This window comes from Onychostruthus taczanowskii, unplaced genomic scaffold (assembly GCF_017590055.1).
Source record: "Onychostruthus taczanowskii isolate IOZ18803 unplaced genomic scaffold, ASM1759005v1 scaffold27, whole genome shotgun sequence".
NCBI classification, from domain to species: Eukaryota; Metazoa; Chordata; class Aves; order Passeriformes; family Passeridae; genus Onychostruthus; species Onychostruthus taczanowskii.
In genome coordinates, this window is record NW_024500017.1 from 8,575,429 (window position 1) to 8,719,607 (window position 144,179).

At 38.9% G+C, this 144,179-nt stretch overlaps 3 protein-coding genes across 6 annotated transcripts; 1 reads left to right on the forward strand and 2 right to left on the reverse strand.

Annotated features, from left to right (window-relative positions):
- The first annotated feature begins 17,898 nt into the window (after positions 1 to 17,898).
- EFR3A (EFR3 homolog A) lies at positions 17,899 to 94,488 on the forward strand. 4 transcript variants are annotated; one of them, XM_041407599.1, is made up of 26 exons: positions 17,899 to 17,967; positions 22,403 to 22,455; positions 28,005 to 28,085; positions 40,786 to 40,862; positions 42,672 to 42,799; positions 44,163 to 44,313; positions 53,235 to 53,356; positions 55,030 to 55,179; positions 59,600 to 59,737; positions 64,385 to 64,463; positions 65,464 to 65,599; positions 66,777 to 66,941; positions 69,124 to 69,238; positions 71,195 to 71,246; positions 74,010 to 74,182; positions 74,627 to 74,702; positions 77,287 to 77,448; positions 78,648 to 78,779; positions 79,267 to 79,334; positions 80,531 to 80,658; positions 85,124 to 85,212; positions 88,491 to 88,539; positions 89,480 to 89,583; positions 90,188 to 90,237; positions 91,419 to 91,513; positions 93,274 to 94,488. In XM_041407599.1, the coding sequence occupies exons 3-26, from the start codon at positions 28,073 to 28,075 to the stop codon at positions 93,276 to 93,278; spliced, it is 2,457 nt and encodes an 818-aa protein (XP_041263533.1). In that variant the 5' UTR covers positions 17,899 to 17,967; positions 22,403 to 22,455; positions 28,005 to 28,072; the 3' UTR covers positions 93,279 to 94,488. The 4 variants fall into 4 exon arrangements, with proteins under 4 accessions (XP_041263533.1, XP_041263530.1, XP_041263532.1 ...); XM_041407596.1 differs by having other exon boundaries at positions 91,419 to 94,488; XM_041407598.1 differs by having other exon boundaries at positions 59,603 to 59,737; positions 91,419 to 94,488.
- A 3,558-nt stretch (positions 94,489 to 98,046) lies between these two features.
- Positions 98,047 to 118,265, reverse strand: OC90 (otoconin 90). Its single transcript, XM_041407617.1, has 15 exons — positions 118,230 to 118,265; positions 114,683 to 114,691; positions 114,463 to 114,532; positions 114,189 to 114,248; positions 113,752 to 113,926; positions 111,055 to 111,167; positions 109,514 to 109,642; positions 108,005 to 108,046; positions 107,604 to 107,660; positions 104,558 to 104,608; positions 102,162 to 102,308; positions 101,715 to 101,804; positions 99,939 to 100,113; positions 98,843 to 98,949; positions 98,047 to 98,360 (listed from the first exon to the last, which is right to left on the reverse strand). The coding sequence occupies exons 1-15, from the start codon at positions 118,263 to 118,265 to the stop codon at positions 98,047 to 98,049; spliced, it is 1,575 nt and encodes a 524-aa protein (XP_041263551.1).
- A 3,860-nt stretch (positions 118,266 to 122,125) lies between these two features.
- HHLA1 (HERV-H LTR-associating 1) lies at positions 122,126 to 138,590 on the reverse strand. The gene is made up of 16 exons (XM_041407565.1): positions 138,579 to 138,590; positions 134,000 to 134,108; positions 133,049 to 133,108; positions 131,906 to 131,986; positions 131,362 to 131,445; positions 131,184 to 131,267; positions 129,781 to 129,864; positions 129,176 to 129,232; positions 128,981 to 129,067; positions 128,115 to 128,201; positions 126,909 to 127,106; positions 126,310 to 126,381; positions 125,988 to 126,062; positions 123,106 to 123,262; positions 122,393 to 122,475; positions 122,126 to 122,169 (listed from the first exon to the last, which is right to left on the reverse strand). Exons 1-16 carry the CDS (start codon positions 138,588 to 138,590, stop codon positions 122,126 to 122,128), a joined length of 1,374 nt encoding a protein of 457 aa, XP_041263499.1.
- Between the last annotated feature and the right edge of the window lie 5,589 nt (positions 138,591 to 144,179).

Here is a 144,179-nt window from a genome sequence, read left to right on the forward strand (position 1 = left end):
CCAACAAATTTAAGGGAAGGGTAAATTTGTAGCAAAATGTTCTGATATAAAGTTTATTTCCTGCAAATACACTTATTAATCTAAACTACAGAATGTATAAAAATGTTTCTGCAATCTGAGTGTGTAAAATACATCATAGAGTAATGCAGGAACTAGGCATCAGTGTCTCAGCGTGTCCCTAGAGATCCTGAAATTAATAGCTATATTTATAACAATTATATTCTGAATCTTAGCAATGGCAAGGGATGTTGTGTACGAACTGAAGCATGTTGCTATTCTAGTGAGATACTGACTCACTAAAGGAGGAACGGAATTGGGTCAGCCCTAGCAAAGACAGAATCTATGCCTGGAAGAGGGTACTATTATCCCCTAAATATTTCTGAAATTTCAGTTCTTCCTTGTGGGCAAAACACTGGGGATTTATTCTGTAAAATGCAAATATTCAAAGCCTGGTGATTCTTTCCTGCTTTTGATCTCCCAGTTCTGAATGTACCTCACAGCTTGGGGGCACAGTGTCCTGTCGCCTGTGTGTCCCCCTCCCTTACTCCCATCAAACAGCAGTCCCTGAAGGGTGCCAGAAGTACTGTGGAGAATGGTCTTAAGCCTCCCTGGTGTTTGAGACCTGCTGATGGGGCCAAACCCAGGCTTTTGCAGGATCAGTAGAAGTGGGTGATTAAAGAATGGTACTGACGTTCCCTTCATCCTTTATGTTTCTCTCACCCCAGCTTCATCTTTCTTGGATTCTCTCCAGAGACAGTAGTTATCAGAATAATCTGAAGTTCTCTAACACTCAGTGTAACACTGAAGGGTGAGTCAATATTTTACAAATGAGGAATTGTCTACCTTTTATCATCTATATGCTCCATTCACTTCTGCAAGTGTAACAATACATCCATAACTATTTATTTTATAAACCTAGAAGAAGTCTATGATACAGGATTTGTTAGCACATCCCATAGTATGCTGAATTAGCTTGAAATTTAAGGAGACTTCACACATTAGGATAAAAGCTTTATTGGGTAACCTTTTTGAGCTGCTTGTCATTTTGAATTCAGAGTCACAGTAGAGCAGCCTGGGTGACATCAGTTACTGCCCTCAAATCTTTTCTCACCATACTCATCACCACAGGAAATCTACCACCCCATCACCTAAACAGCAGGAGTGCTCAGCTAAGATTTTCATTTCTTGTAGCAGTTTCCTGATCTGTTGGGTGTTATTCCTCAGCAAGACATGAGATGGGAATGTAAGTAAGTCACCTTTCCAGACAGCCATCACAGCTGGAGACATGGCTGGGAGGAAATGCTGGGCCTGAGATAACATTCAGGGAGCAGCACAGAGAAATTATTCCTAGTCCTCTAGTTCTCCACCAACCTTTACCTCACCTCCTGTCCCCTACCTTGTCTCTTCTACCATAGCTTCACCCAGCTACAGTTTAGTTAATGATATCATGGTAATCCAAGAATTTCAAATACATAGAGAGTTGTGGGAAAATACTCTTCAGGTTGGACAGGTAATCACATAAATACATTTTTAATGAATGCAGTGGGAAAATAAAAGCAACCTCAAATGACAACCCAAACCATTTCCATCTGCTTTGAACAGCCATTATAGACGTCCCTAACACAAGCCTAAGAGACTGAAAGTGAAAGTTTTCTGGAGTCCTTCAATTTCTTAGGCTTTTTTGAGAAGAAAAGAGAAGGTTGAAGTCAAGGATAAAGGCCAAACCACTCTTGGGTTTTTTTCAATTTCAACTTGCTTCCAATTCAGGACACTGCGTCAAATGGCAGGGTGCTAGAGCAAGATGATCTTTAATGTCCAATCTAACTCAAACCATTCTGTGATTCTATCATTCTTTTGACTTGTAAGTAAAGTTGCTTCTTGTCACTGCACAGAGTTCCTGGAGAGAAAAACCTGTTCCTTCATTTATTTTTATTTCTCCTTTCACTTTATGAAGTTTGGCTAGATGAGAGGGAGCAAAATGATAGTGTGCTGTCAGCCAGGTGGAAAGGTGTAATTTTATGGACCACTTCTCTGTGGAATGGGACTGATGAGGTAGGAAATGCTAAGTCTCTTACAGCACATGGCTTCTATAGCACTATAGCTGGGAGGGAAGAGGGGTTTATGCAAAACTGGTCCTTTAAAAAAGGTCAAATAGGGCGACAAAGCCTTCCCATCAAAAAGGCTTTGATTATATGACAGCAATGCTTTCCGTCTCCCCTTTGAAAAAGTACAAGAGTACAGGGAATATTGAAGTACTTTCTGAGCCAATAATAAGTAGAGGAAAGATTAAAGTGACTGAGTAATTGCATCAGAAGTTTGCAATTAATGAGCAAGTTCTGTCTAAAAACAGTAGGATAAGATGTTAATCTTTTGCATTTTATACAACACCAGGGAAAAAAGGTACAGTTTGCTTTTAATAATGCCATTAAAAATTTATTGTTAATACAAAAAATATATATATTTCATTCAGTTTTCACTTAAGAATCAAGTGTGCAAGTACTAGTTGTAAACTAAGGCCTGTTCTCTGTAGCTTTTCCAAATACAAAGAGAGCAACACTGCAGCTGTAAGATGATGCCTGAGAGCACAGCCCATTTGTGTGGGACCAGAACATGTTTAGATTCCCTGACAGAAGTCAGATCAAACATTCAAATGAATTCTTTGGACACTATCCAAAATGAGCTCCTGCATTTGAAGATAATAGAATTGCCAGTATAAATCATACTGAAGATGGATTCGACTTCAAATGCTGTTGATACATCTGGTGAGTGACACACATCACCTATAAATAGTGACAAGCAAACACTTTATCCTATGCTTGTAGAGGCTAAACCTGGCTAGATTTATTTTCAAGTGTACTTGTAGTTGCAAGACATTTGAAGGTGGTCAGGAAATGACTGCAGTGGCTCAGAATCACACCAGGGCACAATATTTTTTGGTTGCAGCTGTGGGTTACTCTCCAATAATCATGTTGATAGTTGTGGTTCATTTTAAATAACTGATTTCTAATAATTATTTCCATGTTACAAGCAAAGCAAAGTTTATGTCAGGTCTAAGTGAGAAACACTTCCTATAAGCAACATTCTTCTTTTACACTAGAATATAGATAACAAGATCCATTAAACATAACATGAAAGACCAGATGAGCGTAAGACAGAACGTCCATTTTGTCAAGCTTTATTCCTTGTGACATCAGCTTTTCTGTTTTCAAAAACCATAAGGATATAGTACTGTCACCTAAGATTAGTCACACTACTGCAACACATGAGGGAATTTCTTTCCAACCGCAGAGTGAATGTCATCATAGAAACAGGAAGGAGGAAAGGAATGAGGGAGGTAAGGAGGCAAATCTGACAGATCTGTCTTCAGAACTATTTTGTAGTCCTGAAGATTTGATTAATGTCAGTAAAAGGCTAACAAGTGAAAAATCAGATGCATCTCACTTGTAGTATACTGTGCACAATCACCAAGCGAGTGATTATGTGGTGCATTAGAATCCCACTCCTGTGTCTCAGGCACAGAAGCATTTTAAGAAGACCTGTCTGTAACATTACAAAAAATTTTAACAAGGTCCTGAAAAGGAACTTTTTAGCTCCAGATGACCTACACTTGTCTTCACAAATGTTTGCCACGTAATATTCCTGGTGTTAAAGTATATTCTGTCTTTGAACCACACATTTTAGTGATGCATGCAATCCACTGCACACCAGAGTAAAAATACAACACACACTAAAAGTTGCACACCATTTTTTGTCAGCTGATTCCATGCACTAATCAGAACAACAAAACAATATTGGGGGGGGGGGGGGGGAAGAGATGACTGTTATTAGAGTACCCAGTTATGGTTCCATAAATTAAAAGTGAGAAGTATACCAGATATTGCCATAGTTACAACAGGATATACTGCTTCTAGGAGTCCTTTAAGATAAAAGTAGATATTTAGTTTACTTCATTTTGTTCTTCTGAAGATTCAAAACATTACATAGGGATTAAAGTCTATACTTTAAAAAAAAAAAATCATGTGACAAACAAGGAATGGTGCTTCCAATGGTAACACCTATTTTCTTTCCTCTCCATATATCAACAGGTTGTGAACAATACCCTGTAAAGGAAGCAAAGAGCTATTCACCTTTTTCTGGTCTCCATACAGAAACACTAGTAGAACTTCTAAACAAAAAATCCAGATATTAAAGAGCATGATGCAACTGCCTTTTAGTCCCTGACCCATTTACAGTTTAAATTACTGTTATCATGTGCAAGGGACCTGACAAATATTTGAAGACAAAGTAGTAGGGAAGAGATTCTTGCAGAGTCTATATTTGTAAAATCTGTCCAGCTTCTTTGGAAAGGCATTATCATAGAATCATGATAATGCCTTTCATGGCTTTGTTTGGAAGGGACCTTGAAGATCATCCTGTTCCAACCCTGGCCATGGGCAGGGACACCTTCCACCAGATTAGGTTGCTTGAAGCACTATTCCTCCTGGTCTTGGACACTTCCAGGGATGGGCCATTTCCCTGGACAACCTGTTTCAGTGCCTATCGGTGGAGACCTTTTTCCTCATATCTAGTCTAAACCTACTCCCTTTCAATTTGAATCCATTTTCCCTCATCCTGTCACTACATGTGAATAGTCTTCCTTCATCCTTTGTTTAAGTTCCATTCAGACCCAGGTGTATTAAATTTATATATTCAGGTATATTAAATATACTACTGAAAATTTAGGTACTAGTACTACAAATACTGTGCAGCATCTTTCATGTTTTTTTGTGGTTCATAAAGGAAACAAAGAAAGAAAATTTTCACAAAGTTCACAAGGAAAATGAACAGTTTCTTCTTGGCAAATTCAGTAACTAGAATTCAGTAAAATTCAGAAGCAAAAATAAGCAGACCTAAGATTTGTGCTTAGTCCTGTTCACATCTGAGCTGCAGAGACTTGTGAATGTAATCACTGCTCTGCTAAAATCAAAGGAATATCTGTCAGCAGGATCATGGTTTATTCATATTTACAATCTTAGATTAAGGACAGAACATCTCCATCTCTCTCTTACAATCTAAAGGACAAAAAAGATTAACTGCTATTATTGCTGTAAGTGTTGAGAACGAGGATTGAGGATCAGGCACAGCAATTTCTTTCATTAATGACACTTTTCTTGGAGAAAGAAGTCATATTATTATTTTAACTCAACTAGGATTTTGTTTTTTGCTGCTTTTTTTTCTTCAATACTATGCGATTTTCAACTTAGAAGGTTAAAAATAAATACAAGCTCTCTTGCTTCAGAAACTTTGAAGTGAAAACCAGTTTAAGAGGGCAAAATAAAGTTTTTTTCCTCAGAAACAACAAATTGTTGCTATTCCTGAAATGAAAGTCATATCTTCTGCAAGCTATTTCAAAAGCAAAAGAAATATCTCTTTCATGCTTTCTTTAGAAGGCAAATCATAAAGCCAGCAGAAAATAGAAGCAATTGGAATAGATAAGCAATTTAGAGACACTTGTTTAATCTCAGTAATTAGCTATTCACAGAGGCAGGATTGGTTAGAAAGGGCTATAGATATTTTTCTATTTAAAACTTTATAGAATTTCCTGAGATGTGTTAAATACAGGATAAATGTCATCTCTCTTCTGTCAAAATCATACCAAGATAAAGAACAGAATATGGTCAGATAATATTTTCTGCTGCAGTCACAGCAGATGAACAACTCAGAGCTAAATTTTGTCTGTTCACATGTACACAAATCTTGCTTATTTCATTGAATTTCCTTCTGTCAGGCAAAGCGATGTCAGAAAGCAACCCTGTCAGTGATTTACTGAACAGCATTTCTTGAAATGGTTTTAGAGTTCAGAAACATCAAGAAGTTGCATTTTAAATCTATGTCCTCTTAATATTTTTTGTGTGGTTTGGGTTTATCAGTCAGATTGCATAGTACTGAAATACAGACTCAGTCCTTCACTCTTCCATTGGGCATCTCAATCACCTTGGGAAAATCAGATGAATTTGTTCCCAGAGGGCAGGAATAAGCTTCAGAGGACTAAGATATACATGGCACAATATGGCACTTAGCTGGGCAAGTTCTAGATCACTCTGGGCAAAATTAATAAATTCCAGTGCTTAAAGAAAAAGAATGTGAATGACAGACAGCACCAGGCCACTTCACAGACAGCAGTGACCCAGCTGTGGAAGTGCTGCCCTTCCTGGCTGCCAACTTTTTGATTAGTTTTGGCCCTAATGAATTTTGTCTTCAGGGTGGCACCTAATGTGAACCCTTAATGAAGGACATATGGCTCACAGAATCAGGTTGTAAGTGTGCAGGACCAGCTGGCACACCTGAGAGCAAAGCTGAAACCAGTCCCAGATTTGGCAGGCACAGATGTCATGTCAGGGCATGACCTCCTCCCAGGCTGCTGCATCCAACACAAACTAGATAAAGCAACACCTTTACCAGAGATTTCTATTTATGAACTTGGCATATTTATGTAACTAAATACATGAAAAAGTGGAGAGGAGAGGAGAGGAGAGGATTGGGAAATAGCTTTGTATGTCTTTGGTGGAAGCACCTTTTAATCAGTATTTCAGCTCTGTAGGCAAAATTCAGCTTGATGGCAGTGGCAATGTGGGCAGGAAGCGGGGAAAAGGAAAGGAGGAGATGCCTGAAGAAAACCAGGAGAAATTAATGAAGGGGCTGAGAAGACCAAGGGGCTGTGAGGCATGCAGGGGAATTCCCCTGCTTTTGGGGGAATTTCACGGGGTTTTGGGGTTTTTATGGTTTTTTTTTGTTTGTTTGTTTGTTTTGTTTTTTTTGGTTTTTTGGGGTTTTTTTTGTTTTTGTGTTTTTTTTTTTTGGTTTGTTTTTTTTTTTTTTTTTTTTGTTTTTTTTTTTGGTGGGCTTTGGCAAGGAATGCTGAGCGATGCCAGTATGACTCTGGAAGGCCACAGTGTCTCTGCCTCCACCTACTCTCCTCTTCCTTAGTTGCCCTGAAATGTAGGGTCTCCCTACCTCTCCCATAACACAAAAACCCTACCTTGTCCTTGGCAACTACTTACATTTTTGCAAAATTTTCAAGGAAAGGAACAACAACACCCACTCCTCTCCACTCATAGTGGTGCAGAGGGATTAAAGACAAGATGAACCTTAGATCTAGGAGACAAGACTAGAGGGGAAGCCTCTGCAGGCATGGGAAATCAGTGGATAGGTATTGACAGTGATTGCTTTTCTGCAAGGGGCCACTTGGTAGAGCAGCCACAACTGCCCTCCTTGGCAAAATTCCAGAAAGGAAAACCCAAGTTTTCTGCATTGCAAACTCTGTGCCCCAAAACTCAATTCAAATGAGGTAAAAGTGTCTTATCTACTCATCTCAAAAAGGTGCTGTAAAAACCAAATTAGCACGTACATTTAGTGAGGAAATAAGTATTGATGAGCACTAAGGCAAAAGTCCACCAGGAAATTAAGTTACAAAAGCAAAATCTGAAGAGGTAACAAATGCTCCATTGGGGCACAGACTGAACAGCAATGAGCAAACAAATTAGAGAAGAGTTTCTCATCTGGTAAACACTAATTGCTATGTACCTAAAATGCGGCAGAAGTCCAAGGGGAAGCAAATGTGTACACATATATATATATGATCAGGTATGTGCAGTGCAAAACTCTGTGCTTGAGTCTGAGGGAGGAAATTAGGTAGGCACACGCCACCTCCTGGCATTTCTTAAATAGAGCTTGTGACTTATTTATCTATTGCCCACATTGCAACTTTGCAGGAAAATGCAAATCTGACATATGTGCCAAATAATAATGACTGCAAAAACCAAATAGAAAAAAAAAATTACATCTTCACAGTTATTTTCAAAACAAAATCTCCTGCAGGTTTTGCTCCACGTAGCATTATTTGAAAACTTATCTAAAAAGACGGAGTGGGTTAAACATTATAATACTGTTGAAAAATCTTTTAGACTTATCTGCAGTTGGAACAGGGGGGAGTTTATTTTTTAAAATATATTAAATTATGCGAGTTGACCCAAGACATTCATTAGCTACCCTTAACCCTGGTATTTCAAGTTAGCCAGCATTTCCTTCAAAGATGAGGCATCAGCAGAGGGGCAGTGGGATTCCTGTGCCTTGGTGTCAGTTCCTAGCACAAGAGGGAGAATGCTGTAGTGAGCACAGATTGTGCATTTCAACCTGTGCAATTAAACCAAGAGGGGCTCCCAGTCCTGCTCTCCCAGTGCCACTCTGTGTGTCTTGGTATCACCAGCCCCTCTGGACAGTCCCAGTCTCCTCCTTTTGTCCACGCTTCAGGCATTCACCCCAGCTCAGGTCTTCTCTCCAAACAGACCCTATTTCCTGACACAGGGTAAAGAGAAACCTGAGAAATGTTTTGGGAAAGAAAGGGGTGAATATCCTACTTAGTCTTGATACTCTTAAAATAGTCAATATTTTACTTCCCTAGCATAATTTTATGTCCATTTTCCCAAGATTTATTCCTGCCCATTTTTTTTATTTTATATATTTCCTAGGAAGTATTTTTTAACATCCTAAACCAGTCGGCAAATTGCCATTAGGTCAGCATAACTCAATTAATTTCATATTAATCCTGCCAGTTCACACAGGCTGAGAATCTGGCCTACTGTGATAGGAAATTAGGTCTTTTTTTAGTTAGTGGAGGCTGTCAACCACAGGCCGTTTAGAAATGTATTTGGTTATTTTTATGGATGTGACATATCTTTACCCAAAAAGTATCAACAGGAGAAACTTTTTTTTTTTTTTTTTTTTTTTGTGTGTGTGTGTGTGTGTGTGTGTGTGCGTGTGTGAACAGTGGAACCAGTAAATCTTGATTTTGCATAGATTTGCACATCTGTACCTGTCCCTGCACTGTGATAATTCAAATTCTTCTCTTATTTTCATAATGATCTCATTCCATTATATTTCAGTAGCCCCCATATTCCCTCACTGCCATCTGGGAAGAAAGAAGCACAGTCAGGCCTGGCTTGGTGTTGTATCTGTGCTGTCTGCTGTTGGTTGTGTCTGTAGCTCTTAGGCATAGCATGGCCAAGCCAAAAACCACAAAAAAAATACTGAGTTCATGTGAGGCTTTTTTTTCTCTCAGTGAGGTCATTAATTAAGTTCACTTTTGCTACATTTTACAGATTTTCACAAAACCTCCACAACCATTTTATCTGTGAGACTTCTATCATTGCCTAATGTGGCTAAAATTGACCTGTTGGCTCCCAGCTTATTAGAGACTGGTCAGTGTGATTGCAAATGCCTAGAAACCAAGAAAAAGGACAAAAAAGTTATGGGACATAATGTGAATTATTTGTTGTCAGTACTTTAAATGACACAGAATTAATAGTTTTTGCAGCAAAAGCAAAGATTCTTGGAGCACATTCATTCTTTTCTAGTGGATTTTAATTTGCTCCCAAAAAAACATATAATCTAGCCAACACTGAAAATGGAAGAGAATAATTAGATTCTATTTTTGAATGTTATGGTAATCAAAATTTTTGACACTATTTTCCTATATTACAGCAAAGGGAAGAGAATACTTCAAGTGAAGATCCACAGAATATGCCAAGGGTACATCAGCAGCTCAGTAGAATGGAGTGGGAACTTGACTAATACATAAGTCCCTGATTTTGGAGCATAAAATACTTGAGTGTGACCATCTGTGCACGTGGCTAGCTCTCATTACAGACAGCATTTCAGGAAATCAGAGTTTCACATGGAATGTTTGAGGCATGCTGTTTCCATCCACGCCTTTGGTGAAAGCTCTGTACTTCATCCTCCTTCTGCCCTCAGTTGGACAAGTTAAATTTTAATCACACAGACCTCAACTTGGATATGGTACTATAATCCCATTAACATTATAGAAACACTGCCTATTCTAAAAATAAAATCTATCACGATTGCTTGATTCTGCCAGAAAAAGTATAATTATAAACATTCCTGATGACAGAAGGGATGGAAAATATGTAATCCAATGAAATAAGAATGTTTTCTCTGAATAATTTTGTTGTAAAGCATCTTTAAGGCAATTAATTACTTAAGAATAAAACCTCTGAATCATAAACTATTATTTGTTACCAAATACAAATATGTATGTACATATCAAATACATATGACATAGATATATGTCATATGAGAACCTTTCTTACTCCCTTGAGGATTCTGTAATACTGACATGATGTGGAATTAACTCTCCAAGTATATTTGGCCATGGTTTTGAAAGGTATGTGGGGATTTGGGCTTCAATTTTAAGATTTTTGCTCTGAGACATCTGCGAGACTTTTCTGCCAGTGGCTGCTCAACTCTTCCTGGGAATTTTTAAAAAAATGTAGTCATTCCAATCTATTTTTGCTGTCCCTCTGACAGATGTCATCCCAGTGAGCAGAGCTGTCACTGAGAACTCTCACTTGAGATGAAACTGGGGAAAACACCTGATATCAGCCAGGAACTGCTGGATGGTCTGGGGTGCGGAATTGGCACGGACTCTGCTTTGCTTTTCACGGCTGGTTAATATCGTCACTTTGCATCCACCACTGCTCCTGACAAAATTAACAATGACAGAGTGAAAGTGCTAACACAGGCTCTGGGGATTTTATCTCTGCAGTTTAACAATGCTGTAATAGGTTGACCTTGGCTGGATGCCAGGTGCTCACCAAGCTGCTCTATCACTCCCCAGTAGGGCAGGGGAGAGAAGAATAAGGAAAACAGTTACTAGGTTGAGATAAGGCAGTTTAGGGTCTGTGAGTGCATAAGCAAAGGGAAACAAAAATTGATCTCTACTTCCCACTGGTGATCAGTGTTCAGGAAGCAGGATTTCATCACGTGGAGCAGTTGCTCTGGAAGGCAGACATTGTTAAATAACAAATGTCCGCCCTGCATTAGCTTTTATATCTGAGGTGAGGCCATATGGTATGGAATACCCCTTTGGATAATTTGGATCAGCTGGCCAGCTTGTGTCCCCTCTCAGGATCTTGCCCACTCCCAGCCCCTTGACAGGGGAGCAGGGGAGGAATGTTAGAGAGACAGCACAGCTGCTGTGCCAGCAGCGCTCAGCAGTAGCCAAAACACTTGTGTGTCATCAACACCCCTCCAGCTACCAATGCAAAGCACAGCACGTAGAGGGCTGCTAAGGAAAAGTGAACTCTACCTCAGTCAGACCCAATATAGTCTCCACCCTTTATTCCATACCATTTGAGTCATACTCAAACCCCACATAATTTATATATCTTTCAAGTGTTCCATTCTATTTATTTGTCATTACTGGAATTCATTCTTACCCACACACACAACTTAAAGTATGTCCCTAAATCATCTCCATACCTGACACAGATTTTCACTAACCTTTATCCCTCATCCTTTCACAGATGAATATTATTTTGCCATTTCATGGGCTTCCTTCACCCTCCAGATCCATGACCTGGAGTACAGTGCACTTCTGATCCTTGATGACCCTGGCTTCTTGGAGTGACCTTGGGTTTCCCCTGAGGTCCTCTGTCTCTTAGGTTACAATGTAAGATGTAACCAAAATTATGCATTCTATCACCATCTGTTAAAACCAAGTGGAGCAGTGTTCTTTATCTCTTCCGTGACCCATCCCTCATAACTCCCTCTGTGGGGGATATCTTCTGTTAATGAGCCTCCAAGTCTCACTGCATGACTGATAAAATTACATCATCCCATTGTGAGATGTTCCACCCAGGGGGAGGAGCCAAGCATTCCTACCAGGACATAATCTGGAGTTTGGGCCACAACAAGCAGCCTTATCCACTGGATTTACAGAGGAAGACCAGGCCCATCTACTCCACCACTGGACCTTCAGAGGCAGACCACACCCTTCTACAGGATCACTGCTGCAACACAACCACATCTATTACTCCAAGAGGACTGCAGCCACCATTAAATTGGACTGCTACCAACACCCTTAACAACAGGGTTGTCAGGTTGTATTCTGACTCTGTCTCAGTGTTTTGTACAATTACATTTATTTTCATTTTCCTCTCAAATTGTAGTTCTGACTTGGGATCTCCCGAGTTTGCTGGTTTGCTTTCAAACCAGTACACTTTGCCAGAGGCTCCAGGTGACACGCTGCTCCCCTGCTGCAGTGTAGAGGATATTCTGCATGGCTCGTCCTGTCAATACAGGCCCAAGAGCTGTTTCCTGTTTGATCTGCTCAAATGCCTCCTGTTGCTCAAGGCCCCACTTGAAATACTTCTTCTTCTGGATCACTTGATAAAGGGGCCAACAAGCTGACTATAACCTGGAATGTGCATTCTCCCAAACCCCACTAGGCCTATGAAAGCTTGTGTTTCCCTCCTGTTAGCCAGTGAGGACAGCTATTTTGTTAACGCAGGCACTTAATTGCATCCATCCTGCCATTTTATTTCCTAAGAACTTGATCTCCTGTTGTTATAAAGGGAGTGAAAGCTTAGACATGTCCTGCCTTTGACTCGGATTTCTGGCAATAGCTCTGTTTCATGCAGACTGCACCCCAGATTGCTCTTGCTTGCAAGTTCTTAAGAATGGCTGATTAGGTCTATTATAAAATGAATTATTTATTGAATAGACACAAGATTAACAGATATAAGATTTTAAACAGAATACTTACGAAGCAGGATAAAAGAAAGAACTATGAGTTGATAAGAAATACAATGCATGATCAAAATGTTACCACCGAATTGATGATGGAGTACACATAGAATCCTTTCACTCAATTTCCAGGGAAGTAACCACAAAGTTTGTATCCAAACTTCGGGAAAAAGCCCTACATATTCCCAGGGTGTGTGTAGGAGATTTCTGATTTGGTGAAAGTTTTGTGTAGCTTTTATAGTTTGTAAAGTGAAGTGTCTGTCAGTCCGGAATTCCAGCTTATCTCCCTACATCTTGTTCTCAAGGCCAGATGTTTATTGTCAGCTGGGAATTCCACCTCTGGCACCAGAGATAACCCAGGCTGGACATTTGTCTGGTAAGGAGTTATCTCACCAGTTCTGGGGAAAATGCCTAGAGCTGCCACACCAGCTGATAGAAAAGATAAGCTCTTCTGTGCTATGGGGAAGAGTCCTGCCATACCTGTGCAGGTTCTTTTAGCTTGCTTTGTTTTATGGCAAGATAAGCTTTCAGATGAATTTGGGTTATTTTCTTTTCTTTCTCAAAAATTTCTTGTGCTGTATTGCCACAAACAATGATATCATCGATGTATGGTGGGTGTTCTGGAGCTCCACCCTTTTCCTGTGCAGTCTGGATCAGTCCACAGCAGATGGTTGGGCTGTGTTTCTGCCCATGGGGCAGTCAATTCCAGGTATACTGAACACTCGTACAAGCAAAAGCAAATTGTGGTCTGCACTCTGCCAGAGGAACTGAGAAAAATGCATCAGTGATATCAATTGTGGCACCATTTGGCTGCCTTTGACTCGTGCTAATATTGGAATTCCAACACGTCTAGCACAGCAGCACTCGGAGGCAGCGTGATTTCATTCAGGCCATGACATTCCACTATCAGCCTCTATTCCCCATTAGACTTTTGCACTGGCTACATGGGGCTGGTAGAAACATATCATCAACTACATTTGGATGGTAACAAAATGTTGTAGTTGCCACCCATTTATGGAATCAACCATAAAAATGCAAGGTTGGAAAAATATGACAAAAAACACATATTAACAAAATTATTATTTGGTGTCTCATTATATAGCTATAACATTTCATTTTCATTTCATGAAATGCCTGTGAGTGGCTTTCTTTAGTGGTGACTGAGAAAGCAATGGAGTCATTGCTATAAAAACTCCTGTTTTTTCACTATTGAAAGCTGAAATTAATGTTATAATGGATTATAACTGTTCAGCAACTGGATTATTAATGTTCACTAATCCAACCATTACTCATTTCTGTGAGTGAGTACTGAATATTTCCTTATGTCTTTTTCTTTATCTGCAACATTTTACAATTAACATTATCCTTCTTACACAGGTATAAAACCATTATCAGCTTTCTATAATTCCTGCATTATATTGCTATTGGGGTGCATTAATTTTTTGGGATTTTTTTACTTTTCTTTATTTTTTTCTTTAAAACTCCTTGAAGAGCTCATCCTCTTAGACCATTTAAGGCTAACTTGATACCTTTTGAACCTCCATGAGCACTTCAAACTGAAGCACTTTTTGCTGCTTGCTGTAAATACTGAACATTTGACTGCAGTCTTAGGTGACTTAGTAATCCAATCAGAAAGTTAAGAACTGCTGCTGCCAAATTACTCATGCAATTCACATTTTATTATTGGCTGCTGAACAAGATGTTTCAGTCTCACACTTTAGATACTACTCAAGTAAAAGCTCTAAAAGTTCTGCTAATATAATAATCATAGAATCACAGAATGTATAAGGCTGTAAGAGACCACAGTGGGTCATCAGCTCCAACTTCCCTGCTCAGGGAGGGTTATCCCACAGCATATGGCAGAGGCTTGTATTCAGTTCTTGAATATCTTCAGTAAGGGAGATTCCACCAACTCTCTGGACAGTCTGTGCTAGTGCTGAGTCACTCACACTTAAGAAGTTCTTCCTCATATTCAGATGGAACTTCCTGGGCATCAGTTTCTGCCCATTGCCTCCTGTCCTATTGCTGGGAACCACCAAGCAGAGCCTGGTCCATCCTCTGACACTCTACAGACACTGACAGACACTGATGAGGTACCCTCTCACTGTCTCTTCCCAAGGCTGAACAGGCCCAGCTCCCTCCATTTACCTCTGTTGCCATCCACTGGACCTGCTCCAAAATGATGACCATCACTTTTTAAAGAACTGTAAAAGCAGGTCACTTGGGCCATATGTTTTGTGCATATGTGGGCCAGCATGTGTACAAACTGTTGCTCCAGGAGATTTAGGAGATATTCAAGCAAAACTGGCCAGTCCATTTTGATGGGCTTGGGATGAGGGGGTGTAAAACCAGATAGTTTGGCTGCAAATTTCCCATGCAGCAATATTTTATGTGTGCAATTCAACTTTTTCTTAATCTTACTGAGTAGTTTGATTGTCAGGCTAGAAGTGTTCAGAGGATCAGATCCATCTTTCATTGACAGTAAATGAAAAATTGGCACTGGAGAAAAAGGTGTCCAGATACACTTCTGATGTCCTCACTAAAATGAAAAATTCTTGTAATTCACAACTAAATTTGCTACCCATTACATAACACATAAGGAAGCTCAAAGAGATCAACACATATATATTCATAGACTACAGCTGTTTCTTCTGTTTTGAAACTGAATTAGGAAAACAGTTGTTTTAAACAACAGCACTACAATTATGCTAAGGGCTTTATTGACTTTTATTAAGTATTACATACCACATGGTTTATGTAATAATGTAATAAAAGAAGCCTGCTTTGAAACATATCAGATGTCTTTATACAAACCTCAATCCCTACACTCTATTTTTTCTGTTGTCTGAGCTTTGTAAGGCTACTCCATATACACAGATGTGTTTAAAACAATAAAAATGGGGGAAAACATTTTGAAAACCCTCAGAGAATAAAGAGTATTCATCACAGAAACAGGAACTATAATGTCAAGCAATTTAAACTATTTTAGAGAAATCAGGATGCTACTCACAGTGTTACATTTAATATCTGTGAGCAGTGGCTCCAACCTGGCTTGCTGCTTGTTCTGTTTAGACGACTAGTAAGATCTAGCAATTGCACTAGTTGCCAGCATTCTGCTGAAACCATATGGCATGACGAGAACATTGGAGCCTGCATGCCCTTATGCACAGAGAAAAGAAAAATGAGACCAAAGCTGGAATGAAACACTTCAGTAAAGAGAGCAGACTGCCTGTAGCTGATGGTTAGAAAGATGATCTTTGAACTAAAGCTGCATCTGTCATGAGTTAAGACCATAATAATGCATTTGAATTTTTGGCTGATGAAAAAAACCCAAAACTTTCCTCTAGGTTTCAGAAAATAAGGAGGATTATTATCACCAGCTATACTTAAAGGACAAAGGGCAAATGTAGATCTATGTAGTTCTGACTGTTGTTGGCAGAAACCTTAAGAAATTGGCTGCTAATGCCAACATGTTCTGCTTTGCAGGCAGCAACTCAATAAACATATTTATGGAAGGCTGACTGTTCACTGTGTCTTATCACTTTCTTTATGTTTGGCCCCGAGAGTTCAAAGCCATAAGCTGTATTTCAGAAATTATATAAAAGAATAAGAAGGACTACAGTTTACTCCTTTAATTTGCTCAGCTGCACCCACATGTTAAAGTCTGTCCAATTTTCGCAAATTAACATGTTTTGGATACTGCTGAAAACTGTGAGACATGTAGACATCTCACTTCCTCAGTTTCACATTTATAGGGATTGTTTTCAAGGAACACAAATGAAACACTGATCCTGTTTCTAGTATTGGTGAAAGGAAAGTTTCAAGTATTTTCAAAAGCATAAGAAAATGAAATGCTAGTTTTTAACAGATGCAACATAAGCAGATCTGAAGTCACTGAAAGATATAAACTCAAATGGATTGACATGTTCTCCTTTAGAAGGAACTACTACAACAGGAAATTGGCTTTTAGGGCTATATGCTGGATCGATGGGCCAACACCAATGCATGAGGTTCATCAAGGCAAAGTGCCAGGAGCTGCACTTGGGTCACAACAGCTGCATGAAGCACTGCAGGCTTGGGGAAGAGTGGCTGGAAAGATGCTGGCGGAAAAGGCCCTGGGGATGCTGGTCAACAGTGGCTGAACACGGGCCAGTGTTTGTTCAGGTGGCCAAGAAGGTCAATGGTATCTGGCCTGTATCAGCAATAGTGTGAGAGCACTGACTGTCTGCCTGTACTCAGCACCGGTGAGGCCACACCTCAACTCCTGTGTTCAGTTTTCGGTTCCTGATGAGAAAAAATGACATTTGAGGCGCTGCAGTATGTCCAGAAAAGGACAACAGTGCTGGGGAAGGAGCTGGAGCACAAGTCTGATAAGGAGCAGCTGAGGGAGCTTGGAGTTCTTAGCCTGGGGAAAGGGAGGCTCAGGGGGACCTTCTTGTTCTCAACAGCTGCCTGGAAGTAGGCTGTATCCAGGTGGGAGTCGGTCACTTTTTCCAGGTAAAAAGCAACAGAGCATGAGGAAATGGCCTCGAGTTGCACCAGGGGAGGTTCAGTTTGGACATCAGGAGAACATTCTTCCCTGAAAGGGTGGTTCACATTGGAAAAGGGTGCCCAGGGAGGTGGTGGTGTTCAAGCACTGCACTCGGCTCTCAGTGCCACGGTGCTTGACAAGGTTATAGGTTGGGTTCAAAGATCTTGGAGGTCTTTTCCAGCCTTAACGACTCTGTGAAAGACTTCTGCTTTCCCCTTGCTTGTCTGCAAAATCTGGCATAAAGGCATCAGATCTGGAAGCTGGCAGTATTATTTCAAGGAAAACAGACCAAGAAATTGTGCTGCCCTGGGCTTCACTGATTTTCACGGAAGTTTGGCATCACGGTCTTTGTAGGTGAATTAGAACTCCGATCTCAGGAGAGCGTCCAGCACCGCTCGCCCTCCCCTTCCCCTTTCTCCAGCTGAGAGGAACCCAGCGACCCGCCCGGGCCGGACCCACCGGGCACGGGCACCCCTCCCGCCCGCAGCACCGAACCGCCCTCACGGCGCGAAGCCGGGCACGGGGAGCACCGCCCTCAGGAGCCGGCGAGCCCACGCCGCAAGGGCCTCTGGGAGTTGTGGTCCGATTCGGCGGCCTACCGCCCTCCCGGCCCGCGCCAGGCGGGGCCCCATGTCCAGAGGCTGTCCCTCCGTGCCGTGTCGGGGCGTTTCTTTGTCCGCCGCGACCCCTCGGCGTCCTCTCTGTTTGGGATGGATGGGCGGAAAAGGAGACGGAACGACTCCGGATAGAACTACAGCTCCCGGCGCGCACTGCGCTACGGAGCGCTCAACGGGGCGGGAGGGGGGAGAGGGTGAAGATGGCGGCTGCTGAACTGAGGCGGAGGGGAGGCTGAGGTGAGTTTGGGGCAGGCGGGCAGTGTTCCGGCTACTCGTATTCACCCTGGCGGTCGCCTCCTCGTCGCGATCTCTCGCTTACTTCCCCTTCTCCACGCTTGGGAACTAGGAGGATGAGCCAGAGGGGTGGGCGCTGAGGGAGTGGCGAGAAGCTCGGGCCGCCAGGCTGCCGCAGGAGGAGAAGCCTCAGGGCATGGCCTCAGCCTGGACCCGCTGTGGCTGCGGCTCGGGCTGTCCCTGTGGGCGCTGCTCCCGGGGAAGGGCTGGCAGGCTGGCTCTCCGCCTCCGGACGGCTCTGCTCGCCGCGGGAGCTGTGGGCACGGCGAGCGGATCCCCCCGCTTTTACCGCGCGGGGCTGTGGCTTTGGGAGTTCCCTCAGCAAGTTTTCCTCAAATGGACCTTAAGACAGCGAGATATTAACCGGACGCAATGCAAATTGACAGGAGGACGGCACAGTGAGCTTTCTTGGCTTCGTCTTTAAAGTTAGTTGTGCATCACGGAGCCGTGCTTTAGATAATTAAGGTGTGGGTTCACAAATCCTGTTACTGAAAACCGTAGTACCATGTTTATTTTTGGATATGTCTAGAAAGGTATCCCGTGGTCCTTTGAGCCGAGATACAAGGAAGAAAAGATTGTGGTGTGCATTGTCTCTATGCTGTTGTAGGACTTGTGGGAAAGCCTATAACTTTAAACCAGAGTTATAATTGCTGTATCAAAACCCAGTTTGCTTGCCCAGGTGTTTCACTTTGCAAAGCTACATCAATGTTTGCTGTGCAAACTGAGTATGTAAGCTAAACCCAGAGTTAACAGCCAAGGCTTTGGGATTTTTATGAATAGTAAATAACTAAAGCATTTGTCATTAATTCTAAATATGTTGAAATATTTTCTCAAGTAACTTCAGGACGTCTTTCTTGAAGACTTGGTGTTAATGCTCTTAAACATATGGTAAAGTTTCTTTGAGAAATTGGCGGTTTGGAGTTGAAATCTTGATTGTAGTGCCCTGATAGACCTATCCATAGGTTTTGTTTAAGCCTTTTAATGACAGCTTTAATATTTGTCTAAAAAAGGCTGCTAGAATGAGATTCATTTCTGATTCAGGAAAAAATTTTACAAAAATGTAATTAAAATACAGTTTGTGCTTTAACATCTGTTTTAGATGTTGCCAATGTTTGCAGTTCATGATGGGCAATAACTTCTCTCTACTTCTGATCCAACCTTATGCAGTAGAAAAGAATGAACAAATTTTATATTGCATGCAATTGAAGGGGGTGTGAAAATACTCACCAGAGTCGGCAATTCGAGTATAATGGAAAGGGATTGCACTTCTAATTATAAAATCTGAATTATAAAGAGTATGGGTTAGAAACAGCTTTGTTTGATGTCAGTGACTTTTTGCTGCCCAGCCTAGCTCCATAAGGAAGTAATCCTTGTAAAGTTACCACACAATTTTTAAACAATTTGAAGATATAATTTGAAGTGAAAGCAAATCATGTTTTCCTTAGGTGCATTCTGTCTTGGGTAAGAGAGCAGGGTAGTCTCATTAATTGAGCCAGCTTCATACATGGCATTTCCACTCCAGCTGAGAAAGGTAATTCAGATTGAAGTCAGGTACTTTCCCAGAATTCCACTGTGGTATGTAAATCCATTTTATATTGCATTTTTTGGGTTCTGGGAATCATAGATGGAGCTTAATGGTCTATATTTAGGAATGAACATGTGATTTATTAATCTTGCATTGCACTGGCCATTTGCCTACTTTGAAAGCTAAAGGTATTGATTAATTTTTCAGAGAGGAAATATGAGTGGGGAGCTAAGTGATCTAAAAAGTAAATGTGCAGTGGATTTTTAATTTTGCAGTTCATGCCTGTGTGGCTGTGAGAGGTGCTTCAGCCTCTGCCTTTATTTGGCTTAAGTTGGAGGAATGAAAAGGAGTCCAGATGGCAATTTCATTTTGGAGACTCAAAATCAAATTAAATGTTTATGATGTTACATAATAACGTAACAGAGGGATTATTGGAAGAAAATAGAAAATCTCAGGTATGCTGACTTCTTTACCTGTAACATAGAGTTTTATACATTTTTCCATTTTAAGTTTTTTAAAGAGGTCCATTGTATTAGGGCATGCAGGAAAAAAACTCTGCTTTTCTGTTTGGCTTTCAATGCCATTTCTGCAATCTTGTGATAATAAGAAATAGTTGTGCTTATAAACTAACCTTTAATTTCAGATCCCATGTTAGTTAATGGAAAAAAAAATGGAACAAACTGTATTTTTATCTTTTTTGTGATTAACAATAAATTCACATTGAGTTTCCTAACCAAATGGTGTAAAATCATCTCAAAACAAAACTGAAAGTTTTTCTTTAGAAGAAGAATTTTATGTGTCATGCAAGTGTTCCTCTGTCTTTTAAGGTACATTTACTAGCTTCACACTTTTATTATAATTACATTTAGAACTATTGTTCTATCCTTAGAAAAAACACACTGACTTTTAGTCCTCCACAGAAAAGTGGGTGTGATTTTGTTTACCTTCCTAATATCCAGGAGTCAGTTGCTTTGGTGAAGAAAACAGTGTATAGTATTTGATATCCATAAGTTGCATCTGGTGATCTGTCACATGCCACAAATTTACATGGAATGTGTTAAACAGTAAGTGTTAGGCTAGGAAGCTAAATGGATCACATGATTTTCCATAGCTCTCTTTTAATTAGCTAAGTTCTACTTCGTCACATTCTGTGGGGGGGTTTTCCCTCTTTTTGTTAGGTAAAGTTTTATCTCAGTGACAAATAGCTGAGCAAATTCAGAGTGGGAAGCTTCTTGGTTTGGGTTAGTTCTGTTCTGCTGTAACAGGTGACAGCATCTGTGGATTAAACTTCGTCCTAGGCCAAGCGAGACAGTGACTGAAGACTTTATGGAGAGGAAATTGTGTGCTCTGTTCTGCATGTAGAGGCCAGGCCACCCCCATGTGGGACTTTTGGTCACATTTCAGATCACAAAATGACTAAAACCCCAGTGAATTATTTTAAAACAGATATTTTCTATATGTTTTAGTAGATACAACTTTTGTAGTAATTTCTGCAGAAAACTCTTCTAAAAATCTTTTAAAAGTGAGTTGACTTTGCTGAGAGCAGGGGTTGTGTTTTAGGAAAATGTATTGAATTCCTGATTGCCGGAGATGGTCAGTAAAACACTCTTGAGTATCTGGCACTTGACTCCCTGAAACTCTCATCAGGTTCTCTGCTTTTTTTTTCTTTAATGTCAGTAAATCTGTTTTCTGTAATGTTTCAGCTAGGTCCATAACTACATTGTGAACCAGAGGTTTTGCTTCTCCATGTGTCTGTTGGACATGACAATCTGCAGCACATTTCCTTTTGTAAAATTACACTGCCTCTCCTGCTGCCCTTGGAGAGGGACATACAGCTTTCTAATAGATGGGATATTTTAAATAACTTACTTTGAAGTACTATTTTTAATCCCAGTTGCTGTCAGCAAATTGGAACATTTGATTGAAATGCATATACGAGAATAAAGTTTATTTTTAGCAACTATGAGCATTGCTTTAATATGTAGTCATTAAAACATATGTTGACCAAATGAAGTGTTTATTTTCGCATTATCCATCCATGGAATTGCAGTTTTTTGGTGTATGTATACATACAACTATTAGCTGAATATATTTTGTTTAAAAATTTATTTTATTTTTGAAGAAAGCAACACTCAGTATCATTAACTGAGATTTTGTTGTTATTTGTGGAAAAGTACGTTTGTGGGGAATTTGCATTTGGCAATGAGTAAAAGCCAAATGCACTGCTTTAATACAGAAAAATCTTCAAATAATTTGCATTTTAGTGCTAATTAGATGAACAGTAGATTTGGCTACTTTTGTATCCAAAATAGATTGTTGTAACTTTGGATGAGTTCATTTTATGAATATACTTAATTGCATCAAAACTCCTTTGAGCAGCTATTGTATATAGGATTGCACTCTGATCTAAAATCTGCATTTTTTCATACTGGGAGAAAAATGCCCTAGGAAGTGCCACACAGGTTTTTCAGTTGTTTTTTGTGGTGTTGAACAGAAGCCTCTCTCAGGCATTTTAACAGGGAAGTGCTGTGGTTTAGAGCTGAAGTGGAAGTATCCTGTGAGATGTGCAGGATTTATCATCCTAAACAGTGGCACTTGGGAAGGTCACAGTGCTCAACAGAAAAATGTTTACTCCAGCATCAAAGGCAGGAACAGAATGACTGCATTTCAGGAACGGGCAAAATCTACATCTAGTCTGGTCAGCTAAGAGGATATCTGGATTTCTGTGCTAACAGCCTCTCTGGTATTGGAACTGAAGAATGCTCATTCTGCATGAGTTACTGAGTACATTTGGATGTAAATGGTCTTAAGCTATATCCTTGACTTTGTTTTTTTTGTTTGTTTTCTTGATAGTTTCTTATGTTTTTACAAAATTGAAGACAGATCCTGATTAACAATGCCTGGCAGTAAGTATTCTTATCTTAAGTACGTTAAGACAATATTTGGGGGTGTTTACTGTTAAGGTATTTTCTTTGGGGTTTAAAAATTAAAAAAAAAAAAGGAAAAAGAAGCATTATACTTGCTGTCATTTATAAGAATTTTAAGATGTTAATATTATCTACTCTCTGCCTTTGTAAATCTCCATATATTTTACAAATAATAATATGAGCTTTGCATTTGCCTTTTTGATCACTGCTTCACAGTATATCACTGAATTTTGTGATTTAGACAGTGTTCTGAAATAGCTGGATTCAAAAACTAAAGATATTTTTGATATTAAAAAGCTATATTTTGATGTAGCTGTAATCCTATCCTTGGAAAATGACAACTAGTGTTTATAGAAGATAGAATTGCTATTTAGAATAAAAAGTGATAATGCTTAAAATTTTTGATGTCCAAAGTTAAATGAGATTTTTGAGGCAAATGTTTCTAAGAATCAAATTATTTACCTTCAAGAATAGCAAATTTCTCTAACTCAATGGATTGAGTTATAAAGTATGTTAGAAAAATACAAATTTAACTATTCCTTTAATAATTTCTTCTATTTAGAAAAAATTCTATGTGATCTGTAGTAACATTGCTAACGCCGGTCTTTGGATAAAGTAATCTGCTTTGTCAAAAAAGTTACAATACCAGTCATACTGAGTGCATTCTAATATAGGTTTGTAGTGAATTTCATGAATGCTTAATTTCATGAGGAAGTCTTTGAGCATTTGTTCTTTGCTGTGATTTGTAATAAGCTGTGGCTGTGGGCACTAGAAATGGCTTGCAGTAGTTCTGTGTTGTGTCATTTGAACCCTGGTCATGTAAAATACCTTACTGTAAGTAAGATGTGTCACACCTGTCATGTGAAGGAGTGAATGGAATTTTTTAACCAATTAAACTGGAAAAGTAAGGTTTTTTGGCATTTTTGTGGTGGTTTTTTTTTTTTTTTTTTATTTAAACCAGATGTGCTTATGTTTAGGGTCATTAATATCAGTGCAAGTAGAGTTTGCATTACTGCATTCAGATGGGAGTTAAAGGAGACCAGAAGAGCTGATTGCAGTGTTTATCTGTGCAAGACACTCAGAACTACATTTATTTATCATTGCCTGTATTAATGAGTGTAACTGTGTGGATGAGGGAAGGGAAACCTAACAGAAATGTACATTGCAGTTCTTGTGACATAACAGCATTTTCAGAATATTTTACTTCCAAAAGTTATGGCAGTGAAGTACAATGGGATTTTAAGGCCAGCAAGCATCCTTTTGTGGCTGGTTGTACTTCTAATCAATAGAGGTAGAGCCTTCAGGAATTCAACTCTGTTGCATGTGGAAAGGAAATCTTCTGGTTGCTAATTTAGGCTTCTCTAAAGGTTCCGTAGCCTTCTTTTCAGAGCAGATTGATGAAACAGGCTGCTGCTACAGTGTTACTTTGAAATCTTAAAGTATCTGTCCCTGAAATCTGAAAAAGTCAGTTGTAAAGGCTGGGGGGTGTTGGTGTGTTGTTTTTATTTTATTTTATTTTATTTTCACGTGAAGTTCTCTCATCCCACACATCAAGAAGTGCATTGACCATCTTTAGGAATAAAACTTTTTCCTAAACAAAAGGCTGTTACAGTGAGATAATTTCCAAAAATGTTTTTTGTCATGTTACAATGATTTCTTTACAAATTGTAGAAAAATAGTGTCTAGTTAACAGGAAATTTTGGTGGTGTTCTTGGGTCACGCAGACAACTCCCTTATCCACTATTGTCCTGCTTTGTTTCCTGGGTCTGTGTAGCAGTTCCTAGTGGTAGCTTCATCCCTCCCCCCCTTCATGCAGTAGTTAAATGAATGTATAGGTCTAAAGGCAGTGTTCTGGAATATCATGAGAGATCCAGATGACTGGGATTACATAAAGACTGAGTAAAAGCTTAATTAGTCTTTCTAATTAAAACAATCTGCAGGACAATATGCGTTTTAACTCCTTCAGTATTAACTGTGGAACAACAGGTATTAGTCAGAACTTGGCTGTGGTAATGAGTGAGAGTGGGGAGATGAACAAAGGTCATCAGCCAGAGGTGATGGATGCTCTTCTCTTTCAGCCTCAGCTCAGCCGTGGCTGCTGGGCTCTGCACAAGTTGTTTATTGCATATTTGGATTTTCACATTTTCTGTTGATGTTTCTGCTTAGCAATCCCACTTAGGAATGTGGGGATTTAGTGCTGCACTAAGTCCTAAAAAATGTTAAGATTTCCATCTCAATGCAATTGTAATAGTTCAGATAGAAAATTTTCAGTCTGCGCTTTACCTTGAGAAGTAAAAATGCTTGGCTTTGACCAGCCATGACATGGCATTTGTGTTGACATCTGCAGTGGAGGTGTGGTGCTCTATCATTGCTGCAGCACTTGGATCAACCTTGCCAAGGTGTAGCTTTTCCCTGTACATTTTATGTTTAGCTTTATAAGTTTTTCTTGTGCAAATAGCATGGATATTGATGCAAATGGTTACACACATGGATGGTGTCTTCAGCTGAAGCGCTAATTCTGAAATGTTGATAAAGCAAATATGTTTTCTCATTTCTGATTGAGTACAGTAAGAGTAGGTTTGAACCATGGCTGTTTTAGTAACTGTTTAAGGTGTGCTTTATCACAAAGAAACTGTGGAGTAAAAGGTTAAATAGTGCTTTTATTTAAAAGCAAAGCCAAAGAACTTATAACCAGATAGCCTCTGCAGTAGGGGCAGTAGGTGTTTCCCACTTGCCTCGTGTGCTCTCAGTTTCCCTGTTGAATAATTTGTGCAGATAATTTCATTTAGCATACTTCTGTTAAGGAACATGGATGGTTCTGTTAGGTTTTTTTGTTGGCTGCATTCGGATTGAAAATGCTTCTGCTAAGGAGAAAAAGCGATAGCTAAGTCATATAAAAATATTTGTTGAAGACTCTCTTTTTGAACATTATGTTCTGGATATTCACACTTAATCAGATGTTTGAGACACAGCTTGGTAGATAAGGAGGTTTTTTTCTTTTCTAGAAACAGCTAACCTACTTACTGGATGTATTCCCTGACTTCAGTGAAATGCTTAATGTAAAAGGCAACTTTTATACTAAAATGAAATTGCTAGAACTAGAAGAATTGTATGTGGCACAGGTGAGAGCACCTGTTGACTATAAAAATATATTTTACTTGTGGTCGCTCTGTCTGTGAATTTTTTAAACTTTTTCTTAGCTTATTCTTTTTGCCTTTGGCTTATGCCATTAGCATAACTATATCTTTGGGTTTCAAGATTTTGTTAATAATAATTGTTAGTTAAATTGTTTTTAACTGATTAGCAGGTCCTTATGACTGACTCTAACATATAAATTAAGAGAAGAAATAAATAAAAATAAGGATTTTGCCTAATGTAATGTTCCCACATTCTTCCTTTGAATTATGGCTGTGAAATGTAGTAATATGAACACCTCCCACACTCTTCTGTCAGATATTTGTTGGTTGGAAAGGGACCATTCTGATTTAAGAGGTACATATATTAGTTATGTGGAAAATATTCCATAATTTTCCCTGTTGGTTGCAGTGAAGAGGCAGTTTTGGTGATTGCAGAATGGCTCCAAGCACGTTCATTAAACTGCATAATATTTTATTTACTCGACCCCCCAAACACCATGTGGCCTTTTGCAAACCCTTGTCTGTGCAGAGGCAGCTCCTCTGACAGCAGGTGGAGCGTGCTGGTGGCTTCCCTGCTTTGTGCAAGGTGGAAACAAACACAAGATGGAACAGTTGAGTAGTGCTTGTCAATTTCTGTATTCATGCATGCTACTTCCTTCCTTGTGTTACTTCACGGTCTTTAGACAAATAAGTGACCCACTCCTCCCTCAAACCCAAAAATACCTATCAAACTTTCAAAATTATAATTTTCTATGTGCATAGAGTTTTCTTGCCAAGTGTAGGAGGGAAAACAGCGCTTGAAATGGAATTTGAAATGAGTGAATTCTTAACTGGCATTTAACATTTTTAACACATTTTAAAAGGCAAATAACTTCCTCATTTTGGTTACTGCCCTCCCAACAATTTTGGGAATATCATTTATTTGTGTTTTGTGATTGTAGTTTTTATTGTGTATGTATAATAAGTAAGAATCGACAAGACTGGTAATGGGAACGGAAGATTTATCGCCCTGTGAAATAAAATTTTGAAATACCAGTGAATGTATTCATAAATGTGTCAATATAAATATTTCAAGGACTAAGCTTTCTAATGTTTTTAGTGAAAATCAAGCCTAGATCTCATTAATTACTGTCTCCACTATTTCCATCCATCATACTTTTTGCCTCATCTGGAATATGTTTCTCATGTAGCCTTCACACTTCACAATGGGACCTGCTACTTAATAAAGCACTTTTTGTAATTACTTAGTTTATTTTTTAGGCAGGAGAAACCCTCTTAATTTTATGACAACATTATTGACTACTTAAAACATGTAAAATAGGTTATTATTCTGTTACATTTTCATATTTCAGCTGTTACAGAAGAGTTACATCAGGGGATGTCTGAAATTTTTGTTTGCTGCTTGATTCTGGTATTTTAGGATGAGACACATTGGAAGACCTGTATCATGTCCTTTTCATCTACTAACCTAAGGGACCACAGGAACTTGAAAAACAGCTGCCAGGGGAAGGTCATGGTTTTGGGCTTCCTTTGGCAGTTTGCCACTTGCTAGGACTAGGCCAGAAAAGGGAAATAACTGCATTTCAGGATGTCTGTAACTATTATAATGCTGTGGTAGCAGAATATGTAGTAGTTTCTTCACGTAATAATATGCAAGAAATTCTTTCAATACAAAAACAGCTGCAGTTTTTTTTCAGCTGATTTTTAGGTGACTGTCTTTTCTACATTGAAAAGAAAAAGTAGTAACTTCTCTAAATGTATCCTTGATTAAGCTAAGAAAAGAAACAAAACAGGAACTTTCAGCTGGAAAACTGTAGCGCTTTGTGCATCTGTTTATTTAACTCGTGGTACCTTAAACAACTTTGTGTGCCACCAAAATGGTGCTTCCTTATTTAATGAATATGCATGGATTTCTTTAAGACTTGCTGGTTTGGAGCAAGTGTTCGTTTTGTTGTTTTTTGTTAAGTGTCATTTCTGTGTACAGATCATCCTGGCTGTTTGGGAAAGTTAGTGTTGAGGAGCAGTTCCACAGAGAGTCAAAACCACTCATATTGAGACAAGACATGATGAGTGATACCATTATCATCATTCATCCTTCCATTTCTTCCATTTGTTTTGGAACACACTTTAATATAGCCAAGAAATGAACAATGGTGTTTCATCCATTTCCTGTTAAATCCTGGATAATTAATTTTTTCAGTTGTAACTTTTGTATGCACAATCTGGGCAGCTAACATAAAAAATGAAATTCTTTAGAGATGAGCTCATTAAGTGCCCATCAAAGCGTTTGTGTGCTTTCAAACTGTACGTGGACATATCCCCAAATATTAAAATGTAGCATAGTAATTTTTTGGGGCTTTATTAAAATATGGCTGTCATTGTTATTTACAGAAATCGCTTTGCAGCTATCAGTCGATTAATCTTCATGTGCAGCCTTGTTTGCTATTGATTTCTGAATCATGGGACGAAAGGGTAAGAAGGCTCATGCTGATTGTGCATGCAAGTGTCCTATTTTATTTTTTGTGCATGACAACAAAGCAGCATTGATTTTGGGAAGCGGGGGTAAGATTTCCATTATGTGATTAAATGCATGTCTCTGGAAAAGCCAGGGTGAACTCCTTTTAAAAGTGTTTTGGCTTTCCTGTTCCTTGATATATGGACTTTCCTTCCCACTGCTGGCCCTTATGAACCTCAGTAACTCTCTAGGGAATCACGTTCCTTGTGGAGTGCTGAAGATGAAAATGAGCTGTGTACACCACTCTTGGCTTTCGAAGACTGCTATTTCAATTCTAGGAAGTTACATTCAAGATTAATTCATGCAGGCATTAGACAGAAATTAAAAAGAGGTGGGGTAGATAGATGGATGAAACTCTTCCAAGTCTGCTGGGAGTTCAGGAAGCATCTGGGCAACGCTCTCAGGCACACAGTGTGATTCTTGGGGCTGCCCTGTGCAGGGCCAGGAGTTAGATTTGATCTTTGTTGCAACCCTTTGTAGTCAGAACATTCTACAGTTCTATGATTCCTAGTCTTAACAACTTGTAGACCTGAAGACTTCAAAAATAGTTGGTGCTTGTGTAACTCATGTCCTGCTTGAGGTCTGTTAAAGGTCTCAGTCCTTTCATTTTTCAAGAAGAGCACAGTTGTGATTCTAAATTGTACTTGGACCTGTTACGGTATTTTGTTGATAACAGTCTGTACTTTGGCTGGAAATGGGCACCCTGAGTCTTTAATTGTGGTTTGAGAATGCTTACTCACTCCTTAGTAAGAGAATGAGAAAGGAATTCCAATCTAACACTAAGCTTTATAATTATGCTAAATTAGTGCTCCTTGCTGGTACTTTTGTAAAGCTGTTAATGTGTAAGCAAATCGGTGAGGATAAAGCTTCATGGATATTTTGTTAGAAGTGCACTAACAAATACCCAATAATTTATGCTATTAAAAAAAATCCTGTGTTTGTTAAACTAGAATGTAACTGTGTAATGATTAGAAAAGGACTTTAGGATGATGATGCCCTATTTGTGAACTTAATATGTAATAAAATATGAATAGTTATAATTGATCTGTGTCTGACATGATTGAGCTGGCAGAGTTCTCTTGTCTGGTAATAAATGCAGTGCAGGCTGTTTTCAAGACTTTCTGTGTGCTTGTGGTTTTTCTATTAAATGAGTTTGTGACCCATTATTGACATTGGTTTAGACATGAGCTTGAAGTTCCTCAGAACTGACAAAACATAATTTTTGCAAATTGAATCTGATGTTGGAATTGCAGTGTGGTTAGAAGTGCTGGTTGTGGGCAAAAACTGCTGGATTGCTGCAGAAACCAGTGAGCCCGTGTGCCCACAGATGTCCTGTCTGGTTTCTACAGAAAGCTGACACTCAAGATTTACTGGTTAACAAGGTGTATTTATAAAATGACTTCTTTGTGTCTAGATGCAAAGCTGTCTGTCTCCTGCACTGACCATCTTCTAGACTGGCCAGTTCAGTCTGGTGAGAAACAGAAGTTGTGGTAGAAAAGGGACCTGCACAGTCTTTAGCTACTGAAGGTGCCCAGAAGAGCAAATCCACTGTGACTGTGTTCCTCTCTAACTCATCAGACATTACAGGAGGAGAGAAATTTCTTTTTACTCATCTGGGATATGTGGTTCTAGGTAGGGATATGTTCCAACCTTATATCCCACTGCTTGGGAGAAGAGCTGCATTTCATTTCTTGGGGGAAACCTGAATTCAAGATGAAGTACTCTTTAGAGCTAATGGGAAAGATTACAATCATGAGAATATTTTAAAATACATATTGACCTAGAAGGAGGAGGTTTTTTTTGTGAAACTTGTGTCTTCCATGTCTGTGTTTAAAACTGTTGCCTATACTTCTGTTTGCTGGTTTGTTCTAAAGCTGCTGTTCTGTGAGGGCAGGATGAACAAGGTAAAACTGTTTGCAGAGAAAGGAAGACATGAAAAATGGAATGTATTGGCAGCTGCAAGGAGCTGTCCTTGATAATACGTAAAGAGGTTTTTTTTCAAATTTTTGACTCCATATTCTTTTAATGTTCTTTTTCTTTTAATGCAAACATGAATGTTTCCATGCCCAAATGGCAGTATCTTATTTTGTAAATACTTTATGGGAAAGTAAAATAGCTAGGAATAGACACAGACAGAGCACTTAATTGAAGATTGGTGATATTTAAAGAAGAATTTTAATTCTGAAACCTAAGTATCCTCTGTGACTGTTTTTTGAAGTAATGTTACAACATTTTTGTTTAGCATTTTATTTTTCATTAATGTCAATACAATTTAAACACTTTTGTTACTGAACAGGAGCAGATGCTTTGTCATGTTTTGAGCTCTGTGTATCTGCCTCAGCAGAACTGCTCCACTGTTTTCTCAGCATAAATATCACAGTATGGTTCTAGATTCACAGAAACACTTTCAGCCACTCTTATGTTAATTTCTGTGTACATTGTGTATGTGTGCAGGAAATAAAATGTATGTAATGTGGTCTTGAACTACTTGTGAACAGAACATTTTTCTTTTAATTAGGAAATGTTTTCCAAAATTTGTGCAAATCTATTGAAGCATGTAGCTGGGTTAGCTCAAATGAAGATAAAACTTGTTTTTGAAGCTCTGGCCATGCTTATATTGGTATTTGGGATGTTTTAATAGAAGAAAGGATCTATAGAACAACACTCTCTTACATGTCCTATGAGCAGCTCAGTGCTTTATGTTGAACTAGTTAAAATCTAGTTTCCTGAGCTAAGGAAACTAGAGCTTACTTTCTTCATTAGCTTTGAGGGTTCCAGAGAGAAGGCCTGTGAACCTTTGCTTCCTCATTAGGAACTTTTAAGCATGACATACATGCGTGTTGCACTCACAAAAACCTTTTTGTGCCTTGTTTTTCAAGTGGCGGTGTGGTACCTACTCCCCTGGTCTGTTTCAGCCCTGTGTGTTTGGGAAGGTGAGCTGCAAGGCAGCGTTGGGCAGGAGTGGAGAATTAAATCCTCCCAGCCTACGTACTGCAGTCATAGGATACCTGCAATGAGGAGGTGATGCAGCGGTTCTGAGCACCCATTTTTCTAAGGAAAAAGATGGGCAGCAGTGTAAGATTCTTGGAGTTCTTACCACTACAGCTGTATTCCTTCCCTGTGGATTGGATTAAGAAAGAAAACTGCATCATCTTAAGGAAATGGAAAAATTCTTCATGTGGCTTTGCATTCAGGTTTTTCAATGCGCAAAGCTTCAGGTGCTTTCCTTCGAAGAAGACTTGAAACCCTGAGCACTTGCTGAGCAGTTACTCATTGGTTTGAAGTGGGCTTGTTGTCTGTAGGGCAGGTGATAGTTTATCAGTGCCATCCTAATAGCTCTCTTCACATAATAAAGATGCGTAGTCTTGACAAAGTCTTCGTGAAATTCTATAAGTAGAGAGTGTTTTGACACTTCTCTATCAGTTTCTTGGTGTAGGGAAGCAACAGCTTCCAAAGCAGAAGACACTACTCTGTAATGCAGATTTCAGTTGACCAAGATAAAACTTGAGACATCTTGAAAACTTTCCTAAGTGTCAGGAGCCATTCCAGTTACTCTTGGGATGCTGACCCTGGAATTAAAACAACTGCTGAAAAGCAGAACTGTTTGTGGTGTTTGAGTGACTGTTTGTGTTCTGAGATGACAAATAATGCCTATGTGCTGCTTCCCTAAGACTGAGAACCAGGCATTCTGTAGCCTGGACTTAGGCACCAAAGTACTGAGTCTTTTAGACAAGTATATATATTTTTACCAGTAGTTGGCCAACCTGCTGATCAGAATTATGGTTTGAAGGCTCCTGAAGTAGACAGTGACCCTTTTGGAATAGTTTTTCCTCTGTCAACCCTCTAGAACTGCTTCTTACTCACCTCTGGCCACCCTGGAGATAGGCTAAGCGTTGCTTCTTGGCCTGTTACCTTTCAGCCATGCCTTGTGTAGCGTCTTTCCTTTCTCTCAGTGTCCAGCTCAACCCAGAGGTGGACCAGCCTATTCTGGTCTTCTGTGTTAGATGTTTCTCCCTAACCTGCCACAAACAGGGAACAGGGTGGTAGGAGAGGTGCAGGTGTTGCAGCCCCTCTTCTCAGTGGAGTGCTAGCCAAGTTAGGTGGCTTGGCCTTTGAGCACACATGACATTTACAGTACAGTTCTCCTGCAACTGTCTTCTGCACTTGGCAAGTGTTCAAGGATGCAGCATTCTGAAAATGACTCATCTGGGTAAGAGAATAGCTTGGGGTCATGGTGAAAGCAGGCTTTGAGCAGAATTGTCTGGAGCTCAGAGGCTGCTTTTATGCCAGGATTGTAACTGTGCTGGGAATTTTCCATTCCCTGGTACCCGTGGATGTTGGGAGGAGCCAGGCATTTCAACAAGCAGATAGGTGTGTTAAGTAGCAGGAGTAGAACAGGGTTGCTGTGATAATGCCTATCCTTCTTTACTTTTATTCAGAATTTAATAGTAGGTAGAGAATGTCCTGCTGGCTCAGTGTGTTACTGGATGTGCACAGTGGATGTTTTGTCATTGTCAGGAGTCTGCTCCATGCTCTGCTCTTTTCCTGGATGGAGGAACAAAAGCAGTTCGTGTTCTTCAGAGAGCACACAAAGCACTAGGAGCCTCTCTTTCACTCTCTGTCTCCTTTAGTCCAGTCGTTTATTTACATCACATTTTTCACTGATTTATGAAACACCTTGTTATGAAATCAGTATTTGCTTAGAAATAAAGGTACGATGAAACAAAAACTCCATGGTTTTTTTCTGTCCACTGGATTTATCACCTAGAAATCATTTCCCAACTGCAAACCAAATTCTGAAGGCAGGAATGAAAGTTGGACTTTTCCTGTTCATTTTTTTTTTTTCTTGAACAGATTATCAGTGCGAGCTGTGAGGAAGAGGGGTCAAGGAGATTTATGTAAATGTGTCTTTCTTGTCTCCTAAAGTCTCTTTTTTGTATTGCTTCAGTGATAGAAGTCAGAGAAGTAAATGACATTGGCCAGCTTAGTAGGAATATAAGTAAGGGCAGGAATTAAGAAGGAAAACTCATATCATAGAGCTTTTTCCACTGGAACCAGATTAGTTTTAGGTAATTTTAATGCTGTATTAAAAATAGAGTGACAGTACTATCTCAAAGCGGGAAAGGAAGAGGATGTGTTGAGGAAAACAGAAATGAGCAAGTTTACTAAAGCAAAGTTACTATGTGAAACCAGCAAAGGTGGGGGATAGGAGGGATAGTATGGAAACACTGCTAGTGGTGAAACTTCAGGAATGCAACTGGAGAACCTGATGTAATGGAAAACTTTCTTTTAATGGATTAGAAGTGTGCAAAACACACTATCCCCAAAATAATATCTTCCTGGAGGATTTGTTCTAATTGCTGTTGGCTCTGAAAAGAATACTTCATTGAAGAAGCTTGGTTTGAGCATTATTTGACTAGCTTGGGGTTTTTTCCTACTTCTTTTTAGTAACTTCATGTGAATTGTCATTTCTTGCTTTCATAAAAGTTTACATTCAAATTATTTTTACATGCTTTTCACCATAGTAAGATGTGCATCTCTCCATGCTGATTCCAGCGCGCAGTGCTGCGGGTTTGGAGAAGAGTAGCTGGAAAGCTGTCAGAAAAGGACCTGGGGGTGTTGGTCAATAGTGGCTGAACATGAGCCAGAGTGTGCCCAGGTGGCCAAGAAGGTCCATGGCACCTGGTCTGTATCAGCAACAGTGTCACCAGCAGGACCAGGACACTGACTCGCCCCCTGTATTCAGCCCTGGTGAGGCCACACCTCAAATCCTGTGCTCAGTTCTGGGCCCCTCACTGCAGGAAAGACACTGAGGAGCTGGACTGTGTTCAGAGAAGAACAGAGCTGATGAAGGGTCTGGAACACAAGTGTGAGGAGCAGCTGAGGGAGCTGGGGCTGTTCAGCCTGGAGAAAAGGAGGCTCAGGGGGAACCTTATCACCCTCTACAACTGCCTGAAAGGAGGCTGTACTCAGGTGGGGGTCAGTCTCTTCTCCCTGGTAGCACGAGATAGGACAAGAGGAAATAACCTCAAGTTGCATCAGGGGAGGTTTAGATTGGATATTAAGAATGTAATCTTCACAGAAAAGGTGATTAGGCACTGGGATAGGCTTCCCAGGGGAATGGTAGAGTCACCATCCCTGGAAGTATTCAAAAAACATGTGGATATGGCCCTTCGGGACATGGTTTAATGGTGAGTGTGGTGTTGGTGCTGGGTTGATGGTTGAATTTCATAACATCAGAGGTCTTTTTCCAACCTTAATGATTATATGACTATAGTTTAGAAGAACTCTGCTTGAAGTCATATCACACCAGAATTAACTTGAACTTTTTAGCTTACTATGATAAATTTTAAGCAGAGAACTGGGTTTTTGGGTGTTGTTTTCATTTTTTTCAAATAAACTGAGTACCAAAATATTTTTAAAAATAAATGTAAAATTTTCAAACCTAGGTATGGATGGGATTTTCCCCATTAAGCGTTACTGCGGATTTGCTGTCGCGGGGTCCGGAAGTTCACATCACAAGATGAATATCCTGTTCTCAAGACAAAAATTTCATCTGCATGTTGGACATTTTCTTGGGCGTGTATCGAAGCAGGTGACCCCCTTCTGGGGAATAATGTGCTCTGACTCCATGATTTCAGAAGGTTGAACAAACAATTTATTAAGCTAGGTTATATTACACTAATACTGTACTATATTAAAGAGATATGATAGTAAAAAGGATACTACAGAAAAACCTGTGAATGTCTGGAGACCGCCACGCCACGCCACAGCTTTGACCTGATTGGCCAATCAATCTAAACAACCATCACCTTCAGTAAACAATCTCTGTAACACATTCTACATGTGCCAAACAACAGAAGCAGCAAGTAGAGTTAAGAATTGTTTTCTCTTCTTCTCTTAGCTTCTCACTACCTTCCCCAGGAAAAATCCTGGGACCGAGAATTGTGTCTCTGTTCAGAGAATGTGAATACCACAGGGGTGTTTTGGTGGAGAGAGGCTGGAAGCCAGGCGCGTAGAAGTCAGCTGGCTTTGGGGAGGGGAGGAGAGGCTCATCTGGGGGATGAGGCTTCATCCTGTCTAAATGATGAGCCAGCCCACTGTGCCCTCTGGGAGTGCATTCCAGGGACATTGCAATGGCTGATCAGTGCGTCCTTACAGCAGTTGCTCTTTTTATAGAAGATTGAAGAATATTTTTAATTAACTCCCTTATATGGCTGGAATAATTTCCTTGTTATAAAATGTCTGATCTCTTTTTCATAGTGGAATGAGAATACCCTTGAAAGTCATTTTAGTTCTGAATTAAATGCATCAACTGATATTAACAGTTCAGAAATAACCCAGTATAGTAAGTGGTTATGGTTAAAGTGTTATTTTATGCACTTTCATCAGGATATTTGAAAGAAATTTATTTGTATTTCTCATCTCTGATACAGAAAAATAAGTAAACTGAAAGTTTCATGTATTACAGTCAAATTTTTGCAAAGTTATATTTAAGTACATTGAACAGCCAAACATAATTTTAATATTACTGTGTTGCTTGATATTAGCAAAACATGCATTTTTCTGTAGATTGAAACTTCTGTGTTAATTGCACCATTTTTTTGATAGAATATTATTTTTTTAAAAAGCTTGGGCAAGTACAAATAAAGGTAGGGATGGCTACATCCAGGCTTGGGACATAATAAAAATATTCAGGGAGTGAACATGAAATCTTGCTTCAGGTTATTAATGCTCTGTAGACAGTTGACAACAGTATTAGATAACATGACAAAACTATGGAAGAAATTCCAGTATTAGATAAAACAGATGATTTCCTAGGTTTTGATAGAAGAAAATGTGGCAGTTTTAAACTCAATTGGCAGAACTTAGTCTTTTATGTTTAAACCCACCTTGAAACTTTTGTTTTCCTGTAATTTTGTATGAGTAAGATGTAGCACAAATAATCAGACACCCTATTTCGAAATACAGCTTTATAGTAATGCGATTTTTCTAATTTACAACATAGGGTTTCGTGTAGTAAACTATGTGGGGACACTTTCTATGCAGCTCAGTGTTTTCTCTGAGTATATTAGCACTAATCTTTTAACTGTTGAATTGGTATGGATTTTATGTAGTGGAAATTATTAGCTGTGATTTTATTTAAAACAGTACTTATTATTTCCAGGGTTTATAAAAAATGTCTTTATGCATATCCCATATTTGTGTATCCCAAGTGGATGTAAAGTAGGAAGTGAAACAATAAAATACTGAGAATTAATGGGAAGCTGGAAAGTAACTTCAGAATTGCTTAACTGAAAATTGGTTTTTTACCCGATGGTTTTTTTACCCGATGGATCATAATCATGTTAATGATTTAAATTCTGTAATCCTTGCTTCCTAAACTAGGAAATATTATTAGAGAGAATGATACCGTCATTATTTTTAGATTGTTTCTTTAATCTTAGATGTAAACCTTTCTGTTTAAAAAAGTCTTTTTGGTCAGTAGTCTGCCTTAAATACATTACTCTGTGTCCGTTCTCCAGGAAGACCAAGCAAGTAGGTTTTGCTAAAATATTTATCACTCTACAGTGATATGTGGCAGCTGTCTGAGGACAGTTTTACCTGAAACTATACGGATTTTTTACTTCTAGTCAGAGAAATAATGAACTGTGTGTTCCAGGCTACTTGAAGTAATGAAAGTGTCTGTGCAGTTTCATTGGAGGAATGTGTGTGACTCACACATTGACAATATATCTTTTATTCTTTTCTCTTGTCCTGTGCCTGGCCTTGTTAACAGAATTTGATACTGAGGTTTTTCACGTGTTTGGTGGCTTTATGCAGATGTCACTGAGCTGATCAGATAAGCTTACAGTGTTGCAGAGCCCTCGCGGGAAGTAACCGCAGCTATGCCAGTGTGAGAGAGCAAATTTCTGGGAAAGGAGACAGTTCCCCGAGAGTGAACTCATATCCAGGATGAGGCAGTATGTGCAAGTTCCAACTGTTGAGCAAGAAAAAGCCTATGATTATAATTCTGCTTTTGAGCCGAGGCCATGTATGTGTTTGGGTAGGTGAAATTACCATTTTCTGATGGTGGGGGCTACGTCTTACTGTTCTTGTGTAGAACAAATATATGCAAAAAGAAGTACCTGTGCAGCTGGTAAATGTGCACAGTTATAACACGAAAAATGAGATTATCGGACTTCTTTAGCAGAAGAGAATGTGCATGTTTGAACTTGATAAAAATCTCACTATTGGAGAAACAAACAATATTTTTTAAACCTTATACATTAATTATCATGTGCAGAATTCTCTGTAGATATTGCTTTAACCTTTATATTTACTTGCATAAAATGATGTAAAGATGTGTGCAAGGGGGAGGCCATTAAAATGTAAATTTTGTCTGACACTAAAAAGGAATTGTCATAGGATTTTTCCTCTATAAATCCGCATAAAATGGAACAGGGTTTTTTTTTTTTTTTTAAACCTGTGTTCTATAGACCTACAAAACAGTCTATTTATGTGAAATGAATGTGTTTCCCCAAATAAATTTTTACCTGTGTTAAATTGGTATCTGAGAAGTAGCGAATCCATTTTGAGTTGCTCAGCTTCTATCGATCTTTGACAAGATTCATCTTTTTGGTCTATGTAGTAAAATATTCCTATATTCCTATTTTATGGGTTACTTTTAATGTAGTTTGGGGGTTTTGTTTTGTTGTCTTTTTGTTGTTGTTGTTGGGTTTTTTTAAATATTCGTACATTCTTTAAAGCTATTCCTACGATTTTTTTAACCTTTCATGCTTATATCAAAATGTTATAACTGAGCAATGATTAGTAGTTTTCCCACAAAATCTGTGTCGTGACTGTTAACTATTCTGGTTTTTGCTTCAGTTTGTCATTTATCTCTGTGTTGTTTGGAGTGCCTGTCAGTTTTATTTCTGACAGTGCTCAGCTTGGAAGCTGAAAACTTTGACAGATTAAATCTCACTTTCTGAGTCTTGAATGTTCTGTTTAATGTGGGAAGCTCTTTTGATGGTGTTTAGCATCATAGTTTTTTAAGTTCATACATTGATGATACAGAATTTTGGACAAGTTTATGGATGTTTTTTCCCCATGTAAACAGTTCCATAATTAAATACATAGCAATGTAAAGATACTGCCAAAATTCAAGATGAGGAGGAAATTTCAAATCTTATGCATACTTATTGTTAGGCCTTTTTTTGGTGTCAAAATTCACTCTGTTCCATAAATTTAGAGAGCAGTATATCAATAGAGCAATATTATGTTTCCATTAAGTGAAACCATCTGGTAAGGCTGTCAGAATGAGTTGATACTGTTACTTGATCTTTTTTATCCATCTCAAAGAAGTAACTGGATCCAGATTTTATGTTGGATTTTATGTAATTAGCACAGGTTTGAAACACCATTTTAAGATTTAAATTGCAGTTCTTTGCAAAGATTTTCTTCTTCTTTCACTTAAAGAGAGAGAAAGTAATTCCAAAAAGTATTTTTAATTGCCTGTCTTGCAAAATTTTAGATTCTTTTTCTGCTCTTGTTATGTATTAGGTAGTTGTATGCTACAGTTATTGTCAGAATATTTTGTTATATTTAGTACTAATCAAACATACTGTTTACCATGGACCAAAATTAATGGTCAACCTTAAGGTAGAAAACTTAAGTACAAAGAGTGCTGAGCCAAAGTGTGCTGCAGGTTTGCATATCTGCCTCAAGAAATAGCAATAATACATGGGTTTTGGTGGATTTTGATGGTCTTTCTTGAATTTCTGAATACGGAATGGTATACACAACAATAATACAGTACTCCTTTCTTATTATGATTTTACTTCTAAGATGTTACATGTCATTGCTCTTAATAGAATGTTTTTATAGAACTAAATTATTTCTATTTTAAGTCAAGTAGGATTTTAACCTCTTTTCATACCTACATTTTCCAGCATATTAAAGAACTTCGATTTTATCTACTTCATACCTACAGCTTTTATGAAAATGTAGATTTTTACATTTGTTAGACCTCCATGAGTAAAACATCAGCAGGAGTGGTATGAGGAACTTGACAGTAGTAACAAAGTAGTATTTAACAAAAAAACTCTCAATATCTGGTTGTTTGTGCTTGAGTGCTTTTTTGTTTTCATAATTATGTATTGAAGTCATAAGTCAGTGTTGATGTTACTGGTGGTATAGGACTCGAAGTCCATTGGGGAGAACTTCAAGTTAATGCACAGTTTTAAAATCATAGATCTATATTCAGTAATTGTTTTTGATTAAATAAGTGGCAAGAATTAAGTTGTCAAAGTATGAGCAGAGTGCATTTTTTGTCCAAGAGACAATAGTATCAGAAATCAGTTGTAATTGAGGGAGAATGTCTACTCCTGTAGAGTCTTGTAATTAAAACAAAGTACAGCAGGTGAAATCTTTGTTATGAATCTCCCATATGTTCTGATAAGTGTGGTTAAAAACTTCTAAGATTACTTCGATATCGTAAGTAAAGACGTACAAGTCTTGATGCTTTTGCAGAGAAATTGTAATCGTCAAAATTTTCTGCCAAGATACCCTTTATTGTTTGCATTTTTTTACTGTTTTTAGCAGTGTTAAAAGATTTTTTTCTGTATGTAAATGGATATTTTTAATAAGATGTTTGTAAGGTATTTAGCTGCTCTGAATCCTTCAGGTGTTTTGACTGGAAAGACAGGAGCTGCATGTCTGCTTGATACCTTATTATTGAGTGTCTAATTGTTTACTCCTTGGCTTTTGTGCATTAGAGCTGCTTTGGTGTTGATCTGAGGTTTGACCAATAAGTTAGTCTAATAAGATGCCCACTTCTCACTTGCCCACTAAATGCCCACTAAAACATTTAAAACCTTATTTGTCCAAAAAAAATTAAAAACAAGGGTGTAAGTCTACTCTGATAGATGGACAGATACGTAGAAACTTTTTTTTTCTTCCTGCTGAGTTTTAACCTAACTCCAAAGTTCTAGTAATTTTTAGTGCTAGAAAAAGGACCAAATAATGCTTTGCTGGTTTGCTACCTTTTTAAAGCAGGCAGTATGACTTAAATTAATAAAATTGAAGTTACATGCATTGTTCTGATTATATGGATTAGTAGTAGAGTAGAAATGAAATTTAAAAAAACCTCATTTCTCAGCTTCAAGTGACTGTCATTTCACTGATGCCCAGTAAAAGGAAGGATAAGGGATAAGGAAGCCAGAGCATGTTTTCTATATTGGTTTGTATTGGTTTATATGGGTGCCTTTAAAACAGATTTCATTTTTGTTTTCTTTTTTTTTAGAATAATGCACATAATGCACATTTGAGTGTTTTGAAACAGTCATTCAAAATGAAGATAAACTTGCAAATGAAGTAGCTTTGGTTTTAATATGACTCAGTTTTAAAATGCCTTGACTTTTCTGCATGTTTTTAAGTGTGGATGGCAGGTGCATTTCTGGTACCCGAGATCTTTGCACATTTTTGTATTGCAGTGTGACAGTCGTTTTGCTTATTCGACTTACTTGTACTTACTTTCAGTTCCCTTGGTTTTGCTTTCTTGCTGATAGCAAGCTGAATTCAGTGTTATCTTCTTCCTCCATGCTTGTCAGCTTGTCCCTTCAAATGAGTCCCTAGGACTGCATCCTAAATCCCGTTGGGTAAATCTCTCTGCAGGAGTTTGCTGCTGCTGTGCTGCGCTGCGACCTCGCTACAAGCGTCTGGTAGACAACATATTTCCTGAAGATCCAAAAGTGAGTCATGACTTTAACATTTTAAGGGATTGGTGTTTGAAAATATGTGATTACACCTTGTGCTTTAGCAATTTTTTAAAATTTTATTTTTTCTTTTATTTTTTAACATTTCACCATAAATTCTGCTTTAGCGCTTAATAGCTTTAAGAGAGGTTAGTAGAACAATTTAGCTGGAGAGGGATCCATGGAGATCATCTGGTCTAATTCCATTTCCAAAGCAAGAATGCACACTGAAGAATAAAATTAGTATGTTTTGCTCAGAGAAACAGAGACTTCATTAAACAAGGTATTCTGCTGCAGCGGTAGCACTTCATCACTTTTTAGAACCACAAACATTTGCTTTCTTGTGGTTGCAGGTGCGAACATTTTCTGGTATTCTACAGGATTTTAATTTCTTAACTCTTGACTTACTGACTGTGAACATTTTTGTAGTTCTGCTGGACTGTTGTAACCCGAAAAGGTTTTTCTGTTGTTTTTTAAAAATTTTTCCAGATACTCATCTACAATTTTATTTTTTCATTTCACTGTAACAGTCTTGGAGCTATATTAAAGCCTAACTCTTACTCTCTGTGAAAATAAATAACTTCTATTTACCATGGAGGAATGTGTATGTGTACACATAATCATTTGACAGTTCAGAGTGATCAAGAGCTTATGTTTCTGCTGCTCTATTTTTTAAGTGTGTTACCAAATTTTTATATTTTTTGTTATAGTAGAAGTGAGCAGCACAGTCAGTATTTGCATAATATTTGGCTTATATGTTTACAAAGTATGTTGGCTTTTTTTAAAATGATGTTACTGAGTGCCAGATATTATGTAAGTGCATAATACTGGCTTTAAAGGAAATGTTTTCTGTGTATATAGTATATTGAATGCATGGAACCCTATGGTTTTATGGTTTTATTTGTTCTAATCTAGTTTTTGATACAAGTGTAGAAATGCTACAGCTGTAGTGTTTTAGTTTAAATCTGACTCAGTAGCTCTGAGCTGACACTTCTTAGTCTCTGCTTTGGTTAGTATTCATTGGGTCAGTGGAGGACACAAGCCAGTTCATGATGTTTCCCTTGAGTTGCACACCTTCTCTATGGTATCAGAAGATTTGCTTGATAAAGTTCATTATCAGTAATGAATGTCTTAAAAGCTTTTAAGTAATTTATTTGAAAATAAATGCTTTTATACACTTCCATGGGAAAAAAAAGACAAAAAGCCTTATCCTGTTTACCTGATAATTATGATTATAACCTCATCTGAGCAGATTCATGTTATAGTTCATGTTGGAACTAATATCTTAATCTTTTATCTGACAATTCGCCCTCAGATGCCTGGGGGCTGGCCTTGTTAAAGATCTGACACTGAAGAAATAAAACATTTAAACTACAATATTAAATATTTAAACTACAATCTTGTTTGTAAATTTTATCAAAATTGTGCATTGAATATACTTGGTGGGGGGATGGGAAGAGAAAAAAATTACATTTTGCTATTAGGAAAGAAGTGTTTCTTAGAACTGGTATCATAGAACATATCTCATTACATACCTTCTCTTAGAATACCCATTCCCTCAAAGAAATGGTGGAGCAAGCTAGTTGCTTCATTTCCTTTAAAAATATTTTATTTGTTTAATGTTGCTGATTTTTGAGCTAAGGTTATACCAGTTTTGCTCAATAGCTTGGGGTTTTTTTCAATAGCTTATTTCCATCTGTAGGGCTCTGGTCTTTAAATGTTAACTAGAAAAAAAGGAAGAACACTTGGAACATTTTTTATTTCCTATGAACTCTTTAATTTTATATTTTGTATTTCTGTTTCTAGGATGGTCTTGTTAAAGCTGACATGGAGAAACTGACTTTCTATGCAGTTTCTGCACCAGAGAAGCTGGATCGAATTGGGGCTTACCTGGCAGAGAGACTGACCAGGGATGTGGCCAGGCATCGCTATGGGTAAGGAGAGAAGTCATTAAAAATAGATGCTAACGACTCATGGAATTTCATCATGTTTGTTCTGATCAAGTCTGGAAAGCAAGACAGACCCAGTCCCTTTGTGGTCAATTATCCTTGTCTGACTGCCAGTTGCCCATCCAGCTGCTCTCACTCCTCCTGCTCAGCCAGATGGAGAACAAAATAAAATGGAAAGCTCATGGGTTGAGATGAGGACAGGGAGATCTCTTTGTCCTGATGGTGGAACTGAGTGACTTAGCCTGGGGAGGATTTATTTAATTATTGCCAATTAATGACAGAGTAGCATAATGAGAAATTAAAGCAGATCTTAAAAACATCTTTCCTCTAGCCATCTTTCTTCCTGGGCTCAAATTCACTCACAAGTCCATTACCTCCACCCCACCAAGCAGTGCAGGTTAGGGCTGGGGACTGTGGTCAGCTTGTACCATCTTATGTCTCCTGCTCCTTCTTCCCCACACTCTTATCCTGCTCTGGCCTTGGGTCTGTCCTTGTAGGCAGTCCTTCAAGAACTGCTCTGGCATGGCTTCTTTCTCAGGGTACAGTCCTTCAGGAACAGGCTGCTCCAGCATGGGTCCTCCATGGGATCACAGGTCCTGCCAGAAAAGCTCCTGCATGGGCTGCTCTCCACGGGGCCTGCCAGAAGCCTGTTCCAGCTGGGCCTTTCTGTGGGCACCAGTTTCCTTCAAGGCACATCCACCTGCTCCAGGAGGGAGTCCTCCATGCTCTGCACTGTGCATATCTGCTTGCCTGTGGGCACTTCCAGTGTCCTTGAGGGGCTCTGGTTTGGGAAATGGGGGTTGATCTTGGAGCTGGCTGTGTCTGTCATGGGGGCAACTCCTGGCTTCTGACAGAAACCACCCCTGAAACCCCTTGCTGACATAACCTGGCTATGTAAGCCCAATACACCCTTGAATGGCAGTCAGGATATAGGAAAACAGCATTATCTTTCTTTTCAGACCTTTTGGCTAAATAAAATATTTAAGTGAGAAATATGAAGTCTAAGAAGGGCCAGGAATTGTTAAAGAAAAGCAGCATCCATCACAGACCAGCATTTTTTGGCCTTCGTGACATCCAAAGCTGTTTTTATAACTTTATGGAAAGGGTAAATGGCCAACACTCAATTCTATACTTCCCTCCCTCCTACACCACCCCATCTCCTCCCAAAAAAATAGAAAAATAAAGAAAATATGGAAGTAGAAAATAGCCCCAAGTGTCATTTTTATGCCGTGGGAAATATGAACCTTCCGTTCTTTCTTTTCTATTTTTTGTGGTAAGATCCTAAGTAAAACTAATTGAGTTAATGATAAATGCAATACATCTTTATCTGTCTCTAATTAATTTTCAGTTATGTTTTAATTGCCATGGAGGCACTGGACCAACTTCTAATGGCTTGCCATTCTCAAAGCATAAAACCATTTGTGGAAAGTTTCCTTCATATGGTGGCCAAACTTCTGGAATCAGGCGAACCAAAGCTGCAAGTCCTTGGGACTAATTCTGTGAGTAAGCTCAGATGCTAAATCAAATCAGAGTAAATCTTTCCTTGGGAAAGGAGTTTGATAAGTCTTCAAGGGTCTGCCAGTTGACATCAATTGAAGATGTTGTCTGTAGCAGGGTGTATCCTTTGGGCCTAAACACAGAGCAGATACCAGCTGGAGGCAGATAAACTGTTTCCCTTCAGTATCCCAAATTCTTTTGATGTGTGGGCTCGTTCCCTCCAAAAATAACTTCTGGAAGGAACAGGAAAGCTGTGCTGTGAGTTCATGTTTAGAGTCTTTAAGCAGTCCTCCTGGAGCCAGTGTATAGGTAAGACAGTGTTTTGTTTTCTGGCAGTGAAGCTACATGGAAAGATCCTTGTTAGCTGAAAAGTAGCTTTGAGTGTTGCAATCTCACTGTTTTATCAGCTTAAATATTTCAGGATTCAGATCCAGGCTTGAAGGGCATAACTAAAAGTGTCAAAATGAAGATTTAGAGATCTGGTTTTCCAGTTAGAGTGATGGGTGCAATCAACAGTATAGCTCTGTCATACTTACCTTCTGACTGCTATATTTTCCAGCTGGTAAAATTGGAATCTCATAAATTCCAGGATTGTAATGTGGACTGTTTTCACTTAGATTTATTGCTTTTATATGAGTATAGAGTACTTGCTTTTCATGTAAATTATTGCCATTGCTAACAGTGGGGGATTTCTTTGTGGAATCAGTAAAGCTGTTGAGCTTTTGGGTTTGGCTCCCAGTTGATGAAATTAAATGGAATTGCAGCTCAGGAAGACAGGAGGGTGTAGTAAACTGATATTATCCCAGAGCAGGATTTCTTGTTATGGTGAAATAAAGAGAGTTTTCCTGTAATGTAGGGTAGAAGTGTCTCTTGTTCCTTCACCAGCAGGGCAGCTTTACTGAGGATTATGAGATGTATAGTTCATTATACATATAAAATTTTACTTATTTATTTAAATATCATGGAGCCAGGCTACCCTGCTTCTTTTGATTTGTTTGTATAATAATGCCTGGGCAAGTCCTTTTAGGGAAGTTACTTTGGAACTTGTTTCCTAGGCTGCCAAATGGCAAAGTGTGCATCACTTCCAATTGTTTAAAATCATTGGTTAGTGCCAGCCTCCACTCTGATGTACAAGGCATGTGTCATTTCAAAATGCATGTTACTGAGCAGAACTCCACTTAGGGTAATCTGTTTGATAGTCCTGTTGGTTCCTAAGTCTTTTGTGAGTAAAGGAGATTAATGGACTTCCTGAATTAGGAGATAATTTGTGTCTGTCTTCTATAAAACTCACCAAAAAAAGGTTTCTCTAAATGAGAGGAGAAACTCTGTGAGGAGAGAGAATTTTTATGGCTCTTCAACAGCATTCCAAAACCTTATTTTAGCCTAACTCTGCTAATTTCCCTAGGTGCTTTCTAGAGTTAATGAAGACAAAGGATACAAGTCTATTTGTATTGACTTAGAAGGAACAAGGGTAACAGCTTGTCTGTTACCAAGGGCACTGCCTTACTGTGTTCTTAAATTAATTTTGTTAGATTAACAAAGAAAGTTTACTGCCATATTCAGCCTTTTTTCTCTCCGCCAGAAGGAAATAAACAAACAAGCAAAAACCAAAAAGCAAGAGGAGATGATCTGGTGACTGAATAATGCTTCATGTGCTTTAGCTGATGAACCGCTTTGGAGTGCAAACTGGTATTGTCTAGAAGAGAAGAATGGGTTGTATATGAAGTAAATGCCTTTAAACTGGTGAAAAGTCAGGCAACCTTTGAAAATTTTACATAGTATTTTTAGGAAATTCAGTTTAAGGCCCCTACAAATTTATACTATGCTTACATTTAAAATATATGGAGTATGACTGTGGCCCTAAGTAGATTTTGATTATTTTCTACTCAAAGCTTCATTGATATAGAAAGGCAGTGATGTCTTTGAAGTAAAATTCAAACCTCTTTACTTAAGCTCTAAGGTTTTTTCAGCCTCACAGATTTTGCTTCGGCTGCAGGGACTCTTGTGATTGGTTAAAAGGGTTTCAAATGAAGCAAATCTCTGTACAGAACATCTTTGAGTAGTTTAAAGGCTTGGAAAGATTTGAAGCTCCCACTGCCTTCTGATTGTGTTTTGGTGACTTCCAGGTATTTGGTTTTGGATGTGGAACTTACTCTACTTGGTGCCCTATATTTTAGGGCAAAAAATGAAACTTGTACTTAGCTGTTTGTCATCTTAAAATAATTTTGGAATTTAAATTTAATTTAATTTATAGCAAAAAGTCCATTTGTTTTTGAAGCAAACCTGAAGATGACTATTTTAAATAAATAACTGGGTTTTATTTATGCATTTTTAAGCCTGATCTTCAGGTTACATATAATTAATTTGTTGCATTTATATATTGCATTTATAAATTATGTTAGCTTTATTCCTACAGCAGCTGTTTTTTAATTTTTTTAATAATACAATTGTAAATCAATCTATAGAAGGCAGATATTTAAAAATGGTAAAATTCAATGGTGGATATAATGAATAAGTGTTGGGATTTTTTTTATATAGACCAAATTTCAAATTGCTAATGTCTGTGAGGTTCAAAATATTTTTTTCTAGCATGGAAGATGTTTTTATAGACCATGTGCTTGCATAGCATATGCTGGTCAGGAAACTGAAAAAATGTGGTGGGAAAAAGTGGTATCTCCTTGGCTTATGTGTTAAGGATCTGAAGGCTGATTGCAGTATGCTTTTCCTTAGAAATTTATGACAATGCTGTATTTCTCTGTCTTATTTTCTTGCAGAGTTTCAGTAACTGAGTATCATGTAAAATATCTCCGATGCTCAAATACAAAGAATTAAATTCATTGCTTAGGTCTATAGTGTTTATTACTAGGATACATCTTTCACCTTGTGGTCAAAATTTTTTGGAATAAGAGATCCAATTTATATCTATTAATCTATATCCAGTTTATGTCTATTTCTAAAGTTTTTTAAAAAGGTTCAGAAAATTTCTTTAGTGGGCAGCTCGTCAAGAACAATTAGATACATAATTTAGTAAAATTTTCATCTTAATCCGTATTTACAAGACTCAGTTAAATACAAAACCTTATAAGCTGATTTGGAATGCTGATGGGGTGAATTCTTTGTATTTTGTCAGTAAGATATTGGGGTTTCATGTGAAAAATAGCAGATAATATGTGGAACCCAGTATCACCACATTTTAATTATGTACCACAAATGCTTCTTTAGTTGATAGGGTGCTTCCTTTTATAAAGGCAGTTTCTTTGTAGGAGCAGTGAAGTAATGATCCCATCAGTGACAGTGTTGAGCTTCCTGTGTATGAGAAGGTGGCTGTTATTGATGGTTGTCATAATTTGTAATTTAAAAGAAGATAAACAGACTCCCAAGTGGAAAAGTGATCAACCAGTGCCTGAGACAAGAATTTCGTATTTGTTAGCGTTGGCTTTTAAAAGCAGTTGGTTTGGGCAGAATTAAGTGCATATGTATGTAAAAATAGTATAAAATGTCAACACTTTGAAATTATGCTATGTCAGAATTCATATTCCCAGCAGGGTACTTACTTGTTTGCCTTGTCTGCAGCTTGCTAATCTGGAAGTAGGCAATGAAAACTTACCCTTATTGCAAGATGCTTCTTTCATTCCATGTACCAATACAGAATTATGTGCTGGTAGTGATTTAATACAGAATGGAACAATTCCTTTTCTAGGATGCCTCCTCTGTCTTTTTAATAGGATTTAAATCTCAGGGAGACAGATTAACACAGAACACTCTTTTCTCATTTTGTGGGTTATTAAATTATGTTAGAAACTGTGTGTTTTCATCTGCTAGAATTTAAGTCCTTTAGGGTCACTCAAAGTTAAGTATTGCTTCCCCCACTGGTATTTGTGCTCTCTGGTTTTGCAGTTCCATGGCCACACTACTGTGACCCTGTAAGCCAACATTCCATTGCTGATTTTGTTACACAACTGTACATGTTGTGCTCAGGAGAATTTTTATCCAAGGGGCACAAACTAAAATAGAATGTGAAATTATCCATCCTATTCCAATAAAACTGAAAGTGTCAGGTGACCAGGTATTAATAAATTAACTAAATCGCCAGTTTTCATTGCTGAGAACCTTGTGATAATTTTCATACTGTCTTTGTAAAATTAATCTATCCAGTGTTTGAAGCTTTTCTCTTTAGGAAGATTGAAGTGCTTGTCCTTCTGGCATTTGTTTGTTGTAGTGCATACAGAGCAGTCACACTTCTCGTTATGCTGTGCTGTGTGGTTTGTAAGAGTCTTACATTTATAGGAGATCATGACTTCCCATGTGACACTTTCATAATAATGAAATACAGTACCTTGGCCTGTGAAAAATGGTAACTGCCAATATCAGCACTGTCTTTCTGTGTTTGAAACAAGAGAAAATTGCAGGCTGCAGAAGACAGGTTGGGGAGCTCAGATATGAAAAAAATAATTCTCGGGTCAAGCCTAGTATTCTTATAGGGAGACACTTTAAGTAACATAACTCAAATATGATGCATGATGATTATTGCTGAATAAAACTGACCTTCTTTAAAGACATCCAGGGACCATTAAAAGTTATGATTTTTCTCCTAATGTACTTGCTACATAATAGTGATAAAACAGCATAAATGCATAGAAGAAATTTTGTCCTTGAGAACTTCTAGGATTTACTTACAGGGTTTACATGATCTCTCTTTCCGGGTAATATGATCCAAATTTCTCTACTCAGTATGGAACAAACATCTTCTGAATAAATAATACATTTTTTCTTTACTTTGTGACAGACTTATATGTTTTTACACTGATTGAATTTTATTGGTTTCAAAATAAATGGAAGTAAATTACTACCAATGTAAGTTCCTTTCTGTACCTTCTGTATTATAAAATATAGAAGATGCTTATACTGGTAAAACTTCCATAAGTTTACCATGGGATGCTTGAAAGCATTCACTGTGACCGAATGTTTACACCTACAAAAGCTTTGCAAATAATTCCTAGGCAAGTGCTTGGACTTTCATAAGTGTTTTATCTCTTTTCAGGTTGAATAATTGTTATATTTGAAGTTTGTTTGAAAATACGTGCCTACGAGTAAAATATTCTTTAACAGCAATAACACCACCACCACTGCAAAGTACAGACTGGTGTCTACTGTAAAAACCTTAAAATTTCTATGATGGAATGGAATTTTACATTTTACTGGATGACAGTGCACAGCTCAAAACTGCTACCACAGACAGCTTTCCTGTGGCCTAAATGCTCAGTCATCTGAATGCTAATCCTGGATTGTGCTTCAGAAATGCTGTATGTTCAGTGGGTGAAATTGTTTTGTTATGCACATGAGGACATAAAAAACCTTTGCCCTTTCTGGATCTCTTACTGTGCATGCTGTTTTGAAAGGTGTGACTTCCATGTATTTGTGTCCCTGCTGCAAAACTGCCCCCCTGATACAGGAGAGGTACTCAGAACAAGGGAGTCCCTGACACTTGCTTGGCCTAAATTCATCATTTGTTCTTACAAAGCAGTTTCTTGGTACAATAAATCTTTCTGTTAACAAAACAGTTATTAGAGTGTATTAAGAGAGATTAATACCTGTTAGGAAATCCTGTCAATCAAATAATCAGTACTTCAGATAATAATAATATTAAAGGCTGATACTAAATGCAACATGAATTACTATTCTCATTCTCACAGCCACTCCCCACAATGCTCTGTCTTCTTCAGACTTTGTTTCCATTATTTTCCATGCTTTTATGGAGGTTTTCTGGGTGAATCATTTGCAGACTTGAGCACTTGAATGTCTGGAAAATATTAAGATAATATTGTTTGGAGATTTAATAAATCCTTGGCCTTTGTACCTTATTGAGATGTAAGAACTAATGAAATTCTTGTCTGAAAAAAAAAAAATCTATGTCTGTTTTGCTAGTAACAATTCCATGAAACAAACTAGGGAGCCACAGTACATATGAAGCATTGGCCAGGATCTCTTGAGAAAGAAATTATAATTTTTATAACTCACTGTATTGGGGAAAACACGGGTGCTGTTTGTAGATCATCTTTCAGTCTGTGGCAGTGGACCATACAGAATTAGATTTTACCTTCTGTCACTTTTTTACCACCTGAAATACAGTCTATTCCTAACAGAAGGACTTGTAAAACGTACTTGTACTATACAATTTTGTTCCATTTTCAGTAACAGCTGAGAATGTACTATGAATGTATGAACTACATAATTTTCAGCTGTTCCTGTAGCATTTAGAGGGTGAACTGGTAGTGCAGCTGAAAGGGATAACTGTTCTAGCTAAAACAAAAAAAAAGACTAAACAAAAGAGGAGAAAAAAATGGTTGGTGGTTTGTTTTTTCTTTTTCTGAAATACACAGCTTTGAAAACCTCAAACCCTCCACAAATGAAAAAAAGACTAAACAAAAGAGTAGAAAAAAAATGGTTGGTGGTTTGTTTTTTTTTTTTTTTTTCTGAAATACACAGCTTTGAAAACCTCAAACCCTCCACAAATCAGTGTGCTGTAGGTTATGCTAAAATGCTTTGGGCTTGTCTGGATATCTGTGGGTAACATGCTGATGAAAGCAGGTTTTACATCATGAAAAATACAAAGGAAATGCCTCAGCCTGTGCTTAGGAATTGATAAAAATGGTGTGAGTAAAAGCAGAAGGATCTTAATGGAACATCACTCTGCTTCAGGGCAGAACCAGTGCGGTGTTCGACCTTTCCTGACAGTGTTTTGTTTTGCTTTTTATTTCCCTCTGTAGTCTGTTCTTAGAACTGTCTGTGATGGAGAATCCAAAATGTCTTTAGGCAGTCTGCTCACTTTAGAAAGGAGGGGTTTTAATGGCTAACTTAGGCTTTGCTTCAATATAAGCCTTTTATTGATTTGCTTATTACCACTGGACAAAGAAAACTATTTATTCAGGTTTTTTAGCTGTCTTCTGCACCTTTTAAGACTGATACTTTTTAGGCAGCTGTAGTTTAGGTAATTTGGTGTATATTGTTCTTTTACAGATGTTTATCTAAAGCTTTGTCCATCTCTTGAATAATTTGAGAACTCTATCAGTTAATCACCATTTCAGTCTGTGATGTTTCAGCTGGATGCACCACTTCATTTAAGGGCTTACTTGGCCCAATTAGGTAGCAAAAGTTTCTTCATAGGTGCCATGAGTAACGCAGATGTATCTTAGTATTGTTCTGTTTTCCACGCCATCATATTGGCATTGACTAAGTTCCTTTTCTTCATTCAGCTGTTTCTGGCTAAAATGCTGTTTTGCAATAACCATTCCCAAATTGATTCCTAGGTTTTTCAGGCCCTATTTCCAGTTGTTCAAAAACCAGGCATCAGGTGTGCCTGCAGCTCTGGCCAGCTTAGTGTTCTTTGCAAATTCGATGAGCCCAGTCTGCTCATCTAAGTCTCTAGTGAAGCTCAAATCATATTTTTGTACTGTCATGATTTACAAGTGTTTCCTTATTTTTTTCCAAATTGTTGTACATCTCTCTTATGGGGAGTGTTCTTTTGACAGTGTTTTTCTAGCTTTCCTTTGAGAATTTTGTGTATTTCTTGTCAACAGCATCACTGAAGTTTTGACAGATGCTGCTTCATCTGGATTCACAAAAGTTATTTACTTGTCATAGGAATAAGATGGATTGAAGTGATTTGTTCTTGACAAATCCATGTTGACTGTTACTTACCCTTTTGAGACTTTGTAGATGTTGGCAAATTGGCATTTTTTCCAGTGTTTTTCTGTGAATGGACTAGAGTTGACTGGATTATAATTCCCTGACTCCTCCTTTTTTCTCTTCTGTCTAGACAGAATTGACAGAATGCCTCCAAGTTTATTTCCCTTGAATTTTGGTACATCAGAATGCTGCTAGGTAACCTGGTAGTGACAGATTTGTGTTTGATTGCTTGGGCTGCTCTCTACAGCTACCTGAGAGAGGGTGTAGCAGGGTGGGTGTCAGGCTCTCCTCCCAAGCTGAAAGAGATAGGACAAGAGGAAATGGCCTCAAGTTGTATCAAGGGAGGTTTAGACTGGATATTAAGGAAAATTTCTTCTCTGAAGGAGTTACCACCATTGGAGCAGGCTGCCTGGGGAAGTGGCTGAGTCACCATCCCTGGAGTTCTGTAAAACAAGTTTTAGTGGTGGACTTGACAGTGTTAGGGAAATGGTTGGACCTGATGATCCTAAGGGTCTTTATAAACCAACCTAAGTGATTTTGCCAGTTGATGACTCACTGTTCAAGTGTTAGATGTTTCCATAGTGCATAGTATGTTGCATTTCATACAGTTTCATGCTTCCATAGCTATCTAAATGAAGTTCTTGTGACAAGACTTTAAAAAGAAAACCCTCCTATTCAGATTTTTCTTCTCTGAAGTTCTAAAGTGTTGTCAAAAGTGGGTTCTTAATGCAGTTACTTCATGTTACTTGTTAAATTAAGCTTAAATTAAGCTTATTACTCATTATTCTATTTTAGAAAATTGGTATTAACAGCTTTTTTAAATGTATTTCATTTTTCCAGTTTGTCAAATTTGCCAACATTGAAGAAGACACACCTTCATATCACAGACGCTACGACTTCTTTGTGTCGCGGTTCAGTCCCAACCTAAATGATTCTGCCAGTTGATGACTCACTGTTCAAGTGTTAGATGTTTCCATAGTGCATAGTATGTTGCATTTCATACAGTTTCATGCTTCCATAGCTATCTAAATGAAGTTCTTGTGACAAGACTTTAAAAAGAAAACCCTCCTATTCAGATTTTTCTTCTCTGAAGTTCTAAAGTGTTGTCAAAAGTGGGTTCTTAATGCAGTTACTTCATGTTACTTGTTAAATTAAGCTTAAATTAAGCTTATTACTCATTATTCTATTTTAGAAAATTGGTATTAACAGCTTTTTTAAATGTATTTCATTTTTCCAGTTTGTCAAATTTGCCAACATTGAAGAAGACACACCTTCATATCACAGACGCTACGACTTCTTTGTGTCGCGGTTCAGTGCCATGTGTCATTCCCGCGACCCCGATCCAGAAATACAAAATGAGTAAGTGTCATTCAGCAGGAATTACTGAAAACTGTTGACACATGAATACTGTCTGTAATACAGCTTTTATTAAGGTGTTTATTGGGCTAGTTGAAGAAGAAAGTGACAGTCTGACTTTTTGAGTAGCATCAAATATTGCAAATCTTAGGTAACTAGAACTCCTAGGATATTTAGGTGTTATTTTACCTTAGTACTGCATGTTGGATTGTGTGGATTTTCTCCAGAAAGGCACCACTTATTACTGTAAATGCACAAGTTCATAACTTACTTGAGATATTAACAAGGCTACTTACATGAAAAGCAAAAGCATATATTAAGCTGCTGTTTGAGAATTACTCATTAAAACTGTGTTTTCTTAGATCTGAAGTAGCTCATGTGTGTGAAACTCAAGAGCCTCCATGAATGGGAATTCTATTTTTCCCATTCTTATATAAGTGCCACAGTTTGTTTTCCTGCAGCTCCTCCCTGAAGGATGTGTCCTTCCCAGCAGCAATTTTCTCCTTGTTTGTACATCCCTCTTCTCTCCTGCTTTGTGTGTAATCCTATTCAAACTATCTCAAAAGATCTAGAATGAAATTGTGTTCCTCTTGAATGCACAAAACTTCATTCAGAAATAGCTAAGATACAAGCAGCTACAGATTTAGGTATTTACAAAATGAAATCCAAACAAAAACAATTACAGAACTTGGTTACCTCTGTAGTTCATCTTAGAAATGTTTTAATTCAGTGAATTTGACTGAGCAAGGCCTTGTTTTGTCCATACCTGAATCAAGATTTAAAAAATGAGGGTTGGATTTTAAGACAAATAATTAAAAATTTTAGTGAGTCTTATACTGATTTCATTTGATAGCTGTACTAGCTTCTGCTTGTTTTCAGGAAGTAAATTCTCTTCCTACCATTTATTATAATGGATAATTTGCTATTATCACTTCAAGAAATAGTATTTTGCTATTCATGTCATTGCACAGATTCTCCTGCAAGCTATTTTTGTTTAATAAAATGATGACAATAACTAGCAGATAGACCAAGTCTTTTTTTGAACTTACATAATTTTTGTTTATTTCTATTATTTCATTGTTGTTGATTAGTTCTCAGTTGATTTCATTCAAATGGTTTAGAATTAAAGTGGTGGTTCCTTTTGTCCATCAGGTTTAAGTAGACAGAATTATCCTTTGCTTTCCATCTTGTGAATTTTTCAGAAATCTTTGAAGATCTTTTCTGACTAATCCTTAGCCTTAATTACAACTTTTAATGGGACAATCACATGGCTGTGCTCTTGAGCTGTGTTGTGGTAGCTTCCCATTTTTCTTCAGCTCTGGAATAGGCTGAGATTGTGTGAAGTTTCAGCTGATGGATGATTGCTTGGGTAGAGTTGGTGGGTTTTATCCAGGGAAATTTTGTCAGAGGTGATGCACAAAGTTTGAGTCTTCATTGAGCAGTGTCAGCTTTATCCTTACGGGCCATCTTCTGTTCAGTTGTTTGTTTTGTCAGCTTCCTTACTGGCTTTAAAGGTGTTCAAAGAAAGCATGGACAATCTTAATGGTTGGCCAGTTTTCCCAGCTGCTGCTTGTGAAAACCTACTGGAATTCCACAGTACTTAATTACTGCTGCCAGAGCCCTGCTGGGAGGTGCTGTGTTGCTCAGCTTCAGTAACTCCTCTTTTCCTTCCTCAGGATCCGAATTGCTGGAATCAGGGGCATTCAGGGAGTGGTCCGAAAAGCAGTTAATGATGAGCTTCGAGCAACTATATGGGAACCTCAGCACATGGACAAGATAGTGCCATCACTGCTGTTCAACATGCAGAAAATAGAAGATATTGACAGGTACGTGTATTCCTTGTCACTGGCGTGGTTTTTTTAAGCAATCTCTAGGCTAAATTTTTATGATGGATATCCCTTTTCTTTTCAGTGGAAGCAACAACTCACCTTTACTTGCTGAGGCTCCTTGAAATTGTTACTATAGGTTTGTGTAATGGTTCTTAATGTTTCTTGTCTTAAAATCTTTTCAACCACATTTATTCACTTATTCAAGATTCTGTTGGGTTAAAAGTTATTCTAGAAATTATATATCCATATTTTGACTCCACTAAAACCCTGTGTTTTAGTGGATCAGGTGCAGAGATGAGTAAGCAAAGGCTTTTAGGTGACTCAAATGATTTTGCAACTTAGATTTGGTAGAAATTGAGGTTTTAATTCCTTTAGCCATTAGTAAGAACTGCTTGTCGTGGCTGAAACAGTACTTAGAGTACTGAATTAAAGTTCTATTTATATGTAGATCACCTTCTCTTTTTGCTTTCAGTGACTCCTAGGCATATTACTTGCCACATTTGCAAAAACACATTCAAAAAGATGTCTGTGACAATTAAGGTTGAGGTGATGCCAGTCACCTTACAATTGAAAAGTCATTCTTTTTTGGTCCCTGTTTAAACACTGTGTAGGTGTAAAAACCATTTATTGGTAGCACTGGGAAATTTCCATGAAATGAACTTCAGCAGTGCAAGCAAATGAAATATTAATTCCATGTTCAATTCTGGCTGCTTCAAAACTTGCCTGCTAAGAGGCTCAGCAGCCTTCCTATAACAACGAGCTTTTTGTGCTTTCCCTCAGCTTTCTAGATCTCTCAGTTCCTCTTTTTTAGTTTGAGTTGTGGCATTTATTTTTCAATTCCTCAGCTTTGTTTTTGTTGTTTTATTTCTGACTACCAGTACCTGTCTCATCTCTAAAACAAATTTTCAGACCAAATAGCTAAAATCTATAGTTGTCTGTCTGTCCATGCCTTATCTATTTACTGCATATAACTGAGGGCTCACACAATATTTACAGAAATATCCACTTGAATTTTACATCTGAAGAGTGAACTGAGTAAGAGAGAAAGGTTGCTGAAGCTGCTGTTTGAGCAAGGAGAGCCTGGTTTGCCTTTGTTTACTCTTACAGGGCTTCTAGCTGCAGGTGGGCCCTTTCCTTTGGTACTCTTTACAGTGCCCTTGGGCATACACTTTCCTTTTCATAGCAGAAATAAATTAACTACTGATGGAAAAATGGACTGAAGTAGGATTTGGATTAGCCGCTTAAAGTGGATCAGTTTATATGTATTGCTGGAATGATTTTTATCATCTGTGGAGCAAGGCAATAGTAGTGGTAGAAAAACAAATCTGTCAAAAAGCAATTTATATTTCTGAACTTTTGTGCTTGAAACTTGTCCTATTGAACATGAGAAAAAAAAAGACTAATGATTTTCCAATTGGTAAGTAAGGGCCTTTTATGATGTGCATATGACAGAAAAGCTGAAAACAGTGTTCGTAAATTGTTACCTGCTGGTCTTAAATGATGTTATAGACAATTTCTCATTTTATTTTATTTGTGGAGCACAGAGACATCTTGAAGAGTAGGAGTAAGAAGCATATTGTTCTGGCAGATGGAGTCAAAGCATTATATGAGAAAGAGCAGAAATTCCAGAAAATATCCCCAACTTAAATTCATAGAAGAAAAAAACATTTTTGGTTAAAGCTGAAGTAGGTGTAGGTACTTACCTTGGGAGTCAGCTTGTGGAACTTCACAGTTTAATTCAAGATTCTTTTGAATACATACAAGATGAGACACTTCTTGGAGTTAAGAATTTTCTATTTAAGTAACATTTTTAAAATATAATTTTATTTGTGGATGTAATTATTTGTTCACATATCTGAGTGCACATTCTAGTTACGTGCCTATCAGACATTGTTATGTGTATATCTATTTCTGTGCATCTCCAAAATAGGGAAGGGATGTATGAAATGAGTAATTCCCTTACTTTGTGACATATTCTTCATGACTGTGGAGCTAAACCTGCCAGCCTTATTTTAGGCAGAGGGATACTAGCACTTAATGTAAACTTGACTTCAAATCCTTCTGATAAATCTGTAATGTTCACACAAATTCTGTTTTAGAGGAAAGTTAGATTTATTTTTTTCTTAGGGTGTGTGAATCATAGTCAACATTCCTGTGCCTACTCTGCTCAAAAGTGGTGGTTAAGTCTTACTTACAGTCCTGTCATATCTTTGGCCAATCCTGGGTTTTTGGCATTTAAGAAGTCTCATGCTTAAGTTGCTTGGTTACTGTGAGGTAGTTTAAGTCTCTGATTAGGTGTTTGCTATGGTAACTGCTGTACTTCAACACATCCTCCTTCCAGTTCCTTGTTGCCACTTCTGATAGAGATTACTCACAAAAAAGCCAGTAGAGCAGCTAAAGGGAGTTATCCTTGCCCATTTCATTGTAAAGCACATTTTCAGCCCTCTTGTGGTAGTACAAGAGGTTTAGGTGCAGAGGAATATTACTGGTTTTTTTCTTAAGTGTTCCAATTGGATTTCTCAGAGGTTTTCTGATATTTCTGTAAAAACTAAGTCAGTGAAACAAAATGTATGAGATACTCATTTGAATCTAAAAACTTAAGAGACTGTACAAAGCTTTCCTATAAAACTAGAGAGTATTCAATATTCATTGTCTATTATCTGCAATGCCAAGGAATGCTTACTGAGAAATGCCTTGAGGTACCTGCTGTTAAAGTTCAAATTAAATGTTACTCCCACAGATAACACAGGATAATTTTAGACATTTTGATGCAGTCAAAGAGTAACATTTTATACTAGCAAGATTCATCTAAAAAAAGACTCCCAAGCAGTGTTGAGAAGTCACCTTCTGTAGGTTTGCATATACAAGCACTTAAAACATAACTTATTTTACTTCATTTTAACTGGAATTCTTTCAGACAGGCTAAGCTCTGAGTGCTGTGGTTTCTGCTTTTGTCTTCCCTCCCCACACACCCACCTTTGCAATGCTATTGTATTTTAGGGAATCTGTGTCAAAACAGCAATTGAAATGACAGCACTATCTCTTGTACTTTGTCTGTGCTGAGAAGGGTGCCCATCTCCCTAGATCACAGTCTAGGCAGTACAGGGGAAGGAAAAAAGGGAGGAGGGTGCCACAGCAGCTGATAAAGCTTGAGTTTTGTGGTACTCGTGGTGGATTATATACAAATTGTCATACCTTTTAAAATTCTAATCATGCTGCTCTTCTATTTCTCCTTATCTAACAGGGTTCCTGAGGCTCTTCTGTTATTAAAATCTGTCAGGCTAGCATTGTTGTGGTAACTCCTGAAACACTGATGTTTCCAGAGGCAACAGGATTTTCATATGGCAAATTTTAGATTTCAGTAGTATTGAAACACTAGAAAATCTTTTGCCATCAAAAGATGTCGTACAGCTATGATGTTAACATGTTAATTTGACTACTGATATTTCAATTTGCCATAATTGAAATAATGCTTTCTATAATGCTGTAAAGCTTTTATGGTGCTTAAGTAAACTGAATGCTCTTGGTTGACACTTTCAAATGTATTTAACACACAAGCTTGCACTGCAGAACTGAAAATATGTTTAAGGGTTTAGTGTACTGGTTTCTGCAGTCTGAAATTAAAGATGCATAATGTTAATATAAATGAATGAATCCTCACTTAAGTTCCTATAATGTATTTTGTGAGAGTTAAAAAAAGGTTGCCACTTGTAGGTCCAGTTACTCTTGGTAACTAATGGAGGTACCTCAGGGAGGAGCTGTTTGCTTCCTTTCTGAAACCTGTGTTCACCACGGTGCCCACAGGGAGGGGCTCAGCAGTGCCCTGTCCGTAGTAATGAAGGAAGACACTCAGGTAGAGGGTGACCAACTTCTACACTGTCTATTTAGAGGTAACTGTGGGGGTGATAATGTTCTAATCAGTTCACTCGGACATTTTTGTTCAACTCACAAGCCATCTGTTTGTGCAGAAGTATTGGAGTTTCATTTAATGCACACCCACACAGTATGGACTCAGTAGTGGGCAGGTGAATGAGATCATTAATCTGAGCAATATTACTAAGATTCTGTCTAAATTTTTTTAGTGGTTTCACAGGCTTTGTTGATTGTTAGCAATACATAGTGTTTTATCAAAATGTGGTAGGTAACAAGTTAACTGAATATTAGCAGCTTTTGTGTTTGCCATAGAAATATTTACTAATACAGTGGTCTGTACTGAGTGAACAGATGATGATCTAAGGTCCTGCTATAAGAGAATAAAATACATTATTCAGAATTCTGGTTTGATGCATATTTGAAATGCAGTTCTTGCCTAGTTCAAGATTGTGACTTGTGAATGTTTTAATACCAAGGGTGGATACAGTAAAGAAAAGGTGAGTATTAGTCAGTAATATAATCAATGCATTTTGTCTTATTTCAGCAGAATAGGCCCCCCATCCTCTCCTACAGTAGGAGTGAAAGAAGAAAATCCTTCTGTGCTGGCTGAGAATTGTTTCAGGGAGCTACTGGGACGAGCAACCTATGGAAATATGAATAATGCTGTCAGACCAGTTTTTGCGTAAGTTGAAAATTTGTGGAAGGTCTTAAGAGGTTTTCTTTATTTCATCCTCAATTCTGTTGCATTAAATTTTTTTCTACTTTTCAGCTCAAAGGTTTCCATTCACAATTTCTTAAAAAAAATGCCTCTCTTTTAGTCTCTCCTCTTCTCTCTCCTCTGTCTATAAACTTGAAGGCAGTTATGGAGGAATCCATGTCCTGCTTTACTGATTTTTACAGGCAAATGACAATAATTTACATGAGTTGTTGCTTCAGACGGCCTTTTTTTTTCCAATGTGAAACTTTATCCAGGCTAGATGAGCGTTACAATAAGTAGAGAGACAAACTAAGTAAAGTACAAGTAGCACAAAGGAATACAGTGCCCCATAAAGTTACAATTTATGTTTTCCTGCCATTTTCTTCCAGGACCTGTTTTGATATTCTTTAATTAATATCTTTAGCAGCTCATTTAGGAGTGAGTGGCAGATATGCACCCAGTTGCACGTTATGCACAAAAACACACAGTGCAAACTATACCTCTTGTATTAACACTCGGTGATACCACTTTCAAACCCTGGCTTTTCCTGGTGATGAGGAGACCTGCTTGCTTCTTCTTGTAGATTTTTCAAGGTACATCCCAGGTACAGGAATATGTTCTCTTAGATGGCCTAGTTCTTCCCACAAAGATTAAGTATTTTCTTTATACACTGAAAGACCTTCAGGCTATCAAAAGCCATTTTCAAGTTACTAGTGTTAACAAGAAAAAGATAGGGTTGGTGTTGAAAGCAGAAAATTTTGTAACCCCTTGTTTATCCTGAAAAACATTGGCTACAAAACTGTACCATTCCCTTACGTTCTGTATGTATCTGTTATACCAGTCTGAGAGGAGTTGCTGTGGCAAAGTTGAGTGTTACATTAAAAAAACATTCATTCCTTCCTACATTTAAAATTTGCATTCCTCCAGAATACCTGTGATCACAGTGAACCCCTCATTACTACACAGTCTGGATGGACTACTTTGTACTATACTGCAGCTGATTTCTGACCACTTCTTAATTCTTTTAGTGGGTTTATCTCAAAACTTTATCATCATTTGCGGTGGTTGGAGTCCATTGAACCATTTTTTAGTATCAGGGAAATTTCCTACTAATAATTCCTGATTCCACAGACTAGAGGTAGTGCTTGGTTTGAGATTTGAGGTGTCACAGCTGCTTTTCCTGTGGCTGATCTAAAGCCTATGTCTCTAAAGCTTATTTCCAGCCTATTTTCCTTTCTTACATGTTATGGCTGTAAGGAGCCAGTTGGTCTGTGTGCATCTCAGCATGCCACATGCTGCATTTATGCACTGAAATGAGTAGATAATGACCAGTTACTCAGAATGTTATCTCCTCTATGAATAGAGAGTCTTTGTAGTCACCATTTTTGTGTTCCACTTTGAGGACAAATTGCCAGATGTGGCTTTTTAGAAATGACTGCTGTAAAGGTTTAGTATTTTTGAAGAACAAGAGATGCAGAAAATGCAATTTCAAGCTGTTTTTCCTAAACAGAAAGGGAGTGCTCTATCTCATCAGCTTCACTTGGTGAATGACAGAACAGTTAAACTGAAAGTTTGAGATAGTCTGTTGCACTTTATTGGATTGAAAAACCTGATTTAGCTTCTGATTAGAAAACAGTTTCTTCTAGCAATGTTCAGTTTTTTCACAGGTTTTAAGGAAACTCTGGAAATATAGATAGGAGGGCCTCTTATTACAATGCTAACGTGAAGTTGCAGGTTCAGTTCCCCAGCTGAAGGCTTGCTTCATGTGGCGCTGTAATATCAGGCAGCATGCTGCCACTTCTTTGCAAAACTGAGAGACCAGTGCTGCTTACATCATGAGGCAGGGTTTATTCAGTGATTGAGGGGCTTAAATATAATGAAGATAGTAGAAATCTAAAGTCAGTCTCCTGGTATAGGTTTGGATTGACATTAATTCTCCTTGCCTTAGGCAGAAAATCTCTGGTTATGTCTACATGCAGTAGCTAGAAACTCTCAAATAATAATTTGCAATAAAATTTTACGGATCAGTCCCACTAATTGCTTAATGAAAGTAAAAAAACATTACATGAATATTACCTGAAAAATTTTTTATGTTGTGTCAACAGTCAGAAGCTATTGAGACGTACTTAGCATGGATTTGCAATGGTGAATAGATTAGACAGATTCAGAGAGATCCAGCAATCTAGTGAAATTTCCCAAGTGTAACAACTGCATTTCCATTCTTATCAGTTATCACATCACGCGTGGAGGGGTTTGGATTATTAACAGACTGGTGTTCAATATTCTTTCAGCAAACATGATTCATGAGCAGAATATTTTATGTATCCCCATAAATGCATGACTCACTTATGCTTTCTGATCCTTGGTACAAATTTTTCATTATTACTTTAAAGATTACTTGCATGTGTGGCACTCAGAAAGCAGGTAGGGATCATTAGTGTCTCCCTCCCCAGAAACTTGCATTATTGGTTCTGCTGTTCTTTTGAAATTGAGAGACAATAATTGTTCACTTTTGCTACATATGTGCAGCAGATCTCAATGGAAGGCAGAGTTTGGCATTTGTTAATCCAGCAATAGAATGTTTGGCAATCTTCAGTAGATATTCTTTATTGAAAGAAATGTAATTTGAAAAAAAAAAAAGTATTTAAGGTATGACTTGATTTTAACTGAAGTAAATGCACCATACTAAAAATACTCTTTACTGTCTTTTGCAAAAGCAAAAGTACATTGAATACGCTTGTTACAGTCAGTAAAATACGTCACCTACAGGAATCTAATCCTGCTGTCCTTAGGAAAATTCCAGTATACAAAGTATGCTGCCCACTGAGCTGTTACATAAAGCTTTAGCCAAGTCTGTCATCTTCCCCCTGCTGTCTTCCCAGCAGTTCATCTACCTGCAGCACCTAATACTTGGCCTTTCTGGCGATACAAAACTGTATGTCTTGTTTAGAGAGGATTTTTTTGTTTGTTTGTTAACCTGATGTGGGATGCAGTTGACCATAATCTGCCTGAATAGATCTTTGGGGCAGATGAATAGGAACTGTCAAGGATAACAGAGAACACAGTGCCCTGAAAGATTAAAGGATCAGTTCCAATCAGGAGAAGATACTGGAGACTATGACTTTCCATTTCATTTCATACCTGTGCACAAGAAAAGCAGCTATTCCCAGTAGGTACTCAAGTTGGATATTTAGTGATGTAAATCTGCTGTTATGTTTGCAGGCAAATACCTTTAAAATTCCTGACATTCTTTCCTGTAGGGATTTCTCTTAAAGGTATGTGATGTGTCAAAATGCCAGAACTTTTTTTTTAAATTTCTGTAGTGGAGTATAAGATAATTTAGGGTATCCTTAAAGGTATGTGATGTGTCAAAATGGCAGAACTTTTTTTTTTTAAATTTCTGTAGTGGAGTATAAGATAATTTAGGGTATAGGAGATGCTTTGTGTCATCTGGTTTAATCAGCCTTGAAGGAGACCAGTGTGTGTGGGTGACTGTGCTGGGAGCAGCTGCCCAGTGAGGGAATTGAGATCTCCAGATTGTAGACAGAGTAAGTTACAGCATCCAGCCAGTCCTCCTGTCTTCACAGTGCTGGCTTCTTTCACCTCCAGAGCTTTTCAGTTTGTTGTTTCAAGCAGCTTTAAGTGTTTCTTAAGTTCGTTGAGAAAAGGGAGAGCAGTAATGATTCTGTAGCTGCAATACCTGTTTAGGAAGAGAATTTACTAAGTTTTTTCGTTGATTTGGCATATTTGCTGTTCACTGGTGAATTTGTTTGTGGATTTGTTTTGATTTTCTTAAAACCTAAATCATACAAATTAAAATGCATCCAAAGTTACCTTTTCTTCAGTCTTCTAGAGTGAAAAAAACAGTTATTTTTTTAATGCTTTTTCAGGGTCACAGATCTCTTATTTGCAAAAATCTGTGTGTCCTTTTCATAGCTTTCAGCATTTCTGCTTAAGCAGAATTTTTTGTATTTGCTTAAAACACTGATAAATTTTTTCTCATTTGTGGTTCCTATTCCATTTAAAGAGAAACTGACACGTTTTTATTGGGGTTTTGTTTTGATCTTTCTTGCAGTAAATGTTGAAATTCTTCAGAGCATAAAGGCATATACACATAAAGAGCAGCTCTTTTTTTGTGTTCCATATATTTTATTTATGAAACCACCATGAAAACAAAAATATTTCTCAGAGTTTCTATACTGGATGGAGCATTCAGCCCTAATTATTTTGCAGCTTGTAATTCAAAACAACTTATTTGTCCTCTGTAAAGTACAAATTTTCCAGGTGTTACAACCTTCAGCAGATCCCTTTCATGTAAATAAGCATCTAATGTCCCAGTGCTCTGTGTGGAAACAGTGTCTTCTTAACTATATACGTTTGGTGTAATTGGGTTCCTTAAATTTCCAGAACAGGAATTTTTTTTCAGCCAAATGTTTTATGGTCATATCCTAAATTAGAAAACAAGGGCTTTTCTGAAATTCTGAGTTTCTCAGCTGGTTCATAAGTCACTGTGTAGAAGTTTTATGTTACTAAATAATCCCTTTGAGGTGAATTTTGAGAAAATTCATAAGATAACAATTATTATATCTGTAGATTGTGATTATTTCATTATGTCTTACTTTTTGCTTACAGGCATTTAGACCATCACAGACTATGGGACCCTAATGAATTTGCAGTTTCCTGCTTTAAAATTATTATGTATTCTATACAGGTAGGATTTTCTCCTGCATTTTTTTTTTCCTTGTGTGTGTGTTTCAAGCACATGAGAGAGGTTTCAGTGCTCATCTCACCATGCTAATGGTAGACAGTAGATGAAGTCAAAGAATCCAAAAGATTCGAGGGAAGGTAGTGGGGTGGTCCTTCTCCAGAACAAGGAGCAGGGTGCTGGTGTGGCATGGCGCTTGACAAAGAAATTTCCGTTTGGTTATTTTTCCATGCCAATACAGCTGTGCTGATTTTCCAACCCAAGAGACCAACTTCACATGCATCTGTTGTGCTGAGGATTTTTAATAGAGGACAACCTGTATTGTGGCCTTAAGCTGAAGGAGGGAAGGTAGAGGTTGGATATTAGGAGGAAATTCTTTACCAGAAGAGTAGTGAGGCACTGCAGCAGGTTGTACCGGGCAGCTGTGGCTGCCCCATCTGTGGAAGTGTTCAAGGACAGGTTGGATTGGGCTTTGGGCACCCCCATCTAGTGGAAGCTGTCCCTGCCCACGGCAGGGTACTTGGAACGAGATGGTCTTTAAGATCTCTCACAACTTAAGCCATTCTGTTCTGATTGTCTGCTGTAAACTTCAAGGTATTATTCTTTGATTGCATCAAACACCGATGCCCAGAAGATAAAAGTGTAAAATTCCAGGTTTGTGGAAGAAAGCTGAGTTTTCTCACCATTTACATCAATGGTGCTGAATTCTTTGAACTGCAGTTAGCTGAGTGAAGGACAACTTCATGCTTCCTCTGTGCTTGCAGATATTCCTGGGTATTTTAAAAGACTCTTTCGTACACTGGGCTGGCTGAATGAACCTGTATTGCTTCATCTGTCATGGCAGTTTTTTGAATCCATATTTAGTCATGAATTGATTGTAATTTTGATAAATTTCTGAATGAAAATGTTGCAGAATGGGAACATGGTCATGACCATAGCTGAGTGATGTATGAGCTTATTCTTGCTAAAGTCACAGATGAAGATTTTCTGTCTGTTTTCTTAATAGGCACAATATTCCCATCACGTAATACAAGAAATCCTTGGACACCTTGATGTCCGCAAAAGGGACTCACCACGAGTTCGTGCTGGCATTATTCAGGTTCTTCTGGAAGCAGTTGCAATAGCAGCTAAAGGATCAATAGGTAAGTTGGATTAAATTAAAGGCATCAGGTCAAAGGATAAATTTGCAGGGTAGTGCTCATTTTCACTTTGATTTGGAACTGATTGGAAACATTTTGAGAAGTTTTTGTGTATAATTTTTTTTTTTCCTTTGTGCTTGAAATCGTACTTGGTTTGCAATTACTCCAAGCATATACACTTGGTTATTTGACTCTTACATAATCCTTTGCATTGAAAAAATTAGTGAAAAAATGGTGAAAGGCAGGTATTCCTATATGGAAAGAAATCATAAAGTCTGAGAGAACCGTGTGTCACTGCAAAATGTCAAGAGCATTGTCACTTTGTGGTACAGCTGTGACCTGAGTACTGCAGGAGTAGAATGATCTTTGAGAAATGTTACCTTAATGGCTGTGAAGAAGCTGAAATAAGGTGAAATAATGTCATTTTAAATTAGGATAGTTCCTTGAAATAAGAGTGGTTATGAAGAGATGAACACTCTAGTGCTCTTCTCCTGATGTTCTTTGGTGTCCTGCAGAAATGTTATTGTTTTGCTTCATTAGCTTGAGCCTGAATGTCCTTCCTCATTATATGAGACCCACTTGCATGCACACACTTGTGAAATCTTTTACCATTTGATGAAAGGAGCTCATTATTTGATCCAATGTATAGAATCGGATTTTAGTAGCAGGTTTTGAAATAACTGAAGTTCAGGGGCAAGTACCTGCAGTTAGTGACACTTAATTTCAGCAACCACTTCTGTTTTGTGTCTGAAACTTGCATGGTGAGTTGACTCTGGACTGTTTGCACTCCCCTTTCCCACAGGACAGGGACAATGTAGAAAGGAAGTGAGAAGTTTCATGGATCAAGATAAAGACAGTTCAATGGGTGGAGCAAAAGCTGCATGCACAAGGAAAAATCAGGTTACCTCCATCCTGACAAGACCCAGTAGTGGATCATAATGGGTTATGCATACATACCTGACTGTATTTCATGACTCCAAGTTAATTTCTAAAGTAGCAAAGTGTAGGCACACCTCAAAAGTTTTTCTCTAGTCGTGATGCCTCAGACACTATAGTTCACTTTGTTCTCTTCATCATCCTCCTCTCATTACTTGTGAAAGTGGATTGAAAAGCCCAGTTTTAGTTTTCTTCAGACATTTCCCCCTTGACAAGTGCAGTCACTGTTATTTGTTGTTTCCAGGCCCAACAGTTCTGGAGGTTTTCAATACCTTGTTGAAACACCTGCGCATCAGTGTTGACTTTGAGCTGAGTGACAGGCGCAGTTCATCTGAAAGTATCGCTTTAAGCATAAGCTCCAAGGAGAGTGACGAGAGGATTGTCCAGAACGCCATTATTCAAACAATTGGTGAGTAATACAATTGACACAGGCTCACTCAAAATTTCTCCCCTTTTCCCCAGTGACGTGATATTGGACCAGCTTGAATAATGAATACTACCAAGTGTGGTTTCTCTGATTGTGTTTGCCTCTCATTCTGAGGCTTGTTTTATGTGTTTGATTTCTGAAAGGTTTTTATTTTTAATGGTAACTGAACACATAGCCAAAAAGGTTATGAAAATTAAAAATGCTGGTGGGCTTAAAATTAATTTTATTATTTTGTGGCCCTTGAAATGTAGAAATCTCTGCCTTTGCTACAGAACAACTATTAATCCTATGAAAATCACTGCAAACAGTTGTATACAGTAATATATATTTTTGTAGGTAGTGCTTTAAAATTGATAGAAATGAATGTTAAACATAGTAGCAACAATGACACCTAATGGCCAGTTGTGCTACCATGACTTAACTGAAGTACTTTAATACGCAGCACTGGAAATTATTTTCTCAACAGTGTCTCCCCCTTTTTTCAGATTTTCCCTTTATGATAGGGATGTTATATATTGGGTTGCATTTATGATATGTGTTCCTTTTCTTGAAGAATGAGGGAGATGTAGTTTAAACGTTGTTCACTGATCTGTACCTTTGCTTGCCTTGAAGAGCAATAACAGGTACGTAGTAGATTATTTCTCACCATTTTAGTAAAGCTCCCAAGTTAAAATGTTCAACTCCCATGAAAAAAAATCCCAGAAACTCCACAAACCAACCTTTTGTGAAGCTTCTTTCTGCTGAAGTTAATGGTATACTCTTTCACAGTAATAAAATAGAATATCTGCAGTTGGAAGGGACACATAAGGATTGTTGAGTCCAGCTCTCTGCTCCTCCCTGCTTCGACTAAACCATGTGCCTGGGAGCATTGTCCAGATACTGCTTGACCTCTGTCAGGCTTGGTGCTGTGACCACTTCCCTGGGGAGCTTGATCTAGTGGCCAACCTTCCTTTTAGTGAAGAAACTTTTCCTAATGTCCCATCTGAACTTCTCCTGGTGCAATTCCATCCTATTTCCTCATGTCCTGTCACTGGTCACCAGAGAGAGATCAGCATCTCCTGTTTCCCTGCCCCCCCTTGAAGTTGTTTGATGTTCTTAGACTGAGGCACCCAAAGCATGGACTCAGGAGGGGCTGCAGCAGTGCAGTGTGGATGGGACAGTCACCTCCTCAGCCAGCTGGTGATGCTGTGCTTGGTGCATCACAGGGCACACTTGGCTCTTTTGGCTGCCAGGGCACACTTGATTCCCACTGGACTTGCCATTAACCGAAACCCCCCGATCTCTTTCCTTGGGGAATGTTGGGAATAACAGTGTTTTCTCAGTTCCCTGGGTGTGCTGCCACAGCTGTGCCCACTGCTGTGGCTGTTCTGCCATAAAAGCAGGGCCCAGCCTGCAGTTGACACTGGGATGGCAGCTGTTCCCACTGGAGCTGTGTCTGGGCAGCTGCTTCACTTGTGTTGGGTGCAGAGCTGGGGGAGGACAGGGTCTTCTGCATGTGGAAACCATTTCTCCCTTGTGGAGCTGCAGTTCCCTTCCTGTCAACAGATGCTAGCACTCCCTGTGAGATGCTTTTGAGGCTGGGGAGGTGTGTGTGTGCCTGACATTTCTCCTGGCCCTGCCCAGGTACCCTCAGCCATTGTGGCTCTTTCTGCTGCCATGAGGTTCCCCTGGTCCAGGAACTCTCCCTGTACCCCATGCTGGAGTGTTCCTCTTCTCATGGTGCTGGCACGGAAGCTGCTCACCTCATCACTCCCCAAGAACAGCAACAGTCCTAAAATCCTCGTATGTCTTTGGGATTTCTGTCCCCTCACTTGTAATATTTATTGGAGACTTAACAGACGACACTATGTGCCATGAGAAGCACTTCCAAGTCCTCACAATGCACAAGTTAATAGACTCCAGATATTTAATTTTTAAATTGTGTATTTAGAGGAGGATAAAGTTAGAAGGTTTTACTATAAAGAAGATGAAAGTATCAGGAAAAAGACTCGCTAAAATCATTCAGCAAAAATAAATATGAGATTATGCCCTAAAACAAGTCATATGTTTATTCTTCATCTATTTTGACCTGTTAATATAGTCCTTGTATTTTAAAGGCTTTTCTTATAAAGAGAAGGGACATATATCTCTTTTTCTTCTGTGATTTCGTTCTGTTTTTATTTAGGATTTTTTGGAAGCAATCTTCCAGATTACCAGAGATCAGAGATTATGATGTTCATCATGAGCAAAGTACCTGTTTTGGGAGCAACTTCACAATCGCTGGATCCCAGTAACCTTGGGTTTGTATATCCTACATTTTTAAATTTCAAATTAAAAATCTAGATTTTAGATTCCTGATAAATTAAGAAGTGAAAAGCATTAACAAAAGTGAAATGCAAATTCTCACTCCTTAGGGGATGTATTAAATACTATGCAGAACCAGGACAAGCTCAGTGTCAACAATATGAAATCAACCTACAGACATTTTACTGATAAAAATTACCTGATTGGAAGGCAGTTTATTTCTCACTAAAACACTCTTTCTCTCTGCATTTGTACAATTTTTTCTGAAATTATGTACTTTATAGTTGTTAATTCCATAAGTTTTTATATGTGGGTTTTGAGAATGAGAGGAATTCAATTATAAATACATTTTTTCAAATAGCTGCATAATTTGCAAACTGTTTTTAAGTTGTTTTTTTTTTTTTTTAATTCTATACAAGTTGATTTCAGATTAAGAAGTAACTGCAGAAATTCCAGTGAATTTTGGATTTTTCCTATGTATTTAGAAATAGGAAAAAGCTATAAGAGGGCGGACTTAAAAAACCCACAATTTACAAGTCACCCTACACTGAATACTTTTCCCTGTAACAGGAATAATTTTGTTTACATGACTGTATTTCCTCAGCATGGGAAGTCACTGAACAGGCTGCAGCTGTTCTTTCCAGATGTGCACGGACACTTTGGACCACATAAGTGATCCCCTAATAGATTAAGTAGGAAGGCATTGTCATTCTCCAGCTTCTTATGGCTTTTCATACAGTATCCCTGCAGCATGGGATGCTGTTCCATGGAAGATACAAGTCTGTGCCAGGCAGTTGTCACTCATTGTGGAGATATTTCAAGAAATTCTCTACTTGGATAAACATTTGGGGGTGGTGGTTGTTTGTTTTTTTGGTTTTTTTTTGTTTTTTTGTTTTTTTGTTGTTTTTTTTTTTAATAACTGTGTAATTTTCCATTTATGAGAGTCTGTGTAAACATGTGCCTGAGCAGTGTGTTGGTATGATGTGTGCATATGTCACTCTGAACAAAGAAGGCTTTCTGATCGCTGATAAAGTCTGGGATTACTTAAATTTTTGGTTTCAGCTACCCAAGACATTTGAATGATACAGCCAGGATTGTAGCCCATTAAGGTAGAAGTTTCCACTGCTATGTAGAGGCCAGCTTTTCTGAAGAGGGTTAATCTTCCTTTACACTATTTAATGGAGAAAATAGCTTATACCTTTTTTACTTCCCTGAAAGAATTTCTGTGAATGGAGCAATTTATTCCAAGTGCACTTTTATCTCCTAAGACCTTGCAAGAATAGTGATATATACCTTTAGCTATTTGGCTACTTTTAACACCTGCAGGAGGGAAATGAAAACAGAAAAAAACCAGCTCTAGTGTTTCATGTACTTTCCTGTGATATGATAGCTGAGGAATCTTTCAGTTTTTCTTACTGATTTTGCCGGTAACTTTTTTCCAGTCTCAAAGTTTTGGGGTCTGGCTTGAAGAAGAAATGTCTGTGTTTCTTAAAAAACTCAATTTAATTTTAATCCAGAAGAAATTTTCAGTGCTGATCCTTGAGAAAATAACATCAAGCTCATAGTGGCTGAACATTTTAGAGATTTCTGAGTAAAACATAAAGATTTATATCTGCTTCACATATACAATTTAATTTTTTCTTCAACTGAATGTGCTTCATTTTTTGAGCCTTCCTGTAAATGTCTTTCAAAAACAATTAATTATTGCAGCTCAGTTTGAGATACTTTTCTTTATCTATGATCATCCAGCATTCCTTCCAAGACTGCTGTATTCACTTGTCAAAAATGAGAATCATGTCTAGAGTAGAATAATCCAAAAATATGCAAGAAAAAACCTAATTTGCTGCTTTTTTTTTCCAATTGTAGAGATTTGGGAACCAGGAGGATTCAAATCATGTTATCAAAGATATGCAAGAAAAAAACTAATTTGCTGCTTTTTTTTCCAATTGTAGAGATTTGGGAACCAGGAGGATTCAAATCATGTTATTGAGATCTTTACTTATGGTAAGCCTTCTGCGATCAGTGTACTATGTTATAAACACAGTGTTTCACTTTATCTATATATTTACATATAAAAGTACAGTATAACAACACTGGGTTATGAAAATAATCATACATTCTTATTGCATGGACCTGTAATTCTATTGTGTAATATTGTGAAACCATTTTTCCAACTTACATTACAAACAGCACAAGAAATACACCTCCAGCCCTTAGAGCACTTCAGTGAATGTCAGTTATAATTGGATCTGCAGATCCAAAAGAACATCCTGGAGTAGGTTGAGCTCTGCCAGCAGTACTGGCAGCATCAAAGTGAAATCACTTTTATCTCTGAGCCTGGAAAAGTGGTAATTAGTAGTATGGCCAATATTTTTAAAACCATAGGAATGGATACCTCAGACACAGTTATTCTATCCTTTCTAATGTTTCCCAAATTTCTTGTAAGGTGTGATTGAATTTTTTATCACAATTACATTTTTTCAGCTGTAAATCTTCAAAGAATGTTTCTGGAAGTAAACCCAGATGGTAAAAATCAGAAAGTGGGTAGTAAAGGAGGCTCTTGCCAGAAGAATCCTGGCCTGTTTGTTGCAGAACTGTTTAGTGACTCAAACAGGGGAATGATTTCTCAAACTAAGGCAGAAGAATATCCTCCTGGAAAATGAGTTTCTGTCCCTGCTTTGGTATGAAACTCGTGTATGGTGTAAGGCAAATAGATTAAACTATTCTTGTCTTGTCCAAATCTGAAATCTTAGACTCTGGTTTGCAGAAGAGCTGGGCATTCAGAGTTGCAATTTAAGGACAGAAAACTTATTAGGAAGGATCTCAGGTGGTCATTTTGCGCATTGTCTTCATTAAACATAGACTCAGGTATGCCTAAACTGTTCCTGATGATTCATCTCACCAGTATTAAAATTCCATTAAAACAGATAAGAATTGTTCTAATGGTTTTGGGTGCTACATAGCCTGTAAGTATGCTTTAAGGGAGTCAGAGTGTACATGTGGAAGAGATGTAACATTTTGGACACTGAATTTTGGTTTGCATCTCTTTTAGAATATGGAAGTAAAATCCCATCATGGCACAGAGGTGTGAAAATCATTGTTCTGTTGCTTAGTAAATTAGTCATTGATAAATATTGTGGAAAAAATCCAGCATTGTACATCATGTATTCTTTACAAAAGAATAATATTTCATAATATAATTAGTCTGTTGTCATGCATACACGGGCAGACAAGTTAATGCTGTACAGGCAGTTGAAATTTGGTACTTCATTAAAAGTGTGCACTTAGATTTGCAGCCTTGCTGCTTGTGATATCAGTCATTTTCCATTTTCAGAATGATTGATAAGATACCTTCTTGTCCCCTGGTGCTCCTGTCTGCCACGTCCCTGTGAAGCCCTCAGCTAAGCTGGGGGCACCATGCTCGCTCAGTGTCAGGGTTTAACCCAGAGGCACCAGAGACCACCCACTCACTCACTCACCCTGCCCCAGGGGCATGGGGAGAGAACCAGGACAGCACCAGTGAGAAAAGTGGGCTGAGATGAAGACAGTTTAGTAAGTAAATAAAGGAAACCAAGAAAAATAAAACCAAGAAATGAGAAAAAGAAGTAATAATAACATAAAACAAAATCCCAATTGATAGCTAGCCAGTCCCTGAGCAATGGCAGCCCTCACAAACTGCCTCCTGTTCTGCTACTGAACATGACACATTTTAATATGGGATATTCCTCTGGAGGTGTGTAAGTCCTGCTCAGCAGTAGCCAAATCATCTCTGTGTTACCAGCACTGGTTTGGTCACAAATCCAGAACACAGTAGTGCATGTGCTGCTGTCAAGAAAATTACCTATCCCAGCCAAAACCAGTAAAACACAACTCACATGTAAAAACTGTAAGGGTATATATATAAAGGGAATATATATAAAGAAGATACAATTATTATGTAAGTCTTGGATGAAAATACGATTGCATTTATTATAATTAAATTTGGAATGATTTTGCTCCCCTCATCCTCAACAGGTTAAATGTACTTTGTAATATATTTTGAGATTGTAATATTCTGGTAACCTCCATTTTAAGGGTTGGTAAATTTTAAATATTTCTGGCTACTTTAGATGTTCGGATGATTAAAATTTGAATTAGTAGTTAGGGAGAAGTTTATTTTTCTTTGTGTACCTGCAGAGTTTGCTTTAGTTAAAAGTAACTGAATGAGACAAGACAGAGGTAGTATTAATTTTTAAAATAACACTATGACCCCAGATTTCTAAGAAAGTGGTATTTGCTTACTTCATGTTTTGCAATAAAATAGTATCCATAAATCTTTGTGGTGTTCATATAGGCCCTGATTTCTCATTTTTTATTTCACATGAGCTTACTCTACCATATGTGAACAGCTCATAACCTGAAATGGAAAAATCTCTATTGTAATTATTGACTGGAATTCCGTCGTCTTCAATTTATGCCCTGCAGCTTTTCATAAGCCATATAAAAAAAAACAAATCATAAATCATACCTTTATTTTTTGATTCAGGGTGTATTTGTAAAGAAAGGATCCTGAAAAATCCTTTTAACATGAGGGATTTAATTTGAAAATGTATGCTGACGTCCTTCCAAATTCATAGTGAGGTCAGGAATTTTCAAAATTAATACAATACTTGAATTTGAATCTACCTTGTGGATGCCAAAGCAATCCCACTAAAAAGTGAGTAACAGCTGCAATTAATTCTTATAATGCAGTAATGACACATGAATTTTATTTCCAACAATGGACAGGTGACTTCAGGATACAAAGCCACAACAATAAGTAATGCACTTCCTGCCCCCTTTCTGGACCCGCTGCTGTCTCCGTCACTCATGGAGGACTCTGAGCTGAGGCAGCTGGTGCTGGAAATCCTGCACAACCTCATCGACCGGCACGACAACAGAGCCAAGCTCAGAGGGATCAGGTACTGCTCTTGGTTATTGCCTGCTGCAAATCCCAGTTCGTTACCTGAATGACAAGTTGATTTTTAAATGTTTTTGCTAATATGAATTATTAATGTACTGTTTTGGTAAATACATAGTGATCAGGGTCATTTATTCATGGCAAGAGATTTACAGATAAGCCTCAGAGCACAGTACCTTAAATAGCCATTACAAATATCGTGGTTTAGCCATGTAGAAGACAGAATTTTATTTTTATTTTATGCAGATTAAAAAAATACGTGATTCTCATAATTCTCTTTCTGGTTTTCCATCTTCAACTGAAATTTAAATATCCTTGTTAAGCATGGATATAATTAAAATGGGAATTGGGTCAAGATCTGTTTGAATAGTTCCTGTATTCCACATTCTCTTAATTTCCAGCTTTTTTTTTTTTTTCTGAAACAACACATTTCTTTCATTTCTAGAATAATACCAGATGTTTCTGATCTAAAGATAAAACGAGACAAGATTTCAAGGCAAGACGTGAGCTTCATGAAAAAGGTAATAGCGTGAAACATCACTTTTCTATCTAGAAATAAGTAACTGAACCAGTGGTTTTGCTTTTCTTCTGCAGCTGTGGTTTTGCAACAAGTCACAAAGATCAGTGTCAAATTATTGTCATCAAGTTACAGTGATTTGAGTGTTGAGGTTCCCAGGATACGTGAAAGGTGATTCTATGCAATAAAATTTTAATTTATGTCTTCAGTTAAAACTTTTATATGCATGAAATGAGAACAGCGTATGTTCAAAACTATGATTCTGAAAAGATCTCCCCATTGTTAGATCCCTGGGCAGCATTTTTGCTCAGTAGCAGTTTTTCTCTAGTTTGGCTTTTATTTTGATGTATTTTTAGACAGTTTTGTATTTAGAAATCTTTATATAGCTGTGGTACAGAGACTTATGTTTTAGGTAAAGATGTCACAAAAAGTTAACTTTGCACAAAGCAGTTATATTCTTAAAAGATTGTTTTCACAAGACTTTGTATCAGGTGACTTCTCAGTATATTTGGTTCTAAAGAAAAACATGGTTTTTTTAGATGATACTTAAGTGGAGTGAAATTGCTTACACTAGACACCTTGGGTTTTATGTGGGAAAGATGCATAAAACTGTTACTGTGCTCTGTCATTCCTGACTGTGGTTTATCTGTGTAGGTATGTAAACAAAAACCAGAAAATATTGAAATAGGCAAAAATACTGCATATGTAATAATATGCAAATTGGAGCATATTATTATTATTGAATTATTACAGCATTCAAGTAACTTTGCAAGATAAATGTTAGTTAGTCCGGTAAATATTCTCTTTAGTACCTGTATTCAACTGGAATAATAGAAATATAAAAAATACTTCAAAATTGGCATTTATTAGCAATGTCTCTTTTAAAAAGTGAATTAAATTTTAATTTATTAATTTAATATCTATGATTGAAAGCAATTTGGGTAAGATGTATTTTGCTAGATGAAAGTTGTAGCTGTCAAACTAAATATTTGAATTGTTAATATTGATCTGAAAAAAGGGTAGAAGAGGAAAAGACATTCTTCACAGGTCAAGAAAAGATCATAGAGGCTTCTAAAAAATATATCAACCCTGGGAAATGAAGTCAGTCAATGGTTGTCTGTGTGATACTGTTACTCACCTGATGCAGATGTGCATGCTAGCAGCCTGCTCTTCCCAGATGCTCTGCATAATCAAAGGACAGGGATGAGGCATCTCCATAAGTTCATTAACACCTGGATAATCGTTTGGGCTTGTTTGATGTTACATGAGATCCTGATGTTACATGGGATCCTGAGGCAATTTTGTATCACACCCAGGTGGGATGGAACCAAACCTAGGCACAAAACTCTTCGTCTCGGACCAGTTGCTCAGTTTATATCTATCCTTCTTTGAAGAGAAATATTTAACTTCTTGCATTTTCCAGTCTTCTAGAAAGATACATATTGATAAAATCCACATAATCATTTATTTTCCTATTTAAGCACAATTCTTTATCAGTGGGATAAAAAAATTCATTACTTTTATTTTCCAAATATACTGGGTCTTTAAACAGCTAACCTTTATTTTGTAGTAGCTTCTGTGCTTTGCTAATAGCTGTGTTTCCCTCTTTTCTAAATACAATGTGTATTCGAACATGTCTTTGATTTTCGGAGTAATGAAAAGATCAACAATGTCATCATTATTTCTTAAGTAAATATATCCTGTTTGAAAAAGAGAGGTTGAAAATTACTTTTCTTCATCTTCCTAGAGCTGAATTAATATGTCTAGAGTTAGTCTTTAGGTCTTGAAAATTATTTGGGTCAGCTGATACAGACTTGTACTCCCCTCCAGATTAGGAATGCTGGGTGGTACTGAGCTCTGTGTTCCATACAACACCTGCTGCTTATCCTGTGTTTCTCGTGTTTGCATTTTTCTTTTGTGTTGAGGTAATAGTTTTATTTACTGAGATTTGGTTAGGCACATATGTTATGAGAAGAAAGTCACTTTTGGAGTGGAGTCTTTCATTGAATGACCTGTGTTCTTCACTAGAGCTGCAGCCTCCCTACACTCCCTGTCAGTAAATAAGCCCTGCTCACCTTCTGAAACACCTTCTAGCAGATTTTTTTCTTTGCTGTTTGAGGGGAGTTGCTTAATGAACAAATTTGATGTCTTCAGAAGGATAACACCTGGAGCTCATCAGTTACTCAAATGTTCTTGAAAAATATTTCAATATTACTTTTTGCTTTCTCCTTTTCATAAATGAGCAAATATTTTTTCTAATATTTCAACAGGAAATGAATTCCCACATCTGATACTGTGCAGTAATCATGCAGTTCTCTGTATCATGTTCTCTATCTGTACATTCGTGCACAAAATAGAACAGTACAGTGTTTATAAAGAAGCTGTTATTAGAAACTTGAGGTCTACTTGATTAATCATGTACTTTTTTTCTCTGTGTATGTGTACACCCTGTATTTTATCCTTTTTTTGTTTTTTTAATTCTCAATCTGTTGGGAGTAGAGAGTTGGACCAGAAGACCTTCAAATATCTTTTCCAACCTAAATTTTTCTATTATTTAATACCCATTTTCCCTTTTATGTCTTTCATAGCATGGTCAGCAGTTGTATAGACACATCTACTTAGGCTGCAAAGAAGAAGACAATGTCCAGAAAAACTTTGAACTCCTGTTTACATCTCTAGCTCTTACCACAATAGAACTGGCCAATGAAGAAGTGGTTATTGACCTCATCCGATTAGCTATTGCCTTGCAGGTATGAGTCTGTGTTGGGTTTATTGACTGACAATTCAAATGTGTCACTGGAGATGTGATGAACTGAGGGTTTTGTGTATTGATCTTCAAACTGGAAATCTCATAATTTGGTCTGAACTTGATTGATCTCTAAGGAAGCACACTTTGTATGTACCACTTGCTAACAGGGAAACTTCATCTAATCAGTTTTGTAACAAACTTCCATAGCATGTGCTGTTCAGGAAAAACAGCAGATGTGAAAATTTGTTGAAGCATTTATTAGAATTGCTGATACTCATTAGCAGGGTGTTCTATCAGCCTATGATCTTGTGTTCTGTATAAAATGTATGGACTGTCTGCACCCAGGATGAAAACTTCTGTATAATTAATTGGTTGGTTGGTTGGGAATAGTTACTAAACCAGTCTATTACAGTAATATTCTCTCAGTATTTTAGGCTTTATTCCTTAACATTTCCTTAACAGGTTCAACTATTAACTCATACTTGCATACAGTCCTCAAGGAAACTGGATAACTTACTAAGTATATCTGTGTTGAAGTAAAAAATAAAATACTGCTAATATATGCCCTGTAAATTTGATGAAATCATGCCCTGTATTCCCAGTTTATTCTGTCATTAACCTTATTCCCAAATGTGCAGCTGTATTATCAAACATCTGCAATGCAGTGTGCATCCTTAATTTTAAAATATGCAATTAACCAAATCCTTACTTGGTGGAAATGACATTAGGAGTTTTACTCCTAATGAGAGGAAAAATAATGCAATCTGAATAAACATAGAAGTGCAAATATGCATTAAATAATTTCCTCTATTATGCTGTATCTGTGATTCACACTGTTGATCCTTATTATCAAACTGCTGTTTCTAATTTTCCTGAGAAAATGTTATAATCAACAGGTGATAAGGACAAGAGACTACCAGTCATTTACCTGTACTTCCTGAGAAATAGAATTTTGAGTTGGGTAAATTTATTTTTCTTCCTAATGGTTGAACATTTTAAACTCTGTAACTTCAGATCAACATATTCCTACTTCAGGAGTGAGCAAAAAGACTAGAATTTTAAGATGAGAGATATCAAATGTTGAGTAATAGCAGATAAACATCATATGTCAGATAGTGTTAGCAATGACAATTTTGACTTCCATGTATTCAGGACAGCCTGCTAACTTTGGAAAACATCATGCTACCCCTTATATTTCAGGACATTGCCATCATCAATGAGGATAATCTGCCAATGTTTAATCGCTGTGGTGTCATGGCATTGGTTGCAGCATATCTGAACTTCCTGAGTCAGATGATTGCAGTTCCTGCCTTTTGTCAGCATGTTAGCAAGGTAAGACATGGTGAAATAATTCAGGCCATTTAGAGCAATACACAGTTCTTCTGTAAAATCAGTAAATAACTTGTGTCAGGTGCCTGCTAGTTGTGTTGATCTCCCCTGTTTGTGCCCACTGACATTGTTCTTGATCTTCAGTCTCTCATGGCATTACTTGCTGATTCTTAAGATTATAAACAAAATAATCTTCTCTCAAGATAGAGCACTTTATTTTGCTCGTGATGCCATATATAAAGGGCCAAATCTCTAACTGGTATAAGACTTTACGGCCCCACTGTCTTTGATAAAATAGTGTTGACATGCACAAGCCCATGAGAACCAGATTTTTAGTCTAAAGGGTGAGAGCCACAGTCTCTTTCTCTGGTTAAAAGAAATCCCAAATGTCTCATTTGTTTTGAGGCTGATGTTAGTAAAGGTTAGGTGTTGAAGAAAACAACTATGAAACTATTCCTTTTGTACTATTTGACATGGGGGTTTTTTTCAGGTCATTGAAACCAGAAGTGTGGAAGCAGCTTATTTTCTACCAGAAACAATTTTCAAAGACAAATCCAAGTAAGTAGATACAAAATTGGAATTAGTGGATAGTGAAGTCCCTATTTTCCTGTTAAAAATTATACATCATTGAGAAATGTTCCATATGTCAAAAAAATCAGAGGTTTTAAGGTATTCCAGACAGGAGGAAGAATCCCAAGCATGTACACTTGTAGGGGGGGAAAAAAAGTTGTCTTCAGACTTTTTTACAGTAGTCAGAGGCATTTATGCACAATAAGATGCTCAATGTGCTAACACTGAGCAAAATAAACAAAAAGAGCAAAACAAATTTTCACTGAATCACAGAATGGGTGAAGCTGGAGGGATCTCAAGGTCATCTGGTCCAAGCCCCCTGCTTAAGCAGGGTCACCTAGAGCAGACTGTGCAGGAGCACATCCAGATGCTTTGTAGTATCTTCAAGGATGGAGATTCCACAACCCCTCTGGGTAACCTGCACCAGTGTTTGGTCACCTTCACGTTCACACAAAAAAGTGTTCCCAGAACCTTCTGTGTGTCTGTTTGTGCCCTTTGCCTCTGGTTCTGTCACAGAGCAGCACTGAGAGCTGCTTAGTTCTGAGGCCTTTCCACCCTCTGGGAGCTGTACCCACTGATGAGAGCCACTTTTTCCTCTCCATGCTGAACTGGCCCAGCCTTCTCAGTCTTCATTAGAGATACTCCAGCCCCGTGATCCACCTTAGTGACCCTGTGGTGGGCTCCCTACGTGTCCTGGCTAGCCCAGCTCCTGACTCAGCACTCCAGGTGTGGCCTTACCAGACCTGAATAAAAGGCAAGGATGTCCTCCCTCGACCTCCTGATGCAGCCCAGGATACCCTAAGTCTTTTTTGCCACAAGGGCACACTGCTGGCAAATGACAAATACTACAGTTAATTAATTACTATTAATGTTACTGTTGCTGTGCAGGTTTGTTTTTTTGTTTTTTTGGGTTTTTTTTTATGTAACAGAGATCATATTCTCTCAAGATGTAGCAGAATAGGTGAAGAACATATTTCAGATAAACAAGAAGTGTTAAGTAATCTAAAATACTGAAGAGGTTTTCAGTGGGCTTAGGTGTGTATTCATTCCTAAAAAACTGGCCAAGCTTTATTTCCATCATTACCATTGACCGTTCTTGGTTGCTCACAGACATTAGAAAAATATTTTACTTAACCAACAAATATCTGTTGGTAGACTATAACTTCAAATATATGTTTTGACAGTCTTCCAAAATCCTTGGAGAAGGATGAAACAGATCTGTTTTTCCTGACCAACAAGATTGCAGAATCATTAGGAGGCAGTGGATACAACGTGGAAAGACTGTCAGTTCCATATGTGCCCCAGGTAACAGGTAAGTGGTGGTTAGTAACAACACCACTTAGTACCAGTTATTAAGAATGTTTTCCTAATGTGTTGTGTGCCAATGAATGTAATGTGACAGCTTGGCAACAAAATCTAATCAGATCATTTTGTCTTCTCAAGGTGTTTTGGTTTTGTTTTTTTTTTTCTCAGTAGCTACTGTATTATTGCTAAGAAGTTTCAAAGATTTTTTTTCCTTAAAGAATGGAAGTGAGGCAGAAGGTCCTAGAACCCACTTTGACTCTTTAATGAAGTCCCTGCTTCAAAAGAACATCTGCACTAACTTGATCTAGAAAATGAGGAAGGAATATACAAGTCAGTTTGCTTTATCCTTTTCATGTCAACATTGGATGAAAGATACTTCATCCTTTTGCCATATGATCTTGTGCTGATTTATTTGCCTTAGTTAAATTATCAGTGAGATGTTAATTTAAGCAAGAATGAGATATTTTCCCCCATCAGATACCTATGCAAGCTTAGTGTCAGGTAACAGTGGAAATAAAGTGCTGCCTGAGGAAGGTTTCTGTGAGTTGGTGCTGCACAAGCTGACTGAATAATGTGAAAAGGACTAACTAGTATGTGACAGTTGTGTGGTTTTGGCTTTTAATATATTTTCAACAGCCAGTTGAACAAATTACTGAAAAAAATTTGATTGAAGAATTTGTTCTTAACCATGTGTGTTTTGTGGCTGTATATAACAAGTTGCTATTGTAATAGACTAGGGGATATACCCCAACCCAAAGCATGGCCTTTTTAAAGCACCTAGCAGTAAAATATGATTTCTGTGTTCTCTAACTCACACATAGAAAGAACCAAAGTACATACAGATAGTGAGGGCCAGATGTGTTCTCTTGCAGTCTGGTTCAGAGACATTGCTGCCTGCTCTTGAATCTCTCTTTTGGCTAGATATTGTGGGAGGAATCGAGTTCTCCAGACAGCAGGTGTGGTTTTGTCCCAAATGCAAGCAGGCACATTAGTGATATGTTCCAGCACAGATGCAGTATCTGTTTTCTGTTGCTGGTTGTCTTCTTCTAAAAAGGATGATGTTCCTATGCTTATTTCTTCTGGCACCTAAAAAAACAGTTAACCTTATGTTTTATAATTGGCAAAAGAGGTGGCAGCAAGTGAGGAAATGTTACAGGCTTTGAGTGAATGAGAATGGAGTGAGGAAGATAGCCTGATTTGAAATTTATGTTATGCCTCTTCTAGAAACTCAGATATATTTGTACCCAAATGACCTCAGTAAGATTTTCTTGTATACTTTGCTAAAAATGCATTCCCACACAGGAAGAGACGTAAGTTCTGACATCAACATTAATTGAGTTTAGCTGAAAGTGTGATTAACTGCCTCTGCAGGTGATGAGAAATTGCCATATTTAATCCTTAGTAAATGTGAATCAGATGGGTTCAGGAATTTTGTAATTTTTTATGAAGAGCAGCAACCTAAACTTGTTTCTTGACTGTTGCCTTTGCTAGTTAAATGCATTAATCTCTGATCCTGTGAAATATTGAGCTTCCCAAGCTTTTCATTTAACTGAATCAGGACCAAGGGAATATTTTGGAATTCCTATGCTTTTCTTTTCTTACTGCAATGAAATGTTACATTTCTGATATTAAGATTATAATGCTAGAATGTAGTGTTTCAAAAGAGATCATTAATCTTAATTAAGAAACAATCCCTATTTTTGTATATTCCTGTGAAACCTAGGGTTGAATCTAAAAAGCCAGTAAATATTTCATCCTAATTATTTCTGCTATTTCCAAATACCAGTGTTACGATGCTTAACAGTGACTTATAGAACATAATTTTGTCATCTTGTCTTTGTTTCATGTCTTGATACTTCTTAACAACTAGAAAGACATTAATATTTGCAAATTTTTATACATGTTTCTCTTTCTTACTTGAGGGATGGAGAAAACTAATAATATAAAAGACTGTCAGTCATTTTTGTCTACATATATATATATAATATATATATATTTAATTCTACTCTATTTCCATCAGGCAAAAAACCTCATAAATGCAAACACAAGTCAAAAGGTAAAAATGAGCTGTAGGTCAGCCTGCTCTCCTGCCCTGTGGTGTGTCCCTATAGGATGTGCAGTCAAAAAATGCTTTTAGAAGGCCTAAAGACCTTTAGGCCAGAAATTGTGTTGTACTTAGTGGATTTAGTGTTTCCTTATGCTTTTTTTTTGTTTCTCTCCTTGACATGCCTGTAGCAATGTTAGCTGCTGTGGGGTTTGCTGTTGTGTTTGCTCATGATTTTGTACTCTACCAAAAAGTAGTTTCCTGATTTGTATTCCAGAGCAGGTAGTAGAGCCATAGGTATCATTTTTGTGATGGTACTAATTACTCTTTGAGTGGCATTACAAAGGCCTGCAGAAGGTTGGAAGAAGGTCTCAGTTGTTCAAAGAATGATGATTCATCTTAATCAGTGGCCATTCAGGATAGTGACTGCACAAAAACAGAGTCCCTCACCCAGGAAAAGAGGCACCTTAAAAGGTCATCTTGTTCCAAGCCCCCTGCCATGGGCAGGGACACCTTCACTGTCCCAGACTGTTCAAAGCCCCATCAAACCTGGTCTTCAGCACTGCCAGGGATGGGGGAGCCACAGCTTCTTTGGGCAACCTGTGCCAGTGCCTCACCACCCTCATGGGAAAGAATTTCTTCCTAATATCTAATCTAAATCTACCCTCTTTCAGTTTAAAGCCACTGTCTTTAAACTGCTCCCATTGCCCAGGCACTGGGACCAGTGTTTCTGGGACAGCCTTGGGCCAGTGGGTGTTGGGACTCCATCACTGTCCTGGAGCCCCTGGGCTCCTTCATGTGTGTGGATGAACACTGTATTTTATAAGAGAAAAAAATGGTAATTGTCACATTTTTTTTACCCATTTAATATGTTGAAATTAGAGATAAATAGGCATATTTCATATGCAAGTTTAGTGAGGCATCCATTACAAAAATGAATTCTGTCCAAAGTAGTCCCTAAATTGTATTTTCTGGTGTTTGTGTGTCAGTTATAGAGAGAGCAGCAAGATGGCAGCAGAGATGTGGTTTTTGTCAGGTGTTTTCTCTTGTGGGCTGAGGTGCTTTCCTCAGATTTGGAATGTATTGGGTCATGTACCAGTGAGCCATCAGAGATTAAAAAATCAGTAAACCCTTCAGAATGCCATTTCAAATTCTCAGGATCTCTGAGAACCTGACAAATATTAGTAGAATTCAGGTGTTTTTCACTAATCTTGTTCTTTCACTGCCTCTTGATCTTAAAATGACATTTCATTTATGTGTCTTCTGAAACTTATTTCTTGGTTTTTAAAAGCTGAGCATGTTCAGCTCTGCTGGAATGAATTCTGTTTGTTCATGCTCAATATTTGCACTGCAAAAGCACACAGGTTGCAGAAGAACCAGCATAAATTGCCTTGTCATGGGGGACTTCTACAGTCCTTCTCTGGTGTTTTAGTATCAAGTGCCTGTAGCTGCTTCTAACTGTGCAGTGCAAATCATCAGATAACAATACCAAGGTCCAAATGGCTTGATCTTGGCTAAAATCTAAAATGTGACATTGCAATTCATGGTTTTGTAAATGGCATACACAAAAGTCAGGCCACTCAAGTGTCTGTTTATCAGAGGATCTCTAGGACAAGGCTTCACATGTATTTTTACTATTCATTAGAATGTTTTGTTAATATATGAAATGTCAAAAATGAGAAAGCACTAGTGATGCAGTGTCCTAGGACTGCAGCCACAGAAGGAGATTTCATCAACTGATGGATCATTTGATCATAATCTCCTTATGCATTAATTAAATTGTTGTGCTTCTTTTAGTATCAGCACATTTGGTCTTATTCTGACAACTTTTTTGGCCAGCTGGACCTGCTAAAATATTTGTAGGAAGTGAGAAATGGAGGGAATTTTTTTTCACCCAGTAGATTTTTAGACTTGCTGAATATGGTACTTGTAGCAAGAAGAATAAGGAAGGATTGTTGTTCATTTCCATTCAGAAATCTTTGTTTCTTCTGTCAATGAATCATATTCCAAAAGCCCTTTTCTGTTTCAGACTACCTTAAAATTAAGACCTTAATATTTCAATTTCACAACCAAAAAAAAAAAAAGTTCATGCTTTTGTAAAGGATTTTACAGCTATGTATCATCATGTGCTCTGTTATTATGCATTTGAATAAGATGTTGGTTTTTAAAATTCTGGAATTTCAAGGGAAAGTTGAAAAGCTCTGTAATGAGAGTAGGGAGGGATTATAAAAAGGTTCCCTTTCTTCATGTTTAGTAATTTAGGGCAGTAACTCTAAATGTATCATTCTTCACAATTTAAATTATAAAATAGATGATCTTGGGTTAAACAGGCATATGGAAATAAATCTTCATCTGATGAGTAGAAATTTGATTGAACATGTTTGAAGAGTGTTATGCAAAAAAGTGACATAATTTTTTCTTATGCTAGATGAGGACAGACTCTCCAGGAGGAAGAGTATTGTGGACACAGTGTCTCTTCAGGTGGATATTCTGTCTGGCTGCAGTGCAGAGGATAAGGTATGAAAATCACAGATTATTTTAAAGCAGCATCTTGAGTGGAGGGAGAGGGGAATGTAAGTCAAATATTCCCAGGAAGCCAAATATCTGATTATTTTAGCAATTTTAAATACTTTGGGGGGTTTGTTTTTTTAAGGTATCTATTTGCAGAAATGTGTTGTCAAAGACACTCTTATTGTATAAATAAATACAAAATATAAATAAATAAAAATAAAATATAAAAATAAAGATCTTATTGTTTTAAAGGGTAAAGTATTTTGTCACTACAATTTTTACAGATAGTACTACAGATTATGGCGTAGCAATACATTTATTTACATGCTGAAAAACTGATATTTTATGAGTAAATATTCTAAAATGTTTTCTTTGCCTTTTGAGGGATACAATAAATTTCAGCATCTGTATCCCTGTATCCTTTGAAGTATTTGAGAAACTTGTTCATCAGCCTGGGGCTGTGAGATACAGCCTACAGAAATAGAAGCCTCTGAATGGGACAGGTAAAGACTGGGCAGGCTGTGTGCCCCAGTGTCACTGTTCCTCTCCAAAAGAGTTTGACATGCAGCACAGGAAGTATAAGGTAGCAACAAAAAGTTCATATGTAAGGTACAGGAGCTGATGTTAATTATCCCTCAGGAAGACCACATTATCATATTTTATCATATTCCTTATTTTTAAAATTATCCCACATTGTTTGACACTTCATTTGAAGTATTTCTTAAAATAAATTTCTGCTGAATATTTTTCAAGGTTCTGCTGATTTTTATTAAGTAGATTTCTGCTGGCTACAGTGGATTAGCTGTTGAAATGGAGGTGTTTGTACCTCAGATGAGGTACAGATGGTTCCTACTTTTGACATCTTCAAGCACAAACTACCTAGAGACACAAAGCAAAATGTGTGGACTGAGTCAACCTGAGCATTAGTTAAAAATTCAGTATTAAGCTATGGCAAAGGAGCAGGCTTTACTTTAGACAGAAGCGATATGTTTTGCATTATTATTATTATTACTGTTATTACTATTATTATTCCTTTCTGCTTTGTGCTCATTATACCTCAGATGATCTTTTGTGTTCACTTCTTGCTTTTGTGCTTTAGCAAAGGTACATATAAATGTAAAAAGAATAAAAAGATGTTTGAAAAATAAGTGAGACAATCAGATCTCTAGCTTTCTGAAGCAAGTAAATGCTCCTCACAGGACTGTTTGACATGAGTATTCTTTTTCAAAACCTCGCATTATATGTAGTTACATATAATTGAACAACTCCCTTGTAAGTAGAATTAAATGAAAGAAGTTTCCATTTCAGATTTCAAGTTATGCTGATGTTATGTCAAGCACTGATACATAGACTGTTTTGAAGTGGACGTAGTGGTTGTAGAAAAAATCCTTTTATGGGTTCTCAGTTTAATGTGGTCTTAATGTAGTCCAGTGTCTTAGATAATTAATTCCTTTTTATCTCTTAAAAATGTGAATTTTATTAATCAGGAACACAGGAAGCAAAGTATTCCTCCTTTACTTGCTTTATGAGGTTTGTTTACAAGGCAGAGGAGAAAACAGTATTTTCCAGTTAGCTGACTGCACCTTCATACCTATATATGAAATCTGGTTTTCTTGCTGTGTAGATTAGTCAGCATAGCAATCTATAACCATTAGCAGAACTCAACTGCAAAAAAAACCCAAGCATAAATCCTTATGATTGAGAGTATTACCTACTTAATTAATGGTAGTTTTAGGACATAATGATGTATGATACCATTTCTGCACTGAGATAGCAGAATGTTTAACAATAAAATAGCTGTTATTGTATACAATGCAAATGCAGTTCTGCTGTCAGCGGACTCAGCGTTTTTTGTGGTGCCAAGTCTGTTGGTACCACAGAATGAATCTTGTGAATCTTGTTCAGGAAGGTGAGTTATTCCATAGTTATCTCCATTTATAAGGTGAAAGCACTTGTAAATGCAGGTAGTGCTTCTGAAATATTAATTAGCAAAGTATAATGCTGGGTAATATCAGCAACTAATGTGGAGGTTAACTAGCACTATGAAAGGCAGCCATAAAAAACTTAACATTTTCCAAATATCAGTTGTAGACAAGATTTTTTCAGAACCTCAGTACTCTTGATCTGTAGCCATATCCACAAATATTTCACAAAAAAAAGGTGTTTCACTATTTATTAATTTTTATTTATTCAGAGGTAGAGAATACATGTTTATTATGTAAAACCTGTTAGAAAAATATAATTTACAGCTGGAACTCATGAAATAACTCTCAAGTAAAAAGGAAGCAGCTACTTCCTTTTCCCTTAACAGTAGTTCAAGCCAATAAATTAAAAAATTGAAAGAACTCATAATCTTCTGAATGGAATAAAGGAACTTTTTGCTACCTTACCTCTTATCATAAATCATATTGGACCATTCTAAAGAGTTAGTGTTTATCAGGAAGAATAAAAGTGCTGCCTGTTCACATGTTGGAAGAATTGAAGTAGGGAAATTTAAGGCAAGAAACCATGTTATGTTCAGGTGAAGACTGTTCATCCATCTAAACATTCTCCCCTAATGCCAAGAGGGTGGCTTCACTATAAATATATTTACTGGTGTAGAAACTAGGTCTATAAAGAATTGAAGCACTTTGGTAATTTTGCATCCTCAAGCAATTCCTGGTGAAGTGCATCTGCAGCAGCAGACAGGGATATTCCTATCCGTAGATGAACAGATTTTCTCAGTGCATCAGGCATAGCTTGTTATGAAGAGCCCTTTAACTCCAGCGTTTATGATATAAACACCAAATTATTTGGATCCATCATGGTACAAAGTAGCCTAAAGCAGTAACCATTTTCCACTCTACACTCCACTGTCTGCTCCCATTTTAGCATCACATTGCTGGTAACTCAGTGAGCCCCAGGAAGCAGGTGACATTGGCAACAGCTGCCTGAGAGCCAGTACTGAGATTTTACAGTATAGAAACACTATAGCTTATTCCTGACCTAAAGGGCTCTTCTGCCAAAATCCAAATCCATTTATAAGGTATTGTTACCATAGAGCATCTTGAGTACAATTTGGAAAGTCTTTCTTGATCTCATTGGATAAAAATTTCCTCACTAATTTCAGTGGCTTAAAGATGTGAATTAGTGATCTGTTAGCTGTCACAGAAAGTCCAAATGAAGTTATTGGAGGCAGAAAAGTTCTGGCTGTTTTGGCCTTCCGTGTTTTATCATATTCCTTATTTTTTAGAAGCTTTTATGCTATATGTGATGATTAAGGAGTTTTGTTTCTATGTGTTTAGGTTGATAATACTGAAGAAATCACCTTTGAAGCTTTGAAGAAAGCCATTGGTAAGATTTGTTACAGTTGTGTTTGTGCAGCATAGTTTGCAATTACTATGGAATTGCTGAAGAAAAGGGAGGCCAGAAGAACATAAAATACTATTTTTTTTTCCTTTTCAGCTAGTAAATTTATTTAGAACTCCAGTTATTTATTTCTAAATCTCTGAAATGATATCTTGATAATGTTAGTGAATTCATTTTCTGCAGTTAATGGGGCTGAATGAAAAGCATGTGAAAATGCCTGTCATCTATTACATTTGCAGTACAGACAAAGTTATAAATGTGAGGTATTCAAGTTACATTGAGTGATTACTTATGAGGTGACTTGAGTATTTTTTATGTATTAAGACTTTTGGGTCTTCAATGAATTAAAAAAATGGATTGTAAATTCACATCGAGGATTTTAAAGTACTAAGATTTTTTAAAGAATATTTTTCTGACAAGTGATCTGGCTGCGAGAATATAGAATTATCCAGATTCCTTATTTCATATTACTATAAGTAATTGCTAATTAATGCTTTTCAGCCTACCAAAGTCCTGTTAAAAATCTGGATTAAACATTGATGTTTAGAACAGTAGACACATCCTAAACAATAAGAAAACTCTGGCCACTTGTCAGTATGATACTGGGAGATTCTTGTTTCCTCTTGAATCTGAACCTTTGTGCGATAAGTGACAAGTGCAGGCAATAAAGCAAAAGGGAGCTTAGATGTTACTTTTAATTAAAGACTTAGTAAGAAAGGGGAAAAATTGGTTCCTCAAACCATCTCCGTGAAATGTCATCTGCATTTTGCTTTAGGAGCAATGCCAGATGACAGCTCACTTGAGAATGGTTGCATCACTTCAGGCACAACCCTTATTCACTTCTGCAATGTGCATTTGATATTTCTTGTACTTCGTAGGCAAGGATTGCATTTGTCTTTAATTTTTTTTTCATTATTCCTTTAAGATAACAATGGACTTGAAGAACAGGAAAAGGAAAAGAGGCGTCTTGTGATTGAAAAGTTCCAAAAAGCACCATTTGAGGAAATCGCAGCTCAGTGTGAAACCAAAGTGAGTTTCTGCAAAATGTTCACACTGAGGATATCAGTGTAGGCATTAGTGGGCATGTGCTGACTGAAGGTGATTTAAGTTGTCATGTCACTGCTGCTGTTACTTGTTTGGAAGTTCAGTTCTTTGTTTTGTCTCCACTGCTGTCAGTAGTGGGAGATTCCAGTAATTTGAAGTGTGTTTTTTGTTGTTCCTAGACCATTGGGAAGGTAATGGGTAACTTGTAATTCTTCACCTTAATTCTTCTTCCTTGCTTTCTTTGAAATCCAGGTTCACAGTCCATTCCTATTTCATTCTGGGATAACTGGAGCAGCATTTAACCCACTATGTATTCTAAATAACTAAATGTATTTCAGATTTGTTGAACTGTCTACAATAGCAGACTTTGCTATATAATTCTTGGCACCCCAGGACAGGCTCACACAATCTCAAATACATCTTTAAGGCTCAGAATCCTTGCAGCAGTGAGAACGGAAATTAAGAAATGTGGCCTAGATTACATGTGGCAGTGTGGAACACTCACCTGAGTATGGCCTGGCACACCCATTGTAGCCCAGTTCAATATCTAGGAGTTAATAATTCAATTTTTTATTTTTTTTTTCTCTAGGCAAACTTGCTTCACGATAGACTGGCACAGATACTAGAACTCACCATCCGGTAAGGCTTTATGCAAGAAGAATATCATACCTGAAAAATGACTTATATAGCACTTATGGCTATTTTCAGATGGTAATAGGCAGAAAATAATTGCCTTAACTGAAAGCTGTGGTTTAACCCTGATAGGCCCCATGTAGCCTTATGGAGCCACTGTCTTAACCCTCCTCAGAAGGATGAGGAAGAGAATTGGAAAGGTAAAAGTGAGAAAAACTCTGGGTTGAGATAAAAACAATTTAATAGGTAAAGCAAAAGTCACACATGCTAGCAATTCAAAATAAGAAATTCATTCACTTCCCATGGGCAGGCAGGTGTTCAGCCATCTCCAGCTAAGCAGGACTCTTTGGAAGGCAAATGCCATCACTCTGAATGTCCCTTTTTTCCTACTTCTTTCCTTAAAGCTGTTACTGCTGAGCATGTCACCATAGGATATGGGGTATCCCATTGGTCAGTTGGGGTTCCCTCCCAACTTCCTGCCCACCTGCAGCCTACACCCTGGCCCAGCAGTGTGACGAGCAGAAAAGACCTTGACTATTGTGTAAGCTCAGCTCAGCAGTAACAAAAACATTCCTGTGTTATCAGCACTGTTGCCAGCACAAATCCAAAACACAGCCCTGTACCAACCACTGCAAAAAAAAATTATCCAAGCCAAAACCAGCGCACTGAAAAAGAGTACTTTTATATTTTCTTACTTCTTTGAATCTTCCTGATAACGGAGAATATGCAGAAACCATTCATTGTGTCTTACAGTATCTCTGTGTCTATCAGTAGTATTGCAGGATGCTGTTGTTTTCCCAATGCTGCATCTGATTGAAAAAGTAATTAGATATTGAGCACCCCAAGTAGTACATGGTGTTATTATAGAGTTGTGCACATCATTATGCAGGATAAATAGTATTTATTAGCAGTAAGATGCATTTTGATAGTTCTGTAATATCAGTGAAATTGATGATACAGGCAAGAATATAAAAATCCTCAGGGCATGATAATTTAATTAGAACTTCAGGACTAGGATAAAATGCTGTCGGTATTTTTTTATTTTATAATATACTGTTGGTGTGTACATATATATATATATATGGGGGGGTAGTTTAATGTTGTTTCTCTCCTGTAAGTGTGTAAATTTATATAAAAGCAATCCATATAACTGTAAATTCTGTATATTGGTTGTGCTTCTCACACAGTCCTCCGCCTAGCCCCTCAGGAGCGATGACCATTACTGCTGGACATGCTCATTACCATTCTGTTCCAGTCTATGAGATGAAGTTTCCAGATCTTTGTGTGTATTAAGTGTCTTCTGAAGTCTGCTGGACATTATGTAGAGTAGAGTACAATAGAAAGAACAAGATGAGTTTTCAAATTTTATTGTTTATTGTATCTAACTTTAATATAATGATGGACATGAGCCAAATACAGATTACTGTAGCCAAATTCATGAAACTGTCTTGAATTTTTTTATTCTGTAATATATTTTGAGTTAGGTTTTTCACAGACCATGTTTCTTCATTTTCATATTTGAGTACATGTAAAAGTCAGATTTAAAACTTGTCTTGCCATATAGGTAAATATTTCAGTTACTCTAGGAATTTGTATTGCTTCAAATTCGTTTAATTTGAGATTTTGTAACTGAAAAGCCTTTTTTTGGTTTGGTTTGGTTTTTTGGGTTTGTTTTTTTGTGTTATTTTTTTTTTGGTTGGTTGTTTTGTTGGTTTTTTTTTGTTTTTTTTTTTTTTTTACTCCTCTCCACCTCAATTCTATGTCAAACTAGAATGCTTTTGGCTTGCTTCATCTCATTCAGTGTAACCAGGGGAGCCCTACCTGAGCTCCCTCTTGTTCCTGCTGTCACAGCTGCTCAACTTGTTTGGTTTGGAATAGATGGAAAAACAATACCTTACATGTGTTCAAATACAGTCACTGAATTAATGGGCACTTGTTAAGTATATTTTGATGCATCACATAACATGCTTTTTAGATAGATACATCCAGTATATGTACTGTGTTTCTTGCTAAAAGTTAAATCTTAAGCTTTGCATAAGAGAGGAGAAATCTCCTCTTCAAGCACGGAATTGTGCAATATATTTCATGTCTTAATATGTATGGTTTACGGACTGTACTTTTGAAAACACTGTAGTATTTTACTGTCTGCTTTAGTATAAATACAGGAGAGATATATTTAGTATAGCAGAAAATAAACTGAGGGCATTTTAAATCATAAATACTAAAACTATATTCTGTGAGACATTTCTCTGTAGTTTATAATAGCTTTTTAGTGATATTTTAGAAATTGAAAGTAAACTCAATTAAACCATTTAAAGATCAAGAATTTATTACATATATTTTCAAGCAAAAGCATTTTTAGAGACGCATCTCTGTGTTTGTTTTTGTTTCATTTCTCAAACCTTTAAGGTAAATTTCATAGGTTTATGTATCTGAGCATATACTATTCAAATGTAAATAAAGTAAAACTGATAGAGTAAATCATGGACATTTGATGGTAATTATCAAGGCTGTCTTTATGATTCATTAAATCCTGCCAGCAAAAAAAGAAAATCAGCATTCATTGATACCATGAATAGTAAGTTTGAAGTCCCTTAGTCTGTCTGAATCTGACTGGGGCAGTTCAAACATGAATGAATGTTCTCAAATATCTATAATAAATGTAGACATTTAGTTGAGTGTTTTGGATGAACAGTGAACATAAAGAAAGTAACTTAACTTCAGTTAGGTCTGCTTTGAGCAGAAGCTTGGTTTAGATGACTTTTGAAGTCCCAACCTAAATTAATCTTTGATTGCATAACTCAAGACCTGAAGGATTATTAGCCCTGCTAATTTGCTGACTGTTTGGAGCATTTGCAAATCCACTGTAAAAAGGATTTTTAGATTTTTGAACGGTAGTCCAGTATTGTACTGGACTACATTTAAAGGCCTGATGTGGCATGACACAGAGAAATATCAGCTACTTAAACCTATGAGATGACATGCTGAGAGTTTCAGAAAGCGTTCACAAAGCTCAAAAGGTAATTGAGACCTTCTTTTCAGTTTAACAGTGCAATCACAGCTGTTAGTGGATGACGAAACAGCCCCTTATCTACAGCATTCCGTTGTGATTTTTACTGCTGCAGCGTGTCAGCCTGATCAGACCACAGTCTACACATAAATAGGACTCTAGCTTTTAGTTTTCACGTTTTTTTCTTTTTTTTTTTTTAAGGTAAGACTAATATTTTTTTTGGCTGTATAAAGACTGTAATTTTTTAAAAAGTAAATCCAACATAGGGATACAGTGCAAATAACCTACCCACTCTGTCATTTTTTTAAGAATAACACTTGGCACTTTTGTACAAAAAGCAGGAGTCTGAGTAATACAGAATGTACTTCTGTTTGCACTTGTGCAGTATGGAGACTGTGCTGTAAATACAGGATTGTTTCTGTGATTGAATTCTGTTGCATGAATGCTGCATGTGAAAAAACTAGATTCAGCATTTCATTTTTTGTTCTGTTGATGAAGTATTTTTCCTTTATGGTGATGGTAGGTTACTGTCTTTCCAATGTTCAGTTTGGGAAATGCAGGTGTTGTGCAGGTGTAGTGCAGGGAGTGGAGAGTTTGTAACACCCTGTGTGTTCACATGATATTTAATTTCTTCCTTTATGGAAATTCAGGGAGACTGTAAGTTGATAGTTGGTTCACTCTGAGGAGACTGTAAGTTGATAATTGGTTCACTCTGGCCTTTCTAGACACATGGGAGATGGGAGTGACTGTAAAATGTATTGGTTTGGTAGTTATTGTTACATGAGCCAATGAATGAAACCAAAGGAATTAAGAATGCTGTTTGTTGTACAGTACAAAGCTGCTTTGTTTCACTTCTCTTTATGTTCTTCAGACCAGCTGCAGAACTTAAAGCTCCTTATGCAAACTGGCCCTGTGTTATCTGCAACACACTGAGCATTGTCTTAATGGTTATAATTGATACCCAGTTTAAATGTATTTCAGCTGTTGCTTGGGGTTCTCTTTCCTATTATGTCATCTTGAAAAAAACATAGCTTTTGGTAGTGAGTCACTTCAAAATAAATTAAATTCATGGTCATACTAAGAGGTAGAAATAGCCTGTTGTCCAAACTCAGAGTAGGGCTAATTTGTCTGTTGTTCCAATGGTAATATATTCTGTACTGTATGTAATGAACCAGTTTCAATAAATGTAAGAACACACTGTGCAATCTATATTTAAGCAATAAAATAAACCAAAATTTAAAAATCAATCTTTTCTAAGGTGTCAGTTAATTTTTACTGCTCACAATTTATATATTAATTACTAATTTTGTAGCATTTAAAATACCCCTCAGTTTGCACACCCATTTGTTTTTTGCAGATACTACAGCATTGCATTTTTATTAAACTACTACATTTATTTACTATTAAACCTGGACAGGCTTGAGAGGTGGGGCTGTGAGAATCCTGTGAGGTTCAACAAGGCCAAGTGCAAGGTCCTGCCCCTGGGGTCAGGGCAACCCCAAGCACAAACACAGGCTGGGAGAAATGGATTGAGAGCAGCCCTGGGAAGGACTTGGGGGTGTTGGTAGGTGAGAAGCTCAACAAGTCCCAGCAATGTGCTCTGGCAGCCCAGAAACCAAAGGTGTCCTGGGCTGCACCCAGTGCCCCATGGGCAGCAGGGCAAGGGAGGGGATTGTCCCCCTCTACTCCGCCCTTGGGAGACCCCCCCTGAGGTTCTGCATCCTGCTCTGGGGCCTCCAGAACAAGAAGTGCACTTGTCCAGAGGAGGTCACAAAGTTGATCAAGGGGCTGGAGCATCTCTGCTGTGGAGACAGATGGAGTTGGAGCTGTTCATCCTGGAGGAACATTATTTCCCCTGGCTCTGGGAAGACTTTATAGCACTTTGAAGTACCTAAAGGGGATTCAGGAGAGCTGAAGAGGGACTTTGGGAAGGGCATGCGGTGGTAAGACAAGAAAGAATGACTCCAAATTGAAAGAGTAGGTTTAGATTAGATATCAGGAAGAAGTTCTTTCCTGTGAGGGTGGTGAGGCCCTGGCACAGGCTGCCCACAGAAGCTGTGGATGCCACATCCCTGGAAGTGTTCATGGCCAGGTTGGAAGGGGTTTTGAGCCCCCAGGTTGGAAGGGGCTTTGAGCTTGAAAAATCTTTTGAGCTTTTTCATTTGGTCTAATGAAAGGTGTCGGTGCCCATGGGACAGGCAAAGAATTAAATTATTAAAAAGTTAAAATATTGAAGTAGGAAATATTTGTAATTAGTAGTTAATAAATAGTTGTTTGCTTTTGGGAAACAGATAGGTTTTGGCCAGCTGTGCTACAAATCTGTGAAAAATATGGTGTAAAGTGACTATGACAATGAGAGAAGAAAGAAAAAAGTTATGCTAAATATTTCATTTTGATCTGCTTGTTATTTTTTAAATTATTTTAGCACTGATCTCTGATTATGAATAAATGTAGCTAATCACGACTAGATTATTTAAGACTTCATTTTATCATCACAATTCATGTGGTAGGAATTAGGACACAACTTGGGTGTTAAACTCTTCCTGAAATAGAGTTACTGGGGAAAAAAGCTTAAAGGAATTAATGACAACACTGCCTGAACAAAAGCATATTTATTTTGTTATTTCTCTTCTACCTGATTGACTAAATGATCCATCCCTATCTCTGCAGTCAGAAAATTCAGCATAGTTGAGTGAATGTTTGCATAACCATGAAGGTAGTAATAATTAGCAGAAAGGAATGGGAGTTTATTTTAAGATGCAGCGTTCAGAGCAGCAGCACCACTCTTGTCAAAGAGATGAACTGATGTTATTGTTACTCTGCAGTGCAATTCATTCACCTGCTTACAGGCCAGTTTTCCACATTTCAGCTCATCATTTGTCTCACTTTCTCATTGCAATACTTATTTATAAATTCTGTGAAATGTAAAATAATTTTTCATCCTTATAATAAAAGCTGCAGTGTAATGCAGATCTCATCCTCAGCATAAGAAAAAAATGGGCATTTTGCAGTTTTAGCATTTTGCTTCAGTTCTGAGGTGTCCTCTTTCTGAACAGCATAAAGGGGGAGTTAATTAAAATCTTGTCTGCAAATAGAATTTCTCACATCACTTATTTGACCTCTGCCTTCCCTTAAAGAAAGTCTTTTTGTTCTGTTGGCTTTTTCACTAGGGCTGAAGATGTAGCCACTGGGATCCAGAGGGATTCGTGTGACTAAATACCTTCAGGGTTTATTTTGGGAGTTAGTGTGGTTGGATTTGTTTGTTTGTTTGTTTGTGCTTTGATGGGGGGGTGGTAATGTTTGGTTTTTTGTGTGTCTGTTTGTTTAGGGTTTTATTTGTTTGGGGTGTTTTTGCACTGTAGTAATCCTTTGCACTTTTAATGTAGGAAAAACACTGAAGGGGGCGTATCACCAGCCAGAAGTTTATCCAATATAAACTGCTCATCCAAGAGCATTCACAGGCATTTTCACCTGCTCTTCTCACACTGTTCAGTTCACACAGGATCACATGCTGGGGTTTAGTGAACAGGGCCAGGATCTGGAAGAACACAGGCAGCATCTCTGCACCCAGCAAGAGGGTACATGCTATGGTTATTGGTCTATAGGAATACTTTGGTGACACAGTTCAGCCCTGTAGAACTGAAGAGGATGGAGAAGAAATCCAGACCTTTCAGAGCAGCTGAATGAATCTCTGGGAAGTTTGTAGCATCATTTTCTGTTCTAGGAAGTGTTGGTGAGTCATAGAATCACAGAATGGGTTGGGTTGGAAGGGATCTTTAGAGGTTTGTCATGGCCTGATATTACACCTCTCTCTCTCCCTTCAAGTCTGTTTGAAAGCCTGTCAGTCAGCCCTGATAGCTCATGAGCAAAGACCCTCTTGCCCTTGTGAGAAATATGAATCCCATCTGACTCAAACAGGTCTGGTGTTGTGCTGATCATCCTGTTACCAAAAAACCCTGAATTCTGGCTGTGACCCCAGCCATGGAGCCAGGTATTGATAGACTAAGTCTGTCTGTTCCTGCAAGAATAGGGGAAAAAATGATCCACATTTCCTGATCAGCCATTCCAAGATGCTGAAATCTCTTTTGATCACCCTTGGACTGCACACTGTGACTCATCACCCCCAGCATGGAAGAGAAATAATGAATAACAGTCCGAGGGCTGTACCAGACTGGGAAGTTTCCTGCTCATGTCCTTAACTTGGGCCTCAGGGAGGGGAGAGGCTTCCCTAAGAGGAGGCTCTGTCCAGCATTTTGGACCTTCTGTTGCCTTCAGAAGGGAGTCACACACCGCTATAGACAGGAATGAACAAAGGAACTTTCATGTAATTACTTTGGCTTTGCTTCTGGGTGTTTCCTGCTAAGCTCAGTAAAGGAAAAATGTCTGCAGAGGGAGTTGGAGTAGTTGCAGGTTTTAATTAAAAATCTGGAATACTTGGCCACCATCAGCAAGATCCAGTCTGAACCAAGTGCACAGTTAACAAAAGTCAGTCTGATCATAACAGTTTTTACATAAAAAATCAAGTGAAATAATACAGAACACTGTCCAATAATTATTTAAGGTAATATCTGACCTAGACAGATGCTCCATAGTGCTGACCTCCCCACAGTAAGGAGTTAATACAGCCTAACGCCTAATCCTAGTCTATGATTATGTCATTTGTGTGCTGGAGAGTGTGAGGCAGCGTGTGGAGGATAAGGAGGGCAGGTACTCAGTGCGTGGCTGCTGTCCTGCCCCTTCCCAAGCCGGAGGTGGGTGGCTATCTGCCCCCAGGCTATCTGCCCCCAGGGCTATCTGCCCCCAGGCTATCTGCCCTGGTGTTGTCCCCCAGCTCTGGAGTTCCCCATGGGATGCCGGGTCCCTCTCTTGGCTCTTCGCAATCCGCCCCGCAGGGCTCCTTCCTCCTCACTGCTCTCCTGGGAGCTGGAAGCCCCTGTTCCTGTTTGTGTGCCTGTGGGAGGCCTTTCAGCAGGAGCTCCTGGGCAGGAGAGCTTCTCCTGTCGGCAGCCCTGCCCGTGGGGCAGCTTCAGGCTCTGGTTGAAGAAGGCAGAAGCCATGCACTCGGCCGCGGCCGCGTCGCAGGCGCAGAGGAGCTTCTCACACGTGCTCCAGCCAATGCCTGAAAGAGAAGTTTCACAATTCATGTTTGAAAAGCTGTTGAACTTACTTCATGAATAATTTGCCACGGGTTGATGAGCTTTTGAAAATTAAATTTTCAAATCTGCCATGAATTTTAGTCTCCAAAGTCACCATTAATCGCCTAAATAAAAGCCTGACGCCAAGGTGCTGGGCAGTGGAAGGTTCTGCTGGCTTTAGTTGAATTTGTGAATGTAAAGACATAAATAGCTGACTTCTGACCATAATTATAAAATGTCTGAATATAATTTTCTCAGCCTGACCTGGTCACATACACAGCAGTGTAATAACATTTGTCTCAACTAGGAAAAAAGTTCAAGTTTACAGTAAACATTGCTAATTTTTTGGAAGCTAAATATTTCTGTCTCCATACTCAGCTCTAGCAGCTCTGTCATAGTGTCACTCAGTCTATCATGTTGATACACTGTCATCAGGACGTGAGGATATCCTCTCAAACAAGCTTACATTTTGGTGTATGATCAAAACATACAACTTCAGATCTCAAATTTCTTTCTGCATGACATCCAAGTTTCTTAACTTGCTCCATACAGCAGTGATGAGAGAAGCAGCATCTAAAATAAACAGTAGAAGTAAATGGAAAGTACTCTACCTGAATCCCATAACTCTCACAATTATTTGTCTGTCTTTATTTTCAATGCCCATTAAAACTAAAAAATTTTGGTTTTCATACCCTGGAATTTTTTTTATATGAAGGACAAAAATCAACCTAAGTTGTTCCTACCTCCTATTTTTGTTCCAACTCTCACTCTCCTCTTCTTCATTCTTTTCATGTCATGTGTTTAACAGAGGTGTTTTTTAATTTTAAGGCACAATTACAATTGTAACCGTGATCTAGTTTGCCATGAGAAGTATCTTCCAGTGTTCAAATCCTGGCTGGAAATCTGAAAACTGCATCATGACACCCAGATCATGCCATCATCTAATCCAAGTTTTCATGCCTGTGCTGTCCTGTTTGTGTGTGAGTGCAGGAAAAAGGTGTGTGCTCTACTTGGACCTGATGTGCCCCAGCTGTTATGAACTTCTTCAGAGGAGGAGATTTTTAGCTATAAATAAAAGACTCCCAGAGGTGGTTTTATTTGTGGAGTTCTCTGCATTGCCCCTCATCAGCAGCCCTGCTGGCTCCTGGCTGCAGCTCTGGCAGAACTTTGCTCCAGCTCTGCTCCCTTCTGGAGGACAGTGTGCCCTGGGTGGATGTTAATTCTTCTCTTCAAAAGTCACTTTCTAAGCCACCTCTTAGCCAAGTGACCCTTACCCTCATCCCTTTGATGTACTCCTCATTCTCCTTGGCTTACCCCCCATGGTTCTTTCTTATTTGCAGTTAGTAAGTCCTCTCCAAAATTTGGCACAACAATGGAATGTGGTTTAGTCACATTAGAGTATTTTGTGTTGTATGTATTTAAGTGGATTTTTCCCCCCCAGAATGTGACTTGACTTCTGCTGCAAAGCTATAGAATGCCCAGAAAATTATGTAGTGATCTTCCTTGGTCCATGGGCACCAAGTAACGCCCGCAGTTAATGGCACATACAGAGGAGCCCACACCTGTCCAGTGCATCGGCGGGTTCGCCTCTTCCCTCTTGGCCACAATAGCAGCCATAAGACTCAAATTCCTCTGGGCACCGCTCAGTTAAGCAGAACAGCATTTCTCCAAGCTGGGGCAGCTCCCTCTCCACTCTTCCACGTCCTCTCTCCTGCAGAAAGGTCAGTCGCTTGCACACTACAAAGCAAAGTTGTTATTTGTCACATCATGTTTTCACTGCTTGAGGGCTCTCTTGTGAAGGTAGGAGTGTTTCCAGAGCTATCAGAAACTTTGCAGGACAACGTTTTACTGTCTCTACTGCTTCAGTCCAAGAATTATGGCTCTTAGAGTACTGCTGACTGAGCAAGACAGCAAAAGGGCAAGGTAATTTAAAGGGAAGAGAGATTCCTATGAAGATAGAACATACAAGTCAAATTGGACTGCAGTGAGAATACTTAGCAATACTTAGCAGTCCTTTGTAATCTTTCAAAGGTAAATTTTTCATTTGGAATATTCAAACTCAGCTGAGTATTCAGTGGTTTCTGTCTTGGTGATTTGGAAAATACAGTCCTAACTTCTTGTGCTTCCACCATGACAACTGGACAATGACCATGTTTTGCTGAAGGAAACAATATTTTTTTTTGTTCTCATTTGAAATATAGTCCAATTTGAGCTGTAGTGCCCCTAGACCAAATGCAGGAGTGATCTGTTGTAATGGCTATAGTGCTGCTGAGGGTTTGGCATCACCAAATGCCAATCCTAATATCTCTGTGGCTCCTTCTACTCAGGAAGAACTGATATTATGGGAATTATTCCTAAGATTTGAAAAAACCACAGTGTTCCATATCAGGAAAAAGGCATCAAAGGGGGCTGTTCTGGGACTTTGCTGGGAGAAGAATGTAAGAGGCTGATGCAGGAGAAGGAGGGAGGGAGGGAGGGCTTCTGTTCCCTCTGCATCCTCCCTTCTCCCACAAGTAATCCCATCTTCCCCTCTGCAGCTCTAGACTGATTCCCTGCTCCTGTCAGGGTCAATCCTGGATTACTGTTTCCAACAGGAAATTCTGCCCATGTGCCTTCTTGGGTCTTGATTAATTCATGTTAATTCCCAGGATAAACCACAGGTTCAGGAAATTGGTCTGTGCCCTCTAAAAGCTGGTATTTTAAAATTGTATTTTCCAGTTTGGTGAAAGGTGGGGTTGATTCTTCTGCTCTTTTCCAGTTCCGGGGATGCTTCTCTCCATTGGGAAGCCTAAAAAGACAGATGGACGGATGGGATGAGTGTAGATTTATAGCCATGACAGGTCTGAAATGTCTTAGGATCTCTGGGATCCCTGAGCAGGAATTGGAACAGAATCAGAAATGGTGAGAAAAAGTCTGACTGGCAAGACTGTAGCAAAAGGTCAGAATGAAGAGCAGAAAAATTCCTATTGCTGCTGCTGCTGCTGCTTATAAAACAAAGTAACCTGCATGTGTGATTAAATTACTTCCAACAAACAAAAGCAGGGAGAATCATTCCCTGAGCTCATTTTAGATACTGCATTAAATGAAAAAAAATTCCTTACAAGCTAATAATTAGTAGTTTTTAAAAGTGTTACTGACAGCGTACTGGCAGAAGAGGTTAAAGTGATGGAAGCTTTTGCAGATGTCTCCACCTCCTGTTCTTCTAAATACCAATACATGAGTGCTTATCTAACTGGTTTAAAGTAACTATAATATTTATATGTAATACATACCTGCTTTTAATACAGAGGTTGCTGAGTATTTCATCAGATGTAATGGGGAAAAAGCCCTTTATTTACCTTTTCCTGCAGGTCTTCTCTCAGACAGTCCCAGGTCCAGAGCTATGCCAGAGGAAGCTGTGCTCAGGCCACCCCTTGCAGGGCTTGTCTCTGGAGAAGACAAATGCATAGATTAGACTTGTGAAGGTCAAATATCTCCTCTTTCAGGAGCGTGTCCAAAAGTGCATATTCTAAACTATTATCAGCTGCAGTCTTCTAAAATTTGTTCATTCTTAGTGGGAGGCTGTTTATTAGTGGTTAGTTAAGCTTTCCTGGTCAGGTGGCAGTGAGCTGCCCTTTCCAGGGCAGTCAGTGCTATTGATCCTGTATTGGATGCAACCTCCAGATTTAAATAACAAAATAGCTTCATTCTACATATCCATGAAAAATGCTGACTCCTCAGATAGCCATAAACAGGAATAGGGAAGTGCTCTAAATTAGAAAAAGTGTAATTCAGTTTTCACTTGCCTTTTCCTTTTGTCCTTGCAGGTGTGCCTGCAGGACTTTTGTTGGTGGGGAAAATTTTGACTTGCATTGAGTTACTGTCTCCTGGGAATGAGGCTGGGGAGGTGGTTATCTCTTCCACTGAGACCAAAGCTTCCATAAATCCATCTTCTTCTGAATAAGCAGAAAAAAGAAAGCAGAAAAAGAAACAGAAAATAAACAGCATAAAAGATTTTAATTTTAGATAGCTGGGGAGAGTAATATCCTCAGGCAGAAGGAGTGTGAATTGATGGTTATAGAGAAGGAGTATCTAAGAGGAAAATTGGAAAAGGAGAGTATCCACACTGGTCATTTATGCACATCTCTTGCCTTTCAGAAGAAAGGACTGTGGTTAACTATGATCAATTTAACTGCTGATTGTTTGGGTTTTTTTTTTTTAATTCTCTATGTACTGAGACAAAGAGCTTTGCAGGTGCTGAAGATCATGTTGTTTGCTGCTTAGTCAGTTGTACTGAGAAATAAAGTACAGGTGAAATGTCATTTGCTGATTAAATTGCCTTAAAAGTATCTGTTCACTTGAAGTTTCTATAACTGAGAGTAACATCAGTGAAAGAAGGAAATTATTTGATTGATGCAGAGCTGGGTGACTGAAGGGTTTACTGGGTTGTAACCACAAGGAAATATTGAGGGGAAAATAAGTTGAAAAATAATTCTTGTCAGGAGATTCTTTATCCTAAAAATTAATTTGGTATTTGTTTTTAGATTATCTGACACTTTATTGTAGGTCAGGAAAGTTTTGTTGAATTTGGAGGTACTTAAAATATTCTTACTTTTTAAACCTTTTTTATGTAAACTTAATTTTTGAGTGAAAACACTTATCAAATGGTTTCATTTTCTTTTCTAAATGTTAATGTGAACAATGTGGCATTTCACAAAATAAATACCTTTTAAATACTAATGGGCATGTATTTTCATATTTTTAAAGATTTCCTTTTGAATTCTTTGGCTGAATTTATTGATTGGACTAAACTCAAATTCATTAAGCTTGTCCCTCTGATGTTCTGGTTTTAGTATGTGTTGAAAATAACCTGTCACAGGATAAGAGAACAGATTAAAAGAAATTAAAGTACTGCTAAGAACACAGCAAAGCCCATGAAAGGTGGCAGAATGGGATCAATAGTCACACACTGGTTTTGAAATCTCAGCAATGTGCACATTTTATGCTACTTTCTTTGGGAGTGGAATGTTGAAATGAAAGTGATTCCTGCTGGATGTAAAAGATAAAACCAGGGTTTGGGAAATTCTACACTTAGCTAAGAATAGATATCACAAATAATCTCCTGGGAGCCATGCAGACCTGCAACACAATACACAGATTTTCTGGTACATTCAAGTTAATGCAGGAGAGCATTGAGTGATTTTAACCAGTGCTTAGTACAGCAATGCTGAATTCATCGGGGTGGGAGACAGGGATATTGTTCAGACAGTGTAATCAGAGACAAAAAATGACTGCTTTCTACTCTCCATATGCAGCAGTTTTCTCTGACATTTTTCTGGTGGATTTTAGCCTGCCTGGATAATCCTTTCTACACAAAAGGGGCCAGAGGAAACTTCCAGATCTACCACGGTGCTCCATTTCCAGCTGTGCCTACTGGTGAGGCTGTGCTCAAAGCACAGACACCTGCAAAAGCTGGAACAGGTTTTAGACTGGGAGAGAGTTCCATGAAATTATCTGTAATAAAGGAGGAGGCAAAATCAAAATAAACCCTTCTGGCAGCAAATGCTGTGGACATAATTTACAGAAACAACCATTATATCATTAAACCTTATGTGAAGAGGCTTTCAGAAAGACCTGGATGAGGAGTGCAAATGAGTGGCTGGAGGCAAGGAGCACCTAATGATTCTCAGCCAGGTTTTATTGTTTGTGTATCTGCTATCTGCCCCTGATCTAAATTTGATTCTCTGGCAGCCCTGCTGCTACCATGCACAGAGTTTTAACTCTGCTTTTAGATGAAGAATTGCTGTGTCAGTCAAAGAAAGAGGAAAACTGAGGGTCACTGACCTTTAATTGAGAGGATGTGGGGAGCAGGAGCTGTGCCTCTGTGGTCCCTTGAGGTAACTACAAAAACCAGAGACATCATGGTAGTGACCTGCCAGCTGAATTTCTGCCATGCATTTCTGAAATTACTTTGACTTAAAGCATTATAAATTTAAACCAAAGGGCCTGGATTTATTAAGATGGTAATTAGGAGAAGCAAAGTGTTTTGCTAAAGGATGTGCAAGTCAGCAGAAGAAATATTATCCAGAAATCCTGTGGTGAAGATTTTTGACTGTGACACCACAGAGCTTCATAAATGAAAATTCATCTTCACCTGTAGTCAAGAGTGCCAAATTTGTCAACAACGTTTAATGACTCTTACCTCTGGCTTTGGAAGTCGCCAAGACTCTGTCACTGGGCTCAAAAGAAACCACTGTTGAAAATAGAAAATATAAACTCAGGAAACACATTGCCAGCACAGTAATGAACAGTCAGGCTGCTGAGAAGAGCTTCTTCTGAAAACCGGAGGATATAGTCGTATCATGGAGAGACACTTGCCTATTTTTCTCAGTGGTGTATTGATGGTTACAGACAAAGTGATACTCACAAATTAATCTCATTGCATGCAAATAATGTACATAGCACTAACACGGGATTCTATGATTCTATGAAAGAAGTGTAAATATATGGCTGAATTGGGAAACTCAATATTAAGTTCATTTGACAGACAAATAGACTAAACAGGGTTAGGTCTGGCATCCCAGTTGTGCACAGAAGGATGCTGGGTTCCTTGTGAACATCTTGTGTTTGCCTGCACTGAGAGTCAGGTATGGATGGGCAGCCATAAGTCCAAATACTTCTCTGACCTCTAACTTGTTTTCTTTACCTGATAAAATTATCTTTACCTGATAAAATTATTTTCATTTGTCAGCTGCCTTTTGATAAATTATAAAAATAGCTATCAAATGATCTTAAAAATCATCTCCACATTTTTTTTCTGTGTTGTTCGAATGTTGTGAGGTGAAGAATAACTTGTTTGCCTCTGAAAGAATTTCTCAGTGATACTTAGCTTTGGTTTAATGAAGCTTCTTGTTTAAACTCAAAGAAACTTCCATGAAGATTATTTGAGTTTAAACAGGAAGACAACTGGTTAAATAGTAAGTGGTTCTCCAAATGTTGCCTTCAAAGACTGATTAGAAATGTTATCTATATTGTTTTCAGCTTTGTAAAATTCCTAATACAGGTTTTTGTTCGTTGATAATGCTTGGAACCTTATGATGGACTGAGCCTCAATAGGAAGCAGGAGAAGATGTTTTTTCAAGAAGTAAAAGATTGCTTCAGAAGTGCAAATACAGGTGCTCTCATTCCTTCAGGAGTTCTGTTTTCTATTACAAAGTGTCCCAGAAGCAGACAGAAAAACATGAACTAACACGGGAGCTGCTGCTAGGCAAGAATGCAAAGTATTGTAAAGAACTACTTTGATAATACAGGAGAGGTATGAAGGAACAGGCAGCACTTACACTCAGCATAAAGCCTTTTCAGGTACTTACACTTGTGCATGTGCTGCTATTTAAAAATATTAAAAACAAAGAAATCCACAAACCTTTACATGTCAGAAACATTGTTTTTTAAAAACAAAAAAAAATTCTATGTGTTTTTCATTATTCCAGACTCACACTTAGGGCAATGGCACACACAGAGGAGCACACTGAAGCTTGAAATCAAGTTCTTAGGTTCTGAAAAAAATCCAACTTTCCACCTCTCCCTGTGCAAGCTGGTCTAGTGGAAAGTGTCCCTGCCCACAGCAGGGGACTTGGAATATGATCTTTAAGGCTCCTTCCAACACAAACCACTCTGTGATTTTCTGGGTTAAGCCGTGGCCTGGTTGCTCATATCCAGTGTATGTTGGTTCTGTGCTTGGCAGATATGGGGTCTATGAACAGGGAATCATGGAATCATCAGGAGAGGAAGAGACCTTCAGATCCCCCAACCCAGCTGTCAGCCCAGCCCTGCCCCTGTAACCCCTGAACCACCATACCACATTGCCCAGCACCAAATCCAGGTGCCTCTTAAACACCTCCAGGGGTGGTGACTCCACCATCTCCCTGGGCAGCCTATTCCAAAGTCTGAGCAACTGAACAGTGAAAAAATTCTCATTAATATCTCATCTGAATCTCCCCTGTCTCATCTTAAGGACATTTCCTCTGATTGTTTCCCTGCAGGCACAGTAGAAGAGACCAATGCCCACCTCACCACACCCTCCTGTCAGGTGGTTGCAGAGAGCAGTGAGGTTCCCCTGAGCCTGCTCTTCTCAAGACTAAACAAACCCATCTGCCTCAGCCACTCCTCATAAGAAATTTTCTATAGTCCTCTCACAAGCCTTGTTGCCCTTCTCCGGACACACCCCAGCACCTCAATGTCCTTTTTAAAGTGAGGAGCCCAGAACTGAGCACAGCACTGAAGGTGCAGCCTCATGACGCTGAGGGGTGATCCCTGCCCTGGTCCTGCTGGTCACAGCACTGCTGGCACAGGCCAAGATGCCATTGGCCTCCTGGGCCACCTGGGCTCACTCTGGCTCCTGCTGAGGCAGCTGTGCTCCAGCACTGCCAGTCCATTTTCCAAACAGCTCTGATGCCACTTCTCCCTTAACAGCAGTGGCTTTGCTTGTGATGGAGCCACAAAACAAGAGTGCAGCAGCTAAACTGGGTAAGAGTCCAAGACTGGTCTCCCTCTCTTCTTCATATCTTGGTCCTCTCTTACACCGTGTCCCCCAAGGGCTGTGGGTGTTCTGTCCCTGGCCTCTGGTGTGGCAGTGCTCACCATGCAGGCGAGAGAACAGATTCTCACTGCAGCAGTGAGGTTTTGCAAGTACCCACTCCTCATTACACAGCCATTGAGTGCAGCAGAAAAAAAAGACTGTCATGAGAACCACTTGGCCTTGTGGTTTAGAACTCACCAAGGAGGCACCAGAGTGAGGAGGTTTCAGCCTGGATTTCATTGGTACAAATAAATAAACTAAAAACTGGTGGCTCGTTGGCACAAACCATGCTCAGAAGTTCCTCATGCTGCTGCTTGATCTTAATTAATTCAATATCTTTTAAAGACAAGAAACATGCAGTTGGCTGTGGGTCCAGTGGCTAGGCCATCTCTGCCAAACAGCTCACCCCAGCCTGTTTTCCCAGGGGAAAAAGGATGTTCTGATGAAAACAGGTTTTGTTGTAGCCCTTGGGAAATTCACTGTAAACACTGGTTAAACACATTACATGCACAAATTGAAAAATTGCACCTTCCTATTCAATCTTGAACTCCATCACCAAAACATTACATCTAGTTTTACATGAGTCCTTTTAGAAGGGCAGAAAGAAAGCAAATATTCTCTCAGCTTTTGGGAGCTGCAAGCAGGGCTTTTGTCACTCTAAGTTGCAAACCTTCTTCCACAGATGCAGTCGCAGCTGGTGTTCCATCAACCCCTTGATGAACAAATTCTGGAAAAAAACCAAATTTACTTGTGGCTTAGGGTGATCCCTAGACTGTATCCTGGAATAACATGATCAGAGTCATCAAAAAGGAACTTATTTCTAAATTTTATTATGATTACAGCAGCAGTATTAAAATACTGCTTTAGTATTTATATCCTGCTGATACTAAATTCTCTTGAGCTACATGCAGTATAATAACAAAAAATAATCCCAAAGAGTTTCAACCTCAACAAGAGGAATCAGCTGGCAGTCAGCATTCTTCAAATTTCTATTTCTTCTGCTTATTTTTCTGAGTATAAGTCGGTCTCAATTTGATACATTCCAGACAAACAATTACAGAGGTGACCTACCCTCCATGTGTCGTGTTGTCAGCTCTCTCTTGCTGGTTGTTTCTGAAAGAGAAGGGTCTCTCATAAAGTGTGAGAAGGGGATTTTTTCACTGTTTGATCTGAATAGCACAAATCAGGAGTCCATTGAATGTATTCCTGTTAAAGATTTAGTCAAATACATGCCCATTTCACACAATTTTTTTTCTCTGTAATAAAGAACCTACCAAAATCCTTTGCCTATGGATTCATCAGATAGGGTTATTTTTTATTTTTTTTCCCAAAGTCAGAACTGAACAGAACAGCTACACAGAAGGATTATAACATGAGTGGACATTGAGTGAAAATGTTTCATTCAGTGTTGCTTTTTTTTTTTCTTCTCAACAAGAAATATAATCAATCACCTAAAATTAGCAGAGGCATCCAGTGAACTAAAATGGAATCTCTTTATCAGCAGTGATAAAAATCAGCATGATTTTCCTGTTAGCAAAGATCAATTTCCTCTTTATTTTTAGTGTGTTGGATCTACCATACTGTATATCAGAGATATCTGAATCCAGGGAAAGATTGCTGTCTTAAAAAAAGACAACAACCTGGCTTTGATGCAAACCTTCCTGGGGCATGTTCTTCTCCCTTGATGCATTCAGGAGGGTGTGTACACATCCAGGGTGTGACACAGGTGTGTCTGTCTGTCTGTCCTTAGCACTGGAGGTCGTGACTGTGACCCAAAATATTAGAAAAGCCAATGCTGCTTTTTCACATCTCCCTCAGCTTGGGGACCCAGAGCTCCTGCCCCTGCCATACTCGGATTGCAATCCATATGAATGAAGTTTTTAATCCAGGCTTGCTCCCACGGAGCTGGCATTTGTTCTTGCAGGGCTGTGATTTCAGCTACAGAGCACAGATCAGTGTGTGACCACGGGGATAAACCTCACCTTCCTCCTTAGCAGGGGTTTTCCTTCCAGAATAGAAGCCAAGTAACTGACCAGAGCAAGCCTGTTTTTGCTTTTCCAGCCAGTTTTTGAATCGTTTAAGGGAAGATTTGGGTTAGCAATATTTTCAGCATTTCCTGCTAGTGACATCATCACAAGTATCACTCATTCATTCCAGGTGGCAGAAGCTTCCTGAAGAAAAAAATTCCTTCACATCTAACTAGAATTTCCCTGTTGCAGTGGTGATCCTTGTACCCTGTGCACCTCCAGGAAGAGTCTGGCAGCATCTTCTCTCCACACCCCACTCGGTACTGAGAACTGCAGAAAGATCTCCCCGAAACCTTCTCCTCTTTCCTCATGGGCTGCAGCCCCCTTCCCATCTCAGAAGCCTCTCCTGGCCCTGCTCCAGGACAGCAATCAGTCTGCCACCACCTTCTCTCCTGGTATTCACCCAATAGGCAGTAAATGGACAGGACACATGAAACAGAGACCAGATTTATGGCAGGAAAGCACCCAGCTCCTGCTTCATTCTCACTGGGTCACATTTGGTGCCAGCAGAAAATCTGGCAGGAGGGGCACTCGGTCAGATCCCTGTTATTACCTGTAACTGGAGATGGGCAGGAGGAGACATCCAGCCCGTTCAAGGAGGAGTTGATCTGTGCATTCACAAAGCATTCAATGGCATCTTTGTCACAGGTGCAGAGGAACTGTTCACAGGGATCCACAGACTCTGGAAATAAAACAAAAATACAAACAAGGCACTATTGAAAAGTCTTTTCCATCTTCTGCTTTTTCCTCCCTGTAAGGTTTGGGTCTGTATTTTGTTAGTCCAAACCTATTTATACTGTGCTTCTCCATGCAAAACATGGACAAGTTTCATAGTCCAACTCTTGTTTTAAACACCAGTTGATGCAGACTGGCATGGCTGTCAATAAATTATTATCTCTTTGCTTGTGTCTGCAGAGCATTGAGGACTACAGAGCAAGGCTCTAGTTTTTCCATGGAAAACTTAATCCAGCTGATACTGCATTTAACATTTCACAGACTGCATTAAAATATTCCTCCTAACTCCACGAAGTCACAATCCACAATCCAAGCCTTTCATGGATGTGTGATTTGCTCCTTATAAAGGATCAGAGAACCTTAGAACAGCTTGGATTGGAAGGTGTGTTAAACCTCATGTCATCCCCCCCTTGCCATGGCAGGGACACCTTTCACTAGCACAGGTTGCTCAGTGTCCCAACCAGCCTGGCCTTGAACACTTCCAGGGATGAAACATCCACAACTTCTCTGGGCAACTTGTGCCAGTGCCTCACTGCCCTCAAAGTTAAAAATTTCCTCCTAACACAAAGGATATGAAACAGTTCCCCATGAAATACTATTTTCTCTCTTCAAAATTTCCTACCTTTCAGAGTTTAAAGAAACATTGACTTTTCATAGCTTCTATTTTGAATTTGTGATGGGGACTATACAGAAAGAGCTTAAAAAGCATTATTAATGCTTAAATGCACTTGGACAATTAGAGATTGGCTTAAATAAGAAAACTGGTTTTAATTTGAAATAAGAAATGGAAATTGGATCAGATTGTTGCTTAAATAGGATGTAAGGGTATTAGTTTGGGGATTCTGCTGTTCTTTGCTGGTATCTTCAAATCATGTTCTAGCATATAGTCTTTTCTGAGAGCCAAAACTTGATGAAAAATTATATTACAAGTTATTAGGCATTAAAGAACCCCACTGCACTCTTGTCAGGCCTGTACCAGCACTGCATGGAATAGCTCCTGTTATAACCCATGATCTCTGCCCTCACTGGTGATAGTGCTGTAGCTGAGGAGTGTGCGTGACACTCTGAACAATGAATTTGACCCCTCAAAGTGCAGAAAAATGAGGCCTTGATGCCTCAGAAGGTAGTTTTTCAGGTCTCTCCTCAGCATCTGCTGCATTTCTGATGTGTGGAGACATCTTAAGCAATGCTTAGTGATCTTGTAAAGTAAGGGAAACCCCAGGAAGAGGCTGCCTGTTGGAGCAGCTCTGGGAAGTGGAGATGGTTTCTGAAGAATTTGTCTATGACTTTTGGTAGGTAGACCAGAATGAACTTCTGGTGAGGCTCCAGTGTCAAGCTCTTTTGACAGGTCAATCTCACCACAGGTCAGGTTTTTAGCAGAGCAGCTGACATCTGCAGAAATCTGTGATGGGTCCCACGTGCACTCCATCTCCAGCGCTTCCTCGTAGCATTTGCGGTGCTGAAAGCAGCATCTTGAAGAGGAAACAACAGAGAGGTCAAACCATTCAGTTGGATCCCCAGACAAAGGAAAGGCAGAGTGCTGCCTTTCCCTGAGTCAGAGTGGCAGGATAACCATGGCTGCATGCAAAACTCCATGGTGGGAGCAGGTCTGTCTGCTGTGGGTGACCAAACATTTCGGTCCTGCTGTGGTTCCTGGGCGCTTGCAAGGACTTTACAGGCACTTCATATAAGAAATCCACTACCAGTGCACAAATACCTCCCCTCAGCACTGTCAGCTCACTGACAAGTAAAGTCTCACAAGTCAGCCCCAGAGATCTTGGGTCCAGTCCTGTCCCAACATTCCTCACTGCAGATTTGGAGAGCTAAACTGAACCTGGCACTCATGGAGTGCATGGAGTGCACTCATGGCTCTGCAATGTGAATTCCTGTGTCTCACTGGGACTATATAAATACATGCAGTTTTATCCTCTATTTCTTGTACTTTTATGCAGCAATCACAATTGAAATGCACCATTTAGCTATAAGAAAGGGCCATGAAATATTTTTCTCACACTGGAGTAAAACAGTTTTCTCCTGCCACTATACGTCAGAAACCTTGTGTTTTCCTGCACTCCTGCTGTCCTGCCAAACTCAAATTGCCTACAGGGCCACTTTAGCTTGAGTAGGAATAAAAAGTCAACTAAAACAACAAGCTCTTCTTCAATCCTCTCCTCTCTTCATCTATTTATATGGATAAATCATCTCCACAACATCTCTGTGCACTGACACCAGCTCTAAATGAAACACCAAGGAAAACAGTCACCACTTACCCCAGGTAAAATTGTTACATAGATTAAACAGTCTTGCTGTTAGATTCAGATTGAAATACCCTCATTTCAGAGAAATGGACTCAAAACACAGCTCTGTTATTGAGTAGCATTTGTCCTGGACAATGCTGAAGACAAGGACAACACAAATATCCAAGCCCAGCATCTGCTGCCAGGAAGGCTGGCACCTGCTCCTTGCCAGGCTCCCTTCCAGAGAGCCCTTCTACACGTGCTACACATACACTCCTTCACCTCTTATATTTAGAAAGAATTTCATATTAAATCATTGACTGTATTAATAAATAATTATCACAATATTTTGCTTGTCTTCACAACCAAAGAAGGAGTCCAAGGAATGTATCTAAAAAAAGTGAGGGCAAACAGCATTTGGCAGAAAGGCCTGATGGCTCCTCTGCACAAATTCTACTGTGCCTTGTTGCAGGAATGAGGCTGAAATCCGTGAGCTCCATCAGGAACAGGGTTTTGAACACCTAACTGCTGATGTCTCAATGCTCTCTTGACTCTCCCTGAGGTCTAGTGAGGTGTTAGCACCTAAAAGCTCCTCTAACTGCATAAGAATCCTAACACAAACTCTCTGCACTTCTTGTTTGTTTAGAGATTCACGATTACATCAACAGTTGAAGCAACAGTTAATCCAAAAATTCACTTAGCTTCCCTTTGCAAGCAGAGAAGGGATTGTTTCCCTGTCATTGCAAGACATGGATTGTCTTCTGGGCCTGCTTCTCTTTCACAAAGTTTGTGGAGGCTCCTAATTTAGATATGACAATGAGCTACTCTGGGAAATGGGAAAAGGTTGCTCTTACAGGCACTAGTACTTTTCCATGCCTTAAACACCTGCTGTGAGGCATTGAGTCCTTTTCTATGGAACAGAAATTGCGCAGGCAAGCCCCAAGATTTGCAAAACTATTTTCTAAGAAATAAAATCAGTGAAAAAAAAATGCAACACTGTGGGAACTGTCTCTGGGAGAGACAGGCAAGCCACTGGTTTGGAGGCACCCTTGAACTAAGAGCACATCTCTGTCAGTGGCAGAGCAATAATCAGTCTCTGTTTGCTGCACATGGCAGTAGGAATTCTGTGCTGGTAGGGAAACCTCACCCCAGGGCTGCAAAACAATTTGTAAATACAAACTGGCTGTGTGGGTGATTCTCAGGACAAACCTGCTGATGGATGTTTCTGCAGTTTCTGGGTTTGTGCTGCTCTGCACTAAAATGAAGCTGAGTGAAGCAAAAGCCCAGGTGCTCAGCTCTTGGGTATCCACCCATTGAACTGACTCAAGCTCCCGTTTCAGGATGTCATCACAATTGTTCAAAAAACCTTTCACAGAGTAGTTCTATGGCTTGTTTCCAGTAGCAGGGTTAGATCTCCATTTTCCCAGCCATCCCATGCTGCAGAGTGGTTGGATTAATTTCCACCTATCTATAGGCTTAGCCCTTTCTGAGTCGTTGCTGTCTTCACTGAGGGAATGAATACATTGCATTGTTGGAAAACCCATTTTCTTCACAGACATGGATGTATCTTGACTCTCTTTGAATCTCCTTTCACATCTCCTGCTGATATAATTAAACAACTATTTGATTGTCCTGGCCTGAGATTACATTTTCTCTCACTAGAGCCAGATGGTGTGGGTCTTACTTACCCCCAGATAAATCTATCTTTTTATTACTGTTTTTAACTAATTCATACAGGTGTTATGCTTTGGGTGATCAGAGCATGAGGGCATTTATTGCCAGTCAGGGCAGAAAAGGACCTCTCATGGATATGACTTACTCATCAGCTTCATCCACGGGGAGCCCTTCCATCTCAAACCGGCAAGAGCAGCCATAGTCTTCGAAATCCCTGGGACAAAACCCAGTAACACACTTCATTTTGTTCACAAAGTTGAGAAGGGCAGGGAAGTTGGTGAAGATGGACTGTAACCAGGTGAAGTGAGAACCCAGGCAGTCTGGAAGGAGAGCAGCCATAAAACACCTGGTGAGTGGAGGTGGGGCAGGAGTGGGTGACACACAGGTGACGTTTGCAGGAGCACAGAGCCCAGACAAGGCAGGGACATTGGGCAACGCTTGGCACCAGCAGTGCTTAGTGTTACAGTGGCCCTTGGGGAGATCTGCATCCACAAAAATCCCTCTTTCATCTTTGTAAATATATAAAAACAACCCCACAGGATTTCTCTTCAGAGCTAAAATAAAACTGGAACAGATACGTACCAAAAAATAATGCAACACTTTCCACATTTTGAAAGACTCCATTGAAGAGTGTGGCATTGTCTAAATGAAAAAATAAACAAACAATGCTTACTTTTAAAAAAATATATAAATTACAATAATTGTCCTCAGACTTCCCTTGGTCTCACTTCAGTTGTTAAACCATTTTGAGATGAGTTCCCAGCTATTTGCTCACACTTCCCTGTGATGCTTCTGGAGTACAAGGATTCCCACTGCCATGAAATATTGCAGAAAGTAAAGCTTAAACCTTTCTTACTCAAGAATCTCTCAGGTGTGTTAAGCAGCTCTGGCAGGAATGCTGGAGGCTCCCGTTCTTGGCCACCTACCTCAGCAAATAAATTTGAGAAGAAAAACATTTAAATGTAAAAAAAAACCCAAAACCCCAAAAATACCCCACCAAACCCCAAAAGATCACAACAAACCAGCAACATATATTTAATTGTGACACACTGCAGGCATTTTGAATATCTTCATACACTGGTAAGCTGATTTATCAGAGACATGAAGTACTTGCTCAGCTCCACCCCCACCCTGGGAAGCCCAGAATTGTACTGGTGTGGACTGGTGTGTACTGGTAATTCACACCCCCCTCAGCTCAAAACCCAGTCTCTGTTGAACAGGTATTGCTGCTGAGGATGAGCAAATCTTTGTCTTCCTGTTCCCATCTGAACAGTAGCCCTTTCTGGGACAAATTAGTAGAATTATATAAAATTGTTTTAGTGCCCATCTATGTCCCAAATACTCTGTAACCCTGTGCCATAATGTGAATCTGGGTTATTTGAAGTGATTTGGTTTTTCTGAGTCCATCTTGGCTTATTGCCTCATTGTCTCTCTTCCCATAACTCTTCATATTTTAAGTTAATTATCTTTTCTTCCTTTTGAAGATGACGTGGTAGATTTGGCATCTTTTCAACACTTCCATTTTTTCTGTTGGCCAAATCCTGAATTAGAGTAAAATATAATATTTGTCCTCTCCCTTCCCATTTTTCACTTGTTTTTTTCCCGTGCATGATTTCAGAAGACAGTGTATTACTTTGGATTTCTTTAACTTTGGCTTTTTAAAAGGAAAGGAAAGTAAAGTAAGTAAAGGGTATTTGCTATATAGAATCTATATATAGAATCTATATGTTTGAAACTGAAAAAACCCATAGTGTTAAATTCATGACATAATTTATGTCTCAGAATAACTGGCATTAAGAAAGCTGTCCTTTTTCTCTAAAAAAATTCTGGGAAAGAGCTGACAGTTCTCTTGCTCATCTGTTCCATTTTCCTGCAATAAATATAGGTGTAAAAGAGTAAATCAGAGTAGTGGAGTTTTAGATAGGAGGCTTAACTCTGTGTTTAACAAAGGATTAGGAAAAATAGGAATTTTTTAAAAGATCATGTATAAGTGCTTTCTCAAGATGTCCACAACTTTTGTGATGTGAACAAGATTTTCATGGTAATAGTCATATCCTCCCAGCAATTAATTTCTCAAGTTCAGTTGCAGAATATGGAGGCAGGATTGAGTGAGTCAGGAAGAGGTGCTTCCTCTTGAGTTATTCTTTTTCCTGAAATTCTTGGTCACAACAAGAAGCTTTTAGATAGAGTAATCCATTAAAAGAGTCCCTCTCTGTAGTAGGACTAAGGGGAGCAAATTTCTTTCCACAAACCAGAAAAAGTCTCCCAAATAAATGCTGGTCTTTTCACAGAACTGGAACAAGTCTGTTGAAAGCTTCAGTGCCCTGAGGATTTCAGCTTCAGGCAAAATAATGGCATGCCTTGCAAAAAACCAGCATTGAATGCTATATTTGTACATATGCTTGCTAAAGAAAATCTAACCCTTATTTTCTGGCTTAAAGCCTGTGTTTCCTCTGCAAAGACAAATGTCACCTGGGCCAGGTTCTGTCAAGTGCAACTGGAGCCAGGTTTGACACCCTGGCTCAAACTGAGTGTTGATGAAGAGCCATTAACTATTTTGTCCTTTCAGCAAAATGTTTGGAAAACGTGAAAATCCCGTAGAGTTGAAATGCGTCAGAGGAGAAAATTGACAAACCCATATTCCAGGGGTGCTGGAAGCTGTGATTGCTCCCCATCCTTCACCTGCACTTAGTTATTCTGAGCAAACTGAACTGTGTACATCCAATTAACACATAAATGTTTGAAGTTCCCCTGGAGAGGAATGTCTGCTCAGCAGTTTGGTAAATCATTGGCTCTTCAAGTCCTCTAATTACAAAAAAACCCTTTTCTAATTGTCACCAAGTCAAGATCAATGAACCAATGTTTGCTAACAAGATTGCTTACTTTTGATTAAATTGGGGGTGTAAGGAACAAGGAAAAAATACTTTCTGGAGTAATTATTCTCTTTTCATCTTTTGGTATCATGTATTTGGAAATACTGTCCTACGTCATTCCCTGTAGAGGCAGTGAAAGATTTCACTACAAAAATCAATCCTTTAAATCTCAGAAGACCCTGGGGATGCCAACTTATCTCACCTCTCTCCAAAACCTGTTAAAAAATTCAGTACGTTTTGAGGAGGCTTTTATGATACATCAGCTCTTGGGCTTTCCCATTGTACACCTTATCCATGGAATTTCTTTTCATGTTCAGTTACATATAATATTGTTTCTGGACTGCATCTGTGATTTTCCTACCTGACAACAGTTTTCTGAAATGTGTATAAAATAAAGCCCATGAAAAAACATCAGTGCGCCTCCAGTTGTCTTTTTCAGCCATGGTTCACTAAAATGTCCTAATACAGGGCATGGATGCTCTCCTTATAATCCTTGGGAAGCAAAAACCTTGACTATACCAGAAAAAGTCAGGGTGCAGCAAACCCAAACTATTTGATTTATTCTTCGTAAATCATATTAATTCCTCTCAAGGATCCTATTTCATGCACAGAATTTGCTTCAGTCTCAGAGCAGAGATCAGCAAAATAAATCCCACAGAAAGATAAATCAATAATCCTCCCCAAACCTAAATGTGGTAACACTTTAAATATTCATGTTCTGATTGTATTTAGCTAAGGGGAAAGAATCTAAACACTGTTGCACAGCATTTTAAGGTTTGGGGGATTTTTTTTTTAATGTTTTGTCAGAAAAATGTATGAATGTCCAGATATTTTAGAGTGCAGTATCAATATAAAAATACATATTTTTAAAATAAATAGGTAGTGCAGGTATTTGGGCATTTGCTGTCACTGCAGTGGGAAATGTGAATATTCTGTCTGATTTCTCTCTATATAGTAGATGCCTTAATATTCATAACTTTAGCCTGTATGTTTTGTGTTAGTCCTGTTTGGTTTCTGAACTGCAATGCAAGCAACCCCTCAGAGGAGAAGTAACTGGTGAAGTTGATGAAGGTCAGTGCAGAATTTTTCTATTCTGGGGTCCTGAGTTTTCTCTTCCCTTTAGAAATATCCCCATGGATTGACCAGAAATGGTGATAGACATTCTGAGAGTCCTTCTGTTGCACATCATAGCTCTTACTGACATTCCTACCCAGTGCAGAGACTGCAGAAATTTGAGATGTTTGCCCATCCCTGACTCAGGAAGTTCATTCACTCATGACAATAAAATATAAAGAGTTATATGAAGAAAAAGCTATTCATACTAAAATTCAAAAGAGGATCTTTAGGTGGACATGGGTTCTATTTCAGGATGTACTGAATGGTTTGGAGAATTAAGACAATACAAATGTATTTAATGACTAGAATCTCTTTATATGAAACTTATAAATTTGGAGTCCTAATGGCTTAAATAATGATGAAATGCTAGCAAAAAGAAGTTGCAAATTTTTTTTTTTGCTGTATATTTAACCCCACTACATATTTTGTTGTTTCACTACAAGTCCTGAGAAAAATACTTTATGAGTATTTCATAAAGAAATGTCTTCAAGTGCATTTGGGTTTTGAACACCAAAATTTGAGCAGAGTGAAGGTGTGTTTCTAAGGGACTGTTTCCAAATGCTCATACTTAAAATAGTATTTTGACATAATGTCAAATAATCATAAAAATACATTGCAACTTACCACTGAACACCACCATGGACATAGACACCAGCAGAATTACAATCATTTTTTGTTTAATCCAAAGACAAGAAAAAAGTCACACAGCAGATTGGTGTGCCTGGTGAGTTAAGTAAAATATTAAACAGAATGTTATCTCTTCAGTCTGGGAATGGGAAGACACCATCTTGGGAAATCATTCCTTTGTAGCCTGGATATATTTCTGCCTGACAAAATTCAGTTTTTACCCTTATCATAGTAAATGTGCATATTACAGGAATGATGAGCCTTATATATCCTTATTTTAGCAATATTGTCTAAAAGTCTGACTAACAATATTTATTTTGGTATTGCTTTGAGCCAACAGACTATGAAACTGCCATGCTGCAATAGAATGGTGCACTTGCAGTTTCTTTTGTTTTGCAAACAGTTTTCACATCTTCCTTCGTCTCATACATTGTTCAAACAATTCTTATGTTTAAATGAAGATATTGTGAAACACTGTGTAAATAAAGTTATTCTGATGTTGCATCTATGGAATTCAGTTTATCCACAATCCATTATATTTGTTTCATACCACAAAAATTTGTAGTCAAACATTTATTCTAATCTGTATTGAGACTCATCTAATATATCCTAATTTTTCCTAATGAGAGATATGGTGTTATTTGGAGATCTTCAAGAAATGGGTATAAAATATTCATCTAAATATGTTGCACTAGTATTCATTAAATGGAAGATGATAGATTGGTTTTTAATTACAGTCACAAATTACTTTAAATCTAGAACAAGTAAGTCAGGCATAGGGCTTTTTACAGCCAAATAAATGAACATATATATATACACACACACACATACATATATCTCACTTTTCAAATATTATTACCTGCTTATTATTATCTTCTTTTCTGAACTCAAATATGGAATTCATTTCTATTAGAAAATCTTGTAATATTTCATCAGGAAGTGAGATGATAAATCTAACAGCTCTAAATATTTATAGTCTATTTTCCCATCTCTTGCCTATATTTTTTGTCTATTTCTCCTAAGTCACAAATAGCTTATTCTACATTGTTTTCTTTTTGCTTCCCTTATTATAGACAACATCCAGAAAGACTTACCTTGAGGGATATTATCCCAAAGCAGCTGGATGGAAGACAAATGAATATCAGAAAGCCAGTACTAACTTATTTATACCCACTTGGATATAGACCTCACCCATGTGATCCCTTCCTTTATCAAACCCACTTCAACATTTATTAATTAATTCCTCCATGAGATTCCTTGGAGTCATTATGCCCACAGTGTATCTGGTAATATGGCTCCAGCCATGTAAAGGATCTATACCGAGAAGTCTGTTCTGCAGGTGCCTTCACCATATCATAACTTTCCCTAATACTCCTGGCTGTAATTAAATAACAGTCATCCCATTGTTATTAATCACTCACAAAATCTCTTGGGCATGTGAATGAGGCTTTAATGGCTTAGCAAGAGGTAGTGTTTGGTGATGAAAGACGAGTGAGAGTTTACACAGCTTTAAGCACTGGCATTCCTCAGGGCTGGAAACTCTTCTTTAATCTATCCACAGTGGCTCTGATCCAAGGCTGAGTGAAATGCAGGAGCAGGTAGGTTCAGTGAGCTTTGGGCCAGTTGCTTTTCATCAGGAAGGTGTGCTTTCTGCCAGGGCCAGACACAGCTACCCTTCAAGGAGTCCATCAACAGAGACAAACTGTCCACTGAACTGCAGCATGGAGAAGTGAGAAGTCTGACAATTGGAAATTGTAAAAAATCCTTACATGAGCAAAAGGCCCTTTGACTCTGTGACCTACAAGGTTTTCAGGAAGACCTTCACAGTCTCCTGTAAGATCTTCATGGAGAAGCTGCTGATATCTGAGCTGGATGTGCCTGGTGAGGTGGTATAAAATGGGCTGGTGGGGCCCCAAGGGCGGTGCCCAGTGGCACAAAGTCTGTTTGGAAGCCAGTGCCTGGTGGTGCATTCCAGCAGCCAGAGCTGGATCCAGCCCTGCTTATCATCTCCTGAATGACCTGGACGATGGGGTAGAATGGACCCTTGGCAGGCTGGCAGGTGACACTGAATGAGAGGAGTGATTGGCATGTCAAAGGGTCATGCTGCCATCCAGAAGGGCCTCAACAGGAATTCCATGAAGTTCAACAAAAGTGCCAAGTCCTGCACCTGGAGAGGTGCAGCCTCATACACCAAGATGTGCTGGTGGCCGCTCATCTGGGAAGGAGCTCACTAAAAAAGGACCCTGGTCCTGCTGGACACAGGGTTGAACAGGAGTAAGAGGTGCACCCTTGCAGCAGAGAAGGCTCAGGATGTCCTGCACTGGGCAAAGTGTTGCCTGCAGGTTGCAGGAGGGGGTTCTGCCCCTCTACTCTGCACTGGTGTGGCCACAGCTGCAGGGCTGTGTCCAGTTCTGGGCTTCCCAGTATAGGACAGACATGGAAAAGTTTGCGACAGTTCAGAGAAGGGACACAGAGATGGTGAAGGGACTAGAACATCTCTCATGAGGAGGGGATAAGAGAGCTGTGACTCTTCGGTAGAGGGGCCTTGGGGGGATCTCTTGGGGAGAATCTCTCAATCCAGTGAGCACCCGAGGGGAGGGTGCAAAGGGGACAGAGCCAGTCTCTGTGCAGGGGTGCCCAGTGACATGACAGGAGGCAATGGGCACAGACTGAGAGCTGCTCCAACAAGGTGAGATCTCCCATGGCATGGCAGTACCACGGCCATGTTATGGCACTTCTTGAACTTCCAGAAGTTCTTGTTGGCCCATTCCTTCAGCCTGTTGAGGTCCTTCTGGGTAGCAGCATGTCTTATTCCCAGCACATGCTCACTGTATGGACATTCCTATTTATTCCATTGGCCTAACTTTCAATATCTGCTGAAATTGGTACCACTCCAATCTATCCTGCTCTTTGACAAGACAGAAGTTCTTCTCCCACGCTATTGAGCTCATCAGTGAAATGTATTTTGGAAGAGAGCTGCATCCCCCCTCTCTCTGGGGTTAGCATTGCTTATATTGCCACTTTCCTCCTTGGCTTTGCCTTTGAACTTTCTTCAGTGAAACATCTATGTGCAGCAGCTATAGTGCAAATAAACTTCTTTTTTAAAAAACAGTATTAATGGCTCGATGATGTACTCTGGGTAGATGTAGCATGATATTGCTGCAACATAGAAAAATATGGGACATGCTATTGATTTGGTTATTCTTTCATTTTTTTTAGAACTGGTTTTTAGTTCACCAGACTTGCATATCAAGGATATGAAAGCAGGGCTGGAAGGGGCCCTGAGAAAACTGATCTGGTGAGGTTGGAAGAAGATAATCTTTAAGGTCCCTTCCAACCCACTCTATAATTCCATGTTTCTATGAATCCTGGTGAGCTCACACAAATACATCTCAAAGTACAAGAGATCCTGTCACTTCCTGGGTTGACACTGCACAACAGGAATTGCTAAAGTAATGGAAGTTTTTGATTTAGAAGATAATCTGCATGTGTTTAACTCCAGAGAGTCCTTCTTGTCTTCAGTATTTCAGGTTGCTTTTAAATTACTTTGCATTTGTTAATTTTGATTACTATGTCTCAAATGTCAATAAAATAAATAGAAACTATTTGCATTTGCTAGCCAGCCATGTAAATATCCTTTATAAAATAAGATTTTTTAAAAGATTTTCAATGTTTTTATTGGAGTTACATCGCTTGTATGAAATATCTCTGTTTTTTAGACATTATTTTTACAATGACTTGGAGGAGTAGACATTTCTAGGTTAACATCTTGTCTGTTAATAGCTTGTCTGATTTAAAATATTTACAAATAACATGTTGCTTTCTGATTTTTACACTGAGAAATCAAAAAGAAAACTAAAACTGCCACCAGTCTTCCAACTTGCAGTAAAATTTCTCAGTGCTCTAAACTGATGTACAGATGTTTTTAAGGCATTTTTGCTTTAATGCTGGAAGAACACAAGAAAATATTAGTTAGAAGAGGTTTTACAAGAAAATATTAAAACATGAATGAAGGTAAAATAATTTGTTTAATGCTTTAAAAATTGTTATCAGATAAAAGAGCTATCTGATGAAAGACAGCAAATATTCTGTGGACATGCAGAAATCTTTGTTAGATCTTCATTACAAGGTATGTAGAGATGTAGAGATATAAAGTGAAAATGTACTTACTGTGGGAGTAAGCAACTCTTTTGACTCTTTCGCAGATATAACTTGCATTTTTCACAAACCAGGAATAGTATTCAACACAGTATCTGAAGATGGAGTTAAAGATAAGAGGCTTCTTATCTTTCATAAGGAGAGGGACTTTGGACAAGGGGAGTGACAAAAAGAGGAGGAATGGCTTCAGGCTGAAAGAGGGCAGGTTCAGATTAAATATTAGGCAGAAATTCTTTACTGTGAGGGTGTTGAGACACTGGCAAAGGCTGCCCAGAGAAGCTGTGGATGCCCCATCCCTGGAAATGTTCAAGGTCAGGTTGGATTGGGCTTGGAGCAACCTGGTCCAGTGGAAGGTGTCCCTGCCCATGGCAGCAGAGTTGGAACAAATGGACTTTAGATCCCTTCCAACTCAAACCAATCTATGATTCCATGATAAGCACAGTATATCATGCTGCTATTACTAAATATGGAAATAAAAAGCTAGATTCCAACCTCAGTGATGTCATTAGATGTTTGGAAAGATGCAGCTGGGCTTTTTCCACTTAGCTGGAATGCTAAAGCCAGATCAGGTACTGATCAGTGCATTGGGACACATTTGGGTCTCAGCCAGTGGCCACAGACACTCCAAAATAATAACTGGTGATTGAAAATTGTGATTTGGGAACAAAAAGCCCCAAGGAGTATTTCAAGCAGACAGAGAAATTAAAAATAGTGCCAGGTTTTACCTCATGGCTTCCTTTCTAGAATATCTTCTCTGACCAACACAGAGGCACAGCTGAAAGAACCTACAGAGCTCCATCACACAGGGGTTGATCTTCTGCACTATGAGGGTGACAGGAGGCGAGGTCACACGGGGCTCTCTGAGCATGGCCTGGGGACACCCTGGGGACAAAGCACAGCTCTGAACCAGCCCAAAGCCTCGTGCCACTACATTCCTTGCTCTGCCTTGTCTGGGCTATGAGCTCCAAAGCAATGTCTTCCCTGCTCCAAGAAATAAGGGATATACCTCAAATGCCATTCTGGGGTGGAAGGAAGGAAGGAAGGAAGGCAGCCATGGTGTGATTGTAAACTATTTTTTCCATTTTTATGTAAGTAGCAGCAGGCTTTGGCCATGTGTGGATAAACTACCTTACCTGAGTATAATCCCCTTAGACAGTGTAATTGCATTTCCAGGTTCACATGTCTCACACACTTTATAGCTCTGGGCAATGCTATGTTATGTGATAGCAGAGGTTATGAAGGTTAAATTTGGACTAATGAAGTTCTGTTGAAATAAGCTTGAGTCATCTAGTGCTGACAAGAAATTTAATATAAAATGGCATTCTTGGGCAGGAGGAAAATCAAGGCTCTACCAACCTGAAAGAGAAACTGGTTTCATTGCTAGGAAACTATTTCTCTCCTGGCAGTGCTTGACCAAGATAGCAGGAGTGTGTGAGGGGTAGGGCACAGACTCTGGCAGCTCCCAAACTCACAGGCTGCCCTGAAAATCAGCTGTGTCAAAGGCACTACACAGATATCAGGTGAAACTAGACAGAGATGGGCAAGAGAGACCCATTTCTCTTCATCCCAGCAATTTCACATAAATGTCATTAGGCTTTGTCCACTTAACAGCATTTGACACACCTTGATATTCTCCTACATGGAGTAAATGAAAAATTAATTATTCCTTGCTTAAGTAAACACACTTCATGTTAATAACCAAATATCAGAGCATGGGGCAATAAGGTTTTAATATAAGTTGTCCCTGAAAAGTAATGTTAAAATTGATGAGAAATAATGAAGTTGATGAATAATTAAAACTTGCTGAAGGCCACCCTCCTACGAATTTCAGCCTCTGCAGAAGTGGGTCCCCCTCTCCTGCAACCAGGTATTGAATGCTTTACTCAAGCTATGTGTTTTACCAGCAGAAATTCAGTTTTATCTAGCTGCAAATTGAACATTGGCAATTTCAATTTGAAGTCATTTATGTGGAAAGAGACGTCAAACAATAATGCTAAAAGCTAAGGAAAATGATTTGGTTTTCATTTTTGACAATCACTTTAAATTAACACTGTATTTGCATAATATGGTATTTGTTTGATGATTAAATTCTTTTTCAATTGATTTTCTATTTAATTTTTTTGATTGCATAGTATATTCACATACTATCATTGAAATTTAATTTTTCACCCATTCATAGTAATGCTTTATACCTCTTCTGTAATAAATTTCTACTGTGAAATGTATTTTTTTGTGTTCAGTACATAAGTTCACAAAGATAAGTAAAAGTAGGAATTAATTTGAGAACTTTCTTTTCTAAAAATTCTCTTTCTTAAGAAATTGAATTAGTCAAGACACCAGAAAAGGCAAGAACCACAGCTCCTGTGCAGAGATTTTCTCCCATGTGTTTCAAATTGCCACATTATTGTCAGGAGCAGTGAAGTGACCAACTTTTGCAATAAACAGACAGTTCTTTTATTAATTCAATATCACATCCCTGCGACACTGAGATTAAATTTTGCTGCCAGTGAAGACCAATGTTATGGTTACTGTGAATGATTCAGACTCAGTATATCCCTCCCTGCATGCTCTAACATGCACATTTGCATTCTTTATTAGTTGGCACCCACTTCTGTGATTCAAGATTTGAATTAGTGGAATCATAAGCCATCCCTCAGAACAATGTGGATGCCCTTTCTTACTTAGGGATCCCACTGTTGGATTTATTTCCCCAAATGTGTGATTGTTAGAATAAGGCAGGCAGCCAGTGACTCCATGGCTTCTCCCAGAGAGGCATTTGGTGACTCCAATTCACCCATCTCACTGAAATCCATGTTTTCCACCTTTTCAAAGCATCCTAGGTTCTCCAGGGTCTATGGTGCTGCACACCAGAGGAGGACTCTGGTATTTGGAGCTCTTTAAAGAGAAGTAAGATGAGAGAACACTAAATCTGATTTCAGAATTAAATAACATTATAAGAGCTAAAAAGATGACCATGAAAACGAAAGTCATTTGCCCAGCATTTTAGTTCCTTAGACTCTTCTGGTTTAATCTAAAATATCAAGCTTAAAGGATATTGGAGACCCCTGAAGGTCAGGTGATATGTTATCTTTGCACTACCCAACATCCCTGCTTCTCCTAGGCAACCACCACACAGAAACACAAGCAGATGAGAACTGAGGATTTCATGAAAATCTCACCTGGTGATGGTGATCCTTCTTTAGCTGAGAAGGTAGTTTGCAGTATTGTAAATTCAGAACAGTTCTGGGGGTTTCATGTGGCATGAGCTGGTTTCATAATTTTGTTTATGATGAGATTTAAAGCATGATATTTTCTTTTGGAATGACTTTTAGGAATGAATTCTGCAATAACCAATCAATGCTAAAATTGCCACACAGAATACCTATGTTAATTCTATCACCACAATATAATCTATATATTTGAATTTGCAGCTGTGTAAAATTCACAAGCAAATGGGAAGCAGTCCCTTGGACATTTGGGGTGGTTTACATACATAAACTATCACAACCTAATTAACCATGTATATTTTTTCTGCATGGGAATGCTTCTATATTGCATTACTTGCAAACATGCTGCAGTTTCTGCTGCATGAGGTGCATTTACTTACTGGTAGCTGAGTAAAGTTTCAGTGTCACACCAGGTCGGTAGGAGGGTGGCAGAGACAGTACTGTGGAAGGCAGATCTGAGGGGAGAGAAAAAAATAGAACTGCTTTGACACCTTAACACAAAAAGGCAGGTTGATTCAAGGAGCAGCAGAGAAGAATAAAACCCTGAACTCACAGTTCATTAATAAACATTTATATAGACAGTGACATTTATATAGACAGTGATGTATAAACACATTATCAGCCATATATTTCTATATATTAATTTCTATTTCATAAATGTGCCAACTGACACACTTTGTTGCTATCCCAGACCAGTCTTACCTGGCTCTGTTTGCATCAGTTTGCTGGCTTCTTGTGGAGACACTGTCTGCATCCAAAACATGGATGTGTCAGCTGTGGGAACAGAGAGACACACCCTTCCTTTTATTCATTATTTATTTCTAATGAGAAGAACTGCTATGTATGAGACAGCTCAACAGCCAGAGTCCCTCACCCAGTACTGCCAGTGACATACAGAAATGCCAGGATGAAGTAGGAAGGACAAAAGCTGTACTTGACTAGAACTTGAATAGCCTGTGGGCTAGGGAAGGGCAGAGCTTCAAAAAAGCATCAAGAAGGCAAAAGAAGCATTTCTACACTGCTTTTTCACAGGTCTGCTCACCAAATTTGGAGCTAAATGTGAGGGAAGATCCAAGTGGCAGAGGTGTTTGTGGGAAGCAAGATCAGGTTTTTCCCCTAAAGATAAGAAACTACAGGACGGAACCTATAGCTGATTTTGGCATTTCTGCAATAAAATAATCAACTAACTGGTACTCCAGAGTGGGTGTCCCTGAAGGGCTTTCCAACCTCCACTCAGAGACACTTGGCCAAGCCCCAGAGCAGAGGGGTTGGCCAGGTCCCAGGGCTCCTGCCATACTCACCGGGGCTGGGCTGCAGGGCTGGCCAAGGGGCCAAGCTCCCCCCAGGGCTCACAGGGGGCCTGGCCATTCCTTGGGGCCTGGGAGCATCCACGTGGGGAGAGGGAAGCCACGACCCTTTGGCTCCAATTGTCTTTGGCCACAGCGGGGACTTCGTGGTGGGGATTCCCCCTCCTTTCTGGGCGAGAGGGATCCTGGTAGCTGGAGAAGCAAGAGAGACAGAGAAAGGGCACCAGCAACTGCAACACGCTGGGGAGAATAATATCTAAAATAAATACACCCAGAAAATCCCATGTACCCTTTGACTGCTTTTCTGGCACTTGAGCAGGCAATTCTCCATTTTGTTTTAAATATGGAAACACAGGGAGCTCCAATAATGTTTGAAATTTTAACCGAGGACATTTTAATGTGTGAGTTTTCATAAACAAAGAAACTGAAATGTTCCTGCAGGGTTTTGGTTTTTCCTTGACATAATTTGTGCTTAATTTCCTGAATTGCTTCACTACAGTAGAAAGAGAAAGGTCTTGTCTGTTTGAAGGTGAGCAGGCAGGTACTGCAGGGCAGAGGCTGCAGCTTGAGAATTGACACTTGTGGCTATGAGACATAACAAAGGTGGGCATGTGGTTTAGGAAATTAAAAAAAAAAAAAATAAAGGACAGCAGACTGCCTGCAGGAAATGCAGGTATTTTGTAGGAGAGAGATGCAGCTGCAATGACAAGGAGGGATGAAGTCAAGGTTGGAATTTCTATTGATTTCTACTACAACCGAGCGGGAGCAAAGCCTTGCTTTTTGGCTTCCAAAATGGGGCAGAGCAGCAATTTTCTATCTTGTAGCCCTGTAGCAAAGTTAAATGTACTAAAGTTTATGAAATTCTCAAGTACAACTGAATGTCATATAAAGAAATAGATAGAGAATAATACAGAAAAAAGAACTCATGGAAGATAAGAGGAAATAGTTTAAATAATCTTATTTTTTTGTTTGAAACCAACAATCAGTTTTTCTCTTCTTCTCTGCCTCTTTAGAAAACTTATTTTTTCTGGTAAAATGGCTTTTCACAAGAGTTTCTCTATCTTCCAGTTCTTCAATATATTACTGGCATCATCTGCTGATTCAGAGAAATTTTATGCTACCCTTTATTTGGAGTTAACATGACTCGTCAAAACATTAACCAAGGGGAACACAAATTTAGGTCTGACAACATTTGCTCACATTTATATGTCCACACATATTCTGCTGATGAATCCACTGTCTTGTTTGGGTCTTCCTGCAACTTCACAAAACTTGAGAAAATCGAATCTAGGTCTTGGAGGTATGAGAAGACAAGGTTAGAGCACTCACTACCCACTGCATATTGTGTGAGAAAAAGGAAAGAAATCAGATTCTGCTACCACTGAAGCAGCTGTTGTTTCTAATTAAAGGGGGTTTTGGGCCAAGTGTCATCTCTTTTTTTTTTTGTTTGGTTTTAAAAGGAGAGAAACATCCCACAGCTTTCAGCACAACTTGCCACTGACTTCAGTCTGCCTGCATTAACCTGTCCTTGAAAACGGGAGATAGTGATGGGCAACAGTGAAAGGTGAGCACCTGAAGTGCAGCTCAAACTGGCAAAGCAGATTTGGGTGGAGGAACCACACAGGGCAATGACTGAACATATTCACCTCCACTCTGAATGTAACTCATGTAGGAGGTCACTTGTGCTGAGAGCTATGGAAGGCACCCAGTCAGATTTAAGAGCACTAGAGACCCTCCCCAGCCCAATGCTGAATTCTCTAAAAGTTCTCATTCCAGCAGGTTTTGTTTGTTCCTCAACCAGAAGACCTTATAACAAATAATTTAAAGGTTTGGAAAATTTAATTACATTTATGATATAATTATTGCATTAAATTTTCAACAATATAAAATATTATTCTAACTATAATTAAATGCATAATGGTATGCAAATATATAAGCAAAAATAAAAAAATAAACTCATATTTATAGTAGTGAGGTAATGAGGATGGAGTACTCATTGCAAGAGCTATCTGGACATGATTTTCATTCTGGTTCCTGTTTCCTTTTATTCCCCAGGATGTACTTACCCAGGTTGGATGATGTGTTACTGGAAAATGTGTAATTAATAACAGGAGACTTATCTAGTATTTCCAAAAAATCAGACAGATTTTTCCCTGCAAATAGAAATGCTTAAAAATATGAAGAAACTCTTGTTTCCAGTATAAATCATCACTGAGGAAAACTAGGGCAATATTGTTGGGTGGAATGATTTTAATTTTTACCTGTCTGCCCTGCCATCACGCAGATGTAGATACAATCAGAGTCATTGCTCTGACGCACTGAAAGGCAAAAAACATAAAAGAGATCATTGTTACCAGTTTTCCTTACATAGAATTATCTTAAATAGTTGAAAATACAAACAAAACATGGCATGTGGCTATGGCAGCTGACCAAGTATGTTCCTTCTGATCTAATTTTTGACAAAAATCTCAAAACACCATCAAATCCAAATGTTAGTATCTTCAGGGAAAAAGTTTCTATCTAAATCAAATTCTAAATTACAAGTATTTTTATGTGTAAAAAAATTTCAGATAAAATAGCCCATACTTATTCTCTGTGAATCAGAATTGCTCAAAATATCAGCATGTAATAATAATTCTCAAACCCACCAATTTTTAGTAATTAATTATAAAACATTCAAACAACATAACGTAGAAACATGTACATCTCTATATTACACACATTCACATTGTACATGTACCTTGTTCCATGAGTTGCAAGAAAAATACTATTGGGTAAGTCTTTTATCCACATTTTATGGTTGTTTTCATGCCAGGAGTAAATGAGACAGATAAGATAATGATAAATGTTCAAAGGAAATGCAAACCTGAGAGAATAGAAGTGGATTTGAAAATTTCTGTGAGATAACTGGTGGAGTTTCCAATTATATCAACAAGTAGAGCTGTAAAATCTAGACAACAAATAGAGAAAGTTTATTATTGAAAACACATATCCTATCATGTAGTCAAAAATTCACTTTCATATGTGATGATATTTAGGTACATGTTCATATATGACAAAGTTTAAAATATTTTAAAGGCTAAAATATTTTGCTGGTGTGGACTGAAAAACTACAAGAATACTCTCAGAAGTATATTTCAAAGATGATATCAAAAATCTGTGTGTCGAAAAGCAAACTTAAATGGAATTTATCTGTTCAAGAGAACATTTTAAAGTAATGCTCTACTTAGTCTGCTGAAATGTAGGAGATCTAAAGCCTGCAGGCTTTGCCTGATGTAATTGCCTGTCTGCTGTGTAGGACCTTCCAATAGGCATTGGATTTTTTCCTCTGGGATCTGCTTCAACTACTGATGATTCAGATGTAGCCCAGGAAATGGCTGGTGGTGTTTTAGTGGTACTTCCTAGCAGTAACAGGTCACTGTTCTCACTTAGGGAGTGCTGGACCTGAGCCCTGAATTTTTACTGCTTTGGAGAGTGCTCCAATCCTCAAGATAGTCTGGAATTGCAGCACAAAGATTAAAGTTTCTCTGTTCTTCTCCAAGGCAAACTGGGTAATTATCCATAAAGGCTTGTGAGATGTGTGGATCCAGAGAAAGCCATGAAAGCCACTGGAGCTTTTGCAGGGTCACCACGTGTGGCACAGAGGGTGTAGAGTCTGGTCTGTAGCTGCTGATCTATTCTTGATGCCCTACACTGACCAGCTAAAGAATCCAAACACTCAGATGCATCCTGAAATGTTAAATTCTGTGAAATCCGGGGTGTGAGTGAGGATTTCAGGTGAAGGGTTTGCCCGACAGTATGTTGTAATCCATTCAGCAGTTCTATGAAGATGTTAGTGCTTGCTTTTCACTTCTCTTGGGCTCATTGAGGTTACTGGGAGTTTCTCTGTTGGTGCAGAGAAGCCCCTGTTCCTCTCCTCTGGGTTATCCCAGGAGAGAAAAGGTGGCCAAGGTGAGGTACCATATATTGCTGGTTGTCTCTCCTGTGCTGCAATGTGTATTTCCTAGGAGGAAAGGAGGTTTGTTGCCAGTCAAACCGTGCCAGTCACTTGGCTGATGGCTCCATCCCAGACTGGCTGGCTGGCTGCAGCCACCTGAGGCTGAGGCTGTGGAGTTACAGCAGCCACTTGTTGTGAGTTCTGGCTGTTGGCTCAGTCTGGTGGTAGCATTGTAAGGATGAAGTCTGCAGAATTCAGACTACAGCCTTCAGCTCCAAAGGAAATAATTCACCTTAAGCACATGCAATTGCCAACCTCTTTTGTGTACCCACCTGTCAAGTCATTTGTCACATTATTCAAACAGTAGCAGTAGTGCATAGGGAACTTGCCAGGGTCAATATTTTTTGCATTAGAGACTGGAGGGAGAGACAGAGAAAAAAAAAATTAGTGTGTTGTGGCACAGGCTGTGGGAGAGAAACTGCTCCAGAGCCGAGCAAAGTCAACACTCACTGTTGTAAATGGTGACTGACACTTTGTGGAAGGCAAATGAGCTGTAAGAGGTGATGCTCAGCAAAGAGAAGAGTTTCTTGGTACCTGCAGAAACACAGGTCCACGCTGTTAGTGCTGGGAACAAACAGTGAGAACAGCATGTTTTGACTCTGCTCATTTAATGTCTAAATGATTCCCAAGGTGCCAGTATGATACAGCTGCCTCACACTCAGTCCATTCTCATTCCACTGAAGGAAGGATCGTTTGCATTGCTTCTTCCTTTTTATTTTGTTTTTCTTTTAATTGAAATGTACACTGGATTAGAAAGCGCATTTGAAAGGTATCCCACAAGTAATTATATTTTCTATATATAAACCCACACTAATTTCCAAGCTCTCTGGGGTAGACAGCCATCTGCATGATAAATGCACCAAGGTAACATGCTCCTATAAGCAATTCTGGAGGCCCACAGCACATGTTTACAGCTTCTCCTGCCAACACACGTAGTGCCTTTTCTCTGCACTGCTGGGTGGCAGCTGTGACCTGCCCAGCCCTGTCCCATTACCTCTGAGCGCAGTGCTCAGCATCCCGTTCACCAGCTCTGTCAGGTTAATGCCAGCCAGGTCCAGGGACTTTGCAGGCAGCTCTGAAAGGAAAGGGGTGCATGAAGGCACAAGGAAACTGCTCTGCATCCCCTGCTTGTGTGTGCTAGAAATGCGCCAGAACGGGAAAACCAAAATGAGCAGATTATGTATGTTTGGGGTGTACTAAAAAAACACTGATGGGAAAATGAAATTCCAGGACCATGGAGATGAATCTAGAAAATAATAAGATTCAGCAACAGTAGAGTGGTGGGCCAAAATTCAGGTTTGCCAGCTGTGCCCTTGACCGTGCCCTTGAGCAGCTGCAGGGCCCTGCCAGCCCTGGCATGCTGGTGCCCTCTCCTGCTGGGTGATGGGTGTTTGCTGCCAACAGAGGAGCAGATCTCACCACACAGGTCACAAAAGGCAGAGAAAGTGCCTAGAAAATGTTTCACCTTCCCCAAACTTGAAAATACAGATTTTTGTTTTCCAGCAACATTGATGGCTATACTGCTTGCTACAGAAGAATAATTTTGCTGTAGCCAAATCACACTTTTAATCTTAACATGTTTTATTTCTGTTGTTGTTGCTTATTTGTTTTTCCCAAGTCTTTTCAAAGACTTTTTTTGCTCCCCTCCCACAAAGTCATGCAGAAGCAGAGCAGTGCAGTGTCTGTGTGAGGGAGGAAGGTGTGTGTGCATGACACACATGACAGAGAGAGGAAGAACAGAGCAGGATAGAAAAAGAAGCACAGAAAGATGAGATGAGAACAAAATTGAATTTGGGGAGAAATGCAATTTTCCAGTGACATCAGTACTATTTATAACCCTGCACCCCAGGGCTGAAAGCAGCACTTGTCCACAGCACAGAAGAGAGAAAAGGAAAAACAAAAGGGAATGAAGAGCCGGGAAGGAGAGGAAGGCAAAAGAGAGGAGTAGATTTTGGGAGGGACAGTTGTTAGCCTGGTCAGGACTGGACTGGGTGGGGTGGCTTTTCAGCAGGGCTGGGCTGGGGCTCACAGACCCTGCAGGAGCAGGGCTCATCTGCTGCCACCTCCATGCCCAGCACAGCATCCCCCACTCCCATTAACACCCTGGTGCTGGGGCTCCTCATGTGCTGCCTGTTACCTGCAGTAGCCAGCACTGCCAATTGCTTCTCTTTCTTATTTTCTTTTCTTAAGCACGAAGCTGAAAAGTGAAGAAAGAGGCTGAGAAACAGTTTTCCCTGTTGAATTTTCCCCTCAATAATCAAAATAAAAATATAATAGCAAATATTTGTAGAGATCTTAACTAGCCTTACACTCAGAATTTGCTGCAAGGTACAGAGTAAAACAAGGCCAAATCCAAACAAATCTTCCCTTCTCTGTGCATATTTGTTATTCAGAGCAGTCATGCAATTGAGGATTGTCCTCAAGAGCTGTGTTGCAGGAGGAATGAGCTGAAACTGGGCTCAGGAGATTGGACTGGGTTTCTGGGATTCACTAAGTGACCAGCTGAGGTGCACAGCAGTAAATGAGGGATTGCAGGACAAGTTGAAGATATTGTTTGAAATTTAGGTTTCCTATCCCATCAGAGGAGATCTGAATGTCTCCTATGAGTAATCCAAAAGGCTCTCAAAAGGAGACAGTGCCAGGACATGCAAATCTGCCATGTTCCATGAAGCTTCAGCTTTTCAACCCATCCACGTTCCCCTTTATGTATGTTCATAAAGGAGAAATACCCAGTGTATAATCCAAGGCTTATAAATTGTGATGTAGTGTTAATCAGCTGAATTAACAACCCTCAATTAGTCAGAGCTAAATCTGGATTGACAATCTAGGTGGTAGGAGCTCTTCTATAACCCTTCTCTCTCCTTCCTTATAAACCTTTCTGTTTCCAGATTCTTGGCATGGGATCCAGGAGCAGGCATCACAGGTCTGCTGTGCTGAGTGACACCAGCCCTGGAGCTCCAGCCCGTCAGTGTTGCCTGCACAGGATGAAAGAACCAATCCTGCCACAGATGTGGGAATGGGGCTGTGTGAGCAGCTGGGAAAGAGGCACTGGGTTATTCCCTGGGGAGCACCAGAGCATTGTCCTTACCTGAGCTGAAAACCAGAAAGAGACACAGAAATCCCAGGCTCCTCTTCGCTGCCCCATGCCAGCAGAGCCCCTGCATTATGGATGCTGACTTCCAGCAGGTTTGGCTGGTCTAGGAGAGAGAAATGCTCTTTTGGTGGCATTAAAATTTTTAGCATTGAGCAATTTTGTCCAGCCCTTGTCCCAGAATGATTTGACCCCAGGAGAAATATCTGATTTCCGTGATGCAGGGAAAGATTGGTGTTGGAAATGACAAAGGAGGAGAATCCCACAATCAGTATTTCCTCTGTGCCTGTGGGTGCTGTGCCCACAGCACGTGCCTCTTGATTTTTGAGTCCTACCTAAGTGGCGTTTCTGGGGAATTGTCAACACAACCCTCTTCTCTGGCAGGATGAGCTGTGCCTGAAAGGCACCTGACACATCAAGTGCCTAAGGCCACTCTGTTAAAACAAGATAAAATTTGCTTTTGTTTAGTTTCAGACCAGAAATGTCAAATGAAGTTCTCTTCCACAGAAATCTTATTTTTCTTGTCATTCCTGATTTTGTATTTCTGTAGTTACTACCACCAAGTTGTGTTCTGTGCTGCCTTGCCTACCTGCTTGGTAAGGATTAACAGTGTTCTGCCTTTCAGATCATGAGCTGCTTTCCAGGTTTCAAAGATTTAATTAGATGGTTGGGGGGGGGGGGGGGGGAAAGGGTTTCTTTTAATGTTTCCCCTGTTTTTGCAATATCACAACATGTTGAATAATTCTGTAATTGTCAGAAAATGAGGGATATGATATGAAAACCAGCAAAAAAAAAAAAAAAAGTCCAAAATTTTTTAATATCCTCTTGGAGCAGCTAATCTTGCAAATATGCAGAAAAACATTATCTTGAAGATAATACTGTTTGATTAGAAAACTATCATCATCATATTTAAAATATTTTCATCTTGAAGTCACCAGAGAATTAACAAATTCAAAAATGGCTTATTTGTATTTAGTGGCTCTAAAGAGACTCTTCCTTGGGATGGTGGAATAATACAAAATATTTCTGTGTTGGAAATGTCTGTGTTTGCTGTTCTGATGAGTCAAAAGTGTGTAAGTGCCAGCTCTGTTAATGCAAGCAAAGCTCTGAGAGCTTTCAAGCAGTTCATCCTACCTATTCAGCCCATCTGCCCAATCCTTTTTACTCAGACCCAAGCCTGGACTCATCCACAGTTTCTGCACAGCATGTGCAGAAGAAAAGAAACGAGGCAGAAATTGTTGGCCAAATCTCATTCCCAGACTTCATACTCCATCACCCTTCTATGGAGGAATTATGCATGGACAGAGTCCAGTATCCCATGGACAAGTCTAGCACCAAAAATCCTAAACCTGGCTTTTCTTGCAATATTCGGAATCTGGCAAACTGCTAGACCACAGACCACGAAAATGTTGCTGTCATGAAAATCCCAGGGCCTGACTCCCTGACAAGGCTATCCCCACTTCCACTCTCTGGTGTTATGAAGCTTCCTGGGATGTGTAATATTTTTGTTTGTTTGGTTGGGTTTTTTTGTGGTTTTTTTTTTTTTTTTTTTTTTAAATGGCTCTGTGGACTCTGTACTTAGGGGAGAGCAGTGTGTACTCTGTACTTAGGGGAGAGCTCAAGCCTGCTCACAGGTTGATGTGGTGGAAGCAGTGGAGGGATAGTCTGCATGGAGATAGGTATAAAACCAATCCACATCTCTGGATTCTGATAAATTTTGTGTCGTCTTTGGTTTGGCTCAATGAAATAGAGAGGAGTTAGTGAGAGGTCCTCCTCTGTGGAGCTGAGTATGAGGAAATGGTGCTTTGCAAAGCAGCAGGGAGGTGGCTGTTGGGGAGAGCAGCCTTTGGGAGGTGGAGAGTTGGGTGATTGTGTAAAGGGAAGTTTGTAACTACATGTGGTTTGGCGCAGGGGTCTGTGGTGGCTGGTGCATCTAGATAATCAAGTCCCTATTAAAGGGGAACTATTGGGCTGTGTCTTTGAGGTGAGAAGTGGGGTGATTTGCTGCTTTTAATAGAACTTCATGAATTTTGATTGTACTATGAGAAGCATTGCCTTAGCTCTGCAGAATCTGCCTTAGGATGAGTTCTGCTTTGTGATGATGGTTCAGTGTTTATGGGCACAGCCTCTCTGAGCAGGTTCCCCATGACCTGCTCCATGCACACAGGAGTGACCAGGCTGCAGAGCCAGTGCTGCCCTGTGCACACCAACCCAAGGGACAGCAGCAGGAAACACAAACAAAAGTGTTGCCTCTGAGCTGTCCCTGAGGTGCAGGGCTGGTCAGCTGGAGGGTCCCTGCAGCCCTGACTGGTGAATGGCCCCACACCTCTGCCCTTCACAAGGATTTTTGGATGCATGGTGGATGAAAGACCCAGAGCTATGAGGTGGGAGAAGAGGGCATGCCCTGCCCTATTTTCAATCTGTCCCTACAGATCAATGGCCAGTGTTCATCCACCGTGAGGAAACTTGACTTCCAGGACCTGCTTTGAGGAATATGGGCTCTCCTGGGTCACCAGTGAATCACACTAACACTGAAATCCTTGGTAAGGGCATTTCACAGAATGATGTGAAAGCACAACTGTTTTACAAACCTTCATAAGTAAAAGGGTAGATAGGAGATAATTTCCTATCAGAGATCTAACTTAGTTCTGATTTATTTAAACTGGCCAGAGTTGTTCATGGCAGCAGGACAGGGGAAAATCATTTGACAGAGGATTTGATGTAGCAAGTAAGAGCAGGGTCTAGAGAGACCACATTCCTAAAAGACAAAGAGGCAAGAGGATTGACACATGAAGGCATCATCTATTTTAGGAGAGAGAGAAAAGCTGTAAAAATGCAAACAGAATAGAACAAAACAAATTGTGCTTGGAAGCATTCCCCACACACTGGATGAAGCTTTCTTGCTCACCTGAATTCTCAGTTCCCTGCTGCCCTCCCCACTGGGTTGCTCCTCTCTGCTAACCAACACACACAATTTTCAGTACTCACAGTGCTGATTTCCAGCAGGAATTTAGAGAAGGCATTAACCTGGCCACATCATACTACAGACCCAGGCAAGTAAAACATCTAACAATAGGTTCAACAGGAAAACATAACCTGTAAGGATGGATCACAGTAAGACAAATCCTGTTCTACTTCTAGCAAAGAAATATTGAGTATTGTTGCTACAAAATCCTCCATTCATGAGAGTGCTTGTTTTGCCCAAATGCCATTTTTAGCACTCGTGTGTTCCCTGACCAGCACAAAATGCTTAAAAAGAAATTGCAAATAAATCTTAATACAAGAGGTATCAGTCCAAAATTGACTACCCTTGCTCCTTATTTGGTAGAGACTTGATTTAAATTTGAAGCTTTAGCTTGTAGTTTCTTCCCAAAATCTTTTTCCGGCACTAACTCTGAAATTTATGTTATCCAACTAAATTTCAAAACCATGTGTGACTACTATTCCTAGAGCTGTTGCCTGAAATAGCTTATCTCTCAGCAATGTGAATATTAGCAATGTTAACTTTTGCAGTACACGTCACATTTGTGTTACTCTGGTTATTTAATATCTAATTTTTATTTATCAGGGACAATTCTTTATTACTTTGCAACTTTATCTCTGGAAGTGACTCCACTGCGATGACTGAAATACATGTCCAGGTTGCAAATATGAAATCCTCATTGTCCTCCAAACCAAAATCACCATTTGCATCTCAGACTATACTGAGATTCACCTGCACTGAAGGCACAGGAGCCTCACAGCCCCGAGCAGGCAGACGAATCCCACAAACTGACTCAGAGAAGGTTTTCCTTCCAAACATTTGTCTGATAAAGGCTGAGGGTCAAGCCTTTGGTTACAAATTCTCCTTCACCTCTGCTGGTGTAACAATCCTCCTCTGTTTATTTGAAGCTGAAAGATATTAGTAGAATCTATTTTATTTAGAGCTGTTGATCCAGAGTTCCCTGAACTGCTGAATTGGAGATTTTAATCCAGTTCAAATTACTTTTATGCACTCATGGAGACCTCTTATTAAATCCCTCTCTGTTACTCTGGGTTAACAGCAATCTTAAACCAATGTGTTTATTAGCTATGCTTCAGTGGAACTCCTTTTAATGTGGCAGGTAACTATGAAGTTTGAATTGTTTTCATTTTTCCTGTACCAACGTACTGCACTCCAATATCAAGCAGTTTCCTCATGTCTTCACGCTTAACAGAGTGGAACAGAAATCAAGAGAACAAAGAAATAAAAGAGGAAAGTCCTTGAGTATGAATTTCCTTACCTTCATTCAGTTGCAACATCTAAAGGTCATGTCTCATTTTAAGCACACCATCATCCACCAAGTCTAAAGAAATATTTCAAGTTAATGTGAAAATATGCTCGTGTTACAACTGTACGCTTCATTACATTGACACAATTACTTTTTAAGTTCAGATTTATTTGTGTGAGAATGAAATATAATGCAATAAATATACATTCAATAAAAAAATAATTTCATTTGCTACATTCCTACTGAGCATTAATAGCACAGCTGAAATGGTTTCCTCCAAGTACAAGCAAAACCACCAAGATCTAGAATAGTTAATATCAACTTACCTGATTTCTCATGACAAAAATTATTATCTTCAGAGCCTATATAACACTGGAAGTTATTGCCAGTTCTTAATAAACACTTTGTGAAAAACTTTGAGTAGACAGGCTTGATAATATTTCCTTAAAATCCTGTGAAAATTGTTATCCTAATCCCTGAAGGACTAACCAGAGGTAACACAATCGTAAGCACACAAAGTGCCTGTTGAATCCTGTACGGAAAGGCTCTGTGGCAGGTCAGGTGGGGATTGGAAGCTCCTTTTGGCAGTAGAATTGAATTGTGGAGGATTTTTTTCCCTTTTAAAGGAACAGCTCAGCTTACTGCAATTAGACCCATGCCACCTTTGATAGGGAGAAGTAGGCAAGGGTGAGTCCCTCTGGTAAAGCTTTAGCCATCCTTCCGTTCAAACAAGGGACATTGTCAAGAGGGCAGAGATGACACCTGAAGTGTTTCTTAAGTGTGGAACCTCAAAAGGAATAAAATGTGAGTTACAACAGGAAAAGTTGCCTGGAATCCTGGTTAAGTGGTGAGGAAGGAAGAGAGGGCTGGTCAGAGCAATGACATAAGGCAATTTCAGTGCTGATGAGTGATGTTTAGTAGCATCCAAGGGAAGATCACTGCTGGAAACAGTCAGCAAAATTCTGCTACCATTTACTCCAGCAGCCTGGAAATAATTGCTCTGAAATCAGTGAGTTTAGATGCAGCATGGTTAAAAGCCAGTGATCATCCATTCAGTAATTTTATCACAATCCACTGAACGTTTCAACTTGTGAAACCACTCAAAACATTGTAGCAATTAATAGGAGAAATTTAAGTGGGTTCACAGTCCGTTTATGAAACAAAAAGTGCTTTAGCAACCATTTTATGTGTGTGGTTGAGCTGTGTCTCTGTCTGTCTAGCAATCCTGCCTTAAACAAGAACTTCAGATGCTGCAAGACAACCGCAGCCACATTTAACAGAGCTATAGCTGGTCTGTAAGATGCTCACACATCTGTGCACATACATGCTCAGTTTTCCCTTGTTTTCATTCACTCTGCTTTTCACAAAAAAAAAACATTATGTGGTGAGGTGTCACTGCATCTAGTATTACTTAATTCTATATGGAATTTACTGCTCTGAAAAAAGGAAAATTTTTGAGACTTATGACTGACTGCTGCAGCTGGGGGAATATGGAAGCACCTTTTCTTTGACAAGACTTACTTTTACTGACTTAATTACCAGTTGCTCAATAGTACATCAAGAAGGCTGGGATGAAAGTCCTCTCTGTAACAGCTGACAAAACCAGGTATAGCCAGGAAAATGTGTGTGCTGGGATCAGTTCCAGCCGTTTGATGTTTGCCTGTGAGGATAATTAGACTTTCAGCAGGTTTTGCCTCATGCTGTGTTTTACCCTGGGACTCTGTAATTTTAACTTTCCTCAGCTGCTGAGCAATGCTCAGGTGACCTGGGAGGGGGCTTTTGTTCAGCCCCAACTTTGACTCTTGGGGACAATGCTGTGTTCTCACTCAGAACATCCCTCTGAGCAAGTAGCTTTCTCAGGAGTATAGTCTTTACATGCCTCCTTTTTCCAGCATCCCTTTGTGTGGCAGCACTGTGTCCATAACCAGCATCCCAAAATCCAGAACAGGAAAGGAAGACATTTTTATTGTCTCTTAGTAACACAGTATAGACACACAATTCATATAAATTACCTAGTAAATGCATCCATTTGCTGAAGGTTGCACAGGGTAAGGCCCTGCTAATGCAATTTAAATAAAGAGAAATTCAAGGAAATGCCTGTGATTTATCTGTAAGAGACAGTGGTGTGACATTCTGGTAGGGAGGGAGAAAATGAAGTCTGGCTCTTGGAGCTCTATCTCTTTGTGGGCTGAGAGCACAGAGTGAAAGCAAAGCACTCTTTCTTCCTTCTGGCTTTTTCTCAGGCCTTTAGATGTGATGAAAAGCACACATTCCTCTGCAGAAATTGCAATATGTGTAAGTGACTGCAGGAGCTGCAGTCATACCCTCCTGTGACCTCAGCCAGTGGCACGAACAATGTCCCCTCCCACCCGCTCTGTCCTGGCGTGGCAGTGCCCTCGGGTCTGGCCACCCTCCAGCCTGGCTGGGCTATGAACCATCTCTGCCCTAAAAGATGAGCTGTGCCACCTGAAGCTCTCTAGTACCTGAAACACCTTGCAAAACTGATTTACCTGGTTAGAAAACACAAATCCAGCTGTGCTCTCTCTCACCAGATGCTGATGTGCAAGAGAGAAGGAAATGCTGGTTTCAAATAGAGTGCAAAGAAGCAAACTTCACCCAAGTTTACTCCAGAGCATTGAAGTTTTATTTTCAGTTACACTTCATTTTACTGTGGCAAATATTTCCATGAAAGCATCTTTGAGTGGTTGTTAAATAAATTTTGTTTAGAAAAGTATCAATTGAGTAAATTTCATTTGTTCCGAAAAAACTGATTGCACTTCAACATTTCTCTGTTAGTCCTCTACCATTACAATTTTACAAGATATTTAGTTTATTTTATTAAGAAATATACTAGCTCTATAAAATTTTAATTTCAGATTTTACCAATATCCTTCTATTACATTTATTTTTGGCACAAGTTTTATTATGGATAATTCTCTAAATCTATTACTATTTCTTTGTCAGTCTTTTTTCAGAAGAATAACATTTCATCTCCTAAAAAAAAATTATATAAAGAAACACAGAATTATTATGTCTGGAAAAGACCTCTAAGATCATTCAGTCCAGCCATTAGCCCAGCACTGCCAAGTCCACCACTAAACCACATCCCCAAGTGCCACATCTACATGTTTTTTACAAACCTCTGGGGATGGTGATTCCCTGGACACTTCCTGGACAGCTTGTTCCAGTGCTTGAAAACCCTTCCATTGAAGAAATTGTTCCTAATATCCAATCTAAACCTCCCCTGGCACAGCTGGAGGCTGTTTCCTCTTGTCCTGCCTCTTGTTACTTGGGGGAAGAGACGGACCCCCACCTGAGTACAGCCTCCTGTCAGGGAGCTGTAGAGAGTGACAAGGTCTCTCCTGATTCTCCTTTTCTCCAGGCTGAACAGCCCCAGCTCTCTCAGCTGCTCCTCACACTTGTGTTCCAGACCCTTCATCAGCTCTGTTCTCCTCTGAGCACAGTCCAGCCCCTCAGTGTCTTTCCTGCAGTGAGGGGCCCAGAACTGAGCACAGGATTTGAGCTGTGGCCTCACCAGTGCCCAGCACAGAGGGACAATCACTGCCCCAGCACTGCTGGCCACACTACTGCTGTCACAGGCCATGTTCCACTGGCCTTCTTGGCCACCTGGGCACACTCTGGCTCATGTTCAGCTGCTGTCAACCTGCACCCCAGAGCCTTTCCCATGGGAGGTTTTCAGTCACTCAGCCCCCAGCCTGGAGCACTGCAGGGGGTTGTTCTGACTCCAGTGCAGAACCAAGCACTTTGCTTTGTAGAACCCCAAATATACAGTTATATATATAAACATGTATTTTTTTCGCCTTCATTGAATTTCCTTCCCATTTCAGAACATGTATTTACAACTGAAAATAGTTTCTGTCCTTTATACAATTTTTTCTTTAATTTTTGTTATCAATGTTTTGCTAAGATTGGTACTAACACCACAAAACTTCCTGAACAGAATGTGCATTAAACTCTACAAACTGTTATCAATAAGAGTGTTTTGTATATTTACTAGTCTAAAGTAGGAAGCATCTGATATTGTGAAACTTTTTTGGAATTCAAGTATGCTCTTGAGGAGTAAAAGAAGAGAAAGTAAAAAAAAGGGGCCATGGAGATCATGAAAATGTGTAGTGGTGAGAAGCAGGCCTAGTGGTTTTCTTATCTGTGTGTGAGCTACAATAGATGAGATTTTTACACAATATTATGCACTGCTCCTTGAGGTTTTCCAAAGATGTTAGCTTGTGATCAAGCACTTGGCATTTTTAAACATAGATCCTCATAAAGCCTTGATTAGATACCAAGAAATTTCAACAGTCCAGAACTTAGAAAAAAATTAATGACTTATCCAAGGATTTTATTTCTGATAGGATGTGTGTTAGAGATGTAACTGATCCCATCATGTCTGCCAAAACGTTCATAGCACATCTTACACCTTTTTTCATGATCTCTGTTCTGTATTCTGCTGTAGATATGCACCAGACACAAAGAAGCAGGAGAAAAGCTGTGGTGCTGTCCCAAACCCATTGGGCTGACAGCCATTATCCTAGAGAGAAATTTCTTTAAATAATGTCTAGCTCCCCTGCTGCTCTCTGCCATGAGACTTGGATTTCCTGATTCCATCCCTTCTCTGTGTTCCAAGAGGATGCTCTATGTTAGTCAAGCAACTGCTTTTCCCTGGCAAGACTTAAAAATCAAAGCATCCTGCGAAGAAACAGAAGGGTACACTGAGAAAATTCCCCTCCTGACACTGTTTCTCGACTGACATTGTTTCAATTTTACCCTTTCTAAACTGCTGATCCTAAGTCTTATTCTGCTTAGGTGGGGGAAAATTGTGTAGGATCCCCAAAGTCCCATACAGAGGTAAGCAGAGGCTGCACCCCTGGATACAAGCAGGGCTTTGCCTGAGAATAGGTGTCACACCTTCTTCCCATTTTAGAGTCCATTTCTTAAAAGATCAGACTTAATGCTTTACTGAAATCCAGTGATTTGTCGGGTTCTGGTGTTTGGGTGTTTGGGTGAGCCAAAGGGAAATTTTAATGCAACACCTTTCAGTGCAGGTGGTGGCCCGCCTTCAAAGCCTTCAAAGCTGAGTGGTTCCCCTGTTGTGTCTGTGAAATGCCCAGGTAAATGCCATTGCTGTGCCTGGCAGCTGCAGGGCTCAGCTCAAGCCCTTCAGTGCAGGCTGGGACATTCAGGGCTGAGGCAGTCATGATAATGCAGGGTAGAGTTGTCTATAAAAGTGAAAAACCCCTGAACCCCAAAAGATTCAGAATTCCACATTCTGGTACATTAGTTTTGAAAACCACAAACTGTCAATCTTTGGAAAGAATAGAACTTGGTTGTAAGAGCCTGACATTCACCCTATTTCTTATTTAGTTACTACTTTTATTTGAATTGAATAATTTAAAACAAACAAATATATTCAAAAGCACAACAACTTAATGCTGCAGTACTAAAGGATCTTTTAATTATTCCACTTTACAGTGGTTTAGAAGTGGGATAAGACATGGCATAAATGTTGAATATTTTTTTACCTACCACAAAAAATTTAAAAGATCTTATTTTAGGTTGTATTTCAAGTGCTCAGCAGAGCTCATTCCTTGGTGACAGCCATGAAACTGAAGCCACAGAGAATTCCTTAAAATACCTCTCTGTGTCCAGCTAAATTTTTGGGAAGAGTTGATGTTTCATGTGTTTCTCTTCCTGTCTCATTCAGACACAGAACCACACAGAAATGAAGCAACAGAACCAGGGGCAGAATTCAAGCAAATTCCCTGCAAGGGATATTCTGATCTTGCTTGTACTATTACTGTGTTCTCTCTATATTTTGTTTGCAATTTCATAATATTTTAGCAAGTTATGTTTCCAATATTAATGGGTTTTCTCCCATTTTTCATTTTCACCCTCACAGATGCTCAAAGCCG

Bases quoted from the DNA above. Each gene is read 5' to 3' on its own strand.
- EFR3A (XM_041407596.1), top strand. The intron at 66,942-69,123 runs GTGAGTAATACA...GTTTTTATTTAG, and splicing joins CGCCATTATTCAAACAATTG to GATTTTTTGGAAGCAATCTT. The intron at 90,238-91,418 runs GTAAGGCTTTAT...CTTCTCACACAG, and splicing joins ATACTAGAACTCACCATCCG to TCCTCCGCCTAGCCCCTCAG.
- OC90 (XM_041407617.1), bottom strand. From the start codon at position 118,265: ATGATTGTAATTCTGCTGGTGTCTATGTCCATGGTG. The intron at 111,168-113,751 runs GTAAGTCATATC...TTCCTCTTCAAG, and splicing joins CCCGTGGATGAAGCTGATGA to ATGCTGCTTTCAGCACCGCA. The intron at 107,661-108,004 runs GTAGGTCACCTC...GTTTTTTTCCAG, and splicing joins GACAACACGACACATGGAGG to AATTTGTTCATCAAGGGGTT.
- HHLA1 (XM_041407565.1), bottom strand. The intron at 131,268-131,361 runs GTGAGTGTTGAC...CTCTCCCTCCAG, and splicing joins GTCAGTCACCATTTACAACA to TCTCTAATGCAAAAAATATT. The intron at 126,382-126,908 runs GTGAGTATGGCA...CTGTTCCCACAG, and splicing joins AGCCCTGCAGCCCAGCCCCG to CTGACACATCCATGTTTTGG.